The 144179-nt window shown below is 33.3% G+C and overlaps 1 protein-coding gene and 1 long non-coding RNA gene across 4 annotated transcripts; one reads left to right on the top strand and one right to left on the bottom strand.

Moving 5' to 3' along the window:
- Positions 1-38417: 38417 nt before the first annotated feature.
- Positions 38418-98406, top strand: LOC114327833 (uncharacterized). Of its 2 annotated transcripts, XM_028276539.2 has the most exons (4): positions 38418-38455; positions 43528-43772; positions 65664-65753; positions 89041-98406. In XM_028276539.2, the coding sequence occupies exons 2-4, from the start codon at positions 43566-43568 to the stop codon at positions 89461-89463; spliced, it is 720 nt and encodes a 239-aa protein (XP_028132340.1). In that variant the 5' UTR covers positions 38418-38455; positions 43528-43565; the 3' UTR covers positions 89464-98406. The 2 variants fall into 2 exon arrangements, with proteins under 2 accessions (XP_028132340.1, XP_028132341.1); XM_028276540.2 differs by lacking the exon at positions 65664-65753.
- Positions 98407-111287: 12881 nt separating this feature from the next.
- On the bottom strand, positions 111288-113350 carry LOC126887827 (uncharacterized). Of its 2 annotated transcripts, none has more exons than XR_007699228.1 (3): positions 113222-113350; positions 112700-113011; positions 111288-111743 (listed from the first exon to the last, which is right to left on the bottom strand). It is a non-coding gene; the product is annotated as an uncharacterized LOC126887827 (long non-coding RNA). The 2 variants fall into 2 exon arrangements; XR_007699229.1 differs by having other exon boundaries at positions 113218-113350.
- Positions 113351-144179: the final 30829 nt, after the last annotated feature.

Raw genomic sequence — 144179 nt, forward strand, 5'->3', positions numbered from 1 at the left:
ATATGTATACAAATTTTAGTTTTTCTAAATAGAAGCGTTCTGGAGGTATTTAAGAAAAACTAATTACAGGGCGCCATCTTCAAAGAGCTCTAGCTCCCTTAGGAAGCATTTTCGGACTAGGTGAATTGGGTTAAATTGTCTTAAAATTATCTGAGGAATCTCCTGTCTTCGTTTGTCGGTAGAGTTTCTGGACACCCTTTATAATATGTACTTACTAAACATTGTCAAAGTACTTAGAAATAACTATCAAATGAGCTCCAGAATAGGTTGATTTTTCCAAAAAAATGTTATTGTTTTTTTTTGGAATAACTCCGTTAATTTTTACGATTGATAATTAAAAGATACTTTGAGGAACTATAAAACTGAGTTACATTTAATACTTTACTTTTTCGGATATTAGGTTAAAGGGCTCCGGTTACATTGTTCTCGCAGTAAAATTTAGGCTGATGGCTGGTTTTACCAACGACAAAAAACGATAGCAGTTTATTCTATTATTAAAATTATTCAACCAAAAAAATGACATTTCTTTATTTTAGTAACGTCAAATAATACCTATTTTTTTATAAATAAATATGTACTTTTCGAATAAATAAATAGTGTTGTGTTTAATAAACCAATTCCTCTGTAATTCTGCGAAACTGATTTGACTACCTTTTTGAAGAGAGTTCTTAGAAAGCTTGATATGTATTCTTGCGGTATTTGATTTTTTTTTCTGTAATATTTTGGATTAATTTTAATAGTTGTTTGGTCAGATCTGGTGCTCCATACTTAATGAGTTTATTCTATACTCTGTTCTGTCCCGGTGATTTTCTATTTTTTAATTTCCTTATGCTTCCTTTACCTCTCCCTCTTCAGTGTCTATTTCTTCGTTTGTCATTAGTTCTGGTGTTGGTGACACTGACTGTGGTAATTGCGGGATAGATTGAGTAGTCCTGCGGTTATCACAGTCAATATGCCCGGATAAAATGTAGACGGCGATTACTAAGGACCTGCCTATCATAAAAGTGACTTTTATAGGTCCATTATGTTCCCCTTTTTCACTTAAATTTCCTCATTCTGCCCTGTCCTCTTAAGCAGATTTCACAGCCTTCAATGGGGTCTTTTGATATAGACTGGTGCTTCTGGTTTTTCTTATCCAAGTGCTAGATACCTCAGTCTTGTGGGGCATTGGTTTTGACATAAGACGTACAGAGTGGTTTCTTCTTTTTCTAGATAGCGACAAGAATCCTCTTTAATCAGATTCATATAACTCAAATGCTTATTCGGTCTAAAATGTCCATGTATCACTTCCGTTATCATCCTGACAATCTTTCGATTATTTATGGGTAAATAAGTCAACCGAAAAGTAGGCTGAATGTCTATTAATCAACTCTTTAGTCTGTTCCGTTCCTGGTAAATTGCTCCACCATTCCAGAGACTTATCTTGCACCCATTTATCAACCGTTGCTATTTGCAATTCTAAAAATAAGCTCCGGGAAAATTGGTGGCTAAACATCGCCTTCTCTCTCCCATTCATCAGCCTCCTCATTTCCTAGGTAGCCTTAATAAACTGGAATTAAGGCTTCTGTCAATCTATTCTGACTCTTAAGTTGGTAGAGTGCATGAAGTCAAGAATTTGTAAAGCTAGTACAAGGCCAATAATTACATATGTATCAGAAACAAGACCCATACAGTCACAACATAAAGACTACTGGCAGTGCCGAATTAACCAATAGGCAAAGAAGGCAGTTGCCTAGGGGCCTCGGCCCCAAAGGGGGCCTCGCAGAGCCAAAAAACGAAAAGATAATAATTAGAATTAAATAATAACTATCAATCATATTACCTATGTTGAAAAATTCAAATATAGTGCAATACCATAAAAGTGATGGTGAATGTATAAAACTACATTAGAGTGCATACTTTTGATCACATAGAAAGTCTATGTTGTGAGAATAAATCGCTAGCGAATGCGCTTTGGTAGATGGAACAGTACTAGATGGAAATAAGAAAAAAATATTCGAGAGTGGAGCCAAAAAACACAAGAAAAATCAGGAGAAAGAAAATAATCTTAAACAAAATCTAAAAGAGAGCCAGAACTTATTTATACTCCGTTTCACACTGAAATCCATAGCTAGTGAAGCTGCAACCAATGAAAATGAACGTGATGAAATAGAAATAACTGAGGGAAACATAGCTTCCGTAACTGAAGAAGATGAAAACATGTAACGGTAGCTCTATTCCAGTTCAAGAAGTTAAAGAACCAGAAACCGAAAGTAAGTTAAAGATAAATTGAATATATTTTTTTCTACGAGCGTGCAAAAATGTCTACTTTCGCGCATGCATTTTAGTTTAGAAAGTTTCACTTTTCCGCACGCGTGTTACTTTTCCGCACGCGTGTTACTTTTCCGCACGCGGTTTTTTACTTTTCCGCACGCGTGTTAATTTAGATATGTTAATATGGCCTTAACAGCCCAACACCGAAAGGTACGAATGGGCTTAACTGATTAAATAAATAAAATAAAATAATATGGCCTTAAATTAATTATAATACATGCAATAAATTAATATTTAGATATTATTTACTAATTTATTTAAAATATATCTTATTGTTTTCCTGTTTTAATGAAATTAACGCAACAATTCGATGAAATAAAATTATTTTTACATAATATTCGAAAGCCAAATCGGTAGACAATAACAGTCGTTTTAAATTATCGTCATGGAAACCAAGATCGTCGTCATGCTAATTATATTGAAAGTTTGGTTTTGACAACCTTGTCAAAGAATTAATTTGTGTATGTATTTTCATATTAATTAAATTAATTGATTAATATTTGGTAATTTTTTAAAGACTCTTAGAAAAAATATTGTTCCTAACTCTTGCAGAAAGTCTCTTTTCCGCACTCGACTGCTTGCCGAACTCCCGCTTCGCGTCGTTCGGCAAACTGCAGTCGCGTGCGGAAAAGAATGACTTTTTGCACTTGTTAGGAAAATAACTATTACGAATTGGATTACGGAATACAATAACTGAAAAAGTACGAAAATTTTGAATTGGGAAAGGTCTTTAGAATGTAAAAACCTTGATGTAAATTTTTCAGCATCAAAAGGAAATTTTGTAGGCATTACAAGATTTTTACACAATCTATGGTTTTTCGAAAACATATCAGTGGAACTAAAATTAAAGGAGATTGGCTAACGTATTCTCCCTTAAACGGAATATCGTATTTTGGGTTTATTCAGTCCGTATATAACTTTTTTTCAGCCTCTACCCACCGTTGGGAAGTTATGATCAAATGCTTAAATGAAACTCCACTAAGCGATCTCATTCACCACTATCTAGACCTTAAAAGAATAATCAGCACAAAATGGACTGCAATGACACATGCAACAAGACCTTTGTCTAAAAGTTACAACGCTTTCAAATCTGCTCTTCATACTCTTGCTGAAGACTCTAATCAGAAATCTGAAACAGTTCATGAAGCTATATAAGTGTTTGTTGACAGAAATATCAAAAAAAAAAGAAACTTTCTTAACTAATGAGTTTTGGGCAACAATTTTAGAACGTGTTAACGCTGTCTGTAAATCATTTCAGAGAGAAGATATTGAACCTAAAACTGCAGTTCAGCTTCTAAATTCACTATTGGAGTTCTTAAAATTCCAAAGAGAATATTTTGCTTACTAGGAGCAGAAGGTCTGCGATCTGCAATACTCTGCCGACGAGAGCAAACAAACGCTAGCAAGAAAACTACATTTTGATGATGCTAAGTCCAATGAAGTTTTTCTACAGGGTGGAGAAAAGTTAGAAGTTGAAACGAAAATTATTGAGCTAAGTCGTCAGGTGAAAGCGTATGTCAGTAACTCAGTATATTAGTCCAGAAAGCCACTGCGCATCCGCTAGGAAAAATATTCTAATACGGATTTTTTGCCCAATCTTACTCAAAAAGGACTCCTTTTAACAAATTTGCATGTTTCCAGGACCAAAAGGTGGTCAAAAAATTTTATTTTTTTTTTCAAAAACGTTTTTTTTTTTTTGTTTTTTTCCTAAAATTATTTTTTTTGCATGGAAGAAAGTTTTTTTAGGTTTTTTGGATCATTCCAAACAGAAAAGGTCTTTAGTGACTTTTCTCTAAAAATGATAGTTTTTGACATATAAGCGAATAAAAATTGAAAAATTGGGAAATTGGCCATTTTTAACCCTCAAAAACTATGTGAATAACTGAAAATTTAAATGTTGCCAAAGTAGGTAGATACTCTCTAAACATCGATTGATAAAATCCCGAAGAGTTTTTTGCAATACAATATTGAAAAGTCCTTTGTTTTTTAATTCTTAATCACGCGTGCGCGACACCGTTGCATGTGTATACAGTATGGTGCAAATGAAAGGAATAAATTCGTTATTTCGTAAACCGGCGACTTTAAGGAAAAAACCCGAAACAAGTCGATTTTTATTTTTAAGTTATGATATTGTGGCATATATGGTATACTAGTGACGTCATCCTTCTGGGCGTGATGACGTAATCGATGATTTTTTTAAATGAGAATAGGGGTCGTGTGGTAGCTCATCTGAAAGGTTCTTCAATTCTCTATTCAGTAGTGTAAACATTTATATAATTATTTATACAAGGTATCCAAAAAATTTTTATTAAATTAAATTATTTGACAAAAAAAGAAGTAGAAGGACACCCTGTGTAAATAATTATATAAACGTTTATTTTACTGAATAGAAAATTAAAGACCCTTTCAATGAGCTAGCACACGACCCCTATTCTTATTTAAAAAAAATCATCGATTACCTCATCACGCCCAAACGGATGACGTCACTAGTATACCATATATGCCACAATATCATAACTTAAAAATAAAAATCGACCTGTTTCGGGACTTTTCCTTAAAGTCGCCGGTTTACGAAATAACGAATTTATTCCTTTCATTTGCACCATACTGTCGATGGAAAATTGTGTCGCGCACGCTTGATTAGCAATTAAAAAACAAAGGAGTTTTGAATATTGTATTACAAAAAACTCTTCGGGATTTCATCAATCTATATTCAAAGAGTATCGACCTACTTTGGCAACATTTAAATTTTCAGTTTTTCACATAGTTTTTGAGGGTTAAAAATGGCCGATTTCGCAATTTTTCAATTTTTAATCGCTTATATGTCAAAACTATCATTTTTAGAGAAAAGTTACTAAAGACCTTTTCTGTTTGGAATGATCCAAAAAACCAAAAAAACCTTTTTCCGTGCAAAAAAAATAATTTTAGGAAAAAACAAAAAAAAAACGTTTAAAAAATTTTTGACCACCTTTTGGTCCTGGCAACATGCAAATTTGTTAAAAGGAGTCCTTTTTGAGTAAGATTGTGCAAAAAATCCGAATTAGAATATTTTTCCTGGCGGATGCGCAGTGGCTTTCTGGACTATATGGTGTTTTGTTTGTTTCCAAATAGCAAAAAAAAAATTATTCATGCTTCATAGTTTTTTGGGATCAAATCAAAGTTTTGAAATTTGTCAGTAGCTTGTAAGATTTATCTTGCGCTAATGATTACAAATGCAACAGGCGAACGATCTTTTTAAAAAATGAAAAATGAATTAATACAGGAAATTATCCGAGATTTTGGAGGGAAAAGAAAAAGTTTCCTAAGGACCTCCTTGCTTGGGTTGCCTAGAGGCCTCAACCTTCTTAATCCGGGTCTGACTACTGGAAACGGCAGAAATGAGAATATGAGACGAATTACAGGATATACGCAGAGGGATCGAAAGGGGAGTGAAGACATTACAAGAAAATTAAACGTACAGTGTATAGACTAATGGACTAGAAATAGAAAGAAAGAATGAAATAACCAGTTTCTTAATATTGTTCTGAAGCTATTTCCTTGTGGCATTTTTATAATTAAGTATTTTCTATGGGAAATAAGCCACAATTTTACTAAAAAATAAATTTATTAACGTTTCGAAGCCCAAATCGGGTTTCGTTGTCAAAATACAAAATACTATTGATACAGTTTATAAATTCATTTTTTAGTAAAATTGTGGCTTATTTCCCATAGAAAATACTTATGAAATAACCACATAAGCAGAAGGGGTGAGACATGTGTGGCCCAAATACCAAGAGACAAATCACCAATCGGTAAAAGAATATCGGCCGACCTCGTAAAAGATGGAGTGACAACCTTCCATAGAGGTATCAATCCACCAATGAACAAGCAGAATTGTTTATAAAGAGGAAGAAGAAGAAGACATTGGTACAAACTCAATAATGCCTTAGTATGTTTTAAACAGATATTTCCATTCTTATAATATAAAATCAAATATAATTATTCATGCATTTATAATTTATAAAAAAGAAAATTTGACATATACAGGGTGGTTCATCTTATTCGCCTCGGTGTCTGTACGGAAAACCACTTAATATTTTAAAAAAAGTTCTTCACAGTAATACACAGGGCCAATAATACTACAATCTAAAAATAATGTGAATTATACAGGGTGCTCCAAAAAAGAGTGGTATATCAAAGTTATATTTTTTTATGGAATGCCCTATATGTGAAGACATTATTGAATTGACTTTAAAAATAAGCTATACTTTCATAAGGGTTCCCTATACCTAAATATAGGGTGTTTTGAATTTGAATTTGAAATTGTGACATTGAATAATATGTTTATATTAAACTGCATACCCTATACTAGATGCCGTATTCTGGAAGATATTTAAATTATATTTAATGGTATATTTCATTCCGTATAAGTATTTTCCATATCTTAAACCAACGGTTATTAAGTAGATTTAAGAACACCACTTTTTGTTTGAATCTTTGAATCGCAATTACAAACAATTAAATGCAATGGCTGCTATGACGAAAACGAGACTATTGTACAAAAATATGTAAAAATGGGTATTTACAGAATAACATGTGTATTGAGAATGTTTACATGGAATTAAAGAGATTTTAAATATCTTCCATTATAAAGAATAGAATATCGAGTATGTCATTTAAAATAAGAACACTATGAGTGATTAAATGACAAAAATATGAATTTTATTAACGAAAGTATCTTGACTAAAATATTTAAGTATATTGCCGGTGTTGGTGATGTGTTGTACATAACCACGACATAGGTACTTAATTCTAATTTTTAAAGCTTACAAATTACCCATATATATATATATCGGTTTTAAAACGTTCTCCTACGTCTTCCGATGCCTAGTCGCCATTCACTTCGGTCCATCCAAAGGTCTTCATCCAATTCTCTTTCTCTCATTTCTCGATTTATGCCTTCTCTCCAACTCAGGCGGGGTCTTCCTCTTTTTCGTCTACCATGAGGGGTCCACGTTAGGATTTGTTTCGGGAGTCGTTCTTCGGACATTCTTTGTACGTGTCCATACCATCTAAGCTGTTTGGTACTAATGTCATCTACTATTGTGTGTTTCACATTCATTATTTACCTAATTCTGTTGTTGGTTACCCTTTCTAATCTTGAACAAATTACAAATTACCCATTCATTATTTAAATTAGGAAATCTTTATATATTTAAAAAATGAAGGGAGATAGTTATAGGAAACTCTAATAAGAATTGAAAGCAAAGTAAATTTTCTACGCGACAGATTAGTAAGATACAGGGTGTTCCATTTAAAATAAGTAAGTTATTACAGCTTAAATTTGTTAATAGAACAATCTAATATTTTGACCACCCTGTAAAAGATAGGTACAGGAAACTCTAATATAAATTGAAAGCTAAATAAATTTTCTACGCCATAGACTAGTAAGATACAGGGTGTTTTATTTAAAATAATTAAGTTATTACAGCTTGAATTTGTTAATTGAACAATCTCATATTTTGACCACCCTCTAATAAATTTTGTTGCAGTAATCATCTGTTTAAGTATGCTAAATAGTCTTTTATTAAAATCCAAGAAATAATTTCTTACTGATTCTTAGATTTGTAGATATTTATTTTTTTCTAAAACCTTACATTTTCATAAAAATCGAAATAAATAAAAACACCCTGTATTTAGGTGTAGGGAACCCTTATGAAAGTATAGCTTATTTTTTAAGGTCAATTCAGTAATGTCATCAGATATAGGGCATTCCATAAGAAAAAATAAAACTTTGATATACCACTCTTTTTTGGAGCACCCTGTATAAATAATTCATATTATTTTTAGATTGTAGTATTAAAAGCCCTCTATATTTCTGTGAAAATTTTTTTTTACTATCAAGTGGTTTTCCGTACAGAGACCGAGCCGAATAAGTTGAACCACCCTGTATAACTCATCTCATAATTTTACAGTTGCTACTAATATTTTATAGTATTTGGCAGAAGTATCCAAATTAAAACAAGCAGACCATTTTATTGATATCTTTCCACCACACGGATTCGTATTATAATTGACGAATTACTATTAAGCACAGTTAGCAAGCAAAAATTGATACAGTAAATTACTGCACAGATTCTATTTTCAAGAGTATTATTAATGGTTCTATAAATAAAACATCATCAGCTTTTAGTTATGAAAATAAATAAGAGTTTAGTTTTGTATCTTATTCCCCAACAGTAAATTTTAAGTTTTATCCAGTAAGTAGGTTTTGCCGAATGTTTTTTAGCTCAGTTAATCCAGTCATCAACGGTAAAAAAGGGTAAAACCGTGGAATTTTGAAAATCTACACTGATTTTAGGATTTAAGATCAGTTAACCATCTTCTTGAAAACCCATCCTATGCTGAAACGGTCTTTTGCCCTCAACAAATTTATAAAAAAAATTTGTAAAATTGATACTTTCCAAGTTATTGGCGATTAAAAATATGCAAAATTGGAGCTAACCAAATCAACGAGATGCGCGTTGGAAATAGATACCTATATAAACTCAATATATATAAAAAGTGTGAAGAACACATGACAAACACACAATTCGGCTTCAGGGATGCATTGGGTACTCGAGAGGAACTTTTTGCAATACAAGTTCTCTTTCAAAGATGTAAAGACGTGAATTGTGATTATATATATGTATGTTTTGTTGATTACCAGAAAGCGTTCGATAGAATAAAACATGACGAACTGATGAAAATATTAAATTCAATTGGTCTAGACAGCAGAGATCGCCGTATAATAAACAATATCTATTACGAGCAAACTGCAGCTGTTAGAGTAGGGGATCAGTTAACAGACGACATAAAGATAAAAAGAGGTGTGCGACAGGGATGTATATTGTCCCCATTATTGTTCAATATATATTCATAGCACATTATGAACCTAGCTCTAACGGACATAGACGAGGGAATACTTATAAATGGAGAACGATTGAACAACATGAGATACGCATCATGAACAACATGATGATACTGTCATTTTTGCAGACAGTCTTGAAGGTCTGCAGATACTTGTCTCCAGGGTGGCAGAAGTAAGTAGCAGGTATGGGCTTGATTCTAACATCAAAAAAACCAAATACATGGTTATAAGCAAAAATAGGATACCACCTGGTCAATTACTAGTTAACCAACAACCTGTAACAAAAATCACCAACTTTTGTTATTTGGGTGCAAAATTAAATGATCAGTGGGACCAATCGACGGAAATTAAAATAAGGATCGAGAAGGCAAGATCAGCTTTCGTCAAAATGAAAAAAATCTTTAACAGCCACGATATAAAATTGGAAACAAAAGTTCGTTTACTAAAATGCTCCGTATTCTCCGTTCTTTTATATGGCGTGGAGTCACGGACCTTAACTGAAGCATCACTGAAGAGACTCAAAGCATTTGAGATGTGGTGCTATAGACGCATGTTGAGGATTTCCTGGATAGACAGAGTTACCAACGAAGAAGTTCTACATAGAATGGGTAAAGAGCGCGAACTAGTCGTAACCATAAAACGTTGCAAACTCGAATACCTGGGCTATATAATGCGCAATGAACAACGATATGACCTACTTCGGACCATACTTCAAGGTAAAGTGCATGGGAAAATAGGTCCAGGACGAAGAAGAATATCCTGGCTGCATAACCTGCGAAAATTGTTTAACTTAACCACTACCGGACTTTTCAGGGCAGCATTCAACAAAGTCAGAATAGCCATGTTAGTGTCCAACATCCGTAATGGATAGGCACCATAAGAAGAAGATAAACTCAATATCGACTGAGTTATTGCTCTTTAAAGGATGGTTATTTTCGAAGAACTTCGAAATGGAGAACCTTCAATCTCAAATAACTCAGATATGATGCAATTTTTTGGGAAAACTTTTTTTTGACATCCCATTTATTTACAATTTGTAATAATGATTAAAATAAATAAATTATTTAAAAATTAAAAGAGACTTGCAGGAGACTGTCCAGTGACAATATCCTATGAAAGCATAATTTTAGTACTTAACAAAAATTATTTGTGACTCTAATAATAAATAAAACCCTAGAAATAAAACTCTAATAAATAAAATATTTTTGAAAATTTAAAATTTTCTTCTGTTTGCCTGGGGTCTCATTAGGTTCTGCTCTAGCCTGTTGTGGTGGTTTTGTAGTCGTATGTCGTATTTTTGGGCATAACTGGCAATTTCTTTTTTGACAGTCTTCATTTGAAGGTCACGATTGATGAATTCATTGGGCATGTACCACGGTGCATTTGTGATAATGCGGAAGGTCTTCGATTGGAATCTCTGCAGGATGTCGATATTGGATCTCGAAGCAGATCCCCAAAGTTGGATACCATAGCTTCATATTGGCTTAATCACTGCCTTGTATACTAAAATTTAATTGTACAAACTCAGTTGAGACCTTTTTCCTATCAGCCAGTACATTTTATTTAGTTTCAGACCCAACTGTTTTCTTTTCGTGAATATGTATTTCTTTCACGTTAATCTGCGGTCCAAGTGCATACCTAGGTATTTTACATCATCCCTTTGTTGTAGTACTTGATTATTTAATGAGACGGTTGGACACGTATCTTTTCGATTAGTGAACGTTATATGTACTGCCTTGCTTTCGTTTACTTTAATTCGCCCTGTTTGTAACCAGATTTTTATTCTATCGAGATTTGTCTGGAGCAGTTGCGAGGCGATGTACGGGTTTGAGTGAGCTGCAATGATTGCTGTGTCATCTGCATATGTGGCTGTGATGATATTTTGGTTTGTAGGAAGATCTGCTGTGTAGAGTAGGTAGAGAACTGGTCCAAGGACACTACCCTGAGGTACTCCAGCTTTGATTGGATATAAGTTGGTGCACTGATCTTTTACTTTTACAAGGAAATGGCGGATAGGTCTTGAGGATTAGAAAGTAGTTGAGAGGAAGGATTTTTCTTATTTTGTATAGAAGGCCAGTGTGCCAGACTTTGTCAAAAGCCTGCGAAACATCCAAAAATGCTGCAGAACAATATTGCTTCTCTTCTAAAGCTTTGTTTATGGAGTTGCAGACTCGGTGAATTTGCTCGGTGGTAGCATATTGTTGTCCAAATTCAAACTAGTGGTTAGGTATTAGCTGCTTTTCCACGCGGATTGGCTGTAATCTGTCTAGTAAAAGTTTTTCAAAAACCTTTGACATCACTGAAAGTAGACTGATAGGTCTATAGAACTTCTTCTACAGGCTTGCCTCGTTTGGGTATTAAGATGATTTGTGCCACTTTCCACAAAAGGGGATAGTAACCAGTTCTTAGAATTGCGTTAAAAATCTGTGTCAAATATTGCACTCCTTTCTTGGGAAGTTCTTTTAGAATTATTGCGGTGATTAAGTCGAACCCTGGGGACTTTTTCGGATTCAGATCTGTTTGGGTTTTGTTGAAAAGTTGTTTGGCTGTGAATTTCTCCAATGGTGCTTCTAGTTGGTATGGATATTCTAAATACAATTGAATATTATCTTCTGCATCAGGGTTGTTGTTTTGGGCATGAGGTTGGAAAACTTCCTCCAGGTATTTGGCAAAGACTGCAGCTTTTTCGTTGTTACTTTTAGCCCATCGTCCGTTACTGGCCCGGATAGGCGGATTAGAGAGTTGTGACCTGTTAATCTTTCGTGTTGCCTTCCATAGCGAGTATTCGGAGGTTTCCGTGGCAGATAGATTTTGTAAGTACCGTTTTATGTCGTGGTTTTTATTGTTGTTTAACAAAGATTTTAGTCGTGCTGTAGCTTGGTTTAATCTATTTTTATCCTGGGGTGCACGGGTTCTTTGCCATACTTTCCTTAGTCTTCTTTTTTCTGCGATTTTTTCTTTTATTTCGTTGGGTAAGGCTTTGTGTATGATTGCTTTTGCTTGTGTAGGTGTTGACTGCCAGCCAGCTTCCTGAATTATCCTATTTAATTGATCTACTGCTTCGTCAATTTCTCCATCACATTTTAGTGGGATGTTTAGATTCAGTCTCTCATCAAGGATAGCCCGGAATTTAATCCAATCGGTATATTTGCTACTTAGATATGGTGAAGGTTATGTTTCTAGAATATTCGTGGATATCATGACCAAGATAGGAGAGTGGTCGGATGAAAGATCGAAACAAGATTGTGCTGTCTGGGATTCAAGTAGTACTTCTTTCGTCACACAGAAACGGACCAAATCTGGAATTTTGTTTGGGTCTGTGGGCCAATATGTGTGCTCGCCAGTAGATATGTATTTAAGGTTGTTGGTTTCCATTGCCATATATAATTGCCTACCTTTCGGGGTTATTAGCCTGGATCCCCAGTGAGTGTGTTTTGCGTTATAATCGCCGCCTGCTAGAAACCTGTTTCCAAGTGTGTTGAATAATTCTTGGTATTGATTTTTGGCTATGGTATGTCGTGGTGTACTGTATATTGTAGTTACTATAAAGGGACCGTTCCAGTGTTCTATGCTAATACTTGTTGCTTGTATATAGTCTCTTTTCTTCTTCTTCTTCAAATGCAAATCCACTAATGGATGTTGGTGATCACATTTTCCATTAACTCTCTGTTTCTTGCAATGTGTATCAGAGATTGTATATCGTTAATCCCTGTCCATTGCCTTATGTTTCGGAGCCAGGACATTTTCTTACGTCCTATTCCTCTCTTGCCTTCAATTTTACCCTGGATTATAAGTTGAAGGAACTGGTATTTTTGGTTTCGCATGATGTGACCCAAATACGCCGTTTTTCTTTTCTTGATGTTTTCGAAAAGCTGACGTTCTTGGTTGATTCTTTTAAGGACATCCACATTTGTGACTTTCGCCGTCCATGGTATCTTTGGATACGGCGATAAAGCCACATTTCGAAGGCTTCTAATCTGTTTATATCCCTCGTTTTGAGTGTCCAGCCCTCTATGCCATATAGCAGCACCGACCACACGTAGCATTTAGTTAACCTTAGTCTCTTTTAAACTTATTTAATTTGTGGTGTTTCATAGATGACGTAATTATGATTGCAGTTCCTCTATGTGCAGTGCTATCTGGATGTTTGGTGTTATATATTGCATAGTTGGGGATTCTCCTATAACTTCTATTTGTAAAGTGTGTTTCAAATATTAACATTATGTCGATGTTGTGTATTAATATAAAGGCTCCAACCTCTTGAGCATGATTTGTTAGCCCGTTGGCATTCCAAATAGATATTTTTAAGAATTTGATCATTTTGTTAATATAGTGACGACGGTGGTGAGAAGATTCAACAGTGTACCCATTTGTTCCATCAGGACTTTTAACATATTCTTTAGTTCAGCCATGTCATTTGAGGCGGGAGTATTGGTAGTAGTTACTTCTGTTTAATTTGTAGTACTATTCGTAATTTGTTGTGAGTTATGAACGATTTGGGCGTAGGTAACTCCTGCTTGGACATGTTGTGCATGATTAATTTACAAGCTGAGCATAGATCTAATCGTAGGGAATTTTTTCGTCTGTAGCTCCTTGTATACCCTACAACCTTTGTAGTTTGCTGGGTGATCTCCCTCGCAGAGTACACACTTGACGTTGGCACTTCTTTCTTTTGTAGTGCATTGCTCTGTTGCATGATCCCCAGTGCACTTTACACATCGTGGTCTAAGGTGACAATATGACTTAATATGTCCGTATAGTTGACATCTAGAGCATTGTGGTATTTCTCTTTTTTTGGTACGGTGGTTCAATTTAAACCTTATGGTTTAATAGGAACTCGATGTCATATATATTTCTATTATTATCAGAAGGTTCCAGGTCGACGAAAAATAGTGATAGCTGTTTTAGGGTGTTTGATGTTTCTAACAGTGTGGCCTTTCTCTTCTATTTCCTTTTGTATAACATTTTTGTCCATCGAATAATGCATGTTCTTAAGAATAACCCTGAAACTGCCCTCGTTTTTTATCTGATAAGTATGAAACTCTGTCTTCTTTTCCGATTAGACTTTTGTTATTGTATTATAGTAATCAGCATATTTTGGCTCATGTTTAACTTGATCGGAGCTAAGAACTTTTAATTCGTAATTATTTTCAGCAATTTGGTTTAGTAGTTCGATAAGTGGGGGAGACTACGAGTACATACAAATTAAAAAAATAAAGATTAAAATCCATCAACAAGTTCCAGAGATATTAATCGCAGCATTTGTTTGAAAAATAAAATTAATTTTTTGATCTCACGGATTTTAAATTTCCCCTACACCGGCCCCGAGTCGATTTCATTAGGACTTTATTTTTAAAGGTTTACTGACCTCTCTGTTGAAGTTGAAAGTTTACTTGAACGCTTACAATTAAACTATAAACCTTGAACTTCAAAATTGCGATAGTTAGGTTGTTTAATTTTTATAAACAAAGTAGCTGTGAATTAAATAAAAAAAGTGGCTATCTTGGACTCTAATTGACCTAATCAATTTTTTTTCAGTAAATTCATACAAAAATACTAGTTTTTTGAATGTCGAAGTAGATTTAGGGCCGGTTGTTCGAATGCTAATCAACAATGATCACTATCAAATATTTAATTACTGTCAATGTCAACTTTGATTGGGTTGCTGAAAACATAATTGATTATAATTATGAGATTAGTTAATCAATTAACATAATAATTATTAATATAATTGATTAACTAATTTCATAATTGTAATCCATAATTATGTTTTCAGCAACCCAAACAAAGTTGACATTGACAGTTGGTGACAGTAATTAAATATTTGATAATGATCATTTTTGAATAGCGTTTGAACAACCGGCCCTTAGCCTACAGTCAATATGAACAAAGTTATCCAAATTGTTTATAAGCCAAAAATGACTATACTTACTATAATAAAATAATTTGGCAATGGTAAAATAGTTATTTATCTACTCTATCTCATATTATGTATAAGTTTTTAGTTTGTGAAAACTGTCATTATAGATAGCAGTGCGTGAAGGATTTAAAGTGTGCGTGAAGTAACAATGTATTTTAAATGGGATTTACTTTTTCGCACTGTTTTTTGGCACACTTTCATATAATCAAATATCCTTAACTTTCGCGTTGTCATGGTGATGACATGTGAGCAATAAATTACAACAAAATGTTTTGACAGTTTTGTCGTTTGAAAGAATTTTTAAATGTCAAAATTCTAAAAATTATTGAATAGAAATGAATTCCAGTGACGAAGAAATACAGTTTTTTTATTTGTTTATCGTAGATAAAATATTGTATGAAACTGCGCGTGAAGTACTTTTTGCGAACTTACGCGATGTATAGCACTCGCCCCGCTGTCGCTCGTGCTCTAAACATCGAGTGCGTTTGCAAGAAGCATACTTCACGAACTGAGTGAACTTTACAGCGACTGCTATACATCGCGTAATTTCGCAAAAAGTACTTCACGCACAGTTTCATACAATATTTTATCTTCGATAAACAAATAAAAAAACTGCAACTCTTCGTCACTGGAATTCATTTCTATTCTACAATTTTTAGAACTTTGACATTTAAAAATTCTAACTTCTTTCAAACCACAAAACTGTCAAAACTTTTGTTGTAATTTATTTCTCACATGTCATCACCATGACAACGCGAAAGTTAAGGATATTTGATTATATGAAAGTATGCCAAAAGACAGTGCGAAAAAGTAAAGCCCGTTTAAAATACATTGTTACTTTACGCACACTTTAGATCCTTCACGCACTGCTATCTATAATGACAGTTTTTACAAACTAAAAAACTAAAAGGTTTTCTTTAATATATTTAAAATATAAATCTTCTTGTTTCATGTGGTATAGTTGTTCCATTTTATATTTGCCCATGCGTCGTGATCCATTTTCAAACAAATTAAATCAAAACATAAAATGAAACGTACGTCAATGTGTCTAGTATATAGTATACAGTCTACACAGTATATACACATCGACGTACGTTTCACTTTATGTTTTGAATTAATTTGTTAGAAAATGAATCGTAACTCATAGGCAAATATAAAACGGAACAAGTATATCCGCAGAATCGCTGTATCGTTATTATTTTCTGAGCAATAAAATTGCAAATAATGATCTGTGGGATAAACAAATTAAATAAAATTTAAACTAATTAACAAAACTGAAATTTTGTGTGCATTACGTGCACTCCTTGACCCACCTTTTCATATAATATCAAAGTCTTAATAAGTTCATTTGTAAGTTCATTTTCGCCAAATGTATAGCAAATTTTTGATTTTCCAAATTTTAGTGTCATTTTTCAATTTCCGAAGCAACAAATGATTAAACCAAAATTCAAAATCCGTCATATTAAACCTTTGCTCATTTACTAAAAACGAAAACTCTAAGTGAGATATTTAATTACCATATGTTTCTCTGTACCGATTTAAAAGAGAACACTCACATTGTTCACCCTTATTTGTTAATAACTAAAATTCTCGTCCAAACTGTGACGGGCATCTTCGTGTTTAAAATAATATATTAGGTATATAAAACCCATTTTCAACCTGGCTGGTCCCGACAAAAACTTTATTTCTCTGGACTCCCATATCAGCATCAAACTCGCATTTTTGAAAAATAAATCATTAAAGGTCTAAGGATTTTAGTACAAAAAAATTCACTGCATATTATAATTTCAAAATATGCAATATTTTTGTCCATGAGTGTATACTAAATATCACCGTGTCAGTTAATACGCGCAAAAAAATCTATTAACAAATCTAATCTACCTCAAATAATTTCATTTTCCAACTCATTTCACGCCTGTATATTGTTTATTTTTATCGTTCTCACTAAATGTCACTAAGTTTCCGCATATCCCACGAAAAAACACGTTAGAGAATCCGGTATTGCGTTTAGCACTGTCACGCACAACACTGTACGAAACAAAATCTTAAATTTGGTGCAGGTGGTCTTGGCCTTCTTCCAAGTTATTTTCAGTTTCTATAATGTTGGTGAAGAAACCACAAAATTAAACTGTCATTTTAATAGTATTAACGCTGGGATATTACAAGACATAGCAAAGAAAATGTTATCGGGGGAGTTAGTCCAGTCGGGATAGCATTTGACCTTGCATGCCCGACTGCCCAAAATCTTATTTTTGGGGCCCCAACGCGACATGTCGAAACAAAATTCCATTCAAAAAATTGAACAAAATATTCTATACCTACTTCACTGTTAAAACGCTTTTAAACAGTGTACATAATATATTGTTGGGAGATATCGACATTTTCGTGTAATGAATTGTTTATTATAAACTATATTTATGTACTGTACAGGTACCTATCTATTTTCTGCCTCTAGCCGTTCTATAACAACAGAGATTTTTTTGTTTTCAAGCTACTTCGTATTGTCCCTTCACCGTTGGCTGTGTGAGACATTGTATAATGTATAATGCGAAATTGCAATATTTGTAATCGCTTTACCTCTGATACTTTGAAACATTGAAACACTGTGTATTGTTTGCGTATATTTTCGTGTAATCTGTTCGTGATCTATAAATTGTATTTAGGTATATCTATTTGCCGGTCGCTCGCCGTTAAAAAATAGAGCTTCTTTGTTTACGCTCCTTTGCAATGTCTATTCACCATTGGCTTGAAAAAACTGAATCTGTTTTAAAACAATGAGTCTCAATTCAAATTTGTTTTTCGACTTTGAATTACACAGGTTTACAAAAAAAAAATAAATTGTGGACTATTTGACGAAACCATATGACTAGGGGGTTTTTGGGGTCGCTGATCACGAATCCGGGGTCCGCTGATCCCTATCACGTCAGGTAAAGGTCATTTCAAGGTCAAATCAAGATAAATAGACAATCGCTCTGAAGAAGCATATTAGGGGTTTTTGGGGTTGCTGATCACGAATCCGGGGTCCGCTGACCTCTCTCACGTCTAGCTCAAGGTCATCTCAAGGTCAAGTCAAGATAAATCGACACAATCGCTGTGGAAAAGTATATTTGGGGGTTTTTGCGATCGCTGATCACAAAACTGGGTTCCGTTGAGCTATACCACTTCAGATACAAGTCATTTCAAGGTCAAATCAGTTTTGTGATCAGCAACCCCAAAAAACCCCTAATATACATTTTCAGAGCGATCGTGTCCATTTATCTTGATTTGACCTTGAGCTAGACGCGAGAGAGGTCAGCGGACCGCGGATTCGTAATCAGCGACCCCAAAAACCCCTAATATACTTTTTCAGAGCGATTGTCGTTTTATTTTGATTTGACCTTGAAATGACCTTTACCTGACGTGATGGAGATCAGCAGACCCCGGATTCTTGATCAGCGACCCCAAAAACCGCCTAATATACTTTTTCAGTGCGATTGTGTCGATTTATCTTGAACTGACCTTGAAATAACTTTGAGCTAGACGTGTGAGAGGTCAGCGGACCCCGGATTCGTGATTAGCGACCCCAAGAACCCCTAGTATACTTTTTCAGAGCGATTGTGTCGATTTATCTTGAACTGACCTTAAAATAACTTTGAGCTAGACGTGAGAGAGGTTAGCGGACCCCGGATTCGTGATTAGCGACCCCAAGAACCCCCTAGTATACTTTTTCAGAGCGATTGTGTCGATTTATCTTGAAATGACCTTGAAATAACTTTGAGCAAGACGTGAAAGAGGTCAGCGGACCCCGGATTCGTGATTAGCGACCCCAAGAACCCCATAGTATACTTTTTCAGAGCGATGGTCGATATATCTTGATTTTACCTTAAAATGACCTTTACCTGACATGATAGAGATCAATGGACCCCGGATTCGTGATCAGCGACCCCAAAAACCCCCTTGTCATATGGTTTCGTCAAATAGTTCACAATTTATTTTTTTTGTAAACCTGTGTTATTAGAGTTTATTAGATTTATTATTATTATCTATATTTGAGTGTTATACGCTGAACTTATTGGTTCCTAAGGTTGTATTATGCAATTTGCAATTTATTTAAATTTTGCAATGTACAGGGTGTTTCATTAATAATTGAAAATAATTTAACTGCAGATTCCTGGGCTCAAAATATCTATTAAAATTTAACCCAAATCACCTAGTCTGAAAATGCTTCCTACAGAAGCTAGAGAGAGCTCTTTGAAAAAGGCGTCTTGTAATTAGTTTTTTTTAATTACCTCCAGAACTCTCTATTTAGAGAAACCAAAACTGGTACGCCTATTTATCTTTCTTTTTATCTTTAACTTTTAAGCGTGTTTGACACTGGATTATTAAATTATGAGGCATTCTAGTAATGAAAGGTAGGTACTCCTGCTTTAGTCGGTAGGATACACCGTTTTCTGGAAATGTCGATTGAAAATTTTGTGTTTTTTTAATGTGAGGAAAATTAAAAAAAAACTATAAAAACAAAAAAACGAAAATTGGTAAGTTTATTCCAGAGATGAATCGATTTCATCAATTGCGAATTTCTAGTACCGGTCATATGCGTGCGTTTTGAGTAGGTTAACAGGTATTTTATCGCATTTTTTTTGTGTCTTTAATTTTGAAACATTTTTGACACTAGATTATTAAATTATGAGGTACTAAAAGTTACTCTTGCTTTAGGTCGGTAAAATCTTTTTTGAAAAAATTTTTAAATTTTGATCAAATTCAAAAAACGAAAAAATTTAAAATTGATTTTTCTAGAAAACGGTGTATCCTACCGACTTAAAGTAAAAGTAACTTTTAGTACTAGAAAACCATATAATTTAATAATCCAGCGTCAAAAATGCTTAAAAGTTAAAGACTAAAAGTTATGCGATAAAATAACCGTTGCCCTACCCAAAGAGGACGAATATGACCGGTACTAGAAATTCACAATTTATGAAATAGATTTATTTCTGGAAGATAAATAGCCGTACCAGTTTTAGTTTTTCTAAATAGATGTGGTCTAGAAGTATTTCAAAAAAACTAATATAAAAGGCACGATCTTCAAAGAGCTCCAGCTCCCTTAGGAAGCCTTTTCTGAGTAGGTGATTTGGGTTAAACAGTAACATTTTGAGCCCAGGAATGTACAGTTAAAATATTTCCAATTATTAATGAAACACCCTGTATTGTTTTGTTTTATTTCATTATCTTTTATTTTGTAATAATATTGACGATTTGTGTAATTTCAGTAAACTGTATTTGCTGTTGTTCTTTTCCTACTCTTTGTTCCTACGCTTTGCCCATAAAATTGTAAAATTTTCAGTCACAATAAAGTATATTTCTATTCTATTCTATACACCCGTTTTTGCTGCTTTTGTTTAACATTTTAGCACTATCCCATATCAGTCGTGGAAAAGGGCCTCGCGACAAACTTTGATAGGGGGCCCTGTGAAGCCAGCTACGCCACTGTTAAGAGGGTTTATTTAAGATGGCTTACAAGAGCCGTCTTATGTAAGACGGCTCTTGTTTCGATTCACAACGAAATGATTTTTTTTTTCTTTTAATTCTGGCCTTGGTTTAGAACTAGAACTTTAGCCACGTAATTGTATATCTTATCACTAACTCAGGTGTAATGTGTAGTGTGTGTGTTGAGTAAGTGTCTTGTTACTTTGCAAAGTCGACGTCATTGTCTTTGCAAAGAGACGCTAATTGTATCCGAACGTCTGCGGTCCCTCCGGTGAGTACCGATCCCACAAGGACAGAAACTATTTTCATTTATTAATTTATAATAAATGAAAAAATTCCTGACCCTGGTGGGATTCGAACTCACTACCATTCGGAACTTTTGATCCAAAGGTTAGGCGCTCTTACCACTGAGCCACAGAGGGGGTTATTATTTATTAATGTATAAACATTTTCAATCTCTTTGCAACACGAAAATGCACCAACATTATATTCTAGTCAAATCGTAGAGTGCATGAAGAGTATATACCGGTTTCGGGGCTTTTTTGCCCCATCATCAGTTGTCCCATATCCTCTTCTCTAAGATTCACGTCCCATCTGCTCCGCGTACTAAAGTTCCAACGAGAAGATTTCCTAAGTACTCCACAACAGAGTAAAAATAAATTAAAAATGTATAAACATTTTCAATTTCTTTGCAACCCAAAAACGGAGCAGCATTATTTTCTAGTCAAATCGGAGAGTGCAGGAAGAGTATATACCGGTTTCGGTGCTTTTTTGCCCCATCATCATCGTTCGTCAACATCATAATGTTGGCGAAGATGTGGCGCTTATAATGTTGTTCGGCGGAACCATTCAATTTTTGTTGGAATTTTACCGTACTGAACAGGCGGGTAGTGAGATGCAACTTGATAGATCTTCCTCGACCTTCTTTGCTCCGGCGATTCGTTGGCTTGCAAATTTTAGAAGCCACGAATGATGTAACCAGAAGATTACTTCTGATTAAATTTTGCTTTAATATTGTTAATATTAAAAGTAAAATGTTGTTCTAAAGCTGTTTGCTTGTGGCATTTTTATGAATAACTATTTAGTGGGAAATTAGCCAGAATTAAATTGAAAAAATAATTTTATTAACGTTTCGAAGCCCAAATCGGGTTTCGTTGTCAAAATACAAAATACTACTAAAATAAACACAAATGTTGTTGCTAAGTAAAAAAATTCTTCTAATAATTTATTTAATCTGACTCATTTATATTGGCAATTCAGACGTATATTATACATTTTATCGTAGAAGACTTTAAAACGATATCGATAATATTTATGAGTTGCGTTCCTGGGACGACTTTACTAAAAGATAGTTCATTCGATTACATGAAATCCATCCTAACTCAAGAATATCCCTCACAAAAAAATCATAGCATGTGATCTGTCTTTAAAAAGACAACCAAATGCAACGATGACAGTAAAATTCCCGCGTTAGAGATTCCATAGTAAATCACGAGAATTTTACTGTCATCATTGCATTTGGTTGTCTTTTTAAAACAGATCACATGTTATGATTTTTTTGTGACGGATATTCTTGAGTTAGGATTGATTTCATGTAATCGAATGAACTATCTTTTAGTAAAGTCGTCCCAGGAACGCAACTCATAAATATTGGCGATATCATTTTAAAGTTTTCTACTTTAAAATTTATAATATATGTCTGAATTGCCAATATAAATGAGTCAGATTAAATAGATTAGGTATTAGAAGAATTTTTTACTTAGTAACAACATTTGTGTTTATTTTAGTAGTATTTTGTATTTTGACAACGAAACCCGATTTCGGCACCGAAACGTTAATAAAATTATTTTTTCAATTTAATTGTGGCTTATTTCCCACTAAATAATTAATCATTAAAAGTAAAACTTTTGTTCGTCTTTAGCAGATGTCGCCACGGCATTCATGTTGTCACATTTTTTCGTTTAAAAATCGAGGCTGATGGCCAGAATTTTAGTGGTTCAGAGTGAATTCAATATGTGCTCTCTTTAGAGACTAACAAGAGCCGAAACTAGTTAGAGCACTTTTGGCGCTCTCTTAGTAGTGATTTAGAATAGTGATCATGCATGATTATTGAATTATCTCGTTTAATATTAGTATTATGCAATTCATAAAAGAGAAAAAAATAAATATGGAAAGAGCAATGTTGGGAATAACAAAAAGAGATATGGTACCAAATAGGATAGTGAAAGAAAGGACCAAAGTGATAGATGTCATAGAAAAAATTGCGCAAGCCAAATGTAGATTGGCTGGACATGTAGTACGTTTTAATGATAATAGGTGGACCAAAAGACTCGTAGAGTAGAGACTCAGAAAAGATAAAAGACACCGAGGTATACCATCAAAAAACTTTTTTGTGCAAAAGATGACATTTAAAGAAATGAAATATTTTTGTATCGTCACACAATTTATCATGAGTTTTTTTAAATCTGCGACATGATGGTCAACAAGATCGAGCAAACGAAGAAGTAAGGGTGCGGTCAAATTAATAATTTGGATCACAATTAAGACACTGATATGGATTAATCATAACCTATTGGCAAAAATAGCTGCAAAATGGCTATTAAGAATATGATTTTATAATATTATATTTTGAAGATATAAAATTAGGATTTTTGGTTACAAATTTATGATCAATCACTAAAGCTACTAATCTAGAAAGAAAAACTGTAAGAAAAAAATCTTAAATTTGATGCATGTGATCTTGGCCTTCTTCCAAGTGATTTTCAGTTTTTATAATGTTGGTGAAGACACCAAAAAATTAAACTGTCATCTTAATAGTACTAACGATGGGATATTACAAGAAATAGCAATAGCAAAGGAAATGTTATCGGGGGAGTTAGTTCAGTCGAGATAGCATTTGACCTTGCATGACGAGCTGCCCAAAATTTTATGTTTTTTTTCTTTAGGACAAGTCAATATAGTAGTGCAAATTTAAAATCGCGACTGAAATCCGCTGTTGCGTTAGCCGCTTTCTTGATTTTAAAGGAGGACCGTTTTTCTTCAATATCTCCGCCATTTGCAACTTTTCGAAAAAGTGTAAGTACTGAAACTGTTGGACGGGCGAATTTCTATAATTTCTTTTATTACAAATTTTTTCATGCGATTGATATTTTCCGAGTTAACGGGTCAAATATTGACAGTTAGAGCATAATTAACGAATTATCTCGTTTATTATCTATTTTACAAAAAAACTGTACCTATAGAAAAATGGTGACAATTAAATTTTATACAATTTTAATTTCTTTATTTTTTCTAAAATTAATATAAAGTAGGTAGGTATACATACAATATGATTTAAAGCGCGAGCTCAAGACCTGATTGTTTTTATAGCAATGGGTTTTGTTCAATATCTCCGCCATTCTCAACTTTTTGACAAAAAGTGTAAAAACTGTAATTGTTGTTATTATGATTTCCTACAACTTTTTTTTAACAAATTGAACAAATTTAGAGCACAATCCTATGTTAGATTAAATATTGCAAAGAAAACAGTTGGGAAACGAAATTTCGAGTGAACTGAAAAGTCTCAGATACAAAATCCACCATTATAATAAAAATTAAAATGGTAAATAATTACTTAAATCTGAAACTTTCTTCTTCTTCTTTAAGTGCAATCTCCGCGACGGTGGTCGACAATCATCATAGCTATTCGAATTGTGGAGACGGCTGCTCTGAAAAGTTCATTTGATGTACATCCTAACCAAACTCTCAGGTTGCGCAGCCACGATATTCTGCGTCTTCCTATGCTTCTTTTTCCTTGAATCTTTTCCTGCATAATCAATTGGAGCAAGTTGAATCTCTCTCCACGTGTAATATGTCCGAGATATTCCAATTTTCTTGTTTTGATGGTATTTAAGATTTCCATTTCTTTATTCATCTTTCTCGGAACCTCTTTGTTTGTGACGTGTCCTGTCGACGATATTTTCAGAATTCTTCTGTACACCCACAGCTCGAATGATTCTAGTTTTTTATTGATCCCGCATTCAAAGTCCAAACTTCCATTCCATAAAACAGGGTCGAGAATACGTAGCACCTAGCCAACCTAACTCTTGGTTCAAATCCCTTGTGCAGAGCACTTTACTCATTTTGTTAAAATTTTCTATATTCTTTTCTATTCTAATTCTGATTTTGATTTCCTGTAAGTAATATCCTGTGGAGTTGATCATTGCTCTAAGGTATGCATATTGGTCGACTCGTTCGATACTGGATCCGTTTATGAAGAGATTCTCGTTATTTCTTTGAGCTTTTGATATTTTCATAAACTTTGTCTTCTTGACGTTCATTGTTAGACCGTACCTATTCTTGTCCAAACTCCGCTATCCTGGTCATCAGCCTCTGAAGATCCCCAATATTTTCAGCTAAGATGACAGTGTCATTCGCATAGCTAATGTTGTTAATGAGAACTCCATTTACCTTTCTTCCAGCTGTTTTACCCTTAAGAGCTGTTTTCAAGATCTCTTCCGAGTAGGTATTAAAAAGAATTGGCGAGACCACGCATCCCTGTCTCACTCCACGTCTGATTTCAATGTCGTCTGATAGCTGATCATTAACGCATACTACTGCTCTTTGTTTATAATATATATTAAATATAATCCTGAGGTCATTGTAGTCGATCTTCTTTGATTCCAGAACATGCATTATTTTTCATGTCGTACTTTGTCGAATGCTTTATTATAGTCAATAAAACACGCATATATATCTTGATTGACGTCCAGGCACCTTTGTATAAGTATGTTAAATGAAAAAAGAGCTTCATGAATTCCTAGGCCTTTGCGAAACCCAAATTGCGTATCATTAATGTTTATGTCCAATTTATGATATATTCGCTTATGGATAACTTTCAGTCGAAACTTTAGCACATGGGACATCAAGCTAATGGTGCGGTAGTAGCCGCATTCTCTGGCGTTTTTCTTTTTTAGGGAGACAAATAATGTCTTGAAATTTAGTTTGAAATTTGAGTCAAGTGTTTACCACACACCCCAAATCTCACATCAGTTTTCTGTGAGAACAGACATCTGTTAAAATGTCGAGTTCAAGTGATAAAGAACTTGTGATTATGTATTTATATCTTCGACAAAGAAGAAGGTGTAAAAGAAGAACTATGTATGTGGATACAACCCTATTTTGAAAAGAATATCAATTGTCGTATGTTTGTGGCTGCCAAAGAATTACAAGAAACTGATAGAAAGTTCATGAATTGTTATCGTATGAGCAAAACTACATACCTTGAACTTGTTCCAAATCTGTAATAAAAATTTGGGGCTCCTATTTAAGATTTTAAAGCAACCCCCACCCCACCTCCGCGGGAGGCGTGTTTGGTACCATTCGATAGATTTTTCAAAAATATTGAATAACTGTATTTTGCAGTTTTTCGATCTGATTTTTATTTTGCGAAATATCGCGGGATTTGTATTTAAAATTTTAAAACTTTAAAAAGGTATACCCTGTAGTTGGCTGTATACCTTTGATAAAACAACGTGGAATGAAGTAAACACTTCTGTTTTATATAGGTATATGAATTTATTAAAGTTCTTAAAATTTATCCACAAGGGAGTGGAAGTACAAAACGTTTTCGGTCAAACTGACCATCATCAGTGTAAACGTCCAGTGTACAAGTAATTGTAACTAGCCACTTCAATAGGTGTAAAAATCTCTAAATAACATTATTGTTACATTGCATGTTATAAAGTAAGTCGATATCTTAAGATTATAAATATCAAATGTGGATGTATATCATCCTTGCTCGAAATTGCACAAGGTTGTTGTGTTCTGGTAAGAGGTTTCAGGCCAACTAGTTGGCCTGTTGGTAAGAGTTGGCCTGAAACCTCTTACCAGAACACAACAACCTTGTGCAATTCCGAGCAAGGATGATAAACATCCACATTTGATATTTATAATCTTAAGACATTGACTTACTTTATAACATACAATGTAGCAATAATGTTATTTACAGGTTTTTAAACCTATCGAAGTGGTTAGTTACAATTACTTGTACACTGGACGTTTACACTGATGATGGTCAGTTTGACCGAAAACGTTTTGTACTTCCACTCCCTTGTGGATAAATTTTAAGAATTTTAATAAATTCATGTACCTATATAAAATAGAAGTGTTTAGTTCATTCCACGTTGTTAAAATTTTAAATTTACCCCTCACCCCTCTCCATGGGGGTCATGCTTGGTGTCATTCGATATATTTTTGAAAAATATTGAAGACCTATTTTTTAGTTTTTCCATATGACGTTTATTTCGTGAAATATTTGCTTTTTTTGCAATTTTTTGACCCTCCCATTTTTTTTACTCAATTCTGCTCAATTCGTCAGATTTTTGAAATATACACTATTTTGCATGTACTTGACTTACCTTATCTTAATCTGACAATTTCGAGTATTTTTAAGGATAGATTTTTTTCGGGTCCCCCTTAACGAACGCCCCTGTGTTAAGAGCCAATATGGTAGAGGTACATCTGAAGGGTACCAGGTTTCTCCCCATGTGATAATCTGACACGCTCGAGTAACTGCAAAAATCCCCGCTTGGGCTCCCCTGCCCTTATCAGTTTCAGTCCTCCGAGAGTAGTAGTTAGATAATGTGGTATTATAAAAACAAGGATGTTTTTCTACTTCTAACACAAATTGAATGTCTTTATTTTCGTCATCAGCCATTTTAACGTGCCCACAACGACACAAAAACACGAAACCCGATAAAAATGCAATCACAAGTTTCCTGCATACCGGTTTCAATGAAACTGATATATACGCGTTTCAAACGGCCGCGGCCGGTCTGAAACGGTCCATATGGTTTCATCATACGTGTGGTCTCCCATAGGCGTCTACAGCATAAACTTAAATGAAATTAAAAAGTAACTGGCAGTTTCAGTTTCGTTACCTCTGCGTTTCACCGTATGTGGTGGGCCTGAATCGAAAGCAAGCAAAAACCGTCTTTTACTTTTGAAATTTTGAGTATTTACAAGGAAGAATCTACAATTTGATCCCTAAAATTTACAAAACATACCTAATCACTATAAATTATGTGAAAATGATTAAGCAATAATTGTTTAGTGGGTATTTGAAACAAAATCACAGGCAAATTTTCACCCACCTTTTTGAAACCAATTAATAACAACCTTCATACAGTCAGATAAAAAATAGATTACTAAATCTAAAAAATTTATATATGCATCAGTTGTTATCTGCATTGCCTGTATGCATGAATTTCTCTCTCTTGAAATTTTTTGGCAATTTTTTTTAATAGAATTGCTAACAAATTAATTAAATCGTTTTTCTACAATCACTTGATAATGAAGACTTGTTTGCTTACTGTTATAAATTATAACTATTACTCTCAAGCAATAACGTATAACGTCTCGCTTTTAATACATAAATAGCTATTAATGTAAGCTCAATATAAATATACAATATAAAAAATTGCCCATGCTCAACTCAGTCTTTTAATTGGCACTATTGTTTATTTACCTTGAACAAATCAGAGAATAATTAAATAAATATAATATTTTAACTATTGTATTGTATCCAGATTTAGCCATACGGCTCACACTCCCTCTAAGGGAAAAATTTACTCATCCCAGATACCTACGGTATCAAAAGAATTGAGCTCTGGTATGGCTCTTTCTGTGTTATCGACGCTTGGTGACCTGGTATGCTGGAGTATCTCCCAAAAATTTTCGTACACATCTGGACGTTGCGAGTAGTACAGCTTTCTGCATGGTCTTGTAAATATGTTCATTTAGACCAGGGGTGTCCAACTTGCAATGCCTCAAGGGCCAAAACTAAAACCTTTGATGTTGTCGCGGGCCATATAATAATTTTGTTACAAGTAATAACAAAATAAAGTGAGGTATAAAAATAATTAAAACAAAAAAGATTATTATTTCTTTTATTGCTCAACAACTACATTTTTTTATAAACGGAAAATTTATTGATAACACTTTTCAATAATCAAGACAAACATTGCAAAAGCAACGAAAAAGATGTATCCAATTAGTGTGAGGACTGTGGTCGATCGGCTTCATCCACCAATGAAGAAATGTCCACCTCCAGTTCAGTTGTAGACAGTCTCATAAGATGACGTAAGGAAGAATCGGTAAGGTTGCTTCTGTTTTTGTTTTTTATGTATTTCATGGAGGAAAAGGCACTTTCACATGTATATGTGCTTCCGGACATTGACGTCATTTTCAGTCCAAAATCTCGTAGGTTTGGGAATTTCTCCTTTGACAGTAATTTGAAAAATTCAGGTCCCTTTTCTTGTCTGGTGATTATGAACATGTCTGCTTGAAGATCACATAACTCAAGCTGTAAGTTGGGTGGTTGATCATCAATGGTTGCTCCAAGAGGGTTATTATAAAGTAGTACCATTGTAGTACACTGCTTTTGAGACTTTCAATTTCTTCAAATCTTGTATTGAATTTATCAATAACTTGTTCAATTTGTGAAATGCAGGATGAAAACTCAATATTTTCCTCACCGTTGAATTCTTCTGCTATTTGCAGACAGCTAGGGAAGTGTGTCAGGTTGTTCTTTTCCAAAGCACGTTTAAACACGTTCAGCTTATTCCGGAATCTGTTTATCATTCCGATCAAATCTGAAACCGTCTGGTTTCTTCCTTGAAGACTCAAGTTTAACATGTTAAGATGATTAGTCAGATCTGTTATAAAAACTAACTGTCTTAAGAATTCTGGATCCTTAAACTTCTCTTCCAGTTCAGTTGTGTGTGTGTGGTTGGGATATTGACTGCGAAACCTAAGGCTTCATTCGCCTAATCATATTTACCTTTGATTCTTGTAACAAAAAATAAAATTTATTAACATTTTATATCAATAATATTAATGTTTTTAAACAATATCAGTATGGTAAAAAATTCTACATTCTACAATTGGCAAACTTGCAAATCACATAATATTAATGTTCGTACACAGTTTTCTAATACTATCCAGTTCCATATCTAGTTCCGAATCCAGTGGTTATATTTCTCCCGTATTGTCCAGTGTCGCTCCCAGTGATTGATTTTTTTTTTTTTTTTTTTTGGTTTGGTTTTTTTTTTTGAAATATTTTTTTTATTATTTTATTATTATATTTTTTTTTATTGTGCTCATAATTCTTTTTTTTTTGTTTATTGATTTTTTGGTCTTTTTTTTTTGTCTTATTTTTTTTATTTATTTTTTTTTTTTTTTATCTTTTTTAACCAATATTTTTTTTGTATTAAAATGATTTTTTCTTTTATTTTTTGTTTACTTTTTTTTTTTCTATCTTTTCCAATTATGTACAATTTTGGTATACATTTTATTTATAAACTAATACTTCAAATTCTTATATTTAAACTGCTTATGTGTTGATATAACAACTTATAAACTTCTAAATTGTTAGACACTATTAATTCATAAAGATTGATTGGTTTTACTAAAAATTTCATTTTCATAATTAATTCCATAAACATATTGATCTTCGTTCTATTTTTATTACAATTTAATATCATATGTTCTAGTGTGCTATATTCTCCACATTCGCAGTTTGGGGAATTTACCATTTTTAATTTAAATAAGTGTGAAGGTGCTAGTGAATGATTAAATCTGATTCTACAAATAATTCTAATTACATCTTTTTTTACAATGCCATTAGAGAACCATGGTTTAGTAGGAATTTTCGGCTGAATACTTTTATAAAAAAGTCCTTTGGTGGAATGACTATATATATCCATCCATTCCTGCCTAATTATATTTTTGGAAATAGTATATAGGTCTTCTGGAATGAACGAATATTTCACAAAATTATCAGAATCTAATGCTTCCTTGGCGAGCATGTCTACTTTTTCATTATGGATAATCCCACAGTGAGCTTTAACCCAAACAAACTTAACTATTTTTCCTTCTTCGTGCAAGTTTTTAACATTAACTAAAATATTTAGTAAGAGATAATTAATATTACAATTAGTTGATATGTTTTTAAGTTTATCTAAAATACTTTTACAATCTGATATTATTAAAAAATTTTGCTTACTAAATAAGCTATTTTTTATATATTTTAAGGCTTCTAATATACCGATTTGCTCAGCTGAATAACTTGAAAATACACTCGGAAGTTTTTTTGCCTCGAAATAGTTTTCTATAGGGTCCCAAAATGCACAAGACGTTTTATCGTCTTTTTTAGATGCGTCTGTAAATACGATATGATGATTTTTAAAATAATTTTCTATGTCTGAGTTAAACATCATATTTCTCAACGAATTCGGATACATGGAATAATCTCTTAGAAATCGTATTTCTAACTCAGGCACATCAGTTAAGTTTGTTTGGTATATTGGTAACATTTCGTTTCTATACATTGTGTCTTTATATTCTAAACAGTCTTTATATGATTCACATAAAATAAGTGATTCCTTTTTCTTCCAGTACTTATTAGTCAAATCCATTATAAATAGGTTGTGAAGTTTACTAAGTAGACTACTATTTTTAGATAAAATTTTCCACAAAAATTTATTACAGAGATATTTTCTTCTTAACTGTAAAGGCATTTCGCAGCATTCCACGTGAAGATTTGAAACTGGTGTACTTTTAAAGGCTCCAATGGACAATCTTAGGCATTTATTTACTAAATTATCTATCTTTTTTAAGTTACTGGAGGCTGCTTGGGAGTACAGAAAGCTTCCGTAATCAAGAATTGATCTAATAAATGATCTATATAATAACAGGGACATTTCTGGATCGGCTCCCCAGCTGTAAGAACTTACAGCCCTTAATATATTTAGTCCTTTTTCGGCTTTTTTTAATATTCTTTCTATGTGTTCTTTCCAGAGTAATTTTCTATCAATAGTTACTCCTAGGTATGTTACGTGAGAAGTAACGGGAAAGCTATGCTCTTGTAGTACAATCTGGTTGGGAACTGCGCGTTTTCGTGTGAATATACATGATTTTGATTTTTTTAGTGAAATATTTAAGCCTTTCTCATGACACCATTCGTTAAATTGAAGAAAAAATTGGTTTAAAGAACTGTAACCAGATTCAAGATCACAATTATCAATGTAAATGCATATATCGTCCGCATACTCCAGTATCTTAATGTCCCTAAATTCGTCTGACAGCCTTTCTAGGTCAAAAGTGTAGATTGTGTATAAGAGAGGACTTAAAACGCTGCCCTGAGGTAATCCCAGACTTGTTGTTCTTGTATCTAAAATTTCCTCGTTTACTTTAAAGTTAATTATTCGATTCCGGTATAATTTTATTATTTTTGTAGAGAATTCATAACTAAATCCAATTCGTGTCATTTGTCGATGTAGAATTTCAAGATTTACTTTATTGTAGGCTGCCTCTATATCCATAAATAACGCTATAGTGGAACGATTTAAAGAGAACGAAATATTAATGTCAGCTACTAAATGAGTAATATTTTCTATTGTGGAATGAGCTTTTCTAAACCCAAACTGATATTTTGGTAGCTTGAGGTTGGATTCTAGCCAATATTCCATTCTTGTTTTGATCATTCGCTCGAATGTTTTTAGAACACAGGAAGCCAGTGATATACCTCTGTAGGATTCTGCTAAATTTGGATCTTTTTGTGGTTTCAACATTGGGATCATAATGTACTTCTTCCAATCTTCTGGATACTGCGTAGTTTCCCATATATTATTTAGTATTTCCAACAAAGTAATTTTGCAGGACAATGGAAGGTTGTATAACATTACATAATGAATGTTGTCCATACCAAGAGCTGTATTTTTGTGTTTTTTAATACTGTTCTGCAACTCTTTTAGACTAAATTTCTTTAGCAGACTGCCCATTTCAATTGTATTGATGTTTTCTACTTGACGAGGATAAGCTTCTTCTTCTTCTGCAACCCATGGCGGCGTGACTTGGTTTATAAAAATTGTTGTCCACTCCCCTGCTACTACTTTACTGACTGGTTCTTTATAAATATTTTTTAACTTTCTAACCTCTGTCCATATTTGTGTTATTGGAGTATTTTTATTTATAGAAGTACAAAAATTCTTCCAAGATTCTTTTTTGCGCTTTTTTATTAGTCTTTTACATAGAGCCATTGCTCTTTGTAGGCAAATATAATTTACTGCATTTGAATTTTGTTTAAATCGCAAAAGAGCATCTTTTTGATTTTTCATTAATATGTCACATTCTTCATTCCACCAATGTTTATTAAATTTCGAATTGATCACTTTTTTCTTTTTGGGTATTGAATTGCCTGCAGCTTTGTTTACTTCTGCTATAAACTTGTCATATCCTTTTATATTATTTTGATTAATACCTTGTTCAATACTTTCAGAAAAAAGCGACCAATTTGCCTTGTTTAAATTCCATCTGTTTTTATTTGTGTTTATAATATCATTATCACTTTTAATTTCTATTAATATGGGAAAATGATTAGATCCTAAACTAGTTATTTTTGTTTGCCAATTGCACAATGTAGCCAAATCAGGGGATACAATAGAAATATCTATTGCCGATTTATTCTTTTGATTTAATGTAGGAATGAGAGTTTCTGCACCGTTATTAAGAAAAACTAAGTTGCAATTTTCAATTGCTGAAAGTAAATTAATTCCTGCTCTATCAGTAATATCACAACCCCACACTTGATGGTGACAATTAAAGTCTCCCGCCAAAATAAAAGGTTTTTCCAAGCTTTCAAAAAACAATGTCCAATTTCTTTCAGATATATTTAATTTCGGTTTAGCATATATCGAATAAACATTTAGCGTAAATGAGTTACTTACTTTAACACTTAGAGAAACAGTCATTAAATTTTCAATACTCTTAAAAATCTTTGTATTATTAAAAGCAATATTTTTCTTTAGAAGAATACCAACGCCACCGAAACCGTCCTGGCGATCAGAACGAAACAAATGATACCCATTGAAGTTTGGTCTCAAATGTTTCTTCAACCAAGTTTCACTTAAAATACTCAAATGTATATTATTATCAAACAAAAATTTTTCTAGTAACCCTTTATTGTGTATTAATGACCTTATATTATACTGAAGGATATTGAATTTACCTATTTATTGTTTTGTTTAACTCTTTTATTAATGTATCTACTAACATTGAATCCTCTGCGGATTGTAAATTCTTATTTGTTAAAAGTTCTTTAAATGAGGTTAAGATAATAGAGCACAACTCTTCTATTTTTGACTTTTGTTGGTGTATATTATTTTGAAATTGTGTAAAATTTTGTTCACTATATTGTGGAATATTCGGATATTTTTCATATACAGGGTGAGATGTTATTTTAGGAGTTTCCAAAATTGATTTGTGTTGCTGGGAATATCCCGACGATTCTGCATTAGATGTGATATTTTTATATCTATATTGCGATTTGTAGGAAGTAAATCGATGTCCTACGTTTGAAGTTCGGTCTAATACTACATTAGCATAACTTTTTTCAACTTTCTCTTTTGCTTCATTATATGGTATGGTTTCCGTTACCATAATCTTTTTTATTTTTTTTTGGGTATCGAATTCTGGGCAATTTTTACGATCTGTTGCTGAATGATCGCCTCCGCATAAAATACAAATTGGTTCACTTGTTTTTTCACATACATCCGTTTCATGATTTTCTCCACAGTGTCTGCAACGCAGAGTTCCTCTACAGTTGTCCATTACGTGTCCGTATCTCATACATTTGATGCATTGAATGACTCTTGGAACATATAGTTCAACGTTGTAAATCAATTTTTCTATTATTACCTGATTTGGAACGATTTGACCTCTGAATGTCACAATTATAGTAGAAGTTGGGACCAATTCGTTATCTTTCTTTCGTACCATTCTTTTTACATTTAGAATTTCTAAATTATTTCCATATCGAGATTCAATAATTTTTGCTAGTTCTTTTTCAGATAGCTCAAGGTCAACCTCCTTAATAACACCTTTACGTTGGGTTAAAAAAGTTGGTATGTAAGCCTCGTATTTTTTTTCTTTCAAAATTTGTGAATTGACTAAAATGTTTGCGCTTTTAGAAGAGTTTAACTCTACCTTAACCCTATTTTTTCCTACGACTGTCATATTAATGATGTTATTTTTAATTTCTGGAGCTGAATTAATAATCAAACGAGCAGTCCCTACCTTGTGCAGCCTCCCGATGTTCCCCTCCAGGTTTTGTATAAATACAAAATAAGGTCCTTGGTCTGTCTCAGCATATTTATTTTTTTCTTCATTTTTTTCAATACTTACCGATGCCTCATTATTTGGATTTTCTATTAGTTTTCTTCTTTTTAGTCTCTCGTTTTCCTCTTCGGTTTCCTTATTTCTTTTTCCATTGATCTCCGTCTCCATAATTTCCTCATCCTGTTCACTCCTTTTTGATTTACCCCGATCTGGCGGGATACTTTCTTTTTCCATTGTCACTTACTTCACAAAAATGCACATAAACCAAACCACTGTTATTATTTTTTCAAACTATACACTAAAACTATTATTAAAAATATAACTTATACACTAAAATTTACTTATTTTAAAGGTACGTATTTGTTTTTGTAATCCTCAAACTACGGCGACCGTAAAAACTTGAAACACTATAGTCGTTAGCAATTTTTACCGTACATCCGAATCGATTGGGTTCCAACACATTACCCCAGTTCAGTTGTGTCAGATGAAACGTATTTGTTGAGGAATGCAGGGATTTCCTTTCTTATGGCAAAAAATCGTTCCATGCACTTTCCTGCACTCAGCCACCTTACATGGTTGTACATTAGCAAGTCTCCATACTCAGCCTCTGTTTCCACTAAAAACTGCTTAAGTTGACTGTGTAAAAGAGATCGATTTCCACCTCTAATCATATTTATAATCTTAATCACGGTTTGGAAAACTTCATCTTCCTTGACTGATTTTCCACATAAAGCTCCCTGATGTATAGTAAAATGAATTATTGGGCAAGTGACACCATTCTCTCGAAGCAGACCCACTAATTCAATTTTTTTACCTGTCATTGATGGGGCCCCGTCTGTTGCTATGGCTGAACATTTATCAAAGCCTCCAATTCTGCCAACTGTTTTCTTCACAGCCTCATAGATGTCTTTTCCTTTTGTTGTTCTATAAAGAGGACAAATATCAAATAACTCCTCTTTACTGGTAAAATCATCAAAAGTAGTGCGCACAAATATTAACAGCTGACTAACATCGGTTTGATCAGTGCTTTCATCCAAACAAAGTAAGAAATATGAACTTTTCTTAACCAGGCTAAGCATAGATTTTTCTACTTGCTCACCCATAGCAACAATCCTTCTTTGTATGGTTTGATGTGAAAGTGGCACTGATTCAAATTTCTCCGCCATTTTAGAATCACCGAAAGCTTTGGCCATTTCAACAGCACATTTTTTTATCAAATTGCCATAAGTGATAGGTTTTTTTGCCTTTACCAGCTCAAGCGACACGGCATAAGATGCATGCAAAGAATGCGTTTGAGAGTGTAATATTTTACTGAACATACCAGTTTGCTGTTTAAGCTTTTTCTTCAAATCTGCAACTAGGGCACGCCGACTTTCATTTGTGTACGTAGCATACTTATTTTCATGCACTGTTGTGTAATGTCTTCTCACATTATATTCTTTAGGCACTGAAACGACATTCATGCACACTAAGCACTGCAACTTTCCATTATTGTTAGCAATCAAGTAATCACTCTCCCAACTTTCTTTGTAAATTCTGTTCTCACTATCAATTTTCCGTTTTACACTCATTATTGTATAAGAGGAATCAAGACAAAGAATTAATCAAGTTCACTGTTCACTAGCAACGTAATAGATTAGCCGACTAGCCTACGTATCAGTAGCACACTGGCACGATGGCGGCTGGCGACGGATGGTAAGCAGTGGGAGGTGTGGCCTGCGTGAACTGTGATGCGCAGTAATCAGTGCAGTTCTCATAGTGGTGGAGGACGAAATACCATTGCGAATATCATAAAGTCGATTAGACCTGCACTTAACATTATTCGTGACTATTTTTAGATGAATAGTGCTGGCATTTCTCATCTGAGAATGAGAAATGGGAGCACTTTTATAAAAATTATATGTTCAAAAAAAAAGTAATAATTTATCTTTTGTTTATTAGTTTTTGTTTATTTGTTATTATTTGTTCATTAGAATTGTTTATTAGAATTGTTTACAATTTGTCGTTTTCATAATTAGTAGTAGATTAGCCAGATTAGGGCTATTGTTAATTAGTCAAATAGAAAAAATTCTTAAAGTAATAATATTGTAATAAACCACTGTAATCCCATCAGGAAACGACCTGGATTAGTCACAAGAGGCCAGGTCATTTTCATAGTACTATAAATAAGTAAAAAAAAAAAGTGGTGGAGGACGATTGTGTTCGTTACACGTCCGCGAAGCGGCACGCGGTACAGTACTTGTGATGTAAAAACACTGCTAAACCATAAAATATAAATTAAAAAATCTTTTGTCACAGTGGCAGCATTTAAAGAAAATATATGCTTTTCGAAAATCTTACGTGGGCCACAACAAATAGCCTCGCGGGCCGCCAGTTGGACAACCCTGATTTAGACCCAGCTTTTTTATGCTTTCGAGGAGGGTCGTCGGAATGACTCCAGTAGTATACATAATAATCGGTATCGTCTGGGTACTTTGCATTCTCTATTGCCTTCGTATTTCAATTTCCAGATCTCTGTACTTGGCGATCTTTTCGGTAAATTTAGTACGTAGATTATTGTTGTTAGGTATCGCCAGATCAAGCAGTGTTGTTTGCTTTGTTAATTTATTACCTAACACGAGATCTGGTCTATTATGTGTCACTGTTTGGTCCGTGAGCACAGTGCGGTCCCAGTATAGCTTGTAATTGTCATTCTCAAGCACACTCTCAGGAACGTATTGATAATATAGGAGATGGTCCGTTTGGAAAAGTCCCAGCTTGATAGCTATGATTTGATGAAGGATCTGTTCTATTGAATCATGCCGTTCCCTGTATTCAGTTGCAGCAAACACCTGGCATCCCCCTGTAAGATGTTTGATGATTTCTTGGGGTTGAAATCCATATCAGCATTTGTTGTTTTAGACTTGAGGGTCTTTGACGATATATTTAAGGTAATTTTTGGTTAATATAACCTGATCCTGAATAGCTAGTAATGAACCTTCTGTTTCGAGCAACATCTTTCCTGATTTCAACCAATATTTCGACGCTGTATTGTCGACATAGTCTTGGCTGACTTCATTGGGATATCGCCCGTGCAGAGGTTTACCCATCCATGTGCTCATTTTTTCGTAATTTGTAAGGTGGTTCCCTCAGTTTGATCGGTGTTGTGTCATCTACTGCGCAAATAGCTCGATGCAGAGTAGATGTCTCAGCCTGCATCTGAAAATAAGTTCGTAAATTAGCAATCTGTTTATCTAATTGCTCACCTTACTGCACTTCGAGGATTTTGTTTTTGTGCCTTTGTGAGGTGGGTTCGTGCTAGATTTTGTATATCCGTTTTTGTCCACTTCAAAATACCAAATGAATAGCTGAGCGGTCTTGTATTATTAATAATTGTATACTTTCATGGAAAATAAACATTATTATTATTATTATTATTACTTTAGGGTATGTGTAGTTTTAAGTTTTTAAACACCATTTATTAATAACCTAAAAATTCGATTAAAACACATAAAAATAAAGAGGTACCTAAAAATGATTTTATATCTTTGTTGTTGTAAACTCAATTTTCCATTTTAACGTGATTTTTGTGGTGGATTTTTTAATTCGCAACGTATAATACAATTTACTACGAAAAATTTTAACACCATAGCCACCATATAAGTACCTACTGATCAATTTTCTTATTTCAATTGTGTAGACTTCATGTTTATCTGCATCACAACATATTAATTGTAAGTATTTGTTTTTCTCTAGTTCATTATTTACTGCGTATAAAAAGTAATGTAAGTTGCTAATGCTTGGTAATAGATTGATAAAAGTTTTTAACAAGAGTTTTCTTAAATCTTATCTATTAAGTTATCTATTTTATTAGAAAAGTCAACAGTTACAAATTTCAAAATCAGCTAATATCCATTACTCGGGGGTTTTGGGGGTCACTGAGCACTAATTTCATGACGGCAATGGTCTCCAACGGCGGGTGTAATTTCCTCACCAAAATAATTTTTGCCTGAGTTTGGAAGGGTATGTTATAATCCCACAGGTATTTTCCTCACCAAAACCGAAATGGTTATTTCAGGTAGGCATTACTACCAAATTATTATACATAGTACTAATACTAAAAGTGATTCAAGGGAGTTATTTATCTGCTATAAAATTAGAGTAGTTACCTATAATAATTAATTAATTATAGTATATTATTTTTAGTAACAATTGGAGTTTTGACAAAAATGGCATGTTTTAGAAAGTAATCGCGGTAAACCTTTACTGGTATTTGAAAAGTTTATTTTCTTTAAGTGAAAGTTTTAAAAAGTGACGAAGTATTCTTGAGTGTGCTCAAAAAACAACCAGGGGGAAATTTTCTCTTGATACACTGTGTCAAAAGTAATATAATGGCGTTTAGTTGTTAAACAAATATAAGACTTTTAGCCACATTGAATTTATTATATCGATGGCACATTTTCTTACTGTACTTCTTATTATTTGCAATTATTGACTATTCATGTGCTTATTAATGGGCATTATATTTCTTTATTATACTGTTAACTGTCAAACAAAAAAAAAACATAGAACAATTTTTTTTAATTTGTTAAATCAGAAATTTTCAAAACTTTCAAAATTGAGTTTAACCCTAGTAACATTTTTGTAGATTTTAAAAAGGCTGTAGATAATGCAATAATCATTCAAATGTGTCCGAACACTGAAATACATGGTTGTAGATTTCACCTACACCAAGATTGTTATAGAAATATTCAGTCTCTTGATTTAACATCAGAATATACAAAAATGATTCTGAAATAGGTAAGTGGCTCAAACATAATTTTGGTCTTACATATATAAAAATAGAAGAAGTATCAGATTGTTTTGTGTCTGATTTAATGTCATGCAAACCAGAAAATGAAATTTTAGATAGATCTGTTGATTATTTAGTTGAAACATATATATAGACAAAAATGCCATATTTATTCTTCCCATATTTGTGGGTAGAGGCAAATTCTTCTGTTATTCGTACTATGACTGCTTGCGAATCTTTTTATTCGCATTTTAATTCCTCGTTTTATAATACGCATCCATCTATATATTTTTACTTAGAAAAAATTGAAAGATTTTCAGGTAGATACGTGTGTTAAAATTTAAAGTTTGCATATTGCAAAACCTATCAAATATAAACAAGTTAAACTGAAATTGCAAAATGTAGAAAATTTTAAGACATCAGTCTAATCAAATGACTAGAATGGATTTTGTAAAATGTATCTCTTATTATATGTAGTAAATATTAAATAAGAATGTATACGTTTTGCATAATGCAAGGAAATTAACGTTTTATATTCGGATTTCGAATGCTTTCATATAAATAATCTTAAATTATATCTATATTTTTTATTTTATTTCCTGAGTGAGTTGGTGAGGAAAATACCTACCGGATTAATAGGAACCCTTAAGTTTGGTGAGGAAAATACCTGTGTGATTATATGGTTTTACTGGTTGGTGAGGAATTTACCTCCGCCCGTCTCCAAGGTACCTGGTGCCCAGGGTAGAACTCGTCGCCTGGAGTTTTATGTTATAATCAAAATCAGTCAAAAACCATTACTCGGGGAATTTTGGGAGTCGCTGAGGACGAATTTCATGCCGGCATCAGGTATCCTCGTCTACGAGGTACCTGATGCCCCTGGTGGAATCCGTCACCTGGAGTTTTATGTTATAATCATTAAAAATCTGTCAATAACCATTACTCGAATGTTTTGGGGGCCGCTGAGCAAATTTCATGAGGCGATGATCTCCGAGGTACCTGATACTCAGGGTGGAACTCGTCGCCCTATTCAAATTTGAAATTTAAATTCAAAGATGTCAATTTGACTGATGATATGTTACTTAAACACGGTTGTCAACTACTTTTAACCATGTATGGTGCTTCAATTTCATCCAGAAATCCAAATATCCCTGATCACTTGAAACCAACAAATATTCAGTTATGTGGAACATAGAGGTGTAGAATATATTTAATGACTATAACAAAAAAATAAAAAGGTATCCATCGGTAACATTTTTCCAACGGTAGATGGACTCATGCAGCATCTGAAAATAATATATTTGCAAGTACACAATTGGTCGTATGGAGAAGGACTTTTAGATCCTGGTGATTAGCGATGGGAAATTAAAGAAAATACTTATGTTCCAGTGAAGATACTTTATCGTACTACATACGTAGTATAATAGATAAAGTTATAGGATCGTGCAAAAAAAAATTTTTCAGATTTCACTTTTTTCAACGTTTTGAGTCCCCTGAGTCTAAAAAGCAAATAAAAAAAACATGTCGGAAGTATGTACGTACGCACGTACGTATGTCGCCACCGCCCAGCAAAAACTACTGGACCGATTTCGATGACATTCGGTATGAGTAAATTTAAGAGAATTTTGTCGAGAAACTAAGCTTTTAAAAACAACCTCTCAAAGGGGGGCCGAAATAGGGGGCTTATTTGGGCCCCATTTTTGCAAATTTTGACCGAAACGAATTAAATTTAACTGAAAGTTAGCTTTTCGATAGGTAAATAGAAATACGGAATTTGACATTTCCAAATTCAAAATGGCGGCCAACATGGCCGACCGCACACCCGATACATTTCCTTACCTACCGAAATACTTGTTTAAGATAAGTTTAATTTGAAAAAGCTGTTATATAGCCTAAAGATAGGGCTATAAGAATAATATTATCGTTTTTTAGAAAAGGTTATGGGTTGCCTATATTTAAGGGGTGAAATTTTGACATAACTTTGAACTAGATTTCCTCAAAAATGGCTCCAAGGAATTTGTTAATTTTTTAATAAATTGTTGAGATTCTATCGTTAAATTGATTGACATTAGTTAGATTTTTTAACCCCCAATAGGAGGTGAGTTATGAATTTTTTATAAAAAAATATTCTAGTGCCCGTAACTTCCTCTGAAATAGAAACTTAAATTTGAAATTTGGCACACATATATAGTACTTTATTATCTATTATCACAATAAATTTTTCTCAAAATATGGCTTCCGGTTGAACCGCAAATGAAAAAAAGCTCTTAATTTTTTAGATTCGCCCTATGTATTTTTATACATTTTGAAAGAATGCAAAATTACGTTTCCAATGACATAAAACTTGTTGCCGTAGCTTAAAAACTTGAAATTTTGCTATAATCTTGTGTGTGTCCTCTCTCACGCGATCATAGCAGAGCATTATTATGGGGCAGTCATGGAGGATATTTGGCTCTGAATTCCATCCTACTACATCGATGTACTTGATATTTTCACAGTAAGTAGGGAATAGCTTAAGAAACAAAATCTACCTTATATACTATGGCTCTTTTATCTTGGGGCGGTTCCCACCCCTTCAAGAGGGTGGAAAATTTGTTGGTCAAAATAACCACGGAAGTGGCTAGACAACCTATTTCTAAGCAAAAACTGGTCCATACTTTTTTTTGAGAACTCAATACTTTTTGAGTTATGCGTAGTTGAAAACTGGCCATTTTCATTGAAGAATGACACCTTTTCGGGCGGTTTTTTGTGAATACCTTAAAAACTATGCATCGAACTAAAAACACTTTATAAAACATTTTTTAGATTATAAATAACAAAGAGATTCGTTCCTTCGTAAATCTTCTATCTATAATATAAAAAGAGATAAGGTAGGTGAAAAGAGTTTGTTTTTTGGTGCATGCTCAATTGGTTTATTCAACTTGATATAACAGAGGAACGGCAGGTTTTAGGTGCTACCAACGCCTTTTGTAGTGATTGAAAAGGCCTTTAAAACGAGCACCGTTAAATGTCGGTTACATTCAAACTAAGCTAGATATGGTGCAAAAAAATATATATGACTAATGTACTTTAAGGAAAAATACCTACGTACATATTAAGTACATATATTTAACCCCTCATCCACCAGAATTTAAATGCATCATTTTTCTTCTGCAATACCTTTTAATAGTGTTATTTCTACTTTCAAAATTTGGACGGGTTTAAAATGAAAGGTTTTTTAAAAAAATAAGATCAAATTTTAGAGCGCATTTTTAAATTTTCTTAAAAATCTTCCTTTTTCTCCATGTAATTCGAAAATAAAAATGTTCCACTCCCGAGAAGGGGTGGGAACCGCCCCATGATAAAACGCCATAGTATATAGGATAGACTTAGAATTAGTAGATTAGGCTACTCCCAAAATTTAATTAAAACCGATGCAGTAGGATAGAATTTGGAGGTCATATCTTGTACTTACTCTCGCGCATTGACTGGCGTAATAGAAATAGAATGAAAATGCAAATATTGTAAACTATTAATTTTTCTGAAAAATTAACTAATTTGAGATGAAAGTATGACTAATATTCTATTGATTTATGCAATAATCTATAGTATGTCCCCGAAATATGCCATCGAACATTTTCTCAAATGCAGGAATTAATGATGAGTAGAACCATAAAATATTTTCAAGTATACAAGGTATCTCTAAAATATCAAAATAACGATTAACTTTGTTATTTTTATAGAATGCCAGAGACAGCATTCTCGGGCGGCCCTTCCGTTCAGCGTTTTTTCTTTATTGATTTCAATTATAAAAAAACTCCAGGCAACAAGTACCACACTGTGCATCAGGTGCCTCGGCGCCATCGCCGTATAGAAATTCGTGCTCAGCGACCACCAGAACCCCCGAGTAATGGTTACTAATGGTTATAAAACATAAAACTCTAGGCGACTAGTTCCACCCTGGGCACCAGGTACCTTGAAGATCATCGCCTTATATATACTACTCTGACTAAAAGGTATAAAATTCTTTTATTTTAGGTAAAAATATATTACTAGACTTTATTTAACTCATATCAATGATGATATCATTCCCGAATGCAGTACCTCGGCTACTCGCTCACAAACCAACCAAACCAAGATGGTGGCAAAAACCATGTGGTGATCAGCATGGAGAATATGAATCGCCATTCAACCCAGACGACTTCCAACATTGGCACTTAATTGAGCTTCACCATTCAGTGTCCTATAAATTAAAGCAATTTTTGAATTTGGATAAACGACTCGTAAGTTTTATTTTCATTAACTTGTCATCTAAGACGACGTTTATACTCGGGCGATAGACGATAATGCGACATTTTATCGCCACGATATATTGCTAGCAAGGTTCAAAGAGAACGGATCATTGTAGTGGCTTATTGGTTTGGCGTAGACTGAGAAGAAAAAGAAAATACTGGGTACATCCTGTCCGAGCTCGGAAGCCCGGAGGCTGGAGTACCACAGGAAGCGGTCCTGTCACCTCTGCTGTACACAATATACACCGCTGACGTACCTAGAACACCGGGTAACCTTATGAGCCTTTACGCCAACGATACAGCGATAGCGGCCAAACATAGAAACGGAGATATAGCAGTGACCAACCTGCAAACAGCGTTAGAAGACATCGAGGAATGTAGTATAAAGTTGAAGATAGCCATCAACTCCGAAAATACGCAAGAGGAACTATATAAAAAAGGAAGACAACAGCCAGAAGAACAGCTGACGGTGCAGAACAACCCCATCGAGTGGAAAAATGAAGCTAAATACCTGGGAGTCATCATTGACAAAGGAATAACCTTCCAAAAACACGTAGAAGCCACAGTCCAGAAGGCCAACATGGCAAGACCAACATTAAGAGGACTCACAGGCAGAAAAAGTAAACTAAGACTAAATACGAGGTTAAGACTAATAAACAGCATAATATTACCGGTATTAACATACACATCTCTCACATGAGGACAAGTATGTAAAACTCACAAAAAGAAGATACAAGCGGTTCACAACAGCAGCCTAAGAGAAGCAGCCACAGTCCCGAAATATGTCGCTCAAAGGTTCCTGTTCAGAGAACTACAACAGGTGAGAGTCACCGAAATAATGACAGACAAGGCGAGGGTCACATTCGCGGAACTAGAGCACCACCCAAGTCCCATACTGCGAGAGATGTTAGGGTATGACGCTTTCCACCGATGGAAGCATAAACGTCCTAAGCAACAAATAGTGGAATAAAGTAAAGTAAATAAAGTAAATAAAGAGAGACATAAAGAGAAAGAGAAAGAAAAGTGATAAAGAATATAAATAAGTAATAGTAGATAGTTCGTAGCTCGAAAACACCAATACAAGTGCTGAGGAAACACGTAACCAAAGCGTAGGTCCAACATTACGATCAGGTAAAGTCAGCCCTTAGAAAAATAGAAGGCGCAAGCCCCAAAAAAATATAAAAAACAAAAAAAAAGGCGCAAGCCACCAAAAAAAAACATAGAAAACATAAAAACAAAAAATACTTGAGCACCAAGCCATTGGACTGAGCTCAGTGGGGCTTGGTACAATGACTTGGGGCCCAAGCAAGCAATTTTAGTTCCGCGGATAAGTAATCAGAAGATAAAGGCATGGAGCGCTTCACGTTGGCCTAGTTTTGAATTCGATTATGGCACCACATTGGTCTCTTATTACCCAGGATTCCATTGTGAAGAACATTTGGCTACGATAGTTGTGCCCCCATCGCGCATCAGCGTACTATGGGGGGAAAGGGATGGCCTGGGGCACTGTAGCGAGGTGGGGTGATCCCTGTTTTCACTCGGGTCAAACCACCTCGCCCCAATGAATTGTTACACCCGAATGTACTTTTTCGATAGGGTGGACATCTCCCACAAGTAGGGTTGGATTTAGACTTTGTTCGTGCGTATCGCCTATCGCATATTGTTAACGATGTATCGCCTATCTTTTATCGCCCGAGTATGAACGCCGCCTAAAAGGAATCAAATAAATTAACAGTAACATTGGTAGCTATATGATAGCAATCATTTCGCTATAAAAATAACTACAATCACAGTAATACAGGAATCGAAGGTTCTCACCTCGCAATTTTTACGGAACAGATCGATTTGCTTGAAAATTTAAGAATAAGTAGTGGATAGTCCAAGGATCAAAATTTATATGATACCGAAAGGTGCTTTTACCATGGTGGTGGTGATAATTTTAAGCAAAAAGTTTTCTATACATTTTTTTGGTAAAATAAATAGTTTACGATTTATTCGTTATCGAAAGTGTTAGTTTTATATCGAAAAAGTCAATGCTTTTAATCAGTTTTTTGCTAATAGCTAAAAAATTATTCGTTTTATTAGAACAACCGTAATTAATAAAAATATAACTTTTGAAAAAACAAACCAAATGGTTTACATTAATTTTCTTTATGACGAATAGTAACCGAGGTATACTTTATTTTTAGGTCTGGATCCCGCGTATGAAAAAAAAGTTGATTAATAGCAAGCTGAAAATTTGTTAATAGCTTAAGGGTGTCTAGTCGGATAAACTTTGATATATGGGAACTCTGGAACAGGGGCAGTTTTAATTGTGGAGCAGGTTAAAAATTTGGAACGGTCAGACCACGAAAACGGCACATTTATTTTGTTCGACAGAATAGACTTAAACTCTCCAAACAGAGATTAAACTCTCATGCAAAAATCAGACTGCTATTTATCACCTGTCATAATTCCTGTCATTTGATATATTCTACATGTTCCACTCATTAAAACGCCCATTTGGTGCTAAATAGCAGTGTGATTTTTGCATGAGAGTTTAATCTCTGTTCGGAGAGTTTAAGTCTTTTCTGTCGGACAAAATACATGTGCCGTTTTCGTGGTCTGACCGCCCCAAATTTTTAACCTGTTCCATAATTAAAACTTCCCCTGTTCCAGTGTTCCCATATATCAAAGTTTGTCCGACTAGACTCCCTTAAGCAATTAACAAATTTTCAGCTTGCTATTAATCAACTTTTTTTTCATACGAGGGATCCACACCTATATAGGTTAGCCGTTTTTCGTCAAATGTCAAATTTTGTAGTTTTAAAGTTAAAAGACGGGAAAACTATACATTTTTCGATGATAACTTACTAAAACTAATTTAAAAAGTATTTAAAAATGTCTAAATTAAAAAATACAAATAGTCTTTAGCTCAAATATTGAGTAACTTATGATGAAAAGAAAGTCAGTGCTTATTTTTTTCAGCGGGAAAGTGAGCGGTAAAAACCCCCTAATTATCACCCTAATTAAAATTAGTCATTAACCTTGTTCAGTCCTCTTTATTTATGTATTGTTAAATAAATTGTAAAAGTTTGACTGGCTTAGAATAATGGAATTACGAATTTTTGTAGTTTGATAAAAAATGCCCTTTTCTTCAGAATAGAAAGATTAGCATCAGAGATACGAAAAAAAAATTTTATAAATGAAATTGTAGATTTTTTTATTCCTAAGAGTCTGGCTTGCAAAAAAATTTTTATACGACAAACACTGAGTGAGATATTTATAATTAAAACTTGTACTAACATGCAAAAACTGCCTCTACCAACCCTTTCAAAGTCACCCTATTTTAAAACTGAGTGTTTTAAAAGGATTTGATACTAATATGCTTTTTTACCAAACTTTCTAAAGTAAAAAATGAAAAAGTTATGGGTAAAAAAGCCAATATATTTTTTTAGAAAAGAAATGGAAAAATCGAACTGGAAGCATAATAATGTAAATTAGCCGTGTTTTTTTTGTGTATTGTGCACGTTAGAAACTGATATACATGCATACATTGATTCATACTCGATTCATGGAACCATAGAATACATATTACGAATACGTACACAGCGAGGCATAAGTTAAGGATATAGAAAATGTATGCTCATTTTCATAGTTGATTTTTTCATGAACGGATTAACGGATTTTGATTTAGTATATACACAGTTGTGCAAAGATTTGCATAAAACTTATTTTTTGTACTTATAGCGGGTGAAAAAAAGAAACGTTTTTCTTATGTTAAGTTTGAAACAGCTTGTAGGGAGAACGGGGTACAAATGTGAGTTTAGCTCAGAATAATATTGTATTCTTATATATTGTAAATATTTTGTTTTTTAAATCACCCTGATATCTTTAGAAACAAAGAAAATAGGTGGTTTTACTCCTTAAAATGTGTTTTAACTGAAACAAAACTAAATTTAAAATAAAAAATAACACTTAACAAAACTTTAAAAATAGAACGTCACATAACGTAAACAGTTCTTATCGATACCTATAAGAGCTATTTGTCGACTCGGTAAGCGGTATGGACAGCGCAACATAAGAGAGACAAAAATGTTTAATGGAGGCTCTGTGATGTTTTGGGGTGGAATTTCCCTGCAAGTAATACGGATTTGGTGTCTACGTGGAGGCTCTTTAAATAGCAAGAGGTACATTACACATATCTTTTCTTTGAACACTCGTTTCCTTTCGCACTATGTATATACAGGGTGGTTCATCTTATCCGCCTCGGTGTTTGTACGGAAAACCACTTGATATTTAAAAAAAATTCTTCACAGAAATATACAGGGCCATTAATACTACAATCTAAAAATAATGTGAATTATACAGGGTGCTCCAAAAAAGTCTGGTATATCAAATTTATATTTTTTCTAATGGAATGCCCTATATCTGATGACATTATTGAATCGACCTTGAAAAATAAGCTATACATTCATAAGGGTTCCCTATACCTAAATACAGGGTATTTTGATTTATATCGATTTTTATAATAATGTAAGGTTTTAGAAAAAAATAAATATCTACGAATCTAAGAATCAGTAACAAATTCTTTCTTGGATCTTAATAAGTAACTATTTAACATACTTAAGCAGATGCTTATTGAAGCAAAGTTTCTTACAGAGTGGTCAAAATATGAGATTGTTCTATTAACAAATTCAAGCTGTAATAATTTATTTATTTTAAATAGAACACCCTGTACCTGAATAGTCTATCACGTAGAAAATATACTTATCTTTCAATTTATATTAGGGTTTCCTATACCTATCTTTTACAGAGTGGTCAAAATACTAGATTGTTCTATTAACAAATTCAAGCTGTAATAAATTACTTATTTTAAATAGAACAACCTATAGTCCTGTCGCCAGGGGGGGTACAACGGCCTCGTTAATTCAGATGGACTTACTCAAGTTTTTTTTATGTATTTTGACCCGTAGAACACGAATTTTTTGGGTAACAGTTGATCCGGATGTCGATAAGATTGTTATAGACCAAGAACTTGAGGAATCAAATAACAGCGATTTTTGGCAAAACAAAACAATATTTTGTATTTTTTGGGCCATTTTAAGTAAAAAATATTTCTACAAGTTTTTTCGTAGGATGCACAGTTTTCGAGATAAACGCGGTTGAACTTTAAAAAAATCGAAAAATTGCAATTTTTGAACCCGAATAACTTTTGATTAAAAAATAAAATAGCAAGTCTGCTTACCGCATTTGAAAGTTTAAGTCAAATTATATCGGTTTTGATTATTTGCATTGGTAAAAATTTATTTTTTTATTGTTTAACAAAGCTATAAACACGTAGGGTTTCCCGTGCTTTTACATGCGTTTTAACGCATGTAACGTAGAAATAGTCTTGATTGCACTAGTACCTATTCTACCTACTCGTTCGATTTTAAATGAGAAATCATAGAAACATCACTCACGCACTAGTTGTTTGTAGCTTTGTTTAACAATAACACAATAAATTTTTAGCAATGCAAATAATCAAAACCGACATAATTTGACTTGAACTTTCAAAGGCGCTAAGCAGAATTGCTATTTTATTTTTTAATCAAAAGTTATTCGGGTTTAAAAATTGCAGTTTTTCGATTTTTTGAAAGTTCAACCGCGTTTATCTCGAAAACTGTGCATCCTACTAAAAAACTTGTAGAAATATTTTTTGCTTAAAATGACCCAAAAAATACAAAATATTGTTTTGTTTTGCCAAAAATCGCTGTTATTTGATTCCTCAAGTTCTTGGTCTATAACAATCTTATCGACATCCGGATCAACTGTTACCCAAAAAATTCGTGTTCTACGGGTCAAAATACATAAAAAAAACTTGGGTAAGTCCATCTGAATTAACGAGGCCGTTGTACCCCCCCTGGCGACAGGACTACTATATCTTACTAGTCTATCGCGTAGAAAATTTATTTAGCTTTCAATTCTTATTCGAGTTTCCTATACATATCTCCCTTAATTTGTTAAATATTTAAAGATTTCCTAATCTGTAAGCTTTAAAAATTAGAATTAAGTAAATATGTCGTGATTATGTAAAACACATCACCAACACCGGCAATATACTTAGACAAGACACTGTCATTAATAAAATGTTTATTGTTATCATGTAATCACACCGAGTGTTGTATTATTTTAGTTGATTTTGGCCTACATGTGACATTGAATAATATGTTTATATTAAACTGCATACCATATCCTATATTAGATGCCGTATTCTGGAAGATATTTAAATTGTATTTCATTCCGTATAAGCATTTTCCATATCTTACACCGACGGTTATTAAGTAAATTTAAGAACACCACTTTTTGTTTGAATCTTTGAATCGCAATTAAAAAACAGTTAAATGCAATGGCTACTATGACGAAAACGAACTTATTGTACAAAAATATGTAAAAATTGGTATTTACAGAATAACATAGGAATTTATATTTACAGAATAACATGTGTATTGAGAATGTTTACATGGAATTGAAGAGATTTTAAATATCTTCCATTATAAAGAATATAATATCGAGTATGTCATTTAAAATAAGAACAAAAGAAAATGATGAAAATATGAATTTTATTAACGAAAGTTTCTTGACCAAGATATTTAAGTGTATTGCCGGTGTTGGTGATGTGTTGTACATAACCAAGACATAGGTACCTACTTAATTCTAATTTTTAAAGCTTACAAATTAGGAAATCTTTATATATTAAAAAAAAGGAGGGAGACAGGTAGATAAAACCCTAATAAGAATTGAAAGCTCAGTAAATTTTCTACGCGATAGACTAGCAAGATATAGGGTGTTCTATTTAAAATAAGTAAGTTATTACAGCTTGAATTTGTTAATAGAACAATCTCATATTTTGACCACCCTGTATGAAATTTTGTTGCAGTAAGCATCTGTTCAAGTATGCTAAATAGTCTATTATTAAGATCCAAGAAAGAATTTGTTAGTGATTCTTAGATTCGTAGATATTTATTTTTTTCTAAAATCTTACATTCTCATAAAAATCGAAATAAATCAAAACACCCTGTATTTAGGTATAGGGAGCCCTTATGAAAGTATAGCTTATTCTTTAAGGTTAATTCAGAAATGTCATCAGATATAGGGCATTCCGTAAGAAAAAATAAAACTTTGATATATCACTCTTTTTTGGAGCACTCTGTATAATTCACATTTTTTTTTTTAGATTGTAGTATTAGAGGCCCTGTATATTTCTGTGAAGAAATTTTTTTAAAATATCAAGTGGTTTTCCGTACAGACTCCGAGGCGAATAAGCTGAACCACCCTGTATAGAAAATAATTTCATCTTAGTGGTATGATAAGACATGGCCTGCTCACGTATCGCAGTCGTCAGTTAAAACACATATTAAAAAATTAAAGACTAAAAGCGTCTATAGTTTCTTTGTTGTTAAAGATATTAGAGAAATGAAAAAAATAAAAGGTTCACAAAATATGAGAATACAACATAGTATTGATGCATAAGCACCTTTTTACCTTTTTCTCCCCACAGGGTGTCGCAAACTTTTGTTTCAGTTTAAACACATGTTAAACTACAAAACCGTATATTTTATTTGTTTCTAAAGATATAAGCATAAGAAACATAAGACTACAATAAGACTTTCACTTATATTCATAAAAAGACATTTCTTTTCTTCCACCCGGTATAAGTACAAAAAAGAAGTTTGAGTAAATCTTGACACAGCTGTGTAAATACTAAAGAAATATCTAAAATAATAAAACAAAATAGCGGAATCCGGTCAAGAAAAATTCAACTATGAAAATGAGCATAAATTTTCTATATCGCTAACTTATGCCTCGCAGTATATTACTCATGTTTGTGTATGCCTTTAACCTAAATTTTTAGACGAATCTACACCTGCAGCGCCAGATGAAAGTAGAAACATCATCTGATGTGTTTATTTGTTTAAGTAACGATCTTTTTTATTTTGGAGGTGCTCAGCAATTTTTTTCAAATATCTTTGCATATATTTTTTACAAATCATGAAATACGAGTATAGTCGGTTCGCTAAACTCAGACACAACTAGCTAGTGATTTTAGTAGGATTTTTTTTTTGTTTTTGCCAAAATTGGCAACATTACTAACTATTTAGTAATTATTATTAACTATTTAGTAATTATTTTTCTGCCAATTTTACCAAATTGGCAAAATTACTCACTAAAATAACTAGCCAGCTGTGTCTGAGTTTAGCGAACCGACTATATGTTATTATACAGGGTGTAACAAAAATACAGATCATAAATTAAATCACATATTCTGAGACCAAAAATAGTTCGAATGAACCTAACTTACTTTAGTACAAATATGCACTTAAAAAAAGTTATAGCCCTTTGAAGTTACAAAATGAAAATCGATTTTTTCGAATATATCGAAAACTATTAGAGATTTTTTATTGAAAATGGATATGTGGCATTCTTATGGTAGGAGCATCTTAAAGAAAAAATTATAGTGAAATTTGTGCTCCCCATAAAAATTTTATGGGGGTTTGGTTCCCTTAAATCCCCAAAACTTTTCTGTACGTTCCAATTAAGTTATTATTGTGGGACCATTAGTTAACTTCAATATTTTTAAAACTTTATTGGCTCTTAGTATTTTTTCGATAAGGCAGTTTTTATCGAGTTGCGTCTTTTTTTTTAATATGTTTACATAAAAATTGTATAGGGGTTTTGTTCCTTTAAACCCCCCAAATATTTGTGTACGCTCCAATTAAACTATTACTGCGACACCATTAGTTAAACACAATATTTTTAAAACTTTTTTCCCTCTTTGTATTTTTTCGAGAAGGCACCTTTTATCGAGGTATGGCTTCTTTTTTAATACGGTTCGAAATATACCTAAAAATGTAAATCATACATAAATTTTCATATTATTACCAAGTCTCTATAATCGTACTTACCCATATACAAATATGTGGTGGATTTGACAATTATTCAAAATATCTCGATAAAAACTGACTTTTCGAAAAAGTACTAAGAGCCATAAAAGTTTTAAAAATAATGTGTTTAAGTAACGGTACTACAATAATAATTTAGTTGGAACGTACACAAAAGTTTGGGAGGGTTAAAAGGAACTAAACCCCCATAAAATTTTTATAGGGTGTTCAAATTTCACTATAACTTTTTCTTAAAATGCTACTGTCATAAGAATTCCATATCTCCATTTTCAATAAAAAATCTTTAATAGTTTTTGATATATTGGAAAAAATCGATTTTCATTTTGTAACTTCAAAGGGTTGTAACTTTTTTTATATGCACATTTGTACTAAGGTAAGTTAGGTTCAATCAAACTATTGTTGGTCCCAGAATATTTGATTAAATTTATGACCTGTATTTTCGTTACACCCTGTATACAGGGTGTCCAGAAACTCTACCGATAAACGAAGACAGGAGATTCCTCAGATAATTTTAAGACAATTTAACCCAATTCACCTAGTCCGAAAATGCTTCATAAGGGAGCTAGAGCTCTTTGAAGATGGCGTCTTGTAATTAGTTTTTCTTAAATACCTCCAGAACGCTTCTATTTAGAAAAACAAAAATTTGTATACATATTTACTTTTCAGAAATGAATCGATTCCATCCATTGCGAATTTCTAGTACCGGTCATAGGCGTCCGTTTTGGGTAGGGCAACGGTTATTTTATCGCATAACTTTTTTGTCTTCAATTTTTAACCATTTTTGATACTGGATTATTAAATTGTGAGGTATTCTAGTACTAAAAGGTACTTTTACTTTAAGTCGATAGGACACACCGTTTTATAGAAAAATCGATTAGAAAGTTTTTAGTTCTGGGAATTTGAAAAAAAAATTGAAAAAAATTAAAAAATGCGATGTGTTTTACCAACTTAAAGCAAAAGTAACTTTTAGTACTCGAATATCTTATAATTAAATAATCTAGTGTCAAAAATACTTACAAATTAAAGACAATAGAATTATGCTATAAAATAACTGTTGACCTACCCAAAACGGACGCCTATGACCGGTATTAGAAATTCGCCATTAATGAAATCGATTAATCTCTGGAATATAAATAAATGTACCAATTTTCATCTTTATGGATAGTTTTTTTTTAATCTTTTTTTTTTAATTCAAAGAACGAAAAATTTTCAAACGATTTTTCTAGAAAACGGTGTACCCTATCGACTTAAAGCAAGAGTACCTTTCAGTACTATAATACCTCACAATTTAATAATTCAGAGTCAAAAATGCTTAAAAACTAAAGACAAAAAAGTTAGGCGATAAAATAACCGTTGCTCTACCCAAAACGGACGCCCATGACCGGTACTAGAAATTCGCAATGGATAGAATCGATTCATTTCGGGAAAGTAAATACACATACCAATTTTCGTTTTTCTAAATAGAAGCGTTCTGGAGGTATTTAAGAAAAACTGATTACATGACGCCATCTTCAAAGAGCTCTAGCTCCCATTTTCGGACTAAGTGAATCGGGTTAAATTGTCTTAAAATTATCTGAGGAATCTCTGTCTTCGTTTGTCGGTAGAATTTCTGGACACCCTGTATAATGTATTTAAGATATTTACGGTATCAAATGATTGAAAGATGTGTGTATGTAGATTGGACATGTCTACTTGTTGAAGGACTTTGAAAATAAAGAAAAATTTACTACAAGAGTTTATACCATGTAAATCAGTTACTTACAATAAATGTACACTCCAGAGCAGCGATACTCAACCTTTTTCTTTTCTGGGCCACATAGTAGCCATTGCAACAGCTTGCGGGCCGCAATCAAGGTGAAGTAGTATACAGTGTGTTTCATTGGGAAAGGGGAATGCTTAAATAGTGAATAGAGGTAAATGAGGCGGTTCTAGACATACTGAATTTATTGCCACACCGATTTTTATAACCGAATTAAAGGGTGTTTTACCGATTTTGCCCATTTTTTCTGGACCCATAACTTTGGAACAGCCTTGTATATTTTTTTGAGATTTAGTACACATAATATGTCACATTTAGAACCCAAACCACCCAACTACTAATCACAAGAAAATTCCAGACCCGGATTAAACATAATTATAAATTCATTGTGACCTTGAAATAACATCCTGTATATTGAAATTTTCAAAACCCGTTTGCACATTTAAAAAAGCACAAAAAACTAATTTTAATGGTTCGCTTCTATTTTTTGTGCAGAAAATTTAATGTCAGAATTTTTAAGAACTCGATACTCGAACTTGCAAAACAAAAATATCGATATAATTTCAAAATTAATGTCATTAAATTGTCTGCGCAAAAAATTGAAGCGAGCAATTACACTTAGTTTTTGTGCTCTTTTCAAACGTGCTAACGAATTTTGAAAATTTTAATATACAGATTACTAAATGAGTCGTTGCAATGTAGTAAATAAGTATTGATTATTTTTAAAATAGGTATGTGTTCACTCACTTTAATAATTTATTATTAAAAGTTAATAATGCCTGCTTTTTAATCAGATTTCTTAAAAATTTCAATATAATTTCAAAATTAAAGTCATTGAATTGTCTGCCTCACGCACAAACACGCCTCAAACACATCGGCACACTATCAAATAATTTGAAAAACACGTGAAATTTAATAAATAATATGATCGTTTACAGTGCCCTTTAGTTAGCCTTCGGGCCGTATAAAAAACGCTAGAGGGCCGCAGGTTGAGTATCACTGCTCCAGAGGATGTAAGGTTATGAAACTGTTTTCTTGTGGCATGTTTTAATTTATTATGACTATATGAGATTAAGCCACAATTGTTTGTGTAATGAAAATTACACTTCTTGGTTAACTATTTATGAATTTTTAAAGAGTTGAAATTGTACTTAGAGCACCAAAAAATCATTATTAAATTCATCTTAACTAAATTTCACCGTATAAGTATAAACTTTTTTGTAGATTTATGAATAAAGAGTAGTTTTCACCCTAAAAAAAATGAATTATTAAGGGTTGAAATACTCAGAAATTATGTTAAGTATATCAAACCCTTCTTACCTAAATCATCCGATCCAAATTTTATGCTCCTTGCTTTTTTGAGCAATTTTGAGCAAATTTGAGAAGTTAGGGCACCCTTAAAAATAAAATTTTAAAGGGTTTAAATAGTTAATAATTAAAGTTAGAGTATTAGATAATAGTAATTAATGCATCAGAACAAATTTTACTCTTTTTAAGCTTTTTTATAGATTTTGGCAATTAGGGGCAGGGGGCAGTTTTCACCCTTAAAAAATAAAAAGATCCTTTCAGCACAATATAGATTTTGAAGTAGATAGTAGTATGAACTTGATTACAAATTTTGATGCAAATCGGTCCATTCTGTAAAAATTACGAGGTTTTGTCCTTTAGTATCCTTGGGAACTTCAATTTATATTTCAATGTTAGGTACACTTCGCGTCAAAAAAAACTGGTACAACTCTTATACGCTGTGAGCTCGTACGTAGAGTGGATATTTATAAATTCGTGAGCGCCAGTAGTGGCAAGTCTGTAAACGTTTACCGGAAATTTGACATAAATATCAAAGTGATTAATTTAAAATTAAAATTAAAAACATTAATTATACACAATATTAGTTGGTCAAAGCTGTGGTATATATTTTTACCTTAAATATACTTACGTTTTAAATACTGAATTTACGTTTTTTTAATGTTCCGTAATATGTAATTATAAATTAATCAGCGCCATCTACACGATAATTGTGAAAGTATCCGAAGTAAGAAATTAATATTTCATCAATAGAACGTCAAAATGATTAGCAAAATCTTAAAAAAATCTGTTACAATTTATTTACTTTTTAGCGTTGTAAATATTAAGCGATAAAAATTAAATAATAAATTTAAAAATTACCAGTGAAAGTTGAATTAGTAATCCGCCAGGAGCGACACCAGCGAAGCTCAGAGCGTATACGCTCTGAGCTTCGCTGGTGGCGCTCCTAGCGGATTACTAATTCAACTTTCACCGGTAATTTTTAAATGTATTATTTAATTGTTATCGCTTAATATTTACAACGCAAAAAAGTAATTAAATTGTAATCGATTTTTTTTAAATTTTGCTAATCATTTTGACGTTCTATTGATAAAATATGAATTTCTTACTTCGGATACTTTCACAATTATCGTGTAGATGGCGCTAAGATTAATATATTAATGTATAATTACATATTACGGAACATTAAAAAAACTTAAATTCAGTATTTAAAACGTAAGTATATTTAAGGTAAAAATATATACCACAGCTTTGACCAACTAATATTTTTTATAATTAATGTTTTTAATTTTAATTTTAAATTAATCACTTTGACATTTATGTCAAAGTGATTAATTTAAAATTAAAAGTAAAACCATTAATTATAAAAAAATATTAGTTGGTCAAAGCTGTGGTATATATTTTTACCTTAAATATACTTACGTTTTAAATACTGAATTTAAGTTTTTTAATGTTCCGTAATATGTAATTATAAATTAATCTTAGCGCCATCTACACGATAATTGTGAAAGTATCCAAAGTAAGAAATTCATATTTTATCAATAGAACGTCAAAATGATTAGCAAAATCTTAAAAAAATCGATTACACTTTAATTAATTTTTTGCGTTGTAAATATTAAGCGATAGCAATTAAATAATAAATTTAAAAATTACCGGTAAAAGTTGAATTAGTAATCCGCCAGGACGCGCCACCAGCGAAGCTCAGGGCGTATAACCGAAAATCATGTTTTTCAAGTCGTGTAAGTTGATCTTGTCACAAGTGTCATTCCCATTTCTAGGGCAACGTTGCCAGTTCAACGAAAATATTATATTATCAAACTAAGTAAAAACGGTGCTGTGCGACAGACCGCATTTTTTAATATAGGTACTAAAAACTAAAACAATTGTAATTTTCCGTCATCTCAATTAAGTATCCGAACATTGATTCGTGTTTTATTATAATTTATGAAAATATTCCAATTCAAAAATAATGATAGATAATAAATCTTGACATGACTTTAAATTATTATTTTTAATGCCAAATCGAGAAGTGTGATTGGTTTCTCGTAAATTGTAGGACAAAACTGCATTAAGTTGTGTAGAATAAATAAAACACACTGGAAAAATTAAAAATTTAATTTGAAATTAATACAAAATGAATAACTTTTAAAGTGAACAAGTGTGTAATTTAAATATATTATGTATTACAAATCGAATTCGAAATATGTATACATTTTAAACGTTATTTTTTTTTAAATGAATAACCATTTTCAATTTGGTTGCAAAACGAAAATACAGCCGAACCATATTCTAGTCCAATCAGAGAGTGCCGCAAGCACCCCTACCGGTTTCGAAACTTATTAATCTCTCATCAGGAGGCACATATGCTGCTCTCCCTGATCCAACAAAAACAAACCCCAGCGTGCAGTCCCGGATTGCAACGAACGAAATGGCATAGATGCCCTAGCGGCAACTGCTAGCAAAAAGACTAAGTTTTCACTCTAATGGAATATAAAACAACATAATGCTATTCTACATCCCACCAGAATGAAAACAATGGGAACCTTCTCTGGTTACACATCCGAGGCTTCTACAATTTGCAAGCCATACGGATGCTGAGACTAAGGAAGATGAGGGAATTCTACAATTTGCAATTCACGTCCCATCTGCTCAGCGCGGTAAAGTTCCAACGAGAATGATTCCCTTCATACTCCACACAGAGTAAATGTAAATCAAAAATGAATAACCATTTTCAATTTCGTTGCAAAACGAAAATACAGCCGAACCATATTCTAGTCCAATCAGAGAGTGCCGCAAGCACCCCTACCGGTTTCGAAACTTATTAGTCTCTCATCAGGAGGCACATATGCTGCTCTCCCTGATCCAACCAAAACAAACCCCAGCGTGCAGTCCCGGATTGCAACGAACGAAATGGCATAGATGCCCTAGCGGCAACTGCTAGCAAAAAGACTAAGTTTTCACTCTAATGGAATATAAAATTTCCATTAGATATGATAAAATATAATATTTCCATTAGAGTGAAAACTTAGTCTTTTTGCTAGCAGTTGCCGCTAGGGCATCTATGCCATTTCGTTCGTTGCAATCCGGGACTGCACGCTGGGGTTTGTTTTGGTTGGATCAGGGAGAGCAGCATATGTGCCTCCTGATGAGAGACTAATAAGTTTCAAAACCGGTAGGGGTGCTTGCGGCACTCTCTGATTGGACTAGTATATGGTTCGGCTGTATTTTCGTTTTGCAACGAAATTGAAAATGGTTATTCATTTTTGATTTACATTTACTCTGTGTGGAGTATGAAGGGAATCATTCTCGTTGGAACTTTACCGAGCTGAGCAGATGGGACGTGAATTGCAAATTGTAGAATTCCCTCATCTTCCTTAGTCTCAGCATCCGTATGGCTTGCAAATTGTAGAAGCCTCGAAGGTGTAACCAGAGAAGTTTCCCATTGTTTTCATTCTGGTGGGATGTAGAATAGCATTATGTTGTTTTATATTCCATTAGAGTGAAAACTTAGTCTTTTTGTTATTTTTGTGTATTTAGATTTAGTACAATTCCGTGATCTGTGCTGGCAACAACGAAGTGATTCACGAACAATAATTGTCAGTCTGAACTAGGGCTTACAATACCGGGATTCCGGGATCCCGAATACCGGGATCCCGGACGATATTTTTCGGTATTCGATACCGGTATTTATAATAAAAATACCGGTATTTCGGTATTAGCTTAATTTATAAAAATGGAATTGATGCACAATAAACTTCCTTCCAAGATATTTTTTGCTATTAGAAGAAATTATTTTTGAAGATAAACTACCAATATCAAATATCATTGTAAAAAATATTTATTAAACATATTCATTACACATACAAGTCAAGTATATCGCTTTCTAAAAGCGTGAATGTCGTTAATTTAAGGCGAACGGTGATACATATCAGCTTCTACAACCAAATTATTAAATCTCGCGTATCGAGGGGTTCATGCGAAAACCCGATAACTAAAAATAACATTGTTTCGAGATAATCGCGATTAAAGATTTTAGGAAGTTTGAAGAAGATTTCAAATCGTCATAGGAAGTTCAATCAAATCTTCATTAAACTTTCTATGACGATTTGAAATCTTCTTCAACCTTCCTAAAATCTTTAATCGCGATTATATCGAAACAATGTTATTTTTAGTTATCGGGTTTTCGCATGAACCCCTCGGTATACAAATATATAAAATAAGTTCTTAAAATTGAGTTCAAAAATTCTTAAATATTTAAAATTATACTACTTTATTTTAAAAATAAGCCGAAAGATTTATTAATCAGAATTGTTTTTACATTTTCAGATCTATTTTTCATTTTTTTGTGTATTGTGGTGTATAAATTAGGCTCACTTATTTTCTGAATTATTAATAATAATTGAAAATATATAGCGGTCTAAATACAGAGTAATCCATATAAAATATTTCTCTACGAGCGTGCAAAAATGTCTACTTTCGCGCACGCATTTTAGTTTAGAAAGTTTCACTTTTCCGCACGCGTGTTACTTTTCCGCACGCGTGTTACTTTTCCGCACACGGTTTTTACTTTTCCGCACGCGTGTTAATTTAGATATGTTAATATGGCCTTAAAGTAATTATAATACATGTAATAAACTAATATTTAGATATTATTTACTAATTTATTTCAAATATATCTTATTGTGTTCCTGTTTTAATGAAACTAACGAGACAATTCGATGAAATAAAATTATTTGGACATAATATTCGAAAGTCAAATCGGTAGACAATAACAGTCGTTTTGAGTCATCGTCATGGAAACCAAGATCCTTGTCAAAGAATCAATTTGTGTATGTATTTTAATATTAATTAAACTAATTGATTAAGATTTGGTAATTTTTTAAAGACTCTTAGAAAAAATATTGTTCCTAACTCTTGCAGAAAGTCTCTTTTCCGCACTCGACTGCTTGCCGAATTCCCGCTTCGCGTCGTTCGGCAAACTTCAGTCGCGTGCGGAAAAGAATGACTTTCTGCACTTGTTAGGAAAATAACTATTGTCACAGTAAGTTAATCTTTGTATTAGTATATTTTAAAGTTAAATTAATTTACAAATAGCAAATTTCATGAGTAAAAGTACTATCCTATTATATGCAAAATTTATTCTAGAACCAAATATATAGTTTTTCTATTTGCACATTTTTTGTATATATCTATTCCTACTCTCTAGATCTAAGATTTAATAGGTTTCATATATTATTTAATAACAAGTCGATATACGCTGTGAGCTCGTACGTAGAGGGGATATTTACAAATTCGCGAGCGCCAGGAGTGGCAACTCTGTAAACGTTTACCGGAAATTTGACATAAATGTCAAAGTGATTAATTTAAAATTAAAAGTAAAAACATTAATTATAAAAAATATTAGTTGGGCAAAGCTGTGGTATATATTTTTACCTGAAATATAATACTGAATTTAAGTTTTTTTTAATGGTCCGTAATATGTAATTTTAAATTAATGTATTAATCTTGGCGCCATCTACACGATAATTGTGAAAGTATCCGAAGTAAGAAATTCATATTTTATCAATAGAACGTCAAAATGATTAGCAAAATATTAAAAAAATCGATTACAATTTAATTTCTTTTTTGGGTTGTAAATATTAAGCGATAACAATTAGATAATAAATTTAAAAATTACCTGTGAAAGTTGAATTAGTAATCCGCCAGGAGCGACACCAGCGAAGCTCAGAGCGTATAACAACTGAGGATAGTATAAATATAACGCGTAAATATATTTTTTATTCATAATACCGGTTTTAATACCGGGATCCCGGTATTTGAAATTTTAAATACCAAATACCGGTATTGAGATTTTGGCTCGGTATTGTAAGCCCTAGTCTGAACACAGGTTTACATTGGGAAAAAAAGTGTACCAGTTTTATATGAGGCGAAGTGTACCAATAGGCCAAGAAATGAAGCATTTTGGCTCGCAATTTTTTCGTCCGGCATGGATTTACTTGATATATACACGGAAGATAGAGAAGTGCCCAAAGATCATTTTCCATATCATGCCGCTGTACGCCAATCCCTTGGTGGTGGTTGCCACCCCATCTCAGGGGTGGGAATTTTTTGTTACATTTTAACCATGGAAATCCATGGAAAAAGTAATTCAAAGAAAAAAATGTTCTTTACGCTTTCTTCGTAAAACTAATGTTTTTCGAGTTATTCGCGGTTGAAAGTAACAGTTTTTCGACGAGGAAATCGACATTTTTAGACGGTTTATTGAGAATAACTCCAAAAATATGCCTTTAACAAAAAAACTGTAGATACCAAAATTTTATCTTTTATAGGATATTGATTATGTATTTTAGAAAGGAACTACAACGTTAACAGGGTTTTATTGTTGCATATAGTCAATAGACCTCTATATTTGAAAAAAACTGCGGAGTGCTACCATTTAAACGGGTGCGTTTTTGATAAAGGGGTGAATTAGACCCTAGGCACAGGGCGAATTAGGGTGAGTTCTATGCACATTTAGTGCAAACACGTCTATAGGAAAATTGTTCCAGGTTAAATTTGCTGTCGAAATACCACATTTTAAAGTCAAAAACATGTTTTTTTACAAAAATATATCCAAAAGAAAATCAAGAAAAAAACATGAAAGATAGCAATTTTGTTTTTAGCCCCATAACTTTTTTCCACGGGGATATAGGTATAGGCATTGCTTCACAGAAAAAACTTCTATCCTTCCTCTTTAAAATGACGTTTGGTAGAAATCCATGTGATTTATAATTTCCAAAATATGATTTTTCAAATTTTGTGACACAGCGATTTTGGGATGTTTCCCTTGTTACTTCGCAAACATTGTTCTGTAGCTTTTTTCTACGCATTTCTAGGTATACGCACATTTACATGGTACATTTAGTAGAAAGTGAAGTCAATTACCTTTAAAACGTTTTATCGTAGAAGGCTGTATGGCTACATTTAAGCAAGATATGGTTTTTCAAAATATTATACTTTTAATGATTTTTGATATATTTTATGATGATTTTTAAATTTCTCATTATAACTTTTTTTATTGTATATTTTGGTTAATAAATTATGTAATAAAAAGGAAAGCTCATTTTGTAATGGTGTACTGAAAAAAATTCTGGGACTATTTTTAAACAAGTTATGCTTTTTCAAAGTGTGACATATTATACACATGCAATAGTTGGAGCCATATGGAAAACTTTTTTAGTATTAATTTTATGAAAAAAAGTTATTCTTTATAAAATTGTCTGCCTAGTCTAAAACCTAAAATGCAATCATCAGATATAAAATTTTATTAATAGTGTACGAGGTATGTTGAAAAATATGAATTTGCTTAGGAGTAAAGTAACTTTTTATCTCATAATATCGAAAAGTGTTATTAAGAAAAATTATTTGGAATTAAAAATTATATTACAATATGGCATTACATCCTTTTAATTGAAAAAAAAATTAAAAAATTTAAAATTTTTTCAAATTACGGATACTCTTGGATATCCTACGAATATCTTGTTTAAAAATAGTCCTAGATTTTTTTAGAATACACGATTTTGAAGTAAAGAAAATATGCTGTTTTGTATTATACGATGTATAATCCTAAATGTAAAAGAAAAAAAGTCATAATGAAAAATTTAAAAAGTAATCATAAAAAATATCAAAAATCATTAAAAGTATAAAATCTTGAAAAGCAGAGCTTCAAAATAGTCAAACGACCTAATACAATGGACCATTTTAAAGGTAATTTCTCTTTCTAATAAATTTACCATTCCATATACCTAGAAATGCGTAAAAAAAGTTACAGATCAATGTTTGCGAAATAATGGGAAAATGGCCCAAAAATGCTGTGAGCGGCGAATTTTGAAAAATTATATTTCGGAAAATATAAATCTTAGTGACTTTAGCTAAACGCCGTTTCAAAAAAGATAAAGAATTTAAGTTATTTTTTGCTGAAGCAATGTCTATACCTATATCCCCGTGGTAAAAAGTTATGGGGCAAAAAACAAAATTACTTTCTTTCGTGTTGTTTTTTTGCTTTTATTTATTTTTGTAAATAAAAATATTTTTGACTTATAAATGTAATATTTCGATAGTAAATTTAACCTGGAACAATTTTGCTGTAGACGTCTTTGTACCAAAAGTACATAGCACTCACCCTTATTCACCCTGTGTCTAGGGACTAATTCACCCATTTCTCAAAAAGGCACCCATTTAAATGGTAGCACTCCGGGGTTTGTTCAAATTTAGAGGTCCATTGACTATATGAGACAATAAAATCCCGTTAACGTTGTAGTTCCTTTTAGCTCTTATTTCGAACATAATCAATAGCCTATTAGCATCATAAAAAAATACTTTTTTTATAATTTTTCTACGACCAACACAAACCGAGATACGGCATGGTAAGCTTTTTCGTCAAATGCATAACTTGAAATATTCAAACTCAAATAATGGGAAAACTGTGCATGTTTCGAGAAAAACTTACAAAATATTTTTCAAGTATTCAATAAGATGTTTAAAAAAACAAAAAAAAAAGTTGTCGATACCTACTTTTTTCCACGAAACAATCAGTGAATACAACCCCCTAACTATCCTCCTAATTAAAATTGATCTCTATTCTTTTGCAATTCTTTTTATATATGTATTATCAATACACCTAAGAAATTTGACCTATTTAAAAGGCCTAATTTTAGAAAAATTGGAGTTTAAAGATAAATTGATTTTGTGCAATTTCGTATTTTTTACCATTTTCTTCGGGATATCTCCGAAAATACTGGAGATACGGAAAAAATAATGCAGTACTAAATTGCACCTTTTTTAATATCTAACATTGTACTGTACATAGATTTTCTATACAGTGAATATTAAGCGAGGTATAGCTGTTTAAAACCTATATTTACGAGCAAACACCTATTTATTCGAGCCATTTAAACTCACCTTACTTAAAAACTAAGGGATATTACGGAATTTAATTTACATATTCTTATAGCTCTTCAAAAAACCCTACAAAATCATTTGTAAAAAAACTTTTTATCGCCAAAAAATGAAGGAGCTATACATATTATATTTGTAACACGAATTTTATTTTCAAGAAATTCGAATAGCCCGAAAATTCGAAAGAAGACGAAGATGATATCGATCTCTATGAAGATGACTAAAAAACTATTTGTATTTTTATTTGTATTTGTAATTGTGTAAATAAATGTTTTTGTATCTATTAAATTACTTATAAAAATTGAAATGTTATTAAGAGAGGTTTTACCTAAGGGTTGAAATAATATGATATTTATATCTAAAGCATAAAACGATCATTATTTAACCAATAAAAACCAAATTTTACCCATATTACGGTTTAAAATGTTTTTATATAATTTTTGAGAATTATAGGGGTAGTTTACAACCCTAAAATTAATCAACACCCTTAAGCATGATATAGAATATGAAGTACAGGCTGATATTATCCTAATTACAAATTTTTATGCAAATCGATGCAAGACAAAATCATTATTTTAGGATAAATAAATTCTTTATATATAGCTCCAACAAGGGTGGTTTTAAGGGTTGAAATATTATGATATTATATCCTAAAACATAAAACAATCATTATATAACTAATTAAAACAAATGTTGACAATATTGGAGTTTAAAATATTATTTTATAATTTTTTAAGATTAGGGGTAACTTTTACCCTTAAAAAACCACAAGCGTACAACGGCTCAATATAGAAAATGAACTAGAGGTTGAAATGAGCCTAATCCCAAATTTTTGTACAAATCAATTCTGGAGGAAAAATTGCGAGGTTTTGCTATTTTTTCAGCTTTGCTTTATTTTCTTGCCTACAATCAATTAGAATAATTTTAGTTTTCTGTAGAATACCATTGTTGTTTTAGTCCGCGATTCATCATGACTTGATTAATCAGAAACTTGATTTTATGAGACCAATAACCAAATGGAAGGAAGCATATGACAGACTTATGAATGTAGGTATTTTTTTATTTTCTGAAAAATTTGTTGATGATAGATTCATTTTTATTTGTGGTTAGTCCGATAAGTTAGACTTTAAGATGATAACGGTAAACTCATCGCAGACATCAAAGATAAATTAAGGTTTTGGCAGGAATACATAATGAAACTATTCGACGATGATATAATGATACGAGAAGAGCCACAGGAAAAAACAGGACCGAAAATAATAATGTGCGAATTAGAACAGGCAATTAGAAATGCAAAGACCGAAAAAGCAGTAGGCCAAGATCAGATACCCACTGAGCTAATTAAATGCATTGACGAAGAAACACTGCATATACTTTTAGATCTGTTCAACAAGGTATATACAACAGGAGTAATACCCCAGGATTGGTTGCTGTCCACATTTGTAACACTACCAAAGTCAATATATGCGACAGAAAGCTCCCAGTACAGAACAATTTCTTTAATAAGTCACACACTTAAGATATTCCTCAAAATAATACATAGAAGACTATACAAAAAAATAGAGGAAGACACAGATGACACCCAGTTTGGTTTCAGAGGAGGACTAGGAACGAGAGAGGCTCTGTTCGCTTTTAACGTTCTCGCGCAAAGACGACTAGATATGAACCAAGATCTCTATGTCTGCTTTATAGATTATCAAAAGGCTTTTGATAGAGTACGTCATCAGAAACTCATAAAACTTTTAAAAGAGAAGAATGTGGACAGTCGAGATATACGGGTTATATTCAATCTGTACTGGAATCAAAAAGCAACGGTTAAAATCGAAAAGGTCGAAACAGAGGCCATAAAAATCAAGAGAGGTGGTAGACAGGGTTGCGTGTTGTCTCCATTGTTATTCAATCTGTACAGCGAAGCTATTTTTAAGGAAGCAATATCAGAGGAAGAACAGGGTATATCAATAAACGGAAAAATCTTGAACAACATAAGATTCGCAGACGACACCGCTATTTTTGCAGACAGTCTAGATGCACTGCAACTATTAGTAAATAGATTACGTCAAGTCAGTATGGACTATGGACTACAAATGAACGTTGAGAAAACCAAGTTCATGATTATTTCTAAGCAACATACAGTAGGAAGGTTGGATATCGATTGAAAACAAGTAGAAAGAGTGAATAACTAACAATGACCAGGGTAGAGAAATCAGGACACGCATTGAAATTGCAAGACAAGCATTTATAAAAATGAAAAAGATATTTGTTAGTCGAGACCATTCTCTGGAGCTGAGGATAAGAGCCTTAAGATACTAGGTGTTCTTGACTTTGTTGTATGGAGTGGAAAGCTGGACAATAAAAGTGGAAAATATAAAGAAGTTGGAAGCCTTTGAGATGTGGTGCTATAGAAGGATTTTGAAAATACCATGGATCCAACGAGTTACAAATGCAGAAGTGTTAAGAAGGCTGCAAAAGGATTGCGAGGTGATAAAGAACATCAAAACAAGAAAGCTAGAATATTTAGGCCACATTACCAGAGGTGCGAAACATGAGATATTAAGGCTCATAATGTAAGGTAAAATAAAGGGTAAAATATCTATAAGTACAAGAAGAATTTCCTGGCTGAGAAACTTAAGAGAGTGGTATAGTTGTAGCTCAGTAGATCTTTTCAGAGCAGCGCCAATAAGGTACGGATAGCTATGATGATAGCCAACCTCCGATAGGAGAAGGAACTACAAGAAGAAAAAGTCCGATAAGTACTTAGCCTCTCCGCTCGCTGGCGCCACTGTCTCAGAGAAATCTAACATCGTGTAACACATTCTTATAGACGGCTTATGTCAAAATACCAGCCAAATTGGATTCGTAGTTCTATTTTGACCGCTTGTGTTAGCGGGCGTGTTTGGGGATTTTTTTTTTTTATTAAGTAAACCGCGTCAACCATGAAAGGTTATTGGCGGGGAAGAGTTGTACATAATATCAGATGTTTGCTTATAACAACTAATTACAATTGAGAACTTAAGCTTATTTTTATACTAGATTGTACAATTTAGTTAGTTTTAGAAACTTAGTCACTTTATCACATTTACTAAATTTCAGAGCACTTTTCAGATCACTTGGTAAATCACTTTGAAGTCGTTCCAGGTGATAGAGTGGGCAACTAACAATAATGTGTTCGATTGTCAGAGGAATATCACAAACATAACACAGTTTCTGTTGTTCTTTCTTCATTAGGTACTGGTGGGTTAACCTGGTATGTCCTATTCTCAAGCGGTGTTGTATGACTTGATCTCGTCGTTTTTGTGGCATTATCCCTTTTGGTGACAAATTTGGGTTGATGCGTTGTAGTTTGTTGTCGTCAAGTTTTTTCCATCTTTTTTTTATTTATCGTTGGAAGGAGTATTTTCTTGTGATGCGTCAGTATCTTCAGAGGTGTCATCCTGAGTACTAAAATCTTGGTTTATTTTACTAAGTAGTTTTTTCTTGATTCTTGTAATTCTAGATTTAATTGCTCTTTCGTTCAACATGGGATATATTTCAGTTAGCATATGTCCCAACCCGTGTATATTTTTTGTGTATTCTAGGGCCAGTTTTACTGGGGTGGAATAACCGTGAACGTCTTCTAAGAATGCTAGTAATTGGGTGTAATTTAGTACATATGGTGGTGATGCATCGTGGATAAATTGTTTGACTGGTTGTAATAATGACTCAATATTAGTAGTTTCTGAAGTGGATTTGTCTAATTTTATAATTTTTTTCTTCTTTTTAATTTGCACTGGTTTTGGTTTCGTGAATTCTGTTGGTATATTTTCTGTAGGAGTGGAGCAAGTAGGGGATGACACTTCCGAGTGAGATCGCTTATTTTTATTATCGGTATCAGTGCTGACTTGAGCATCCATATCTTCTCGAGATTCGTCATTTACATGTGTTATTTGATTTTGTTCGGGGCTAGTAGATGGTATTTGTGGAAGAAAATTTTCCTCCGTTTGGGGCTTTTGAGTATTTTGAAGATAAGAGGGATTTGAGGTACAGTACGAGGAAACGTGACCAGTTTGGTGGCATTTGTAACAGGTAAGTTTATCGGAAAGAAAAATTCGGTACGAAATATTTTCAAAATCAATTAGGACGGAGTCGGGTAGAGTAAAATTGTCTGTAGGTGCAAAGTAAACTTGTCTTCGAAAACTAAGTACATGGCTGTATTGCGGGTCTTGTATTCCAGCTCTAAGGAACGAAATCGGAGACATTAATTTAAAACCAAGATTGATTAAAGACTGTTCGATTATGTTATGGGGTATAGATGGACATATTTGGGATAGAACTAATCTATTAGCGGGTGTAATTAGTTTACGTGCTTTGATTGTATGTTCTCTAATTTTAATTTCACCATGTTGACTTAGAAAATCATCTACAATCTGCATGCTTGAAAGGTAGATGCATATTCTTTCGTTTGACATTTTGGATGAGAACAGTACATTTTTTGGATGGACTATAGTTCCTACTGCAATGGTGTACTCTTCTGTTCTTATTCCGTCCACTGCCGGTAAAATTAGGGCCTGGATTTTTGTTGGGAATTTTGTTATTGGTTGTTGCTTAGTGATGGTAGAATAAGTACTGTTTTGCTGATCGAGATTAATTGATGGACCCCTGTAGTCAGAAGTACCATCTGCCATTTTGTCAAATTTAATCTTCTATCTTTTTTTAAATTTAAATTGAACTGTCATTTCAATAATTTTACTTTGGGTAGGTCCGACTCTGTCTATTTAAAAGTAAATAGTCGATCTAGCCATTAGCAAGATAATGCCAATAGTTGAAACTAGTTTTTAAATAATTAATAAATACGAAATATAAATAATGTTCTTCGTATGTATATAAAAACAATGCTTGTAATCAAAATACTGCAAATTTGGAAACTGTACTTACAGCTATTAACAGATCACTGTACACTGCTTCTACATATTTCGGTTTATTATTTAAATTTTGATTTGGGGATTTAAGAAAAATGAAAAAGAGCAATATCAATCGGTGATTTGACTCTTGCTTTTAGAAGGGAAATACCGCAGCGAAATCAAAAAGCACTTAAATTCTGCAAACGCTGACTCATATCCTTCACTGGAAACCGTCAAAAATTGGTATAACAAGTTTCAACATGCTTAGTGTCACTTTTTTTGTGATGTAACAGATTGTATTTAAAAACAAATAAAAAAAACAAGTTGCAAAATAGTTGCACGAGGCACGTTGGTTTTTGATAAGTCATTTCGGGCGCTCCGAAAACGGCTACAACTGAGGATAACATGAAAGAAATCCACAACCTCGTATTATTTAGACCGTTCATACAGTGCCGGCTTAAGAATCCTGAGGCCCCTAGGCAACCCAAACTGTGAGGCGCCTTAAGAAACCTAGGTTTCTCCGTTTTTAATAATTTTTATTTTTGAAAATGTCCGTTCGCCTGTTGCGAAATAACCCAAAATGACTGTGAAGCAGGAATAAATTGTTTTCCCTGCGCAAGTTTGAAGCTGGGCTATAAAATATTTGAACTATTCTATGTAGTTCAGATTCAATATCATCGTTATAGTTGTCATGTGGTTTTGAAGCACACTCCTGTATTTGAGTATCACTAAATTTTGGAAAAACACAAAAGACCACATACTGAGTTCATTGACCCGTACACTGTCAACCGACGACTCAGCTCAGTAATTAGAGTATTAGTAGAGAATATTCAGAGTATTGTAGGTCGCAGGCCCTCTGCTTGTAATAAGCAAAATTATCTTTTTGGAATTTTAAGAACTCCAAAAGTGAATTTAGAAGTTGTACTGCAGTTTGAAGTTCAATCTCTTTTCTCTGCAATGATTTACTGATAGCGTTGATGCGTTCTAAAATTGTTACCCAAAACTCATTCATTATGAATGTTTCTTTTATTGACATTTTTTTCAACAAATACTTAGCCTCATGAACTGTTTCAGCTTGCTGATTAGTGTCTTCAGCAAGAGTATGGAGAGCAGATTTGAAAGCGTTTTAACTTTTAGGCAAAGGTCTTATGGCATGTGCTGCTTGTTCGTATAAGGACTAGATCGTGGCGAATGAGATCGCTTAGGGGAATTTCATTTAAGCATTTGATCATAACTTCCCAAAGGTGGGTAGAGGATGAAAAAAGTTATACACAGACTGAACAAACCCAAAATATGATATTCTATTTGAGGGAAAATACGTCTACCAATCTCTTTTAATTTTTGTGCCGCTGATATAACCATAGATTGTATACTAATCTTGTACTGTCTTCAAAATTTCTTTTTGACGCTGAAACACTTCCATCAAGGTTTTTACATTCTGAAGACTTTCCCAACCCAAAATGTCCTTACTTCTTTAGTTACTGTATTCCGTAATCCTATGCCGTTTTCCGAACTTAGGACCCAATTTATCTTTGACTTCAATTTTTAACTTAGTTTCAGTTTCTGGTTCTTTAACTTCTTGAACTGGAATAGAACTGTCGTTACATGTTTTTCATCTTCTTCAGTAAGGGGAGCTATATGTTTCCCCCAGTTATTTCTATTCCATCACGTGCATTTTCATTAGTTGCTGCTTTACTAGCTATGGATTTCCGTGTGAAACTGAGTTTAAATAAGTTTTGCTTCTGTTTTGGATTTTGATTAAGGATCTTTTCTTTCTCCTGATTTTTCTTGTGTTTTTTTTTCTCACTTTCGATTCTTGTTTCCATCTGTAGTACTAGTCCTTCTACCAAAGGGTTATTACAAAGTACCATTAGCGATCTATTCCCACAGCATATACTTTCTATGTGAACAAAAGTATGCATTGTACTGTAGCTTTATACGTCCACCATAACTTTTATGCGCGTATTGCGCGATATTTGAATTTTTCAACATTTTTTCGTTTTGGTCCCCGCGACACCCCCTTTGGGGCCGAAGCTCCTAGGCAACTGCCTACTTTGCCTAATGGTTAATTCGGCACTGCCGAGCACGTGCATAAGATACCTGAGACAGTGGGCATCTGAAAAATTCTCGGTCATACCCTTCATGAAATTTTGAGCATAAAAAGCTGTCGGCGTGATGGCTGCCACATTTTCTAACTCCGAACAATGAACAATCATGGGTCCACTTCAGAGCAGTGTCTAATGCTGTTTAAGCATAATCCAAATGAGTTTTTACGTTATTTCATAACCGTCGAAATAACATGGTTCCACTGGTATACACTGGAGACTAAAGAATAGTTGATACAGTGGACGTCACGTCGGGGTAGGCAAGGTAGGCGCCGCCTAACCTCTTCAAATGTACAATACAATAATATATTATTTATTAATATAAATTACTTATTTCAAAATTGTAATTTATAAATTTTGACACAATATGTAAGTATGTAAAATAAAAGATCTACTTTTTAATATCTCTTCGAAGTAATTATTGTACGCTCCTCGTAGTAGTGCTACTCACTTCTACACATAGTTTCAAAAGTTATGCATCACCCCTCGTATTCACGATGTTTACGCTATTATAAATCCGTATCTTTATCACATATTTAATGGGCTTTTTTATAAAAAATATACAAAATGAAGTAAAAGTCAGACTTACTCTCAATCTTTATTATAACTTCCGACGACCGGTTTCGCTCTTTACACTTTGTAGAGCATCTTCAGGTCAAAGGTAACAAGTTACAAAATGCTACAAATAAAAACCAGAATTAGAACATTGTCTGGTTTTAAAAGATGCTAAAGATCCATATGATCAAGCCAATGTTGAATAACATACATAAAAGTAGCGAAATAGCATACCCATGCACATGCAAGCATTCTTGGGGGTGGTGATACAAAACCACCCTCAAACGCTACAACATGCGCAGAAGTATGCTATACATAATCATGCAATCATAACGTGTCGTACTTACATTCGGATACAAGGTGCCATCAACTCAGTTTTCATTATCATGATGTTTCTTTTAAAGTTATGTTAACGGGATATGGTGGAATAGACGGGCGATGCAGCAAAGGTAAGCAAATCTATGGGAATTAGGAGTTCTTGAGGGTGATGAGATAGTTGGTGCAAGTTAACCAGCAAATCTATGTCTGTTGTTATGTTTGTGGAAATCAAATTAGTGAATGACTTTTTACAATTTTTAATGTGTGTTGATTTTAAAGGTTTTATTTTATTTTATTTTATTTTAATTTTATCTATATTTATATGTATATTAAAGAATTCTATTTATTATTAATGTAAGATTGACAACGTTTGGATCGTAAATGTATTGAGTAATTATTGTGTATGTTAGAATTTGATTATGCAGTTGTAAAAAGATTATTTTAAGGTCAAAACCAGATCTGTGACGGGTACTGCTCGTGTGGGACTATTGTTCTAATAAGAGGAGTAGGGTGATCGAAAGTTTATTAATTGTGGTTAAAATGCCATATTGGCAGTCAAACAATAAAATAATAAATAGCAATACAAAAGGTGGATTTAAATTAAATTAACAATTAAAAACAGCAATGTAGGCAAACAAAATATTACAATTTAATGGTGGAGAATTGGAATAGAAATTAAATTGAAATATAATTGTAATAGGAAGTAATTGTTTGTGAACAGCAAATATGTTATAAGGGATATAAGCTATGGATAGATATTAATAAACTATTGAACTAGATAATGGAAATTGGTAGTAAATTATACTTTCTTGGTATACCTACATTGTGCTATAAATTTTGTCAATAAATAAATACTTGCTAGTTATGTAAATTCACCTCACATAGAAACACACAGGACAAAGGACGATACAACAAAAAGAGGGATTGTTTAGTTCTGGAGCACTACATTTGATTATTTTACTACATTTACTTTTTAATTTCTTAAAATCTTTCTTCAGGTGTCAGTTTTTTAAATTTGTGTTTTTTATTTATAAATTATTGAGGGAATTATGAAGTATGAAGTGTCAGAACAAGCTAGGTTAGTTGTCTAATTCTTCTTCTCCATCATGTGTTGAGGGTTGCCAACATTCTGTTTCAAATATTCATGAAGTAATACATTATACAACCACGTTAGTATTGCTGATTGGCAACCCTCAACACATGATGGAGAAGAAGAATTAGACAACTAACCTAGCTTGTTCTGACACTTCATACTTCATAATTCCCTCAATAATTTATAAATAAAAAACACAAATTTAAAAAACTGACACCTGAAGAAAGATTTTAAGAAATTAAAAAGTAAATGTAGTAAAATAATCAAATGTAGTGCTCCAGAACTAAACAATCCCTCTTTTTGTTGTATCGTCCTTTGTCCTGTGTGTTTCTATGTGAGGTGAATTTACATAACTAGCAAGTATTTATTTATTGACAAAATTTATAGCACAATGTAGGTATACCAAGAAAGTATAATTTACTACCAATTTCCATTATCTAGTTCAATAGTTTATTAACTATCTATCCATAGCTTATATCCCTTATAACATATTTGCTGTTCACAAACAATTACTTCCTATTACAATTATATTTCAATTTAATTTCTATTCCAATTCTCCACCATTAAATTGTAATGTTTTGTTTGCCTACATTGCTGTTTTTAATTGTTAATTTAATTTAAATCCACCTTTTGTATTGCTATTTATTATTTTATTATTTGACTGCCAATATGGCATTTTAACTACAATTAATAAACTTTCGATCACCCTACTCCTCTTATTAGAACAATAGTCCCACACGAGCAGTACACGTCACAGATCTGGTTTTGACCTTAAAATAATCTTTTTACAACTGCACAATCAAATTCTAACATACACAATAATTACTCAATACATTTACGATCCAAACGTTGTCAATCTTACATTAATAATAAATAGAATTCTTTAATATACATATAAATATAGATAAAATTAAAATAAAATAAAATAAAATAAAACCTTTAAAATCAACACACATTAAAAATTGTAAAAAGTCATTCACTAATTTGATTTCCACAAACATAACAACAGACATAGATTTGCTGGTTAACTTGCACCAACTATCTCATCACCCTCAAGAACTCCTAATTCCCATAGATTTGCTTACCTTTGCTGCATCGCCCGTCTATTCCACCATATCCCGTTAACATAACTTTAAAAGAAACATCATGATAATGAAAACTGAGTTGATGGCACCTTGTATCCGAATGTAAGTACGACACGTTATGATTGCATGATTATGTATAGCATACTTCTGCGCATGTTGTAGCGTTTGAGGGTGGTTTTGTATCACCACCCCCAAGAATGCTTGCATGTGCATGGGTATGCTATTTCGCTACTTTTATGTATGTTATTCAACATTGGCTTGATCATATGGATCTTTAGCATCTTTTAAAACCAGACAATGTTCTAATTCTGGTTTTTATTTGTAGCATTTTGTAACTTGTTACCTTTGACCTGAAGATGCTCTACAATGTGTAAAGAGCGAAACCGGTCGTCGGAAGTTATAATAAAGATTGAGAGTAAGTCTGACTTTTACTTCATTTAAAATGAACTCTCACATGCAACCCATTCAAGATTTAAAAAATATACAATTTTTGGTTTTTTATTTTATTTGATTACCCATTTAATTGACCTGGTTTTGCCAAGGTGTAAACATTTGAAAAATTTATTCTGGTGAAATTTTTGAAAACATGATTAAAAATAAATCATAATTTAATTTCTGAGTTGGACCGTATAAGAATTATCGATTTAGTTGAAGAAGGCCATTCGCAGCGGTTCGTGGCGGAAAGGGTTGGTGTTTCTCAGAGTGATGTCTCAGGTTCCTGGAGACAAACTCGATACGGAATAGAGCCCGGTCTGGTAGACCCCGAGTTACCAATGATCGACAGAATAGATATATCAGAATTTCCATCTGTAGAAATTCTTCTATATCTGTGCCAGCCCTCCAAGGAGAATTCAGGCATGCTACAGGAGTCAGAATATCGTTGGCTCCAATAAGAAGAAGAATTTTAGACTCAGGTTTGAGGAGTCTTCGACCAATAAGAGTTCCTCAGCTACAACCTAGACATGTTTTGGACCGCATCCAGTGGGCTCAAGAACACATACAGCTCCCCCAACTATTTTGGAATTTTGCGCTTTTTTCAGACGAGACCAGAATCTGTTTAAATAATGATAACCGGCGAATTCGTGTGTGGCTAGTTGTGCAGCTCTTGTTGGCTCTCGCCACACACAAATTCGCCGGTTATCACTGTTTAAACAGATTCTGGTCTCGTCTGGAAAAAGCACAAAATTCCAAAATTTTTGGGGAAGCTGTATGTGTTCTTGAGCCCACTGGAGGCGGTCCAAAACATGTCTAGATTGTAGCTGAGGGACTCTTATTGATCGAAGACTCCTCACATCTGAGTCTAAAATGCTTCTTCTTATTGTAGCCAACGATACTCTGACTCCTGTAGCATGCCTGAATTCTCTTTGGAGGGCTGGCACAGACATAGAAGAATTTTTACAGATGGAAATTCTGATATATCTATTCTGTCGATCATTGGTAACTCGGGGTCGACTAGACCGAGCTCTATTTCATATCGAGTTTGTCTCCAGTAACCTATTCCATATCCGTGAGACATCACTTTAAGAAACATCCACTCTTTCCGCCACTAACCGCTGTGAATGGCCTTCTTCAACTAGAAATTACTACTCCAACTCAGAAATTAAAGTATAATTCATTTTTAATCACGTTTTCAAAAATTTCACAGAATAAATTTTTCAAATATTTACACCTTGGCAAAACCAGGTCCATTAAATGGGTAATCAAATAAAATAAAAAACCAAAAATGGTATATTTTTTATAAAAAAAGACCCATTAAATATGTGATAAAGATACGGATTCGGAATACGAGGGGTGATGCATAACTTTTGAAACTATGTGTATTATGTATTATCCTAAAGTCAGGCGCTTTTCAAATCCGCCCAAAGAACAGAACAGAATGATCAATATGCGTCTCTCGTAGCCTAGGTTAGGCTACATTTTTTTGCGCCTTCGACAATGGTTGTCCCGAGATGCATCTCGGGATAGACAAATTGTATGTTTTAGGATCCTGACTACAAATATTGAAAAAACTAAAAGTACGAATTTTGTCATTAAATTTGGTTTCGTGGGGTTAGAATAATATTTGGAACGACTTTTCCAAATAACTTTTTCCGATATCTCTAACGAAATATCGAAAATTCGCCCTGTTTGTAGATTCGCAGTAGATAGCGTTTAAAATTTAACTTTTTGACTATAATATAAAACCGAGTCCGGTTCTGGCATTGTTTACAACAGTAGCATCGAAGTTACACTCGTAATAAATTGGCTATTTTTAGCGAAAACAAAGTCATTTAATTGAAGTGATTAACACCAATGCTTAAGTGAACAAACAGGCTTCTGATTACCAAAGTAAGTTCTGAAAATTAATAGACTATTTAATTAATTTCCATATATTGTCCATTTTTACAATAAGGATATACCATTTATTTACATCTATATTTTATTTAATTCGAGAACAAAAACAAGTTCTGATAAGAACTGTCGCTGACAAGGCAAACGCCAAAATACAGAGGCGGCTCCAGAATTATTCGAAATAAAGAAAAGTGAGAAAGAAGCAAGGTAAGCTAGCTCTCGTACGGGTTGGGGCTGGATTGAGCAGGTCTTTAACACGAACTGTACGGGAGACGCGGAACTTGTGGAAACTCTCACTAAGAAGAAATGGAGGAATTTATAAAGGAACTGCGGGAAAAACTAGATAGAATAGAAGATAGAGGAATGAGAATAGAAGAAAAATTAGATGGGATCCAAAGTGAGCTGGAACAACTAAAAAATACGAATCAGGAACTTAAAAAGGAAAATGAACTTCTCAAACAAGAGCTGCATCAACATAAAAATAGAATAGAACAAATAGAAAGGGATATGAAGAGAAAAAACCTGATAATACACGGCATTGAAGAAACAAGCGATGAGGACACACAAATACTGGTAAACAAAGTACAAGACATCATCAACAAAATGGAAATACCTTGCAAAGCCAACCAAGAGGTCACAGAAATTAGAAGAATAGGAGACAAAACTAGAAATTCTGAAAGACCAGTCCTGGTAGAGCTAAGAAGTGGGAATACAAGAACGGAAATTCTTAAAGCTACATGGAAATTAAAAGGCTCGAAATGGTTTGTTAACGAAGACTATCCAAAAACCATAATCGAACAATGCAAAACACTTATAAAACACATGAAAGAGGCAAGGATGAAAGGGTACAACGCAAAGATAAAATATAATAAGTTAATAATTAACGGAGACGAGTACGATACAGACCAGGTCAAAAGATGGAACAGCGATTCCGAAGATTTTATAGATGATAATATGGCAGAAACTACAAAGAATAAAACTGGAACGAGAACAGTGAGTGAAAGATCACCAAACGGAGACACAGAACTAGATCCAAGAGAAAAAATAAAGAAAGTAAACGAAAATCAAACATTAAAAAACTAGAATTGGAACGGAAACACATTATGACGACAACGGCACGAAAAATGGACAAGGCAATGATACAAAAGAATATGAGAACAAGCAAGATTAGCAAAAAGAAAGAAAGAAAGGGTAATACAAAAAAGAAAAAATGAGAGGGAGGTGTTATAAGAATAGCGTCATGGAATATAAGAACATTACTTAGAGCAGGAAAATCAAGAGACAGAAGGAGCTGGAACCGGATATGTAATGCAGTTTAAGAAAGAGAAGAACGGAGGACTGATCCACCTCGAAAACATGGATCTAGAGAGCCTGTAAAGGCGGCGCTACCCCCACGGGGGTGTTTTAGCGACTATATATATAATATAAATTATTACAATCACTGAATATATAGTTTTATAGTAAAAAATTATCACATTTATTAACTGAATTAATAATATTTGCAATTATACAAAAAATAATAACAGTTATCCAAGAACATTCAAAAGCCATCTCTTTAAGTTAATGATGATATTTGCAAGTAGAATGACATTCTAGTAATGATTACGTTATCAGAGAACGGCAGTTCTCGCCAGTGGCGCACACCTACACCCCCTACACGCGACACTATTTATACACGAAATTTTCGATTTTCTAAATCTGACTGAATTGAAAATTGGGCCAACTCCCATCTTAAATTTTAGAAAAAGACTCACCCATTCATATGTCAACCATCCAATTTGGTCCAAGGGTGTGGATTTTACGGCCCTTCCTATTTAGGGTCTGCTTTTCGTTCTCGTCCCCAAAACTCCCAAAAACTTAACTCCGACCTATACGGCTTCTAATAAAAGCGATTATTACCTTTCCAACACACGTCTAATTTTGAAAATCGGTTATACCGTTCAAAAGTTACCGAGCTCAGACATATAGGGTGTCAATTTAAAAAGTTGCCAGCCCTATAATTTGGTCCCTATAGAAAATCTAAAAATATACAAAAACACGTCAAATTTATTTGTGAGGGGGACATTTTATAGACCACTTTTCAACTAAATTACACTAACCCTCTAGCTGGGGCAGACACAACCCCCAAAATGTTTAATGGAAAGGGGGGTTGAGTGATACCTGATTTTAAAGGTCGTTAGATTACCTTTTCAAAAATACCATATACATTATATTTCTTTTCAGTAATTTTAATTTTTTTATAATTAATTTTAATTAAATATCGAATTCAGAACTCCAAAAATTTTTTTGGAGTATTGAACTCCAAATTGAAATTTTTTTGGGGTTTTGAAGTATTTAGAGTATTTTTTTAAAGTTTTTTTTAGAAACATCAAGTAAAACCTTAAAGATATTAAGTATAGAGTTCAGAGCTCCAAAATTTTTTAGAGTCTTGAGTCCAAGATTTTTCCAAAAGTACTGAAAAGAAATATAAGGCATGTGGTATTTTTAAAAAGGTAATTTAATGACCTTTAAAATGAGGTATCACTCAACCCCCTTTCCATTAAAGATTTTGTGGGTTGTTTCCGCCGCCGCTATAGGGTTGATGTAATTTAGTTGAAAACATGTCAACAAAATGTCCCCCTCACAAATAAATTTCACGTGTTTTTGCATGTTTTTAGATTTTCTGTAGGGACCAAATGATAGGGGGTGGCAACTTTTCAAATTGACACACTGTATGAGTCAATTTTTATTTAAAAAATGGAAAATGTTTGTGGATATGTATGTATGTATGTGTGTAGAAAAGTTAAACCGATCTAAATTTTTTTTCTGTGTTTGAAAAGGGTGTGAGGGCCGATTCAGAACCGGTGTAGCTTGTGAGTTTTGACTACCCATAAACCAGCTATAAGATTTGGTAGGTACATAACGGCATATTTTTTGGCGGCATTTATCTTCGGTTCAAGAAGAGAGATAGGAACAGTAAATACACCAAATCAATAGCGTTGACTTAAGCTTTCAACTGGTGTCTAAGTTGTCAGGATCAGACATACTCAGTATAGCTGATAGTAGCTCAGTGTAGGCTCAGTATAGCCGAAAAACTGAAAAACTAAACTTTGAAAATTTAGGTTTTTCGACAATTACTCAAAATTTCAACCTACGAATTACGCCAATAACTGAGCGTTTGTAGAAGGACTCTAGACGAATCTAAAGGAGTATACCTAATATTCGGAAAAATTCGAATTTTTAAGTTATAGGCTTCATAAATATGATCAAATCTATTCCTTATGAGAAAAACGGTTTTTCAAGCTCAATAATTCCTATAATAGCTTCAGTTATCATACTTGACCTTAGATGTATAAGATACTACTTGTCAATACGTTTCAAACTCATGTTTAGTGAACAAAATCGGTTAAGCCGTTTAGAAGTTATTAAGCTACAAAATTAAAATCCAATTAACGATTATTCCCTAAATTGTTTATGTAGATGTAGTGGTTAAATGGAAATGGAAGAGGCTTATGTCCAGCAGTGGACGAACACAGGCTGAAGAAGAAGAAGAAGAAGTGGTTACGACGCTAATTTGATCTGGCAACGGGCAATCCGAGTTCATTTACCGGCCATCCCAATATTTTTTCAATGTATTTCGAATAGAAAAAAAAATCTAGTGTACATTCGATGGACACTAGATCATTTGGGAGATAATGCGACAAAGGCGACCATTTATAAAGCTTAACGTGTAATCGAGAAACATTGCATTTAACTTTATACAATTAATTTATAAATAACTTTGAAAAACTCCTGCTGATACAAGAATAAAAAACCGCTAAGCGCCGTAAAAATGAATGGCGCATACAATATTCCAGCTACAAAAGATCTGATATAAATATTACGTGGCGCGAAAATGTATTTTCATTTTGATGCAAAACAAAATTCAAGTTTTATTTTAAAAGATTTTTTCAGATTTGCTAAATTTGAAGTAAACGCGCCATAAAAGAGTTTCAAAATTCAAACTGTATCAAAGTTACTCTTTTGTGGCGCGTTTTACTTCAAATTGGGCAAATATTATGAAAAAATCTTTTAAAATAAAACTAGAATTTTGTTTTGCATCAAAATGAAAATACAAATTTTCGCGCCACGTAATATTCATATCAGACCTCTTGTAGCTGGAATATTGTATGCGCCACTCATTTTTACGGCGTTTAGCGGTTTTTTATTCCTGTATCCATAATACCAGCGTGAATTTTACTACACGTAATTTGTCGAGTAAAGACAGAAAAAGTAGGGATAGCCGTAAAATATTTGCGAATTATGTACCAATGGCCTTAATCAACTTCTTTTGGTACGCGGGATCCAGGTCTACTATTATTTTATTGAAATTACCCCTAGCTGTGGGTAAAAAAACGTGTTATAATTCAGGAATTTTTGAAACTTATCAGGTATTGTGAAGGAAAATGCCAGGAACCACTAAAATGTAGCCAAGCATTTTGGGAGCTCATTAGTTATGATGTTTGTTATTTATTTATTTTGCTTTTAAATATTTTAAATTTTACAGCTTAGGATATTTGTTTTACTTTTTGAGTTATTTGCAAAAAACCGCCTAAAAACTTGTTTTTTGTTGTTAAAAAATGAACATATTTACTCGCAAATAACTCGAAAGGTATTAACTTGTGAAAAAATGGTATAGAACAAAAGTTAATTGGAATTAGTCATTTTATCCCTTTCCGTGCTTATTTTGAACATATATTTTTTTACCTACCATAAGGGGTGAAACTCACCCCCAGGGCAAAAGCACACATCGGACCAATATCATTTTTCTTCGTTGACATGTTATCTATGTGTATGCCAAAATTCATGCCAATCTAAGCGGTTCTTTAAAATTTGGTGCAAAAAACGTGTTCAGTGTACAAAGTTGTTACCGAGCGACCGATACAATAAATCACAATCGTAAAGCAAAATAAATCTTCATTCAACTTTAAAAATCATTTTTAATAATTAAATGTAATTTTCTCTTAAAATAACTTTTATTTTAAGATAATACAGGTCTTTCTTTAGTGAATGACTGTAAAATAATTCCTTAATTGTTTTAAATAGTCATTACGATTTAAGAAAACAAAAACAATTATCTCCGCTTCAGTTGGTCGTAGAAAATTTTTATTTTATTTTAAATCTTCGTTTTGTCTTCAGCAACAACAATCTGCAAGTTAAAAACTCATAGAATGTATAGGGTCCGCTTCAGTTCTAAATGTTTATAACGAAATTTGCCCCCTTATTTTCAAACCCAAAATAAGAAGTTGAAAAATACTTTACGCATTTATTTACATCAGATTATGAAAATATAAGTCATTAGAAGGAGAATGGATCTAGAATTAACTCTCTACGATTTTTTTTAAATGTTACAGCCTTCGACGTTTGACCTCTCGTGATAAATAATTTATAATATCCAAGCAACAAGTTCACTAATCGGGGTTCACAATTTTTATGTTTAGAATATTCATTTTAAAGCCTTAAAGAATAAAAAGAAGTTATTTTTACAATAAATAATGCATTTCCACAAAACGGCCATTTTTGATTTTCGTAAGCTGTTTTGCAATAACAAATTAACAAAATTAAACTTGCCGCAGCTCAAATTGTAGGTTTTTTAATTTACTACAACTTTCTACTACAAAGTTTTTCTCTAAAATTAATATCCTAAGTTGCAAAATTAAAAATCTTTAAAAATTGCAAATTTAACAAATGAAAAACGTCATAATTAAAAAAGCTCCCAAAATTTTTGGTTACATTTTAGTAGATGTTATTCCTGGCATGGTCCTTTACAACCCCTGATAGGTTTCAAAAATTCCTAAATTATATCCCGAAATCGACCTATTTTTCACCCACAGCTTGGACTAAATAATTTAAAATTTATGGTAGGGGAGCCCAAGCGGGGATTTTTGCTGTTATCGAGCGCTTTAGATTATCATATGGCGAGAAACCTGGCGCCCTGCAGATGTACCTCTACCATATATTGGCTCTTAACACAAGGGAGTTCGTTAAGGGGGGCCGGAAAAAAAATCTATCCTTAAAAATACTTGAAATTGTCAGATTAAGATAAGGTAAGTTAAGGACATGCAAAACAGTGTACATTTCAAAAATCTGACGATTTGATCGGGGCGTAAGGAACTGGACGAGTTAAAAAGTTTCACAAAAAATAACCAAATAATTCGCGAAATGAACGTTAGATCGAAAAACTTAAAAATACGTGTTCAATATTTTTTAAAAATCTATCGAATGATACCAAACATGACCCCCCACGGAGAGGGTTGGGGGTAAATTTAAAATTTTAAATACAAATCCCGCGATATTTCGCAAAATAAACATTAGATCGAAAAACTGCAAAATACACTTAATCAATATTTAATTTAGAAAAATCTATCGAATGGTATCAAACACAACCCCCCACGGAGGTGGGGTGGGGGTTACTTTAAAATCTTAAATAGGAGCCCCAAATTTTTATTCCAGATTTGGATTCTTTACGTAAAAATAAGCATCTTTCATTCGAAACATTTTTTCAAATTATGGATAGTTAGCGCTATAATCGGAAAAAAACATTGTTGGAAATGGAAAATTAAATTAGAAAATGGCAAGCGCCCACTAAAATGGAAAACTTTACTTAACTTGTTTTGGTTTTAGGATCTACTCTTCACAACCCAATATGTCCCCAAAGCGCAAGAGTGACTGCACATTTAGCATACTTCGCTCCCCTACTATTAGTAAAACGTATAAAAATATTTGACAATTGCATTACAGAGAATGTAATACTGAGTCAAATTTTGCTCATTGTAACCCTAGGATATTCTCAAGAAGATGGTTTTACACAGACATTTTATAAATACCATTAATCGGCTGAACCTATGAATCAAGATTCAGAGGATATTCCCGAGATAACAACGGCTGAAATCTATCATACTTTAAAGAAAATGAAAAATAACAAAGCACCAGGAGAGGATGGAGTAGTGGCAGACGCGCTAAAAATCGGAGGCTCTGCTCTCATCAGGGCAATCAAACACCGTTTCAATATATGCTTAGGAAACCAAGCCATACCAGCTGAATGGAATAATTCTATAACGCTCCTCATACATAAGAAAGGAGATAAAACAGGCCTCAAAAACTATAGGCCAATTAGTCTTCTAAACCACCTGTATAAATTGTTTGCTCGAATAATCACTGCCAGAATTGAGAACAAGCTAGAAACATGCCAACCTAGAGAACAGGCAGGTTTCCGCCCTGGGTATGGTACAAATGACCATCTAACTTGCCTAAAGGTCCTAATCGAAAAAACTGTGGAGTACAACCGGCCGCTAGTTCTAGTATTTGTTGACTACAAAAAAGCCTTTGACACTATCAAAATGGTAGCCATCTTAAGAGCTTTGAGAGATTGTAGAATCGACTACCGATATTCCAACATTATTCAACATATATATGCAAATGCCACAACAGCAATAAACCTCTATACCCAAACTCAAAAAATAAAACTAAAAAGGGGAGTTAGACAAGGAGACAACATGTCATCAAAACTATTCAATGCCGTAATGCAGCATGCATTCCAGATGTTAGAATGGGAAAACAGAGGTTTGAATGTCGATGGCGAAAGGCTGAACCACCTACGATTTGCAGATGATATAGATTTAATAACCGACTACTTAAAGGAAGCCTACGAAATGCTGCAAGAACTACAACGAGTTTCTCAAAAAGTAGGGTTGGAAATAAACTTTGGTAAAACTAAAATGATGACCAATTTAGCACCTAGCGGACCATTGAAACTAGAAAACTGCCATATCAAAACAGTTGACAAATACATCTATCTGGGCCTAAAATAAGTAGAGACAACCAAACATGCGAATTATCTCGAAGAATAGCTTTAGGATGGGCAGCGTATGGCAAACTAAGAGACGTGTTCAAGGAAAATATCCCAATAAAGCTAAAAAGAAAAGCATTTAACCAGTGCGTACTTCCGGTGCTTACTTATAGAGCTGAAACACTGGCATTGACTAAAACATCAATAAGAAAATTATTACAATTAGCACAACGAAAAATGGAAAGATCCATGCTTGGCCTAACTTTGAGAGACAGAATACGAAATGATGATTTACGGCGAGGAACTGGAGTGGAAGACATCATAAAGCGTATTACGAAGTTGAAGTGGAAATGGTCAGGACACGTCGCAAGACAGAGAGACAACAGATGGACAAAGAAGATCTTAGAGTGGCGGCCAAGGGCGGACAAACGAAGTCGTGGAAGACCACCTACCAGATGGACCGACGATATTAAGAGAATAGCGACAAACTGGATTGCAGCTGCCCAGGACAGAGAAGGGTGGAGACATCTTGAGGAGGCCTATGTCCGACAGTGGACAAATTTGGCTGTGTGATGATGATGATTAATCGGCTGAGAGCCAATCATGCTCTTACACCCATGATTGGCTCTCAGCCGATTAATGGTATTTATAAAATGTCTGTGTAAAACCATCTTCTTGAGAATATGCCCGTTGAGAACCGTATAGATATGCGCGCCGCGCACTTCGCGCCGTGTGTGCGAGACGCGTTTGTGCCGGGTTCGTTAAATTAGTAATGATAAGTACGCGTTAGTACGTGTTTTCAAGCGGCACACAAACTGTGCGCACATGATCCAACTTTTGCCGGCGCCACGAACGCAAGCGGCACACACGGCGCGAAGTGCGCGACGCGCATATCTATACATACCCTTACATACGTAGAATCGGCTTGTGACATACTCCCAATTGTACTTTTGGCAAAATCGGAGATCTAATAGTATGGTATAGTTAGACCCAAACCCAGACATCCAAAGTGAAAGTTATCCTCCAACACCAAATTGTTCTATATGGTCCGCATAATGTTCAGAAAAAAGTCACACAATTTTGAGCGTCGGGTTTGGGGGAGAGGGGGAAAAATCTGCAAATTCGTAGTTTTTTACGTTGCTCGTCAATATTTCTAAAACTAAGCGGTTTAGCATGAACAACCTTCTACACAAAATTGTTCTACATTAAATTTGAAATAAAAAAGGCCCTATGCATAAACCTTCTAAAATGAACGGTTCCAAAGTTACGGAGGTAGTATAATATAATTGGTCCAAAAAAAAGGCCTAACCCAGACATCCAAAGTAAAAGTTTTCCTTCAACACCAAATTGTTCTATATGCTCCACATATTGTTCAGTAAAAAGTTACACCATTTTGAGCGTCCGGTTTGGGGGGAGATGGGGGAAAAGTCGGTAAATTAGTAGTTTTTTTACGTTTTTCGTCAATATTTCTAAAGCTATGCTTTAGCGTATACAATGGTCTATACAAAAATATTCTACATAAAATTTAAAACCAAAAATGTTGTATACATAATTGTTATAAAATCAGCGGTTCCAGAGTTACGGAGGGTGAAATGTGGAGGTTTTCGATACTTTTTATATATACCGATTTCTCCCCCCTCTCCCCCCAAATCGTGAAACAAACAAGTATGATATAATTGATCCAAATAATGGCACAACCCGGACATCCAAAGTGAAAGTTATCCTCCAACACCAAATTGTTCTATATGGTCCACATAATGTTCAGAAAAAAGTCACACCATTTTGAGCGTCGGGTTTGGTTGGGAGAGGGGGGAGAAATCGGTAAATTCGTAGTTTTTTAGGTTTCTCGTCAATATTTCTAAAACTATGCGGTTTAGCATGAACAACTTTCTATACAAAAACGTTCTACATTAAATTTACAATTTGTAAAAGGTCGTATGCATAATCCTTCTAAAATGAACGGTTCCAAAGTTACGGAGATAGTATAGTATAATTGGTCCAAAAAAGGCCTAACCCAGACATCTAAAGTAAAAGTTTTCCTCCAACATCAAATGGTTCTATATTGTCCACATATTATTCAGTAAAAAGTTACACCATTTTAAGCGTCCGGTTTGGGGGGGAGAAGGGGGAAAAGCCGGTAAATTAGTAGTTTTTTTTAAGTTTTTCGTCAATATTTCTAAAACTGTGCTTTAGCGTAAGGAATGTTCTATAGAAAAATGTTCTACATAAAATTTAAAACCAAAAAGGTTCTATACATAATTGTTATAAAATCAACGGTTCCAGAGTTACGGAGGGTGAAATATGGAGGTTTTCGATACTTTTTATATTTACCGATTTCTCCCCCTCTTCCCCCCAAACCCGACGCTCAAAATGGTGTGACTTTTTTCTGAACATTATGTGGACCATATAGAAAAATTTGGTGTTGGAGGATAACTTTCACTTTGGATGTCTGGGTTTTTGGTTTAATTATATTATAAATATTGCCCAAAAAATACAAAAAGTATCGAAAACCTCGACTTTTCACCCTCCGTAACTCTGGAACCGTTGATTTTATAACAATTATATATGGAACATTTTTTGTTTTAAATTTCACATTATAGAACATTTTTGTATACAACATGGTTTACGCTAAAGCATAGTTTTAGAAATATTGTCGAAAAACCTAAAAAAACTACCAATTTACCGGCTTCTCTCCCATCTCCCTCCCAAACCGGAAGCTCAAAATAGTGTAACTTTTTACTGAACAATATGTGGGCCATATAGAACATTTTGGTGTTGGAGGAAAACTTTTACTTTGGATGTTTGGGTTAGGCCTTTTTTGGACCAGTTATACTGTACTACCTCCGTAACTTTGGAACCATTTATTCTAGAAAGATTATGCATAGGGCCTTTTTTATTTCAAATTTAATGTAGAACAGTTTTGTACACAAGGTTGTTCATGCTAAACCGCATAGTTTTAGAAATATTGGCGAAAAACTTAAAAAACTACGAATTTACCGATTTCTCCCCCCTCTCCCCCCCAAACCCGACGCTCAAAATGGTGTGACTTTTTTCTGGACATTGTGTGGACCATATAGAACAATTTGGTGTTAAAGGATAACTTTCACTTTGGATGTCTGGGTTATGCCATCTTTTGGATCAACTATACTATACTACAACACATGTCATATTAGAATGTCATTTGCACATAAATAACACACACGACCTTTATAATGAATTAAAAAATTTAAAGTATTGCTTCCCAATATTTACAAATGATATGGAAATTTTTCATCTTCTTTATAAACATGTTAAATTATGTAAACACAAGTTGTAAACGTAATATGTACTAACTGGGCATAATTTGTAAAGAAGTAAAAAATTGTTTTCCACCTACCTCTACCGAAAGTATACTTTTCAGGACCTGATTATAGGGAGCAAAGTTGTACTTTTCCTCCCTAGGGAGGAAAATATTTTTCCTCCCTAGGGAGGAAAAGTAAAAGTGACCTCATGGTATTTCATTCATGAAATATAACTTATTGACGCCCTGTACAATATTTATTTTCCATTAGGTAAGTATCTATATATTTTAACGTTTATTTATAAAACACCCTGTATTTTGCAGAATGGTAAAAAACAGTAAATTGTTATTTTGATTTAACAATGTTTACATTAATAATTTGACTTATATTTGACAGTTGACAGTTATATTGTACCTACTTGTTGGTTTTAGTTTTAATAAATTTTGTTGGTTAGTTACATAAATAAATTAAGTAAAAATGAAAAAAGACTTGTTATTTAAGGAAGGTGGAAAAACCATATGTATAACATGGGAGTAAAGTGCCTTTTCCTCCCTTGAATGATTACTGCCCTCCGCTACGCGTCGGGCAGTAAACTTCATTCTCGGGAGGAAAAGTAGCACTTTCCTCCCTTGTTATACAAATAGCTATTACCACAAATTAAAATATATATTTAAAAAAGCACAGTAAACTAATTAAAAAACAAAATAAAAAGCAACACAAGGTATATTATCTATAAATATAATATTGTAGTATGTACTTGTTATGAAATAAGAAATTTATGACTATAAATCTGCAATCAATCACAAACAAGTCTGGCTAATTTGGCTCTGCCAAAGCCATTGTTCGGAAAAAAACATGATTAACCGAATATTTTAATTTTAGCCAGAAAAATGCCTAAGAGATTTAAACGACGATTTAACAAGATGCCTTGGAGCACTTCAAATAACATACTCCTACCAGGAAGGCCGGGAAGATACCTTAGAATATGATGGTTTATTCAAGTGGGCGGTACGCGATTTAAAAATATTTATGTGTAGACTTAAACTTCTATTCAAGATCACACTAAAAAAGGAGTTAATATATCCAAATCCATATGCTGAGGCACCAAAGGAGGACTTAGCCAATCTCGATGGTAAATCTCGTCGGACTAAAAGAGTACAAAGAGACTATGCCTTCTACCATCACTACCTTAAAACAATGGAAACTGCTGTCGAATTGCTAAAATTCTATGTTACTTGTAAAGCTTCTAACTTTGATCCAGCCCCAACAGTTAAACCGTCAGTTGCAAGAGAAATCATGAGATAGAACAATAAAGCAACCTAGTTACATTTTGTTTAACCCTCTAACTGGTTAGAGATCCCTGAGGGCTCCATCGCTTAATTATTTATCGAAGCCACAGTAAAATTAACCCGTGTTGACCTGTCCCCCTCCCCCACTTGCAAAAATTAAAAAACAAATAGCCCTGATTTATGAGCTACTTATGAGCTCTCATATTCCGCAAATTAAAAATTTTGAGCTCGTTCCGCTGAGGAATTCCAACAGAAATTTAATATTTTAGTGGGGGTACACTACTTAAAAATAGGAATATTGAATCGATTTTTGCGGCAGAATTACGAGCTATCTATGAGCTCTTAAATTGATATAGTTTAGATTTTTGAGCTCATCCCCTTCACCCCCAAGCAACCCTTTAATTGATTTAACTTAAGAGAAAAATGCTGAGAAAACTTAAAATATATCGTATTGCAAATATAATTCCCATAGCTTATATATTCTAAGAATAAACTATTAAATCACGTGCATTTCGATTATTGAGCTACAACCCCTTCGCAAGAAAACTACCCCATCTTTCCGGCTTCAGAGGAAATTGTACTTAAAATGCATTAAATTAATTATTTGGCGAATACATATTTTTAATAATTTATGAGCTCCCAAATTACGCGCATTTAGATCAGTAAATTGCAATTTATTTTGTACAGTGCAGTCACTCAAGGTAAAAATCAACAATTACCTTCAATTTCGGTGAACCTTCATCGATTTTCACGAAAATTGGTCAGTGGTTAGAGGATACCTCAAGACACAAAGATGACATGGTGCCACCTTGCGCCTTTACCCTGAGGGTGGATACCGCCCCTTTTTAGGGTAAAAATTAATTTATAAAAAATAACTGCACAAATCAATAAAAGGACAAATTATAAGCAAAATTTGTTATATAAAGTTATTAAAATAAGTCAATACTTTTTAAGTTATTAAAGATCAAAGATTTTAATTATTCGCGAAAAAAAATGCATGTTTTGAAGCGGTTTTTCGTAAATCACTGAAAAACTGTAAGTTTTTACAAAAAAGTTAATAGCAGTTTAATTCGTATATCTTATATTCTAAGAATAAACTCTTAAATCACGCCCATTTCGACTATTGAGCTACAACCCCTTCGCAAGAAAACCATCCCATATTCCTGGCTTGAGAGAGTTGTACTTAAAGTAAAGTTAAGTATTGTTGGAGTTATTATTTTAAATATGATTTAAAAAAATCAAAATTTTTCAAATTTTCGTAAATTATTTGCTTTTGATAATAACTCCGACAATACTCGATACACGTAAAAAATTATAGGTAACGAAATTTGAGTTTTTTTTGTTAGCAAAAATTTTACTTGTCTTTTGATTTGTGTATGAATCAAAATAACGAAGATAGAAACGTTTAGGCCTAAATTTTACTACCAGAACAATGTAACACGAGCCCTTTACTATGAATACAATGCTATTATCCTAAAAAAATAAAGTATTTGAAAGATTAAATGTAAAACAGTTTTATAGCTCTTAAGCCAACCTGTGAAACCTTTTAAATAGTTGGATGTGCCTAATATCATAAAAATTGACAGTTATTAAAAAAATTAATTTTTTTTCAAAAAATTTTTGGAGTATAAATTTTGATGCTATCAACTTTTTCTGGAGCTCATTTGATTCCTAGGTATTTCTAAGCATGTACTTTGACAAGTATTTAGTAAGTGTTACATAAAATGCATTTCTTTCACGTTATTTAAGCTTGAATCCTTAGATTTGAATAGTCGCCGAAAAAATATACATTTAATTACCTATAACTTACTTTAAATTTACATTATTTTTAAGTAAGCAATTTATTATATTTTTTATTAGCTTCAATTTTAGTGATGAAAGCTTTTTTGTAAAAACTTACAGTATTGGAGTTATTTATGAAAAATCGCTTTAAAGCATGCATTTTCTTTCACAAAAATTAAAATATTTGATCTTTAATAACTCAAAAAGTATTGATTTATTTTAATTACATTATATAACAAATTTTGCTTAGAATTTGTCCTTCTCTCGGTTTGTGGGGTTATTTTTAATAAAGTAATTTTAACCCCCGAGAAGGGGTGACATATACCCCAGGCTAAAACCGCAAGTTGTTATTGTTAATTTTGTTTCTTGAGGTATCCTTTATCCGCTCACCAATTTTCGTGAAAATGAATGGAGATTTACCGAAATCGAAGGCCATAGTTGATGTTTACCTTCAGTGACTGCACTATAGAAAGAAAATTGCAATTCAATAATTGAGATGCGTATATTTTGCAATCTCATAAATCATTAAACGATATGTAGTCGCCAAATAATTAATTTAAATTATTTTAAGTACATACTACTCTCTCTTAAGCCGGGAATATGGGATGGTTTTCTTGCGAAGGGGATGTAGCTCAATAGTCGAAATGCGCGTGATTTAAGAGTTTATTCTTAGAATATAAGCTATACGAATTAAACAACTATTAACTTTTTTGTAAAAACTTACAGTTTTTCAGTGATTTACGAAAAATCGCTTTAAAACATGCATTTTTTTCACGAATAATTAAAATCTTTGATCTATAATAACTTAAAAAGTATTGACTTATTTTAATAACTTTACGTAACAAATGTTGCTTATAATTTATCCTTTTATTTATTTATGCAGTTATTTTTTATAAAATAATTTTCACCCCCGAGAAGGGGCGGTATCCACCCTCAGGGTAAAAGCGCAAAATGGCACCATGTCACCTTTGTTTCTTGAGGTATCTAACCACTGACCAATTTTCGTGAAAATCGATGAAGGTTTACCGAAATTGAAGGTAATCGTTAATTTTTACCTTCAGTGACTGCACTATACAAAATAAATAGGGAGCTTATAAATTATTAAATGATATGTAGTCGCCAAATAATTAATTTAATGTATTTTAAGTACAATTCCCTCTTAAGCCGTGAAGATAGGGTAGTTTTCTTGCGAAGGTGTTGTAGCTCAATAACCGAAATGCACGTGATTTAATAGTTTATTCTTAGAATATATAAGATATAGAATTATATCCGCAATACAATATATTTTAAGTTTTCTCAGCATTTTTCTCTTAAGTTAAATCAATTAAAGGGTTGTTTGGAGGTGAAGGGAATGAGCTCAAAAATCGAAACTGTATCATTTCAAGAGCTCATAAATAGCTTGTAATTCTGCTGCTAAAATCGATTCAATATTCCTATTTTTAAGTAGTGGTGGGGGCTGACTCAGCCCCCCCCCCACTAAAATATTAAATTTCTGCTCAGTGGAACGAGCTCAAAATTTTAATTTACGGAATATGAGAGCTCATAAATAGCTCATAAATCAGGGCTATTTGTTTTTTAATTTTTGCAAGTTGGGGGGGGCAGCTCAACACGGGTGTAAAACCCATTTAGCCACAAACTGATTTGAATCTCTCTTATTAGTTCTTCTAGAGACGTTTGAAATGCATTCTGATTCACTACTCCGTATCGTTACACAGTGGCGGCGCAAGATCATAATTTTATATGGGCAATATACATTTTGCCAGGCCCTCTGCTCGCGCATAAAGACAGATTTTTTAAAATAAAAAACATGTATCATTTTCATTATTAAACTCTTGTTCGTGCAAAATCTAGTCTACAACAAATTTTTAAGATATTAAGACCAACCAACGTTAAAAAACAGTTTTATCTAAATATTACAGGAACAGAAATTTTCTTCTTTTTACACTGCTGAATTGATTAATTAAGTGCTCCTAATCTAGCTTGGATGCTGCATCAGCTGGATAGAAAAAATTGCGACCGCAGAAAGTCTTTCCAAGCAAGCAAGCAATTTGATTCAACCCGACTTGTGGTCCTATGTGGTGACCTATCGAAAAAGTACATTCGGGTGTAACAATTCATTGGGGCGAGGTGTTTTGACCCGAGTCTAAAACAGGGATCACCCCACCTCGCTCCAATGCCCCAGGCTATCCCTTCCCCCCTCCCCCCATAGCACGCTGATGCGCGATGGGGGCACAACTATCGTAGCCAAATGCTCTTCACAATGGAATCCTGGGTAATAAGATTCCAATGTGGTGCCCTAATCGAATTACAAAAACTAGGCCAGCGTGAAGCGCTCTATGCCTTTATCTTCTATTTACTTATCCGCGGTACTAAAATTGCTTGCTTGGGCACCAAGTCATTGTATCAAGCCACACTGAGCTCGGTCCAATGACTTGGTGCTCAAGAATTTTATGATTTTTTTGTTTTTTATGATTTTTTTGGTGGCTTACGCCTTTTTTGGATATTTTTTTTATAATTGTCTTACCTTAAGGTTATCGTGGTATTGGACCTACGTTTGTGTTACGTTTTTCTTCGGCACTTGTTGTTTTCGAGCTACGAACCATGCCACCGCACCGGTGGAAAGCGTCGTACCTTAGCATCTCTCGCAGTATTGGGCTTGGATGGTGCTCCAGTTCTGCAAATTTTTCCCTGGCCTTGTCTGTCATCATCTCCGTGACTCTAAATTGCTGTAGTCCTCTGAAGAGGAATCGTTCGGCTACGTATTTTGGGACTTTGCCTGCTTCTCTTAGGCTATTGTAGTGGACCGTCTGTATCTTCTTTTTTGTTGTATCACACACGTGTCCCCATGCGAGAGATGCGTACGTTAGTATCGGAAGTATTATACTATTTATAAGCCTTATTTTAGTTTTTAGTCTTATTTTACTTTTCTTTTCTGTGAGTCCTCTCCGTGTTGCTCTTGCCATGTTGGATTTCTGGACTGTGGCTTCGTCATGTTTCTTGAACGTTAATCCTTTGTCCATGATGACTCCTAGGTATTTGGCTTCGTCTTTCCACTCGATGGGGATGTTCTGCACCGTCAGTTGTTCTTCTGGCTGTTGTTTACCTTTCTTTTATACTACCGCTTGCGTTTTCTCATAGTTTTTGGCTATCTTCCACTTTATACTCCATTCCTCGATGTCTTCTAACGCTGTTTGCAGGTTGGTCACTGCTATGTCTACGTTTCTGTGTTTGGCCGCTGTCGCTGTGTCGTCTGCGTAGAGGCTCAAAAGGGTACCTGGAGTTCTAGGTACGTCTGCGGTGTATATTGTGTACGGCAGGGGTGACAGGACTGCTCCCTGTGGTACTCCAGCCTCCGGGCTCCCGAGCTCGGACAGGACTTGTCCTATCCGAACCCTGAAACTCCGGTCGCCAAGTACGAAGAGATCAGCCTCGTCATCGCCCCGCTATACCCATAGCCTCGCATTTTATATTTATAAAAAGTATTTCCTGTGACATCGTACTCCTTAAATAATCCTTAATGAGTTTTAGTTTCCAGAAGCTCCTTTCAGCGGATATTGTACTTTTCGGTATTGTTGATAATATTCTAATAACGATGTAAATGTTTGGGACAATGGTCTAGTTATACAATGGTTTGGGTATATTTGTTTTAAGTTATTATCTGTAATGTATAGAAGCAACTGTTTCACGTCTGTTATAAAATTAGGTAAATTAGGTACCATTATTTGTAATTCTTCATATAATTCGTAAGGTTGAAAGTCACTGCTCTCACCCACTCATAGGATTGTGTGTAAATCTTGACATTTTTTAATACTTGATCGTGTGGAGTATTTTTTAATTTACTTTTATATCATACAGAAAACCGAAATTTTTATGATGTTGATTTAAAGCCATAAATCTCAAATCCATATTGCTAATAATCGAATCAAGTATAGTGTTAAAATGTTTGCTTCATACCGGCTTTTGGGACACTGTATAGGTTGTTTCTCGCGCTCTTAATCAAAGACCCTTTTTATTTTCGCTACACTTTTGTTTTTAAATTCGTTAGGCAGATCATAACAGCTTCTGTCAATAAAGTGTTGAGCATCAGATAAGCATTTTTCAAATCCAGTTTGGTGATATTCTTTGATCCAGTCACAAAGTGTATGAAAATGTTTAAGGGCAATGCTCAAATGGATCTGTACAGATTGCCATAGTGCTTATCACATTAACACGCGATAGCAATTCATACCATACATGTGAAGATATTGCAAATTCTAAACTAAGCATTTCGTTTAATACTGAATCACAATCACTAATAGTGCAGTCACTGAAGGTGAATATGAGCTATTACCTCCGATTTCGTTGAACCTCCATCGATTTGCACGAAAATTGGTGAGTGGTTAGAGGATATCTTGCGCTTTTACCCTGGAGGTGGATGCCAAAATTATTTTATAAAAAATAACCCCACAATTCAATAGAGCGACAAATTATAAGCAAAATTTGCTCTATAAAGTTATTAAAATAAATCAAAACTTTTTGAGTTATTAAAGATCAAAGATTTTAATTTATCGTGAGAAAAATGCACGTTTTTAACCGATTTGTCATAAATAACTCAAAAACTATAAGTTTTTACAAAAAAGTTATTCTTGTCAAAATTGAGGCTAATAAAAATCAAATAAATTCCTTACTAGAAAAACAATTCAATGTTAACTGAAGGTGAGTTATAGGTAATTAAATGTATATTTCTTTCGTCGAGTACCCAAATCTAAGTATTCAAGATTAAATACCGGGAAAATGATGCATTTTATAACATAAACTTATTAAACATCTGTCAAATCTCATTGAAATTTCTATCAAATAAGTGCTCGAACAAGTTGATAGCATTAAAGTTTATGCACCAAAAATGTTTCAAAATGTATCTTTTAAAAAATTTTCTAAAAAATGTTATTGTTTTTTTGTAAATAACTCCGTTAAATTTTAAAGTAGCAAGTTCATCTAATAACTGGTTAAAATTTTATTCCAAGAGCTATTCAAAAACGTCAAAATAGTCATTTATACCTCTTACTTTTTCAAAAATAAAAGGTTAAATGGCCCCGGTTACATGGTTCTCGCAGCAAAATTGAAATTTTAAACGTTTCTATCTCGGTTATTTTTTACTCTACGAAAATAGTAAAATGGGTAAAGTATTTGCTACAGAAAAAACTAAAATTTTAGTTATTTATCATTTTTTACGTATATTGAGTATTTTTGGAGTTATTATCAAAAGAAAATGAAAAGTACGATAACTCTAAAAATTCTGATTTTTTAAAATTATACCTTTTTTTCAAAAATATGCATTCTAAACCGGTCAAATTTGTTGAAATAATTAAGTATGATAACATAAAGAAATTCTTGTGAGGATTACTACAAATTTTAATTTTTGCGGAAATGGCGTATGTTTAGTTTTTAACTTTTTCCTAAAAAAGTCGAAAGGGTTCTCTTATTTTCATCATAACTTGCTTAATTTTGACGCTATTAACTTCTACTGAAGCTCATTTGATAGGTATTCCAAAGTACTTTGACAAGTGCTTAACAAGTATAAAATGCATCGTTTTCCCGTTATGTAAGCTTGAATACTTAGATTTGAGTACTCGTCGAAAAAAATAGACATTTATACCCATAACTCACTTTAAAATAACATTAGTTTAGTTCTTTAAGTAGGGAGTGTATTAAATTTTTTATTATCTTTAATTTTGGTAATAATAACTTTTTTACAAAAGCTTATAGTTTTTGAGTAATACGTGAAAAACAGCTTTAAAACATGCATTTTTTTAAGAAAAAATAAAATCTTTGATATTTAATAACTCAAAAAGTATTGCTTTATGTTAATAACTTTTTATAACAAATTTTGCTTAGAAGTTTCCCCTCTATCGATTTCTGGTATTATTTTTAATAAAAAAATTTCACCCACGAGAAGGGGTGGCAACCACCCCAGGGTAAAAGCGCAAGTTAACATCATGTCACCTTTGTTCCTTGAAGTATCTTCTAACTACTTACCAATTTTCATGAAAATCGATGAAGGTTCAACGAAATCGGAGGTGAAAACCTTCAGTGACTCCACTATAAGAGTGTCTGATTGATATGTTTGATTTTTCAAACTTTCTATCCATCCTACAACATCATCAAACTGAAATAGTATGGACTTAACTGTCTCGATTCTGCTTTCACATCTCGTGTCCGATAAAGGCTTCATGGTAAATTTTAATTTATCTTTGACCAATTCCCAGCGTTTTCTAAAACCTGGTTCTGGTTAATCTGCGTACCAGTTCCTTCCATTCTCCTCTGTTTCTTGCTTTGTTTTCACTTCCCCCCAACTTAAGCCGATTCTGTTGTGTTCTCTGGTTACTGTTTTCTGCAGTATTATCTGGTTGTCTCCTCTTCCTTGTCCCCTCAGGTTGATATTCGAGTGCTTGTCTTGTGATATTACTAGGATCTTTTCTTAACGTATGGCCGATCCATTTCCATTTCTTCTGTCTGATTGTTGTTATTATACTGGTTTCTTTCGTTCGTTTCCATAGTTCTTCATTAGTTATTTTATTAGGCCACTAAATTTTTAGGATCTTTCTTAAGGACCTATTTACAAAAGTATGCAGCCTTTTTTGTGCTTTCGTCGTGCTTCCAAGCTTCTGCTCCGTAGAGTAATATGCTTTTTACACAAGCATTAAATATATTGATTTTTGTTGACTCTGTTATTTCACTCCTTTGCCAGATTTTATTTAACGCATTGAAGGCGAATTGTGCCTTCGTTATACTTGCCTGTATGTCTTTCATGCACCCTCCTTTTCTTTCCATGATTGATCCCAAATAAATGAATTTATCTACTTCTTCAATTTCTTTGTCTGTAGACCATACTATCTTTTCTAAGTCGATAAAACTTAAATATATGTCTTTCTGCCATTCATTGGATAACTAGGGATCCCGTAACTGTCATCTGGTATATAGTCCTTAGGCGCTAGCTCTTCTTCTTATCGTTTTAGCTGAAATAATTACACCTGTAGCTTCTAAAAGCTACAAGTTTTAAATACATGCTGAATCCATATAAGTTTGGTTGTGTATATTACGCTGCGAATAAGGCGCTAACATTATTGTTATGTTGGATTCAGCCAAATATTAATTGTATTAAATATATGTGTTTTTAAAAATATAGCTTGCATTCATTGACTAGATTTTTATTTACATATGCCTACCCAAATTGAGTTTCCTTTTCCCGTTCCCTTGACAGATAAAAATTTGTTAGAAACAATTTGTTCTTGTCAACTACAGGAGAGATGATATAAACATGTTCTACAAAGAAGTAAAATACATTAAATCTGGGTACCAGGGAAGAACCATGAGTGTAAAAGGTAAGCAAGGAAACCTGGTGGTGGACGATGACCAAATATGTGTAAGATGGAAAGAATATTTCTAGGAGCTGCTAAATAACGGAGTGACGACTGAAGAAAATTATACTGTTCTTGGAGAGAGAAAATACCAAATCCTACAAAAGAAGAAATTGAAGAAATAATAAAAGATATGAAATAATAAAAGATATGCAACTAATCGTCAGTGGAATCAATAACAAAAGTTAACCATTTTAAATACCTAGGATGTTAAATAAACGAGACACTAAATCCGGATGAAGAAATTATTAAAACTCGTATAGAAATTGCAAGAGGAGCATTTATGAAACTTCTCTAAAAAGATCTATTCTGAGCAACTCTCAGCTGAACTTAAAACTAAGAATCAAGTTCCTAAAATGTTATGTATATCCTGTATTACTATATGGATGTGAAACCTGGATCATGAAGGTTAACATGATGAACAAATTAGAAGCCTTTGAGATGTGGTCGTATCGTAGAATGCTCAGAATATCTTGGGTTTAACGCATTTCAAACAGAGAAGTCTTAAACAGAGTAGGTCAAGGTGAAGGTGATTTAACCAAGATGATAAAAAAGAGAAAACATGAATATCTGGGGCATATAATGAGAGATAGCAGATACAGGATGCTGCAGTTAATACTCAATGGAAAGATCGACGGAAAAAGAAAAATTGGTCGGAAGAAATATTCATGCCTCCGAAACCTTTGTCAATGGACTGGCTTATCAGCAGATCAATTGTTACATGCCGCACAAGATCGAGAACGATATCGGCAAATTGTTATGGAAGCTACCCACGCATAAAAATTTGGGCACGGTACTTAAAGAAGAAGATGAAAAATCACAAAAGCCCCGGTGAGAGTGGAATTGTGGCAGAAAGCTTAAAACACGGAGGAGAGGCCTTACAAAAACAAATTAGTGAGGTAATAGTAGAAGTAAGGGATGCTGAAGAAATGCCCCAAGATTGGAAAGAGTTCATTATAATGACTAATGAACATATAAAAATAGGTAGTTAGAACTGAATGTTTAAACTATAGAGGAATATCCTTGTTAGAGGTAATATACAAGGGGCTCGCTATATTAATTAAAAACCAACTAGAAAAATATACGGAGAAGAGTTTAGGAGAATACCAGGGAAGATTTCGGAACGGAAGATCAACACCAATCCTGATCAATTTCTATGAGTACAACGTTCCAGCACAAGTACTGTTTATTTGGTAAGCTAAATGACCTCTAAGTATCAACAAAAATAATAAGATTAGTAAAAATGACGCTAAGGAAAACCATGTGTGTTGTGAAAAGCAATGGTAGAGTTTCAGAAGAATTCGAAATAAAAAAGGGGTTCGTCAATGGGCTTGTACACTTTGTTATTCAATATAGCTCTGGAGAAACTTATGAGTGATAGTGGGATAAAAAATTCCATAACTCTTTTCTACAAGGAACACCAATGCCTGGCGCACACTGACGACGTGGTTCTCATTGCAAAAAGTAGATAAGGACTTGCAAGTACAACAAAAAGTACGGCCATGTACAGAGAATGCCGGATGACAGGATTCCTAAACAGATTTTGGCGTGGACACCACAAGGGAGAAGGAAAAGAGGAAGGCCGAGAAGAAGCTGGAGTGAGAGAATTGAAAAAGAACTAGAGGAAAGAGAAATCCCTCCAGGTCTACGGTTAAAGAGAGCAGAATGGCGGTTAGGAGTCGGAAGGCGTCGGAGAACGCTGTAAACCGATAGAAGTAGTAAGTACGACAAAAGACTATTTCGGTAAGAAACAGCATGGTACACTTTAAGTTAGAGGTAGAGATTGGATCAGATGTAGAATTTAAAAGGGTGAATGAATATATGTATTTGGATACATTTATCGATCAGACATATAAGGAAGAAGTAGAAATCTAATTAAGACTGACCAAGGGTAATAGATGCGCTGGGGCAATGAACAAAATAATTAATGCTAAAGAAATATCGCCTAATACGAAAATAAGAGTATACAAAACCATAATTAGACCTACAATACTGTATGCTCGGAGCCGAGACTATTAATAAAACCACATGTAATATACCAAAATAGAATCGATTAGAATCCTGGAAAAAAAGATACTTCTCACAATATTTGGTGGATAAGTAGTTAAGGGAGAATGGAAAAGACCACGAATGGTAAGTGTAACAACTGTATGCTAACCCGCCGATATCAAAAATTGTGAGAAAATGTAGACTAGAATGGCTCCTTCATCTAGTAAGAATGCAGGAGGACAAACAAGTCAAGAATATTGGTTGGAGAACACCTAATAGGGCACAAAAATTAGAGGAAGGCCAAGAAGGAATCGGAGGTATGCAGTAATGAAAGACGCCAGTGAATTGGGAATCATAGATCATAGGCGTAACTAGTGGGGGGTTTGGGGGTTATAACCCACACATTCAGATGTACTTTGAGCTCCATACGCTTAACACCATTACTATTCCATATCCCTCAAGACCATCAAGTAATTGTAACCCCCCACCCCCCTTAGAATCATCCTGGTTACACCTCTGTCATAGATTGGAAGCTGACAGTTAAGAACAGAAAACGATGGAAGCTATCTATCTAGCAATGAGCCTAAAAGGCCTGTTAACGCTATAAAACTAGTCGAACAAATAAGGATATTTATATTCAGGAGCTTATATTCAGGAGATACTTATATTCAGGAGCATTTTTTTAAAGCAGCACGTATTTTCTTACGATCATAAGGTTGTGTAATAGATAATTACACCCATCATAGACAGATGTCTCTGGGTGTACATAATATGTCATAATATCCACACTGCACGCTGCTATCTTAAAATCGGTGACGATTGCGACAGAGATAAATGAGCCCACTAGGTGGTAAGTCTCTTTCTAATCGACGCGGTTTATCGATCACGTCACTTTCCCACTGTCGCCGATTGGATGAACTACTCTGATTAGAAAGAGACTTCTCACCTAATAGGCACATTTATCTCTGTCACAATCGTCACCCATTTTTAGATAACAGCACGCTGATATTATATGTCTATGATTACACCAGAGAAATGAACAAAAAAAGAAAAAATCTGAATTTTTTGTTAGTTATTAAAGGTAGGTATATACCTACAGTGTGAGGACGTTACGTCTTCCATAAATTCAATATTTTCGAAACTCAAAATATTTTGACGAAATATCGGAAAGGTTGATTTATATTTTTAAATTATCATTTTTTTGGCATGTAAATATATGAGTGACGTCATCCATTTGGGCGTAGTGACGCAATCGATGATTCTTTTGAATGAGAAAACGAGTCGTGTCTAACGAAGTCGTCTAAAATATTTTTTAATTAAATTAATTGACACAAAAAAAGAATAACTAATTAAAAATTAATTTTACTAGTATCAGAAAAACAGAAAAAAAGTTTATTTGACAAATAGACATTGCTTTTAGCTTAAATTAAATTATCAAACTGCCAAGCCAAAAGGCAGTTGGGTGGCATGTAACCAGTGGTGTTAGAGGTAAAAAAATAGAGAATTTAGGTTTTGTAAATAAAATATTTTGAATTAAGCAAATGCATATACATTTTAAAATATGCAAACGTAACTTGTATTAAAAAACATAGAGTAATATTTTACTTGTAAAAAAGTTAAGGAAAGTGCTTTCCGGCACTGCTCATTTTGCCATGACCCCACTGCATGTAACCCATGTAGATATTAAAAATTTCGCCTAGATTCTCTAGGCAAACTCTTCAGATTTGTTTAAAGGGAACATTTTTGAACAGGAATCCGCAAAGAAACCAAATCGAAAACATTTTTTATACGAGAACGGCCTCAAAAACCGAACTAAACTGCGCGTCATAGAAAACGGGCACCCTAAAAAATGGGTAATTTTTGAGGTTGCGTATCTCCTAAAATTGTTGTCCGATTTAAGTAATTTTTTGAATATCTTATAGCCTTATTCTTTGTCAATATCTCAGTAATAATATTTTTGCGAAACAGGTAAATTTTCATTGTATACCGGGTGTACGAATCAAACTGTGTTTTTTGCTCAAAGTTCGCAACACCCTGTGGAATATCCTAGCATTTATAAAATACTGAAATTAAAACCCAACTATAGCCTCAGGTTTTCTCAACATTTTTTTTTTATTCATTCGCTTATGTTGGATAATACAAAAGTTAGGTACTTTAACAATTAGCCACGTTCTTTTTCAGTACAACGTGTTTCTAAACAAGTGCGACAAACTTTAAGGGGTAATTCTGCATTAAAAAATAATGACAGTTTGCTTTATAATCGTATGTCCGCAAATTCTTCTTTTGCGAGATACGAGATGTTGAACTTTTTCTTACAAACTGACGATTTATTTATTGCTTTAAAACCGGTTGAGATATGCAAATGAAATTTGGTGGGTTTTAAGACGTAGTTATTGCACATTTTTTGATATACAATTAAAAATTTTATATTCACCATTGGCGTGCATACGGGTAATACGATCGGTCATATTACCCGTATGCACGCCAATAGTGAATATAAAATTCTTGATTACAAGTCAAAAAATTCGCAATAACTATCTCTTAGAACCTACCAAATTTCATTTGCATATCTCAACCGGTTTTACGGCAATAAAATAAATCGTCAGTTTTTAAAAAAAATTCAACATCCCGTATCTCGTAAACAAAGCATTTGCGGACATAAGTTTATAAAGCAAACGGTCATTATTTTTTTATGCAGAACTGCCCCTTAAAGTTTGTCGCACTTATTTACAAACAACCTATACTGATGAAGAACATGACTAGCTGTTAAGTACAAGGGCGCCCATATAAAAATTTTTAGGGGGGGGCCAAACGTGAAGATGCTGCACATTACATTTTGTATATTTCGGATGACAATATATACAGTAGACTCTCTCTATAACGAACACGGATATAAGGAGGTTTCGCTTATAACGAGGTACATTAGGTGTTCCATGAAATTCGTATTGAACTATAACTCTCTATAACGAGGCATATTTGGTTATAACGAGGAAAATTGAAATCGAAGAATACTTGTCTTTACCTGTTTTTAGCGTTGTAATGGTCATAAATAAATAAATTCCCCTACTACCTCTACATAGAAATGCCCAACATCTGTCTTATTATCGAGGCCAGTGCTGTAATAAACATCTGCCTGTTTATCGACCGATATTGAATATTATAGGAAATTTACAATTTATGGCGGCGAAGTCTCATTGTCCACTGTTCAGGTTGACCATCAACACCTAATAAACCACGTAAGAGGCATCAAAACATTTCAATATTATTGTTGTTTGATATAACGAGATCCGCTTATAACGAGATAATTAGTCCACCATTTCAGTTCTCGTTATAGGGGGAGTCTACTGTAGTTTGAACCACCTAAAAAATCTAGTTTGAACCCTGTTGTGAGAAATTATTCATACATTTAAACACTAGACCAAGTTTTTAAATGGAAATGTCATGCGTACCTACCACAAAAGTTGCGCCTCCCTTTAAAACCCGTTTGAAAAGAATACAATGCTTGCAAAGCCTTGCCTTCAACTTTGGCGAGCAGACTAACCATGAGTATATGTGTCGAACCAAGTTTTTACTGTAAAATCTTAAAAAGGAGCCCCCTTTATTTTTGCAGATTTAGAATCCTTATGAAAAATAAGTCACACATATTCCAAACATTTTTAGAATCGTTGATAGATGGCGCAAATAAATCGCATTTTCCGATTATAGCGCCATTCGTCAACAATTCTAAAAAAGTTCGAATAAATGTTACTTATTTTTTGAGGAGGAAACTCATAATCTGCAAGAAAAAGCGGGGGTTTCTATTTAAGATTTTAAAGTTAACTCTCACCCCACCTCCAGAGTGTGGAATTAAAAATCCTGGTTGGTGTCATCCTATAGATTTTTGAAAAATATTAAACACTTGTTTTTTGGTTTTTATTTGGAAATATATAATTCTCGAGATATTAGACCGTTATATAATTTTGCTATGATATCACGATATACCGTTTTTTCCGATTATAGCGCTATCTATCCACAATTCACAAAAGGGCTCGAATAAAATTTGCTTATTTTTACAAGGAAAATCCAAATCTGCAACAAAAATTAGGGGTTCCGTTTAAGATTTTAAAGTTACCCCCCGCTCCACACCCAGGGGTTGAAGTGGTCGACTTGTTTAGTGTCATCGCATAGATTTTTGAAAATTATTGAACACGTATTTTTCAGTTTATCGATCTGATGTTCATTTCGCGAATTATTCGACCTTTCCGCTACTTTTGGGACACCCTGTATATAACACTCATTGATCATGAAAGATCACCTGTTTTTCATTTAAATAAAATTGTTCTGTTCATCATAATGCACACTTTAAAAATAATCTACTTACTAAAAAAATACTTTTGCAAACTAAAATTTGACTATGTTCAATAAATTTTAAAAATTATTTTTCAGTATGAATTTATTTCAAAATATAAAATATAATTACTTTTACCAGTTCTCAAAGCTAAATGGCTCATTAGTGATTATCGGTCAGAGATCGGATTTCTTGCTGATATGGTTTTTTTTTGCAGTATTATAAATGATTCATCTAATTTGTAATTTTGGGTTTTGATTACAGTGTATATGTTTCCCACGCCTCTAATCTCTTTCAATGTTTTCGTTAATAGCATACCGTGACTGTGAGAAATGTGTATTATGCACATTCCATATAGACCACTGTCGCAGACACAAAGAATTTCTGTTAAACTATTAATAACAACCCAATATGTGAATTTTTTTATTAATAAATATGTTGTTTCCAATTTATCTCTCAAAATTATCCAATAATTTTTTGACAAAAATACGTTTATGTAATATAAATTTAATTTTTGTTCTTTCCCGAAAAGCTAGGGGGGGGCCACGGCCCCCCCTGCCCTTGTGTATGGGCGCCTATGGTTAAGTACGTAACTTTTGTATCTATTATCCAACATAAGAGAATGAATCAAAAAACAGAATGTTCAGTAAAGTGATGTTGATTATAGTTACTTTCGAGGATTCGTTACAAATCGTTACTTTTGTATAAAGTAATCATTTACAGTTACAGTATTCGTTACTTTGGATTACTATGATTACTTTTGTATTTGAGTACCGGTAATCATATCGAGAATCGTATTTCTCAGTAGGTAGATATTTTGTATAGTTATTTCGATATAACAACGACCTTCACCGATCTGTTTAAGGGATAAATCGTTACTTTTGTATAAAGTAATCATTTACAGTATTCGTTACTTTGATTACTATATGATTACTTTTGTTACTTTTGTATTCGAGTACCGATAATCATATCGAGAATCGTATTTCTCAGTAGGAAGGTATTTTGTATAGGTATTCTGTCACACCCTTAAAACGCTTCATACCGATAACGATATTCTATAACACTCGTAAAATACCGGTCCCGTCTGTTACTCGCTAGGATACGATTGGTGTTTTTTTTTATAGAAAGTAATCAAGTGTACTGGTTGTAGATACAATAGCCGTTACCCGCTCTGATACGATTGGTACGAAGTAATCAGAGTAATCAAAGTAACGATTTGCTTCTCTGTATAGTAATCGGTACTTTCGGTATTCATAAGTAACGAGTACTTTGTAACGAATAGTTACTTTTTCAACATCACTAGTAAACAAAGCATTTGCGGACATAAGTTTATAAAGCAAACGGTCATTATTTTTTTATGCAGAACTGCCCCTTAAAGTTTGTCGCACTTATTTACAAACAACCTATACTGATGAAGAACATGACTAGCTGTTAAGTACGTAACTTTTGTATCTATTATCCAACATAAGAGAATGAATCAAAAAACAGAATGTTCAGTAAACCTGAGGCTATAGTAGGGATTTAATTTCAGTATTTTATAAAGGCTAGAATATTATACAGGGTGTTGCGAACTTTGAGAAAAAACACAGTTTGATTCGTACACCCGGTATACAATGAAATTTTACCTGTTTAGCAAAAATATTATTACAGGGATATTGACAAAGAATAAGGCTATAACATATTCAAAAAATCACTTAAATCGGACAACAGGTTAAGGAGATACGCGACATCAAAAACGACCCATTTTTTAGGGTGCCCGTTTTCTATGACGCGCAGTGTATTATATTATTAGGGGTAAACCGCTCGCCAACGACCGGCTAGAAAAATAAAGTATTCCTTGGTCTCCTTTACTTTTGATTTACAGGGCTTTATGATATCTATTAGAGATCATTAACATCTATTTTTAGGCGAGGTTCTGGTCAATAAACAAACATCAAATAATATAAGAGAGGAGAGCGCAATAATTATTATTATTAAAACTACATAATAATATTAAATGATAAAAAAATAATAGCAAAATCATCTAGCGCATCTCTGACGGACAGGTTCTATAACGTTTGGAAGTCAAGAACAGAAATCTACATAATCGTTCGGGACTAAGCACAACTATATTAAACATTTCTCCGATAGATGGCGCATGAGCAGAACGTTAAAAATCTGAAATACATTAATATTTGGTTTAAATTAATATAAATTATTATATTATACATTTTCTCTTTTATATAAACTTGAATTTTGCTATTTAATAATATTTTACACAGGAGGCGAAAATGTATGATTTATTTACTAAAAAAATTAAATAATGATTTTGGCATGGGTACATAATATGTATTATTATTATGCTAGTTTATAGGCGAGGATGGCGAGGATATAAAGCACTACAACCGCCTAAACCTCTAACTTTTTTTAAATAAGACGGATCGGTATGAAACCTTTTGCATTCGATTCGGGAGAGCTTCAGGAAAATAGTTGACCTATTGGCATGAGGGACAAATGAAAATTGCGTTATTGTAGGCGGAAAATGCATTTTTTAAAGTGCATCTTAAAGTGTTCAAAAATACTTCAAAATTCACAACTTGAAAACTAATCATGGAACAGAGTTCAATTATCATACTCCATTCCACACTCGGGGAGTTTTAAAGTCGCTGAACACGAATATTCCAGGCAACCAAGTGACGTCAATAACCTATAACGTCGAGGAAACGTCAGCTTTTGGTTGAATATATACCTACACGTGTTTGAACATTACGTCGTATAAACGTCTTTTGCAGGTGATATTAAATACGTAAGATTAATGACGTTAAAATACGTTTAAAATACGTTTTTATTTCAGACAGCCCAAGTCTGACGTCACAAAAATGGGAGGAGCCTAACGGGTAAATGCTTATAAAATGTTGACGTATATTGACGTAATTGTATATTGACGTTTATAAGCTTAAATTGTCATAAGAAATTTTTCATTTATTGTTTACGTGCTTTGTGTGGTAAAAAAGTACTTTTTATTTAGATATTTAGTTAAAGAAACGTGTTATAGTTAAGAGATTTTTATTCGTTTTTCTCAAGTGAGTAGTGACAGTTTAATGCATAGATATATAATACTCTAGATTGCGCCCTGCGATCTTAAAATGGGTGACGGTTGCGACAGAGATAAATGAGCCTATTTGGTCGGTAGTCTCTTTTTAATTTAAGGGGAATATCGACGACGTGACTATCCCACTTTATCGAGTAATATGTGTTGACAGTTGGAGAGGGTGGTGACGAGAAATGGTCTTTGGTCTTCGGACGTGGATAATCGTGGTTCGAATCCCATACCAACTTTACCTTTTTTATTTTTATTTAGTCAATATTGCGTTTATTAGATATTTTTACTTCTGAAAAATGGACCTAAGTAAATCTAGCAGATAATAAATGTAGTACCTATGTATAGTAAGTTAATATTGGAATACATAATTTGTGAACTGCATAGTAAAAGAATGATGTGAATAATATTTGTTTTGCTTCTACTTTTTTAAAAGTTGTAACAATAGTTTCATAAATAAAAATAATGTTTAATTACCTACTTATAATTGAATCGGTCATTTCAAAAACAGCAAAGTCCACAATTTTGAGAAACTAACTTTTTGAGAGGAATAGACTCCTTTAAGATAAACGTTGTGTGCAAAAACGACACCAGTCGAGTAAAAACATTAGGAACAAAACTACAATATAACTTTGAATTTTGATGTCATCCATTTCATCCATCTTTCGACTATATAGTTAAGTTTTCTTTGCTCTTCTGTAAAATTAGGAATATGTGACTCGTGTTATTTTTGAAATGACCGATTCAATTAATAAATCGATGGTACATTATGTTGATATTAATTATTGGTAATTTTTTACGAATATTTTTAATTACTTTATAGTATTCTACCATTAACTTATTAAAAAAAATAACATTGGCTTTTATATTTTTAAAAATCTATAGGTACCTACACAGTTTTTCTTATTTGTTATATATTTCTTTGCATAGATTTATTTTAGAGATGTAATAATATCTAATAAACGCAATATTGATTAAATTAAAAATAAAAAAGTAAAGATTGGTATGGGATTCGAACCAGGATTATCCATGTCCGAAGACAAACGACCAGTTCTCGTCGCCATCCGCTCGAACTGTCAAACCATCTAAAATACTCGACAACAGAGTAGGATAGTGACGTCGTCGATACTCCCCTTGAATTAGAAAGAGACTACCGACCAAATAGGCTCATTTATCTCTGTCGCAACCGTCACCCATTTTAAGATCGTAAGGCGCAATCTAGAGTATTATAAATCTATGGTTTAATGCATTAGGGGAGAGATTAAATGTCCAGCAAACGACGGCACTGTTGCCAGATTTACCTTTTTCCTTTTAGCGGGAATTTTAAAATTAGTCTAATGCCACTTTGGTTTTAAGAGAGTTCTGTATTCTTAAATTTATAACCTTACTTTTACAAGTAATTAGGATTATTTTATTTACATGTAAATATTGAAACAAGTATTGTACTGTGTCATAATTTAAAAGTCATGTTGCAGTATTTTGAAAAAAAAAATGAAGCTCAAAAGAAATATACTTATACAGTACAAATTATTTTTTAATGGGAATGGAAATTTACGATTTCAAAGGTGAAAATGTGTTGGGATAGTATAGATGGACACTTTTTTATTTTAGTATTAAGTGGTTACATAATTATTCAGAATATTAATAAAATTACTAGTAATTTGAATTAGTTTTAATATGTATTATAATAGTATTAATTCTCATCATGTATCTGGCTAAATAGCTAAGTGCTAAAGCCGCAAAATAAAAAAATTGAAAAAACATTCTTAGTGGCATAGCACCTTTACTTTGCCTGGGGGCGAGGTGAGTTAATAAATTCTATTTTCTTATTGCAGTCATTTTGTGACGGCTTAAGAAGTTACATAAATGATGTCCTTAGGCTGTGAAATTTTAACCGTAGAAAGACATCTCTATGACTTGTATTTACATGATATAGGGCTTTTCACTCAGTCATTTGTTTCGAGCTTCTGTCATGTGTTGTCTAATATTAATATATCTATGTCATATGTTATTGATATTGCCAATGATACAAACTAAAGACGTATGACGTAGATATATTAATATTATGTGACGCTTGACCAAAGTTCGAAACAAATGACAATCGATGAAAAAGCCCTATTCAATATGGCATTTCATTCACAGTCATTTGTTTCGAGCTTCTGTCATGTGTCACATAATATTAATATATCTACGTCGTACGTTATTGGTATATACCAATGATACAAACCAAAGACGTATGACGTAGATACATTAATATTATGTGACTCATGACAGAAGCTCGAAACAAATGACAATCGATGAAAAGCCCTATTGGCGTCTGCATATCAGGATCCGGTAATACTATATTATTTATCTATGATCAGGATATTGCTGGGTGTACACAAGTAAACAACACTTTTTTGATTAAAAGGTTTATTTCATTAAATCAAAACTTACATGGATACAATTTAAATAAGATATTTTTTCTATTTAAGGCAATATAATATAAGATATATATTTTAGTATAACTCTCCTACATTAACAAGCTTTAACACATTCAGTGGCCATGAAGTATGGGTAGCATCACGAAGGTTTTACGGAAGGTACTGACGACACATAAGTTATGTGAGTAGTACTGTGTAACTAAATAAATGATTTAAGTAAGCCAAGTAGAGCTTGTTCGAGATGGGTACCAAACATGTTAATCTGGTCATGCACAGAGACTTATACTATATTATGTTATATCTCATATTGCTCACTCATTACTTCTGGAGTGAACGATATGAGATGTAATATTATGAGATATACCTATTATATATTATGGTATAGAGTATAGCTCTCCATGAGTGCCAAGTTTTAAACTTAACTGATAACAACTAATGGATACCCTTTTATCCAAAATTTTATGAAAATTTTGAATGGTCATATTGGTATTAATTCCACAACCCCTTCCTATAACAATAGGCCCATTGTTGGATGTTATTGCAGTAGTTCTGCTGGAAATACTTACTAAAATTGTATGTATCTGCATCACTTAGAAGTCTACCCAAAAAGCTATTAATACTCTCTAAACCATCATTAATACATCTTGTATATATAATAGGATTTTTTTCAGAATCAGATATTTTATTAAGATTTACTTACCATGCTCTATCTATGTGCCAGGCACTTAACAGTCTATTAGGAGCAATACCCATTACATTTGACGAGGCATTGTAAAAGGTGTCATATGAAAACATTTGACTATACATATAATACCAACACAGACATGTATTTAAAAAAATTGGTAAATTAAAGTAGGTATCTTTTCTATTTGAAAATAAGAAAGCAGTACAAAATCCATTCCCAAATTCATCTTTTACTAATACTGTCATAAGTTCAAAGTCATAGGAATTGAGCCCATGAGTTCCATCGATTGCGATAAAGGATTTGCCAAACTTAATTAACATTTCCTTTTGGCACAGTATTAAGGAAAATAAGACAAAAATCATAAATGTTAAATTCAGAATGAATATCCATTAGTATGCCCTGTTGTTTGTAAAATAATATTGGAAAAAATAAATAATCTGTAAGCATTCAACCCAAAAATAAACACTGGTTGCATCATCATTGTACATATACCCATCTTTCAAATCAATGCCATAAGAGAGTTTAATGTTTGTGATATCTCTTCTTGTAAGTAAATTAATTCTTTTTAATTTGCCTCCTATGCTATTATGCTATCCTGGACAGTCTGAAGTTTACTAAATAGGATAATAGGATAATCAAACACACTAGTTTGAAATTGTAAACTGTAGTAAATATTCATGAGTATAGGCGGGTTGACATTACTAGTGAATAACGAACGTGGCTCACGCTTACGTATTTTGCCCGTGCTATTGTTAGATATTTTATTATCTATTTTCAAACCCAAGCAGTACATTTGTATTTATGCAATGGCTCACGCTTACATATTTTGCCCGGGCTATTGTTAGATATTTTATTATCTATTTTCAAACCCAAGCAGTACATTTGTATTTATGCAATGCATAGATACAAATGTACTGCTAGAGTTTGAAAATAGATACAGTAGGAAAAATTAAAGAATACCCATGAAGGAACATATAAAACACGCTGTATTTTCCTGTCACCGCGTCATACAAAAAATTGGCCAGCGCAAATACATATAATAATTATTATTACATGTACTTGCGCTGGGCAATTTTCTTTGTGACAAGGTGACAGGAAAATACAGCGTGTTTTATCTGTTCGTTCATGGGTATTCTTTCATTTTTCTAACTGTAATAAAATATCTAACAATAGCAGGGGCAAAATATGTAAGCGTGAGCCACATTCGTTATTCACTAGTAATGTCAACCTGCCTTAATATTTAAAAAGTGGTTTAGTGGTAACATTCTTGTTTTAAATTATATTGTGTATATCGACGGCGGAAAGGCAGGACCTCATAACTGAAAAAAATTGTATAAAATGAGTTACTTCGGTTTTCGCTTTAGAATAAGTGTATCAGCACCTATTAAACAGCTTTTAGAGCTGGGAAAGCCTTTTGGAAGCCTTCCGGAAACTTTCCCAGCTGTAATCGCTGTTTAATAGCTGCCAATAAACTTACTCTAAAGCGAAAACTGAAGTAACTCATGTTATAAAAAATTTTCAGTTACGAAGTTTTGCCTTTCCGCCATCGATATGCAAATATTTTACTTACATTTTTGAAGAAAGTCTCAAAATAAACTTTGAAGAGATATTTATCTGATTTTGGTATTTATGTAAGTGCTCTATATCATCCTCATGCCCATAATGTGTTTTAAAACAGTTTCATTATTTTTAGATACTATTATTCGACTAGTACACCAAATAGACATTTTGCAGGATCCTTGGGATTTTAAAGCTCATTCTCTATCTTGTTTTGAAAAATAATTTTTTGAGGATCACATACATATACATTCATAATAAGATGTTTCATGTTCTTGTACTCTTGTTCTCTGTTCTCTTCCTGTGCCATCCATACAGTACAAATCTAAAAAAACAACATAACAGGTGATTACATGGGCAGTTATACTACTTACAGCTTACTTTGTATCTAATCTATTATCTAGTTTATTAGTATTTAGATTACTCTATTAGTATCTACCTACATAAAACTATCTTTGAAATCTAAATTTTTGATATCAACATCAACCTTAATACTTAAAAAATAAATAATAATGTGGAAGTTACACGTACCTACCTAAAAGTTTTTGAATTGCAATTTTATCAACTGGAAAAGACTTCAACATAATGAGTTTTAAATTATGACAAAGCACAATATTTATTGTTTCAATTTACATGTAAATAAAATAATCTTAATCACTTGTAAGAGTAAGGTTAAGATTTTTCTTCTTCTTCTTCTTCCTTTATTGGGTTATATCCCTCGGGATAATTCGCCCAGCTTACACCAGGGAAATACTCTTGTCTTGCTCTGGGCAGTCGAATATTTCCAAATATATATGTTAAAGCCTCAATTTTTTTTTTTTAAATATATATTAGCAGGAACATCTTCGTATAGGGCCAGACAGTCCCTACAGGAAAGGCAATATTATACCATAAGGGTTAAGACTTTTATCATTTGGAGGTCCAATATCTTTTTATATCTTTATCTTCTTAATTTTTTTAATTCAAATTTGGGAATTGATTAATTTATAAATTAAGTTTGGCTAAGTTAAGGAATTTAAGGATCAGGTTAATCCTACGTGGATTAAGGTTGGACATAAGTAGGCAAATTTCAATGGGAGTAGGGATATTTGTCTTGGCTAATTCTTTATATAGGTCAAAATTGGGTGACATATTTATAGGGCACTCAAAAATCAGATGATTTAAGGACCCAACTCGGCCACAGTCACAATATGGGTCATCTTTTACTCCTATCCTGAATAGGTGAACTGGAGTAGCACAATGACCTGTCCTCATTCTAATAATGGTGGTTATATGTCTTCTGTCTTGGTATGCAAAATTGTGGTACCAGGGGAGTTTATCTATCTGACCTACAATTTTAGAGTAAAATGAATTATTTCGATTTTTCCCCTGCCATTCTTGCTTCCACCGATTCCAGATGGAATGCTTGATGTCTGGTAGAAAGTTGGAATAGTGAAGAGTGATATCAGCAGCTACATTTAAGGTTCTACCTATATTAGCTAGTTTATCAGCCACCATGTTCCCTTTAATATTCGAGTGTCCTGGAATCCATGCCAGACTAATATTAACGTTATTTTCTTTCGCTTCAGTGATGCCTCTCTTGGTCATGAACGATGAATGTTCTGTTTCCATAGAATAGGTTGATCTGCCTATTTTCTGTAAGGCACTTTTAGAGTCCGAGCAGATGATTGCTTGTTTAATCCCATTTTTCAAAATAATTTGGAGGGCATGATTAATTGCGACAATCTCAGCCGTACATATTTGGGTATACTTAGGTAGTTTACTGGCATAAGAATAGTTGATCTCTCGGCTAAAGACACCAAAGCCTGCTGATCCTTCATCATCAACCGAGCCGTCCGTGAAGAATTTGGTGTGACTAGGTTTATTTAGAATTATTTTTTGGAGTTGAACTGAGGCAAGTTCATCTGAACGATTAGATTGGATATTTATGATTGGAATTGTTGATAATTGATGGTCTAGTTCAAAGTTATGGCATGGGTATAAGTCACTTAAATATAAGTTGGGATAAGTACTTTTAAATTTGTTTTTTAAAAGCACTAGAAATGGAATACTTCTGTTTTTCCAATGATTTTGGTTCCTTTGAATTGCCAAGTCTAACAGGTCGAGAGCGGAAATAATTGGGTTGCCAATTAACATTAAATTTTTTAATATAAATTTAGAGCTAAGCCATTCCCATCTAGATTTAAGCGAGATCTGACCACTTTCACTTAAGAGAGCATGAATAGGGGTAGATTTCATGCATCCAGTTATAATTCGGATACTTTTGTATTTTAGTTTCTCCAATCTTTTAATTAAGGAAGTTGGACAATCGAAAATTACCTGGCAGCCATAGTCCAGATGGCTCTGAATCAGACCATTGTGTACAATTTGTAAGGTTTTTGGATCACTTCCCCAATAAGTCCCACAAAGAGCTCTCATCACATTCAGGCCACGATTTACTTTTAGTTCTATTGAGTTTACATATGAATTCCACTTTAAGTTTTTTTGAATATTTACCCCCAGGTATTTGACTGAATCCACCCAACCAATATTCTGGTTACAAAATATTACGTTAGGGGGAGAGATTTTCGTGTTTCCTTTTGTAAATAATATTGCAGAAGATTTGTTCTTAGACAGATTTAAATTGTGGTCTAGCAACCATGATTCCATCTGAATCAATAATTTATTTACATTAATTACCAATTCATTAATATCACTCCCTCTAATCAGAAGAACCAAATCGTCTGCATACTGAATTAGTTTGCATGAAGAGGGGATTAAATTATACAGGGAAAGACAATATAGGTTGAAGAGGATAGGGCTTAATGGGGAACCTTTGGGTAGTCCCAGACTTGATTTTCTTGGGCCATGGGTTTGTCCCAGTTTGTCTTTGACAAATAGCTCTCTATCATTTAGAAGGCAGAAAATCAAATTAGCCAGTTGGGTTGGAATGTTATACTTTAATAATTTGGAATACAAGAGTGATATATTGACATTATCATAAGCAGAAGAGATATCTAGAAATATGCCAACAGTGTATTGATTTTGAGCGAAGCCTATTTGAATTGTTGAGGTGAGGTATGTAAGGCATTCCGTACAACCTCTACCCCTTCTAAATCCTAGTTGTAGTGGATTAAAAATCTTATTATGTTCCACAATCCACTCTATTCTATTCTTTATAAGAGTTTCGAGCATTTTGCCTACACATGAAGAAAGAGCTATTGGTCTAAAGTTTAACGGATTATTACAATCTTTATCTATTTTGATTATAGGTAAAATTACTGATTGTTTCCACTGAACAGGAACTATACCCGTTCTAAGACTTTCATTGAAAAGTTGAATTAATAACAAAGATCCAACAACCGGAAGATTTTTTAACATTGAGTAGGAAATCTGATCCAAACCAGGAGCCGAGTCAGATTTAATTGAGAGGGAGTTCTGATACTCGTCGAGAGCAAATGGCGGTTCTAGGGCTTGAGGAGATCTAACCAATACTTTATTGACAGCAGAAAGGGGGGTTAAGCAACATAGAATTTCGTGGGATATAGGAGTAGAGGGCAATTGTGTATATATTGAAGGTTTCGAAGCCGATACCTTATTAATTTTCTCCCACACAACTTTTAGAGGAGTGTTTCTATTTAATTTACTGCAAAATAGTCTGAAACTATTTTTACGTTTTGATTTTAGGAATTTTCTTGATTTGGCTATATTCTTTTTAGCCTCGATATAGTTTTCCATTGAGGGGATATTTTTAAATTTTTTTAAGGCAGACACTCTCGCAGAGACGACTTCAGCACATGAGTCATCCCACCATGGAATGTGGTATTTGGAATTATTAGGAGGGTGAAGCCAAGGTATTGTTTCATCAGCTACCGATGATATGGAGTTAGTAAAAAATTCGTAATCTTCCCTGGGAGAAGCTAAGAAAATGCTGTTTAAATTGTTATGATAAGTAGACCAATCAGCTTTCTTTAGATTTCTTCTTTTACATGAATGCGGGGGAGATTGAGGACATACACCTATCTGACATATTATGGGGAAGTGGTCACTAGTTCCAGTATCTGAAATAGTGGACCACTTGCCCACACTGGCTGCCACATCGACTGATGCCATTGTTAGATCTACTACCGACTTACTGCCTCCTGGGGCCACCAGTCTAGTTGGGGACCCATCATTGAGAAATACTAGCTCAAGTTCCTCCAAAGAATCAAAAATAATCCTACCATTGTGACTGTCTCTAGAACTACCCCATGCCTTATGATTACAATTTAGATCACCCATGATTAAAAATGGCTTATTAAGTAATTTAACAAGGGAAAACCAGTTGGATTTGGAGATAGAGTTGTCTTGTGGACAGTATATATTAAGAATATTCAAATTAAAGTTAGGGAGAAATGTGAGTTGGAATTGGACATCATGATTGAAGCCTGGATTGGCAATTTGAATTTCCCTATAATCAATATTATTTTTGATAAGAGTAATTAATCCGCCATAGCCATCCTCTCGATCTTTTCTGATTATTTGATACCCTCTACATCTTATAACATGTTGGTTTGAGAGCCAAGATTCGCTAATAAGGATTATATCTGGGTTAAGGTTTTTTATAAGGATTTTTAGATTGTCAGAATTAGTGTTATACGAACGTATATTCCACTGAATAATAGTTATCGGAGTGTTAGGATTCATTATAAAGAGTATGTTTGCTAGACCAAGGAGTCAAAAGATCTCGAATCCTCAGGCTCGAGATCCTCTATTCCCCTCCGACCCTGGTTTACATTTGTATTGAAAGGTGATACACTTTTGTTTATGCTAGTCTTTAGATCTGCCATATTGTAAGGAATGGAGTATGATTTTGAGTTTATTAAGTCCCCAATGAAGGTCATGACGAGCTCCCTGTGAGATTGGTTCAGCATAGACATGGCCTGATTGAAATCCAAATGAAGTTGGGATAAAGATTGTGAGTTAGTGATTTGAGAATCAGAGTGAGCAGGATTGAATTTTGAAGTCGAAGGCTCATTTATTCTTCTACCTGATGGATTAATAAGTAGTCTTTGGTGGGAGATTTTATCATAACCTGTATTTTCTTGTATTGAAGGTCTTCTTCTTTTTGGTGGAGATTGAGTGGCTTGACTAAAAGGTTTTGAATATTGAGCTGAGGCTGCAGACCTCCTCTCTTGTGGTAAGATGCCATTAGAATTATTCTGATCGCTATGTAAGGGGGGGAAATCGTTTATGTTTAAAGATGAAATATTATGGATCCTAGGAACCTGCTGACTTGCCTCATAGAAAGATAGATTAGAAAAGGACATTAGATCCTTAATATCTTTTTGTCTGACTCTCTCTCTACAATTACGACTATTTGATTCATGGTCAGAAGATTTGCAGAAAATGCAATATTTTGTACACGTATTAGATGAAGAATCCTCATGAGAAGTTCCGCATCTAGCACATTTCTTTTTTCCTCTACATTGGTTCGTAGAATGGCCATAAAGTAAGCAATTTCCACATTGAAGAACAGGGCTGATGAATGGTGTGACCCTCATTGGTAGTTGATATATGGAAATTTCTTTAGGAATAGTTTTTCCTGAAAAAGTTATGCTAATAGTTCCCGTGGAGACAAATTCAACCTTTGAATCCACTTGTACTCTCCGGTTCATTCGCTTTACACTTAATATCTTACATAAAGCCAAGTTGGTTTCTGATGCCTCCTTTATTTCTTCCTCTGTGAATCTTTTATTAACTCCCCTTACTATACCCCTACAAGAAATCTGATGAAATGGAATGAACACGTCATACCTTAGGGCTTCCCAATCTTTCCTCACAACGAAATCGTTGGCTGCTTTTCTAGTGGCAAATAATACCCCTATCCTGTTTTTACCTTTTCTACTGATTTTCGTGATGTCTTTAATTTTTAAAACAGAAATAGATTTAGCTATACTTAACACGTGGTAATCTCCAATATTTTTATCCTGACCCTGGACAAATACTTCATAAGGACCTATGTCGGTCTCCGAAAATAGTATTTGTTTTTTTCCTTTAAGACTTTTCTGAATAATTGGAGGTTGAGATTGACATTCATGTTGGTTGATTTTATTAGGAGGGTCAGGTGGTGGAGGAGGATCGGGAGGAACTTCTTCCTCCATCTTATGCGGCAGATTGACGAATTTAAAATCTATGCCAGTCGATGCAAATTAGAAATTAACAGGGAAATATAGATAGTTTTGGCCCTTACCCTTTGGATGAGTCGTCCGTTCACCTCGAACGATAATCACAGATTTGTCTTTTTTAAGTTTTCTTCCAAAAAATCAAATGTCAAACACAACAAAATTCACAACAGATATTCACTGCGAAAAGAAGCCGAGGCTGTTCATCCCAGCGGACCTCGACTTCTTATCAACGATAAATAAAAAATTAACAAGAATTAACAACTGTTTTCACACTAAATTAGGTTTGATGAGGTTTTTTTAGCAAAAATTAAAAACTGTCAACTGTGACGTTTTCAAAAATCTACAATTATCCGGTTAAGATTTTTGACTTGAGAAAACAGAACTGTCAAATTTAAAACCAAACTGCTATAAAATTTTAAAATTCCCGCTAAAAGGAATCTGGCAACATTGCCGTCGTTTGCTGGACATTTAATCTCTCCCAATGCATTAGTTCTTCTTGAAAACGGATTGAGGTTATGTGTTTTGTTATGGTGAATATTATGCTGTTTATTTGTTAATAAATTATTTATTAGTTTATTATGTTGTTTCAGTTTTGACACAGTAAGTATACATTAGCCTATAAGCTAAATTTAAAACAGTTAAATGAAAAATAGCAATACCAATAATACTCAAACGAATAATTATTATTGTGTATGTTTAAAACCATAAAATGAAAATTAATCTAAAAAAAAAACGAAATAAAAACTACGTTTTTTATATCACCAATTTAAAAGGTGATAAAAATGACGTCAGTTATGGTGAGATATATTCACGTGACTTTTGACGTCGAAAAAACGTGACAAACTGACGTGGTTTGGTGATAATTATGACGTCTTTTCAACGTTTTGTAAACATTATTTGGTTGCCTGGGATCGGGTCGGCTAAACAGTACCTGGTGTCCGGTTTTCCGGTATTCACTTCGTCTCCTGGAGTTACATGGTTCATTAAATTAAGTTCATTATGAAAATCATTGAAACTTGTTATCCCGAGGTTTTTGAGGCCGCTGGACACGAATATTGCTGCGGCGATGCTGTACGAGATACCTGTTTGTCGGCATGTTCTCCCGACTCTCCTGAAGATTTATGAAAATTCGTTACGAAAATAGTTGAAATTTATTATCCCGGGGTTTTTGGCAGTGACGGCCGGTCAGGGTCGGCAGGATCGGCAGTGCCGACCCACACATTTATAGATATAATTTTTTTAAATATTTGTATCTGTGAAGTAATAAAAATCTGTCAGATAATACAGACTAAATTTTATTCATGGTTTTTAAAAGGATTTGATTAATCCGAGCGTTAAGTAATCCCTGCGCATAAAAGACTTCTCAAAAAATGAATGATCCGAACCATTCATCTGACTTTTCGGCTAGCCGTACCCAACTCTCCGGTAAAACTCAACGAAATAACAAGTCGATGAGCAAGCGAAAGCGAACATACATACATTCTCTCCGTGGGTTAAGCGGCCAGGTACGGCACTTTTAAATCTGCCGGTCGGTGTTTCATTTGGAGCATCGCATCGGCAGAAATTGTCAAAAATAATCACGCCGTTTTCCGTCGTTTGATATTGTAATTTTTTAAGTTGTCAGGAATTATCATTTAGTGCACATGATCGAACCATTTGTTAAAAATCAAAGTAATTATAGAGAATTAATAAAATTGTTTTAGAAATATTTACTTTCTGATTCGAAGTGTATTCGTAATACAGAATAAACTAATACATATAATCAAATAGTTACATTTTGAATAACGTTATTGAATCTGAGATTTAGAAAACCATTTGCTTTTCGCTGGAAGTAGATGAAACTTCTGATTATCATGTCATTCACAATTATCAATTATTGTTCTATACGCGTTACGTGGTAATATTTATGAGAGGTTTTTAGGTTTTAGAGACGTGAGTAAAAGCAATAAGGCAGAATATATTTTTGATGTTTTAAAGAACAGATTAATAGTTACTTAAGATATAAGTGTTAAAAGTACACATTTAAGACACGCATGTGACAGTTTGCAGAATGAGCGATAGCGAGTTCTGCAATTCACATGAGTGCCTTAAAAATGTACTTTTTAACACGCATATCATACAATATTTTTTCTACAAACATAATTACAGGACAATATCTACAAAAACTTTTACTTGAACGTGACTGACATTCCATTTTTATATTTTTTTGGCATTACATCATAATTGTCTATACGGTCAATACGAACTGCAGTGCCTTAAAAATATTTTAAAGCACTAGTGCCTTAAAGTAGCATTTTTAACGCTTGTATGGAGTGCTAAAAATTGCATTTTTAACACGGTTGTAGAAAAAATATTTTGATATCAAAAATAAATTGGTAGGGCAAACTGGGGCAATCTTATGACGGCGTTGCTGTGATGTGTGGTGAATTGAATGGTCTTCAGGCAAAAGTTAAAACTATTCTATCGCAAGCTTTATTTACTCACTATACTATGATGCGCATATAATGAATTTAGTTTTGCATGTTACCTGTAAAAAAAAAAATAAAGAATATCGTCTTTTCTTGCCAGTTTAGCTCACGGACTACTGCTTTAGAACAAATTTGTTTCGAAAAAACAGCGAACAGTTTGTCAGACGCGATGAAATTTTAAATCTCGGTTAGTTTTATCTAAGCAGATTATCTCTAGTAGTTTTAGTATCTGTAGCAGATTTTCGTGAGGAGCTTTTGAAAGTTTTTGATTTAATTATCGAAGGCGACGATTTTAAAAGCGGCGATACCTCGATCCGTGAAGCAATCGGTTTGAGAACTTTATTAAATGATTACTCTTTTAATATTCTTTTAAATATTTTTAAGACAGAGTTGGCCCAAGATATTCATTGTTGTTCAAAATCAGTCAACTGACATTATTAATTCCAAAAATAGAATATGAAAGCTGGTGCAAAATCTCAGAGATTTCCGTAATAATAGTAGTTTCCAATATATACGCAGTGAAGTTTTGGATTCGCTTGATATTTTCGAACCATCCCAAAAAAGACACCGATGTGATACATATCTCGAAAAACGAGTAGGTATATCTTGAAATTTTGGATACCTACTATTATATGCAAATAGATATGGTATGTTTAACATTAAATGGTTGAGTTCAATTAGTTACCACTATAAACATCTTGGATTAACCGATAATACTATAAAAGGCCCGGTTTCAGATAAAATTTAAATAGGTTTTCTGGTAAAATTTCTTTTGCTTTACTATGGGAGTACGTCTAGTCAGTGTTAATTGTCAAAAGACCAACTCTGTCTACCTCGATTGCTAATCGCTCCGGGTGGGTCTTACAATGGGCCACGTCAGATAAATTTAATAATATTTACGACCGCACTAATTGCACTCAATCATTTACTGTTGAACAAACCATACCTACTCGTTTTTCGAATTTTGAAGATTTGCAAATTTTTGACCTCTTTTACGATTCAAAATTTAAAAGTTCCCTTTGCCAAAGAATTTCCAAGATATTTATTTTTACAAGTTAGGTACTTAAAAATTATGCCGATCCAAATATTTTCAGAAAGTGGGATAAGTTACAAAATATGTATGTATAATTCTATGTAGTAAGTACTGCAATTCATTACAACAAACTATTCATCAATTTTCTTATTACCACCAATTTCTGCCTCAAGTAAACGGGATTTATCTTGTCTCAAAAGAATCAACACGTATTGTCGAAACACCATGAAACAAGAGAGAATCAAATAAAAAAAAACAAAAATTAACAAAATCTCCTATGATGATTTAAGCCTTTTAGTTTGATGGTATACCTATATGAGGAGACAAAAAAACCTTGCCGACCCTGTCTCCAAGGCCACGAGCCGCCACTGTTTTTGAGGTCGTTGAACACGGTATCGGCCGGCAAAGCTGTAAGGGTTTGCTCACTACGGAGACCAAAGGATGGTATCCTAGCCTAGAGCATGGTATCGTACTCTTCATATTCGTGAATTGTCTCATTTAAAATAATGTATTTATTTTACCTGGCGATCGAAACTATATTATCGATCGCTATGTAAAATAAATGCATTATTTTGAATGCCAGAATTTACGAACATGAAGAGTAGGATACTATGCTCTAGGCTAGGATACCATCATTTGGTCTCCGTAGTGAGCACACGCTAATAGTGACCTGGTTCCCGGTATATAATGTCGTCTCCTTGAGTTTTATGGAAACTCATTATGAAAATCGTTGAAACTTGTTATCCCGAGGTTTTTGCGGTTTCTGCGGTCGCTATAACATTAAAAAAATCACTTATAAATCATTTAATAAATCGGCCAACAGGTTCAGGAACTTCGAGACTTTAATAGCTTTATTATTTAACTATATCACTGTAATAATATTGTTGCTAAACAGGTAAATTTTCATTGTATATCGGGTGTACGAATCAAACTGTGTTTTTTTTTTCTCAAGTTCGCATCACCCTGTGGAATATTCTAGCATTTATGAAATACTGAAACTAAAACCCAACTATATAGCATTATGTTTTCTCATCATTCTGTTTTTTTATTCATTCACTTATGCTGGACCATAAAAACTTAGGTATGTACTTTAACAACCTGTCACGTTTTTCATCAATACTTACTGGGTCTTTTTAAATAAGTATGGCAAACTTTATTTCAGTACGTTATAGTCAAGTTAGAAAGTACGGTACTTCAGTACGGTATAGCCAAGTTAGAAAAAAGAGCAATTTAACTTGGGAAAAGATCACTACAGGAGCAATGGTACCATTTGTGACAACAATGTCAGAAGACCCTGGTATTTTGGTCTTTGATGTTGAATATTAAGTGAGTGCATCCACAAAATATACACAACGAAAATCATTGCTAAAAACTCGCAATGTATAATGTGAATACAAAACTAAAACGTATAAAAACAATGTAATGCAAACGTAGACACGTGTTTCTAACTCATTAGTCGTCATCAGTACGGTATAGGGTATAGCCAAGTTAGAAAAAGGAGCAATTTAACTTGGGAAAAGATCGCTACAGGAGCTATGTTACCATTTGTGACAACAATGTCAGAATAAGACCCTGCATTTCAGTGCGACGAGTAACACGGTCAATGAGGTAAAGATAGCTGAGGAAAGGAAAGCTAAAACGTTATGAAATAAAGGATGTTGAGTAAGCGAGTACAACCACAAAATATAAAAAAAATCATTGGCAAAAACTCTATATTTTCTAATGTTGAATGGGTTGCATATGCGAGTTAATTTTGAATGAAGTAAAAAACAGACGTACTCGCAATCATTTATTGTTAACTCCTGACGACCGGTTTCGCTCTCTATAATATGCAGGGTATCTATAGGTCAACGGTTACAAGTAACTATATGCTACAAATAAAAACCAGAGTTAGAACAATGTTTGGTTATAAAAATATGCTAAAAAGATCCATAAGATCAAGCCAGTATTGAACAATATATTATATAATATATAATATATTGTTAAATTATTATATTATATATATATATTATTATATACATATTATATACATTATATTATAAAAAAATATTAAGACAATAGACAAATACCAAATTATGTTTACCAAATCACATTTTATCATATCACTGCTAATACAAACATTTAGTTGTGGAACTGAATGCTTCTGACATTGGAACATCAAGGAGCATTGACCTTAATAATTGGGTTACATTACAATTGCACAACCAGAGTTAACACCAATCTAAGATATTAACTTCTTTTGATCCAAACGTTGTCAGCCTTACGCTCACCAACACATAAATAAATAAAAATATTTTAATAAATACAGATAAAACTTTAATGCCCGGTTGCACCAACAGATCTTAAGCTTAAGTCGAGAATATCATAAGAATTAATATAATATAATTATAATATATTACAATAAGAATACCATAATATAATAATAGATATAATTGATAATAAGGTAAGAATCTAAAATTATGGTGCAACGTAAGTGATACTCAAGGAGGCCCTATCTATAAGTAGAGCTTAGCTAAGCTGGAGCTTAAGATCTGTTGGTGCAACCAGGCATTAGTCTATTTCACAAACAAAATAACAAACATAGATTTGTTGGCTGTCTCTCGCCACGTCGCCACTTATCTATCTACCCTCAAGAACTTTTCCATAAACTTGTTAATTTATACAAGACTTCCCGTCTATCCCATCATACCCCCATTAGTATAATTTAAGCAATAAATCATGTTAATGAAAACTATAGAAGGAGCCCCTTGTAGCGGAATGTAAGTACAACACGTTAACATTGCAGAATCACAGACTGCATGCATTTGCATGTGTTTGTAAACATGGGGGCGTTTGTTATTGCCAGTATGTGTACATTAAACATTATTACAGATAAAAAACATTATTACAGATCAACTTCAACTGGTAGCATATGCAGATGATTTAGTCATCATAGCGAAGACGAAGATGACACTTATAAAAGCAGTTGAAAAATTAGATAAGGAAGCGAAGGGAATAGGGCTACAGATAAACTAGCATAAAACAAAATATACGACAATAGGGAAGTACAACACAACAAATCAGAAATATCTAATAACACAGAACCATAAATGTGAAACTGTATCCACCTTTAGCTACCTGGGAGCAACAATACGGAAAACTGGAAAAGAGAGAATAGAAGAAAGCGGCGGGTGTAATTTCCTCACCAAAATAATCTTTTGCCTACGTTTGAAACGGTATGTCATAATCCCACAGGTATTTTCCTTGCCAATATCGAAGTGGTTATTTCAGATAATTTTTACTAAAAGGCATGTAAGGGAATTATCTATCTACCTACTATAAAATTACAGTAGGTACTTATAATAACTAATTAATTATTTATAGTATTTTCATTTTCTGTTTAGTCACAATTGGAATTTTTGACAAAATGGAATGTTTAATAGAAAGTAATCGCGATAAACCTTTACTGGTATTTGAAAATTTATTTTTTATAAAGTGAAAGTTTTAAAAAGTTTTAGTATCTTTTTATAACCAGACATTGTTCTAACTCTGGTTTTTGTTTGTAGCATTTAGTTACTTGTAACCGTTCGAGTGCGTCTGTTATTTACTTCATTCTATATTTTCTATTCTACCCATATTCTGCTGATCTGTTTGTCTTCAAACACGGTTTCTCCTTTTTGGTTTTTTAGTCCTCTTGTTTTAATGCTGGGCGTATTTTTTGTTGCTCTGAGTTTTTTATAAAATTGTTTTATTTTGTGATTTTTTCTGTCTTTTTCAATATCCTCCAGCTTTTCAAGTAACCAGACATTTCTCTTCCTTTTATTTGTTGCGTTGGCTTTGTTTCTCGCTATTTTGTATTCTTCCCTATTTTGTTCTGACGGGTTGTTGATCCATTCTAGCTGAATTTTTTAGAGTTCTGTCTGTTTCGCAGTCTTGATCGTATCAGTCTTTATTTCTTTTTGTTTTTTGTTCTTTCCTATTACTTCGTTTGTTGTTTAATTTATTTTGATTTTTAATTCTTGTCATCTTTCGTTTATATTTGTGGATGAACTAGTGAGGTTGGATATATTTTCATTCATCTGTTGTTCAAATTTCTCTCTTGTTTTAGTCTCTGCTAATGTTCCTAGGTTCCATTTATTAGAGTTTGTTTTAGATTGATATCTTTTTTCCATCTGAGAGCGCTCATTTTTATTATTACCAGAAAGTGGTCCGTGTCCGCATTTGCCCCTCTGTAAGATCTCGTGTCCAATGTTTTTTGTACTAAGTCTTTGGTTGCTAGGACGTGGTCGATTTGCTTTCACTACCAGACGGGTGTCTCCAGGTTGTCTAATGTTTTCTTGGATGGTCAAATTTTGTCGATAGGAAGGTCATGTTTAGAGTTGCTGCGAGTTGACAGATTCTGTGTCCATTATCATTTGTTTTTTCGTGTATCGTTCCTTTTCCGTTTCCAATTAGGTCTTTTGGGTATCCATCTTTCCCCAGTTGTGCATTTGCATCTCCCAGTATTAGAAGCATGTCTTTTCTCGGTATATCGTCAAATGCTTTATTTAAGTTTTCATAGAATTCATCTTTTTCTGTTGTATCGGATGTTTCAGTTGGAGTATATATATTTATTAATGTTACATAGTGTTTTTCCATCTTTAGTCTCAGTGTGGCCATTCTCCCGTCTATCGGATTGAACTTTATGATGTTGTTTGTGAGTTTTTTATTTATGTAAAACCCTACTCCATTCCTTCCTTGTTTGTCATGTTCACTGTTCATAAATATATATTCTTCCTTTGTTATTTCTCCTGCTTTTTCCCATCTAACTTCTTGTACCGCTGCGATGTCTTTTGTGTATTTTTATAACTCATTTGCTACTTCTTCCATCTTTCATGTCTTTAATATGAAAATACTATGAAAAAATGCTATTCACCACAGAGGAAGCACACCGCGATGAAGAAGTAAGACCAATAATACAAGATAACGACGAAGTAGAAATTCCCACAGAAGAAGAAGTACAAAAAGAAATTAAAAACCTCCAAAACGGAAAAGCAGCAGGAGAAGATGAAATAGGAGTGGAATTATTAAAATACGAAAAAGACAATTACATAAAGAAATAAACCAACTAATACAACAAATATGGACACAAAACAGAATACAAGACGATTGGAATAGAGGTATAATAGTACATAATATATATAAAAAAGGAGATCGGGAGGAGTGTGAGAATTACAGAGCAATAACTTTATTGAACACTACATATCAAATTCTAGCAAACATAATAAATATGAGACTTAAATTATGCGCTGAACGAATATTAGGAGAATACCAAAACGGGTTCAGACCAGGAAGATCGACAATTAATTCGATATATACAGTGGAGCAAATAATTCAAAAATCGAGAGAATACAACAGAGACATACACCTAATATTTACAGATTTCAAAAGCGCTTTTGACACAATTCATAGAACGAAAATGATGGAGGAGCTAAAGAATCTTGGAATCCCAGAAAAATTAATACATATGCTAATAGTAAACCTAAAGCACACCACAGCAAAGAGTAGTTTCAACGGAACAACTTCAAAAGAAATTAATATAAACAAAGGCGTGAAACAAGGCGACTCTATCTCACCAACACTATTCAACCTGATATTGGAAGTAATAATAAGAAGAACAAACTTTGCAAACAAAAACATTATTACAGATCAACTCCAACTGGTAACATATGCAGATGATCTAGTCATCATAGCGAAGACGAAGATGACACTTATAAAAGCAGTTGAAAAATTAGATAAGGAAGCGAAGGGAATATGGCTACAGATAAACTAGCACAAAACAAAATATACGACGATAGGGAAGTACAACACAACAAATCAGAAATATCTAATAACACAGAACCATAAATTTGAAACTGTATCCACCTTTAGCTACCTGGGAGCAACAATAGGGAAAACTGGAAAAGAGAGAATAGAAGAAAGCGGCGGGTATAATTTCCTCACCAAAATAATCTTTTGCCTACGTTTGGAAGGGTATGTCATAATCCCACAGGTATTTTCCTTGCCAAAATCGAAGTGGTTATTTCAGATAGTTTTTACTAAAAGGCATGTAAGGGAATTATCTATCTACCTACTATAAAATTACAGTAGGTACCTATAATAACTAATTAATTAATTATAGTATTTTCTGTTTAGTCACAATTGGAATTTTTGACAAAATGGAATGTTTAATAGAAAGTAATCGCGATAAGCCTTTACTGGTATTTGAAAATTTATTTTTTATAAAGTTAAAGTTTTAAATAGTAAAGAAGTGTTCTGGAGGTGTAACAAAACAACTTGTAGTTCGAAATTATTCACTATTTGTGCAAATTTTACAATATCTAGAAGTAGCCTACAACATAATCATGAACCAGATCGTCAGAAGATAGATCGGAAAATTGTTTCTAATTTTTTTTAACGTAAAGCCGAAGAGAATATTTCTGAAAAACCAGCAAAAATTATACGCCAAGAGCTTGCAGCTAATTTGACTGAAACAAATCTACAATTGCTGTCAGTTACATAAGGAAAAATATATTTATATAATTATCGACGAATAATAATGCCTGGTCGACTTCCTTCCAATATTGATAAGGTTCAAGAATTTGTGAAGAAGTGTGCTTAAAAACCAATCAAGGGGGAACATTTTCTCTTTATAAACTGTATCAAAAGTAAGATAATTGTATCTATTGTAATAAGATAAGACAAATATAAGACTTGTAGCCACATTGAATTTTATATATTATATGGATGACACATTTTCTTACTGCACCAGATATTATTTGCAATTATTCACTATTCATGGCCTAATTAATGGGCATTATATTTCTTTATTATACTGTTTACTGCCAAACAAAAAAAAAACAGAAACTTACAACACTCGTTTTTATTTGTTAAAATCAGAAATTATTAAAGCTCTCAACATTGAGTTAAATCCTAGTAAAATTTTGTAAGATAAAATGTAGATTTTGAAAAAGCTATATACAGGGTGTCCAGAGACTATACCGACAAACGAAGACAGGAGATTTTTCAGATAATTTTAAGACAATATAGCTCAATTCACCTTGTCCGAAAATGCTTCCTAAGGGAGCTGGAGCTCTTTGAAAATTAGTATTATAATTAGTTTTTCTTAAATACCTCCAGAACGCTTTAATTTAGAAAAACGAAAATCGGTACGTATATTTATCTTCCAGAGATAGATCGATTCCATCCATTGCGAATTTCTAGTACCGATCATAGGCGTGCGTTTTGGACAGGGCAACGGTTATTTTATCACATAACTTTTTTGTCTTTAACTTTTAAGCATTTTTGACAGGGGTTTATTAAATTGTGAGGTATTTTAGTACTAAAAATTAGCCACTAATCTGTCACTAAATCTGCCACTAAATCTGCCACTAAATACTGCTTTAAGCCAGTAGGATAAACGGATTTGTAAAAAAATCGATTTGAAAAATTTTCGTTTTTAGAATTTGAAAATAAAATTAAAAAATTTTTCAAAAAAAAACGGTGCATTTTACCAACTTATAGCAAGAGTAACTTTTAGTACCAGAATACCTCATAACTTAATAATCTAGAGTCAAAAATGCTTAAAAATTAAAGACAAAAATGTTATGCGATAAAATAACCGTTGACCTACCCAAAACGGACTCATATGACCCGTACTAGAAATTTGCAATAAATTAAATCAAGTCATCTCTGAAATATAAATAAACGTACCAGTTTTCGGATTTCTAAATAGTTTTCTTTTTAATTTTTTTTGTAAAAAAAAGAAAAATTTTCAAATCGATTTTTCTAGAAAACGGTGTATCCTATCGACTTAAAACAGGAGTACCTTTTAGTTGTAAAATATCTCACAATTTAATAATCCAGGGTCAAAAATGCTTAAAAATTAGAGATAAAAAGTTATACGATAAAATAACTGTTGCCCTACCCAAAGCGGACGCCAAAAAAAATTCTGAAAGGCAAAAAAAACATATGGAATGAATAGAATCTACTGAGAAGCAAAACCCTAATAGCCCAGTAAATGAACGGGAAATTCGGCGATACCGTGTAATTTTCAGGGGCAACTCCGAATTGCATGAAAATTTGGATTTAGGTTCTACTTACCATCCACTTCAAAGTTGAAATTGTGCCGTTGGTTGCTTTTACTTGGGGGGGTGACATTCACCCCTTCTCGCGGGTGAAAAAACATACGTTCAAGATAAAACCGGAAATGGATAAATTGACTGATTTTAAGCAACTTTTGTTTTATAGAGTTTTTTACGTAAGTCAATACTTTTCGAGTTATTTGCCATTGAAAATGTTGATTTTTCGACAAAAAAACTACGTTTTCAGACGGTTTTTCGCAAATAACTCAAAAAGTAAATAATATATCGAAAAACATATCCTTAAAAAAAGTGTAGCTTATACAAAACCGAAAAAAATGGTGTATCAGTAAAGTCTATCAATCAAATAAAAACAAAGTTGTAGCTCATGAAAAATACGTTCTTATTCGTCTAATTCCAAATCGAATATTTCAAGGTGAAATCACCGAAAAATTAAGCACTTTTCGGGAAAAACCCATTTAAACTTTTTTAAAGTGTTTATAAAAAGCTTTGTTTTAATTGTTAACAAAAGCTTTAGCATTAAAAATAAGCGAGTTACGCTCAAAATAAAGTTGGCCCTCTTTTGTTTTGTAAAAACTCATGAAAATCTCGCCGTGTTTAGCTCTACAAATGAAATTAATCGCTACCGCTTTACAAACAATTTACTTACCTATCTATTTTTTATATGATCTGTCAGTCTCATCGATTTAAAGTGTTTATTTTTGAAAGGGTTATAATTGAGAAAGCTTGAATGGGTCACTAATCAGGAGTGTATGCAAATTTTGAGCAGCCATATCTTAACCTATTTTTGTCTTACGGAGAAACAAAATGAAACTAGCATATTTATAATAGCAAAACCTACATTTGTTTACTCTTTAAGATTTTTCTTATCACTAATACTTTTTAAGTTATTTTAAAAAAATTAAATTTTTCAAAAATTTTTAGAAATTTTTTTTTTTTAATATAAAATCAAATATTTTCAAAAATAAGCACTTCGAACCAATCAAACTTACAGATCATATAAAAAATACACATACAGTTAAAATAGATGGTAAAGACAAACGATTAATTTCATTTAGGGTGCCAAATAGAGGGAGGTTTTCACGATTTTTTTTACCAAAAAAAAAAGGGGCCAAATTTTTTTCAGTGTAACTCGTTTATTTTTAATGCTGTTAACTTTTGTAAAAAACAAATAATATGCTTTATATCGATACTTTAAAAATGTTAATAAGGTTTTCCCGAAAATCGCTTCTTTCTTCGGTGATTTCGCGTTGAATTATTCGATTTGGATTAGACGAATAAGAACGTATTTTTCATGAGCTACAACTTTGTTTCTACTCAATTTGTAGACTTTACTGGTACACCATTTTTTTGTTTTTTTATAGGCTACACTTTTGCTAAAAATATTTTTTTGGATAAAATATTTACTTTTTGAGTTATTTGGGAAAAACGGTCTGAAAACGTAGTTTTTTTGTAGAAAAATTAACATATTCACTCGCAAATAACTCGAAAAATATTGACTTACGTAAAAAACTTTATAGAACAAAAGGTGCTTAAAATAAGTCAATTTATCCATTTCCGGCCTTATTTTAAACACGAGTTTTTCACCCCCCGAGAAGGGGTAAATGTCACCCCCCAAGTAAAAGCAACCAACGGCACAAATTCAACTTTGAAGTGAAGGGTAAGTAGAACCTAAATCCAAATTTTCATGCAATTCGGAGTTGCCCCTGGAAATTACACTCCAAAACGGTCATTTATTGGGCTATAAGTAAGAAAACCAAGATGAACTTATATAAGACCTTAATAAGACCTGTTGTTACATATGGGATGGAAACAATAACGATTAACAAGAAAGAAGAAGATAGTCTTCTGCAATTTGAAAGAAAAATGATAAGAATAATACTGGGCCACAACGTAACAAGAGAGGGAGAAATACGAATGAAAACAAATGCCGAAATTGAAGAAGAGTTAAAGAGAGAAAATATAGTCAGATACATAAAATCGCTTCGCTTAGAATGGATAGGACATATACAGAGACGCCCACAATCAGATATGCTGAGGAGGATAACTAACTGGACACCACTATGGCCTAGGTGCAGAGAAAGACCCAGAAGAAGATGGCTGGAAGATGTAGAAGAAGACATAAGAGCAATGAATGTTAAAGACTGGAAAGTTCAGTGCAAGGACAAAAAGAAATGGAAAAAAGTCACGAGAGCAGCAAAGACAGAGGAGTAATCCACCTCACCCAATAATAGGATTTTAATTGCCATGGCGTTAGCTATAATCCCTAGGGATTGTAATGCTTAATGAATGAATGAATGAATATTTTCTATAATTTGTGGTTGTACCGGCTATTTTCATATACAAAAAGTATATAAACATACAGTAGAACGTCGATAATCCGGACGTCAAAAATCTGGACCGTCAATAATCCGGATTTGTATCTAGCAAAAATATCTGATTCTTATAAAATAAATTAAGAACTTCGTTGCGAAAAACGAACCTCTACCGCAGTTCAAAAATATTTTACACATTTTTTTAAAAGCCCAAATAGTGTCTGATGTTTTTACTGTACACATGGTGCTATTATAAATTAATTATAAAAACATAAAAAATGTTTTGATTAATTTCACCTCTAGACACTTTACTGTACAAGAGAAAACATAAAATTTTAAAACGTTTGTTGTACTTTAATGTGTATACTGGCCTTTTTTTGAGGTAATTTCGATAGTCCGGATAATTTGATAATCCGGATGGGGTCCGGTCCCAATTAATCCGGATTATTGACGTTCTACTGTATACAAAACTTATTTTCTGACTTCCTTATATGAAACGGCCGATTGATACCAATTAATAAGTATCTCACCGAATTACATTCATCTTAAAATTTTCCAAGATTGCATCGACCAAATAATAGAGGTTAAGCGGTTTTTTTATTTGGAAGACTACTTATAGAAGCCAATAATTCTCAGCCCACCTTTTCATTCATAAAACCCAAAAACAATTAATAAAATGAAGGAAGGTGGATCCATCCTAAAACACCTAACCTAACATTTCAATATCGCCAGAGGGCACCTTGAGTTAAAAAGGCGCCTACTTAATCGGCTCCTTGCGGCTTGATCGTCAGTGTTGCCGATGTCAAATTTTTGTTTTAGAAATGCAAAAGTACGGTACAAAACAATGTGCTTTAATGAAAAAATGCCATGAAGGCAACAAAAATATTAAAAAAAAAAGAATGTGTGTGTACTTTGTACGCACGTAAGAAGTTATACTTCTATTTTATGATTTCAACGAAATAAATACACTTTAAACAGTTTATTTTTATTTTACGTAAATATTAAACTAATTTTAATACTTACCACTTTCCAAAAAATGTTGTTAAAACAATACCAAAAATTTAAAAAAGAGAATAGGAATCGTCCGGATTTGAATTCGGGACCTCTCGATCTGTAGTAGAATGCTCTACCAATGACCCACAGTAACTCCATTTACATGATTCTCGGACGTAACGATAAATCACGGTAACATATAGACGAAGTAAAGTATAAATATAAAAATGTTTTAATAATAAGCACTATATTATTCCCGAGAAAGAAAAATCCAAAGACACAAAAATTATAATAAATATAGGGTGTAACAAAAATACAGGTCATAAATTTAATCACATATTTTGCGATTAAAAATAGTTTGATTGAACCTAACTTACCTTAGTACAAATGTGCACATAAAAAAAGTTACAGCCCTTTGAAATTACAAAATGAAAATCGATTTTTTCCAATATATCGAAAACTATTAGAGATCTTTTATTGAAAATAGACATCTGGCATTCTTGTGGTAGTAGTATTTTTAGAAAAAATTATAGTGAAATTTGGACACCCCATAAAAATTTTATGGGGGTTTTGATCTTTTAAACCCCCCAAACTTTTGTGTACGTTCCAATTTAATTATTATTGTAGTACCATTAGTTAAACACAATATTTTAAAAACTTTTTTGCCTCTTTGTACTTTTTCAAAAAGTCAGTTTTTATCGAGATATTTTGAATAACTTTCAAATCCACCACATATTTGTATATGGCTAAGTACGATTATGGAGACTTGGTAGTACAGTGGAACCTGCTTAATTCGAACTTCTATAATTCGAAATCTTCTTTAATTCGAATTTTTGTTCTGGTCCCTAGGATTTCCTATATAAGTAATGGTAAAAAGTCGTGAATAATTCGAATTATATTTTGGATAATTCGAACTTTTCTGCTATCTTTCCTGAATATCTTAGAATCTTGTCATTACTGAGAAGATCATATATCTTGTCATTACTAAGAAGATAAATTCTAAAAAGCAGCTAAAAATTTCGGATCTCTTTGGAAAAAATAAAGTCGGTCTTTTTTATAGCTTGTAAATGTTTTAATTGGTATTTTTGGCCGAATTTTGTTAGCCTATTTTTTTAGGATGACAAAACTCTGGCAAGAATAGGAACAAAAACATCTCCAAGCGATAAAAATGATCAACTACATACTGTTTTTTGATGATCAACTACTGATGTTTATCATTTGCAGGTTTTTGTAGGTAATCCTTGTTTTTGTAGATTTATTTTTTAATTCGAATTTTTGGATAATTCGAATTTTTTTAACGGTCCCCTGAGATTCGAATTATCCAAGTTTCACTGTAATATGAAAATTTATTTATGATTTACATTTTTAGGTATATTTTGAACCATAATAAAAAAGAAGAAATATCTCGATAAAAAGTGCCTTCTCGAAAAAATATAAAGAGGCAAAAAACTTTTAAAAACACTGTGTTTGACTAATGGTACCGCAGTAAAAGTTTAATTGGAACATACAAAAACATTTGGGGGGTTTAAAGGAACAAAACCCCCATAAAATTTTTATGTAAACCTATTAAAAAAGAAGCCGTAACTCGATAAAATCTGCCTTATCGAAAAAATACTAAGGAGCAAAAAAGTTTTAGAAATATTGAATTTAACTAATGGTACCACAATAATAATTTAATTGGAGCGTACACAAAATTTTGGGGGGGTTTAAGGGAACAAAACCCCCATAAAATTTTTATGGGGTGCACAAATTTCACTATAATTCTTTTCTAAGATGTTCCTGTCATAATAATGCCACATGTCCAGTTTCAATAAAAAATCTCTAGCAGTTTTCGACATATTCGAAAAAATCGATTTTCATTTTGTAACTTCAAACTTTTGTAACTTTTTTTATGTGCATATTTGTACTAAGGTAAATTAGGTTCATTTGAACTATTTTTGGTCTCAGAATATGTGATTTAATTTATGACCTGTATTTTTGTTACACCCTTACTAAAAACACTCATATTATTTTCACACCTTTTTTGTACTGGTACATACATACACTGAAATATTTATTAACTAACTCCATACTGTCTCTGTAAGCATGCGCGTGGCATAAAAGAATTCACTCCCAATCGCGCCTTAAGAAATATAACTTCAATAAAGTTAACATTCTTCTTGGAGTTGTCAGCAAAACGGAGTTACAACCATTGAACACCAGAGCGTATAGAATAACGTTAGAAGGGAACATCCATAAACTACGTCGTAAAATTTTGGAGTTTTTAAAACCTTCCCCCCCCCTCCGTTTGCAGTTGACCCCCCCATACCGACGTCGTAATTGCAACTCATGACCTCCCTTTTTAGTATTTTTTTTAAATTCAATGTTATTCCTAGATTTTTTAAAGTTAGCTCTCAAAGTTTATTTACGAATGTATCCAAATCAGTATTACTATGTAGCTCATTAATATCCGCGTACTCTCTCAATTCACTGTAAAACTAATAATGAGCTTTATAGGGACAAAAGACAACACTTTTATCGGAGTTCCCCTATGCTTTCGTAACTGCATCATATAAATCTTGATCATTATTTTGTTTTGATTTCAATGCCATTTCTTTTATTAAGTATAAATAGATACAATGTACCACTGGATAAGGAAATGAGTCAATACTCGCAATCTTATAGTTTGTATGTTATTTATTAGTTTTGAAACTGCACAGCTCACAAGTGTATGTAGGTATTTAACTGTACAATCTTATCATCTTAAGACCGGTAATCACCAGCTCTCTCTCTCAAAAAAAGAAGACATGTCAATCAAAAGTAGTGGGAAATCTGACATATAAAAAATAAAGAAAAAATAAAATATCTCCATGGCATCCTAAGAAACCATCTTTTTTTAAAATTTTGTGCATGTTAATTTGTTGGTGATGTCCCAGTGTTAAATTTAAATGTTTTTTTACACTTACACAAAAATTAAACACGAAGTAAAAACAATTGCATTGAAAAAAATTTTGGGACAAAAATCCAACTGTAGCTACAAAAATCCATCATTTGCAATACAAGATTCAAAAATTAAACTAGTCTGCTTTTTGATGGGGCTGGTGACTTCCGGAATAATATCTTTGGCTGTAGAACAGTTCCAAATATTTCATAAATCATTTATACCCTCTTGTCTAGACTCCATCAACTTAAGAATTGATGGTAGTATATTAATGTGATATTCAAAGATCGGTGTGCTCAAAGCAATTGATTAGATAATTAACTAATTAATTAAATTTAATTTTAATGATGCACTTATGATTTAATCACACTACTTAATGCTCTAATCTCAGGGTTTTATATTCTCGTGCTTCAATATCTCCTTTGCTTTACATATGATAAATAAGGTCAAAGATTAACGGAATAAAACACATATATGGTATAAAAGCATCTATTGAAATAAATTCACCCTCAAAATATCCTCTAAAAATAATATCTCCTGTTCTGATTATTGAAATAACCCTACCACTATCTAAAGTACTTATTGAAATTTGCGTTATGAATAATTCTACAAAAAAAATAAAACTGTCTCTCGGATGATGAGTTGTCCAAATTCTTGTCTCTGGTCGCCTACAATTTACTCTTAGCAGCCCCCTATGTAGTCAGCAATCTCGCAACAAATTATTGCAAGCCTATTGTCATTAATGACCCCCTACAGATGCACGTATCTTTCAAAAAACAATGCTAGCCTTTTCTCCTCTCGATAAACTGAATCTATTTCTCGTTCCGGCATGCAACGGTGACTCTTGGAATATAAGTAGAACAATATAACTTACAATGCTTTACGTGATGAGCTTCCGTCAGGACACTTATTTCAACAAACTCACAACTATTCACTTATCTGACTTACTATTTCAGGAGACTCTTAGAGATCACCACTAGTCGACTTAACGATCATTTAACAACTGACTCTTCTTCCACCCTCTAACATTTCGCTAAACTCCCATTCTTCATACCTAGCCCCTCCTTTTTCCTTCTTCACCAATCCGAGTTCCTCAATTTTATCCCCATCTACCTTTCAGATAACAAACACCAATTTTCCCTACCATTAGAAATTTCCTAAAACTAATTACATGCCAATCGGTTTTTTTTTTCCTTTCTTAATATCTAAACAAAGATTACATTCATTTAAATTTCTAAATACAATTGTTCCCTCGCCGCAAAAGTCCATTTGGGAAACCCGGTCTCATTGTCCAAACACATAACCACTTTCTTATCATACTAACTGTACAAAGAAAATACTTAATCCCTATTTAAATTTTGTTTACCTACGGCCATCCAAAGATAATTGACTTTCATTTCTTCGAAATGAATTTTGGTATATTTTTATTATATGTTTTAACTTTTCTAAAATATTAAGATCGAAACCATATTAATTCAAATTTTACATATCTTAACAACTCCCCGCCATTTGATTTGCCGAAAAACTCTGTTATTTATTTAAATGACACAAGTTTTTTTTAGGATCAAATTATTCCATTATGTTACCAAACTCTACTCATGATACTTATAAATGTCGTGAATGTTAAAAATACCCCGTATCTTGCCTGTCTCTATATGCGCTAATTCATAACTATTTACCCCATTTTCCGTATTGACCCTATATGGACCTTCAAATACCGGCATCAATTTAGCACAAATACCATTTTGTAAATTGGACACCCTCAGTGCCCTCACTAAAACTTTATCCCCTTTCTGGAATGTAACCGGCCTTCTTCTTCGGGTCCTCTCTTGCCTTTGGAGATATTTCTCTCCACTTCGTCTCAATCTTCGTTGAACCACCTCGATCACTTCTTCGTATTGTCTGGGGGCGGTGTCTTCCCACGGTCTCGTAGGCATTGTTCCTTTCATTACATATAAAGGCGTCTCCTTGGTAACCGTATTTGGTGCACAGTTCAAATACGTCTCTATTTCAAACACTTATCTGTCCCAATGTCGATGATGTTCTTCCGCAGCAATTCTTAGAAATTTTGTGACTTCTTGTATAAAACGCTCTGATGGGTTGCTCTGTGGATGTCGGATGCTTACAAATTTTGTATTTATGCCTCTCTCTCTTAATTCCCCTTTAAAACGGTCATTCCTAAAGTATGTCGCATTGTCCAACAAAATATTGTCTGGTCTTCCCACTGTTTCGATAAAATCGTCTATCTTCCGAAGTATTTCAGCTCCTTTCGTGGTTCTACTTGGGTACAGTTTTAAATACTTTGAGAAAACATCCACCATAACTAATATGTGTTTATTCCTCTGTGTTGTTGTTATTAAATCGCTCAAAATATCTAATATGTTGCAATTTGGTTCTCAAATTTTTAACAAATGGTACTGGGTGTGTTTTTCTAATATCCCCGCCAAATTGTATTTTCGCGTCGCTTGTACCATGGATAATCATTTCCCTTCTTTCTCCACAATTCTGTTGATTCTTGAGTTCCGCCATTTTGTTTTTCGTTTTGCTTAAATTTTTCTTCTATTTCTCGCCTGTCTTCTTGTATTGCATTTTCAAATTTGCTTTCTAACTGTTCTAATTCCATCTTCTGCACATTTTTAATATCCTTCATTTTAGTTTCTATTTCTTCTCGTTGCATCTCCAGTTTCCTTTCTGTTTCTTCTCTAACTTTTTCTAAACAGGCTTTCATTTCATTTTCATATTTTTCCAAACGCTTTTCCAATTTGCCATCATTCTCTTCCAATTTCTGTTCTATTCTCTGTGATATTTCTCTTTGTGTTTCTTCCATGGCTCGTTTTGATTCCTGTTGATTTTCTTGCATTGTCCTTTTTGTTTCCTGTTGATTTCTATCCATTTGTTGTGACTGGAGTTGCATCAGTTGCAATAGTTTCTCTATTCCTGTTAATTCCTGTTCTTTTCTCTCCATAATCGTTGTATCTCCTTCATTATCCAATCCTTCTTCAACAATTTTTTCCTCTTCTCTGTTTTCTTGCATTTTGCTTTGCCTCCTTGTGGTCGACATGTTGTTTCTTTTCGTTACTGTTTTCTTTGTCCCCGCCAAATGTGAAATTTTACAACACTCTATAAGTTGCAGAACACGACAAATATTTCTCCCCAAATTTAATAAATTTTCGCCACAAATATCAAATATGCAATCAGTAAATTTCAAAATAAATATCAAATGTACGATTGGTAAAAAAAAATCAAATAATTCAATGGCAGTAAATATCAAATACCTACGATCAATCCATAAATCAAAATTATTTTTACACCTGGAAAAATTGTCAAATTATCTCTGGATCACCTGTAGTTATTCCTTATCTCTTTCCCTACCATCAAATGCAAAGCTGCGATATTTTTAAGCCACCACGTTCTGGGCTCCAGTTAATGTGATATTCAAAGATCGGTGTGCTCAAAGCAATTGATTAGATAATTAACTAATTAATTAAATTTAATTTTAATGATGCACTTATGATTTAATCACACTATTTAATGCTCTAATCTCAGGGTTTTATATTCTCGTGCTTCAATATCTCCTTTGCTTTACATATGATAAATAAGGTCAAAGATTAACGGAATAAAACACATATATGGTATAAAAGCATCTATTGAAATAAATTCACCCTCAAAATATCCTCTAAAAATAATATCTCCTATTCTGATTATTGAAATAACCCTACCACTATCTAAAGTACTTATTGAAATTTGCGTTATGAATAATTCTACAAAAAAAATAAAACTGTCTCTCGGATGATGAGTTGTCCAAATTCTTGTCTCTGGTCGCCTACAATTTACTCTTAGCAGCCCCCTATGTAGTCAGCAATCTCGCAACAAATTATTGCAAGCCTATTGTCATTAATGACCCCCTACAGATGCACGTATCTTTCAAAAAACAATGCTAGCCTTTTCTCCTCTCGATAAACTGAATCTATTTCTCGTTCAGGCATGCAACGGTGACTCTTGGAATATAAGTAGAACAATACAACTTACAATGCTTTACGTGATGAGCTTCCGTCAGGACACTTATTTCAACAAACTCACAACTATTCACTTATCTGCCTTACTATTTCAGGAGACTCTTAGAGATCACCACTAGTCGACTTAACGATCATTTAACAACTGACTCTTCTTCCACCCTCTAACATTTCGCTAAACTCCCATTCTTCATACCTAGCCCCTCCTTTTTCCTTCTTCACCAATCCGAGTTCCTCAATTTTATCCCCATCTACCTTTCAGATAACAAACACCAATTTTCCCTACCATTAGAAATTTCCTAAAACTAATTACATGCCAATCGGTTTTTTTTTTTCCTTTCTTAATATCTAAACAAAGATTACATTCATTTAAATTTCTAAATACAATTGTTCCCTCGCCGCAAAAGTCCATTTGGGAAACCCGGTCTCATTGTCCAAACACATAACCACTTTCTTATCATACTAACTGTACAAAGAAAATACTTAATCCCTATTTAAATTTTGTTTACCTACGGCCATCCAAAGATAATTGACTTTCATTTCTTCGAAATGAATTTTGGTATATTTTTATTATATGTTTTAACTTTTCTAAAATATTAAGATCGAAACCATATTAATTCAAATTTTACATATCTTAACAATATATTAAATTATATACCAAGCAATTTCCATCAGACTGGTGACTTCCAATAACAGAAAGTCCCAATATACACTCTATGGAACACTAAGTTCAATACTCCACAGTTGGTTTGCTTTATTGTATGTTTTTAGTCACAACCTAGACATAGTTGTTTTTATGTTTTATGTGTATGTGCATTTTGTCTTTTTGTTAATTTTAGCTAGTAGTTTGTATATGTGAAGTCTATATATACTGGGCCTGAAGATGAAGCATAAAATGTAAGCTTCGAAACTGGTTGCCTCATGATTGTAACAACTAATAAATAACATACAAACTAGACGAAGCAACGAAGCATTAAACCTAGGAATTTTGTGCAGTAAGATGAATCGTCATGCAACTTTTTGCATTCGATTAGAGAGAGTGTTAGGCAACCTTGTGAACTAAATTCATCTAGGGCAAAAATTTTTGTGCATAAGAAAATGCATTTAAAAGTGCATCCCGAAGAGGTGAAAATGAAAAATTTAGAACTCGGAAATATTGATGGAAATGAGTTGAATTTTATAATCTGGGGTTTTGGGGATCGCTGAGCACGAATTTCATATCGGCGATGGTCTCCAAGGTACCTGCTGCCCACGGTGGAACTCGTTGTCTAGAGTTTTATGTTATAATCATTAAAAATCAGTCAATATCCATTATTCGGGGGTTTTTTGGGGTCGCCGGCCACGAATTTAATGTTGGCGATGGTCTCCAAGATACCTGGTGCCCAGGGTCGAACTCGTCGCCTGGAGTTTTATGTTATAATGGTTATTGACTGATTTTGAATAATTATAACATAAAACTCCAGGCGACGAGTTTCACTCTGGGCACCAGGTGAACAAGAGACCATCGCCGTCATGAAATTCGTGCTCAGCGACCCCCAAAACCCCCCGTGTAGTGGTTTTAAATGATTTGGAATAATTATAACATAATATCCAGACGACGAGCTCCACCCTGGGCACCAGCTACCTTAGAGACCATCGACCACATGAAATTCTTGTTCAGCGACCCCCAAAACCCTCAGAGTAATGGTTATTGACTGATTTTGAATGATTATAACATAAAACTCCAGGCGGCGAGTTCCATCCTGTGCACCAGGTATCTTGGAGACCATCGCCAACATTAAATTCGTGGACGGCGTCCCCAAAAACCCTCCGAGTAATGGATATTGACTGATTTTTAATGATTATAACATAAAACTCTAGGCGATGAGTTCCACCGTGGGCACCAGGTACCTTGGAGACAATCGTTGATATGAAATTCGTGCTCAGCGATCCCCAAAACCCCCGAGTATAAAAATTCAACTCATTTCCATCAATATTTCCCGAGTTCTAAATTTTTCATTTTCACCTCTTCGGGATGCACTTTTAAAATGCATTTTCTTATGCACAAAAATTTTTGCCCTGGATGAATTTAGTTCACAAAGTTTCCTGACATTCTCTCTAATCGAATGCAAAAAGTTGCATGACGATTCATCTTACTGCACAAAATTCCTAGGTTTTGGGCTTTTTAGTGCTTCGTTGCTTCGTCTAATAAGATTACGAGTATTGACCCATTTCCTTATCCAGTGGTATAATGGACTCGCATTGGCAACCCTTTCATCATTAGATACAATGTACTAACTAAATAGAATAGAATATGTATTTTATTTCTATTAATTCTTTTAGAATTTTTTCACGCAAAGTATTCAGTAAATAAGTGAACAGTTTAATATTTATTGCTTCCAGACGTTGTTCTGAAAAGAAGCGTTTGATTAAAGACATAGACATAGGACAATGTTTTATTGTTTGATATTCTGTATAAAACTGCTAAAGTCCTTTTCATGATCATTTTTCAGTGCGTCACAAATGATAGAAAAAAAGGTAAGTCCGTGAAAATACACTTTTATAACATTTATTCTAACATGGCATTTTAGTTAAATCTGACAGTTGTCACATTTTATTTGCAATTTGGCATAAAAATAAAAGAAATGAATTTCGACTCGATTCGAGTTCTCTGCTTAACCCAGGTATAACCATACCAACAGGCACCGCTAGGAAGTTAATAAATAATAATTGTTTTAATTTATATCGAGAATCTACGGCCGTGATGGTAAAAATCTGTCTTCCTCAGAGCCTTCTTGAAAACAGGTAGACATAGAAATAGTACTATCGGGGGATGGAGGAAGAGAGATTTTAATCAAAACGAAACCGTAGATTTTTTTATTTTATTATTTTACTAATGCCATACTCTCTATAGAGTACACAGACTCGTTTCATATGGGTCTCTGAACCGCAAAGTGGAATGTTTTCCTAGCGGTGCCTGTTGGTATGGTTATACCTGGGTTAAGCAGAGAACTCGAATCGAGTCGAAATTAATTTCGCTTATTCCCCGTTAGAGGGCGTTCTATCCATATTGCGATATAAATTGTTTTAATTTATATCGAGAATCTACGGCCGTGATGGTAAAAATCTGTCTTCCTCAGAGCCTCCTTGAAAACAGGTAGACCTAGAAATAGTGCTATCGGGGGATGGAGGAAGACAGATTTTAATCAAAACGAAACCGTAGATTTTCTTATTTTATTATTTTATAAAAATAAAAGTCGATCGGACAGCTCAGTGGGACTAGCGGCTGACCGCCACTTTACTTCGACGTGAGGTATGCGAGTTCGAGCCCAGCCAGGTCATCGGAAAACAAAAAGGCTAACGCGTCAGTATAAAATTCTAAATATGAATCTGTCGCTTAGACTGAAATATGCAGGCGTCTGATCGGCCTATGAGGGAGCAGTACGGCAAGGGATAAGGGCTTGCGGCTCGGTGATACTCCCCCATAGATCCCTACTGGAAGGGCATTAACGCCTAAAATACCGGTG

The sequence above is a fragment of the Diabrotica virgifera genome, chromosome 7, assembly GCF_917563875.1.
Source record: "Diabrotica virgifera virgifera chromosome 7, PGI_DIABVI_V3a".
Lineage (NCBI taxonomy): Eukaryota > Metazoa > Arthropoda > Insecta > Coleoptera > Chrysomelidae > Diabrotica > Diabrotica virgifera.

Coding starts and splice junctions, on each gene's coding strand:
- LOC114327833 (XM_028276539.2), top strand. CDS start 43,566: ATGATGATATCATTCCCGAATGCAGTACCTCGGCTACTCGCTCACAAA. Junction 43,773..65,663: donor TGAATTTGGATAAACGACTC/GTAAGTTTTATT, acceptor TTGTTGTTTTAG/TCCGCGATTCATCATGACTT. Junction 65,754..89,040: donor CATATGACAGACTTATGAAT/GTAGGTATTTTT, acceptor TTTTAATTTTAG/CCAGAAAAATGCCTAAGAGA.